At 39.8% G+C, this 144,179-nt stretch overlaps 7 protein-coding genes across 11 annotated transcripts in view; 4 read left to right on the top strand and 3 right to left on the bottom strand.

Annotated features, from left to right (window-relative positions):
* Window positions 1-2,668: 2,668 nt before the first annotated feature.
* On the top strand, window positions 2,669-15,878 carry LOC139473780 (uncharacterized). The gene is made up of 12 exons (XM_071256535.1): window positions 2,669-2,976; window positions 3,470-3,629; window positions 4,299-4,469; window positions 7,261-7,352; window positions 7,575-7,801; window positions 10,394-10,644; window positions 10,989-11,211; window positions 11,862-11,951; window positions 12,319-12,530; window positions 12,973-13,173; window positions 13,930-14,104; window positions 15,444-15,878. Exons 1-12 carry the CDS (start codon window positions 2,669-2,671, stop codon window positions 15,557-15,559), a joined length of 2,226 nt encoding a protein of 741 aa, XP_071112636.1. The 3' UTR covers window positions 15,560-15,878.
* Window positions 15,879-23,980: 8,102 nt separating this feature from the next.
* Window positions 23,981-32,915, bottom strand: LOC139473772 (uncharacterized). The gene is made up of 6 exons (XM_071256524.1): window positions 32,583-32,915; window positions 28,001-28,088; window positions 27,246-27,451; window positions 26,442-26,515; window positions 25,213-25,414; window positions 23,981-24,097 (listed from the first exon to the last, which is right to left on the bottom strand). The coding sequence occupies exons 1-6, from the start codon at window positions 32,913-32,915 to the stop codon at window positions 23,981-23,983; spliced, it is 1,020 nt and encodes a 339-aa protein (XP_071112625.1).
* Window positions 32,916-36,191: 3,276 nt separating this feature from the next.
* Window positions 36,192-50,053, top strand: LOC139473918 (uncharacterized). Its single transcript, XM_071256726.1, has 12 exons — window positions 36,192-36,516; window positions 37,175-37,334; window positions 37,910-38,080; window positions 38,968-39,059; window positions 39,482-39,708; window positions 41,043-41,293; window positions 41,648-41,870; window positions 42,955-43,044; window positions 43,488-43,699; window positions 44,046-44,246; window positions 45,117-45,291; window positions 49,938-50,053. The coding sequence occupies exons 1-12, from the start codon at window positions 36,209-36,211 to the stop codon at window positions 50,051-50,053; spliced, it is 2,226 nt and encodes a 741-aa protein (XP_071112827.1). The 5' UTR covers window positions 36,192-36,208.
* A 4,333-nt stretch (window positions 50,054-54,386) lies between these two features.
* Window positions 54,387-85,830, bottom strand: LOC139473820 (protein PAT1 homolog 1-like). Of its 2 annotated transcripts, XM_071256580.1 has the most exons (20): window positions 85,766-85,830; window positions 82,589-82,700; window positions 77,742-77,881; window positions 76,830-76,946; window positions 75,444-75,512; window positions 74,774-74,911; window positions 73,562-73,885; window positions 72,521-72,641; window positions 68,704-68,841; window positions 66,462-66,555; window positions 65,275-65,361; window positions 64,361-64,595; window positions 63,712-63,838; window positions 63,436-63,599; window positions 63,210-63,277; window positions 62,299-62,446; window positions 61,726-61,800; window positions 60,482-60,616; window positions 59,716-59,813; window positions 54,387-57,370 (listed from the first exon to the last, which is right to left on the bottom strand). In XM_071256580.1, the coding sequence occupies exons 1-20, from the start codon at window positions 85,802-85,804 to the stop codon at window positions 57,190-57,192; spliced, it is 2,610 nt and encodes an 869-aa protein (XP_071112681.1). In that variant the 5' UTR covers window positions 85,805-85,830; the 3' UTR covers window positions 54,387-57,189. The 2 variants fall into 2 exon arrangements, with proteins under 2 accessions (XP_071112681.1, XP_071112682.1); XM_071256581.1 differs by lacking the exon at window positions 68,704-68,841.
* A 184-nt stretch (window positions 85,831-86,014) lies between these two features.
* Window positions 86,015-107,518, top strand: LOC139473929 (deformed epidermal autoregulatory factor 1 homolog). Of its 3 annotated transcripts, none has more exons than XM_071256743.1 (7): window positions 86,015-86,621; window positions 90,290-90,498; window positions 91,368-91,512; window positions 92,096-92,221; window positions 98,975-99,084; window positions 103,032-103,163; window positions 103,627-107,518. In XM_071256743.1, exons 1-7 carry the CDS (start codon window positions 86,186-86,188, stop codon window positions 103,891-103,893), a joined length of 1,425 nt encoding a protein of 474 aa, XP_071112844.1. In that variant the 5' UTR covers window positions 86,015-86,185; the 3' UTR covers window positions 103,894-107,518. The 3 variants fall into 3 exon arrangements, with proteins under 3 accessions (XP_071112844.1, XP_071112843.1, XP_071112845.1); XM_071256742.1 differs by having other exon boundaries at window positions 91,356-91,512; XM_071256744.1 differs by having other exon boundaries at window positions 91,356-91,512; window positions 103,032-103,264; window positions 103,627-103,715.
* An 11,810-nt stretch (window positions 107,519-119,328) lies between these two features.
* On the top strand, window positions 119,329-131,349 carry LOC139473704 (uncharacterized). The gene is made up of 6 exons (XM_071256420.1): window positions 119,329-119,661; window positions 124,707-124,794; window positions 125,058-125,263; window positions 126,012-126,085; window positions 129,423-129,618; window positions 131,233-131,349. The coding sequence occupies exons 1-6, from the start codon at window positions 119,329-119,331 to the stop codon at window positions 131,347-131,349; spliced, it is 1,014 nt and encodes a 337-aa protein (XP_071112521.1).
* A 12,806-nt stretch (window positions 131,350-144,155) lies between these two features.
* Window positions 144,156-144,179, bottom strand: part of LOC139474717 (glutathione S-transferase 3-like) — a 6,242-nt gene continuing 6,218 nt past the window's right edge. For both annotated transcript variants that reach the window (XM_071257819.1, XM_071257820.1), the window contains one exon: window positions 144,156-144,179. This exon is cut by the window's right edge and continues 158 nt beyond it. The gene's annotated coding sequence lies outside the window, so the exon portion shown is untranslated.

Genomic DNA, 144,179 nt, shown 5'->3' with positions numbered 1-144,179 from the left:
TTGAAAAGTATTGATGAAGTAAAACCATTAGTTTAATGATAAAAGTATTGGATATTTTAGGATAACGACAATAAAATGGGATCATACGTTGGAATCTAAGATACTAATAATTCTAAGTGATTCCATAGAGGTGATAAACCTGAGAACATTGATACAATGTATATTATCCCCTAAAATCATATCTCTTGTTTATAACAAATGTCATAAGCGAAAGCTACTGTCAATTACGCACAAGCCGCTGTAAGTTCCAGAATGAGTGCATGAGCTGGATTTAACGCCGCTTTTAACAGTATTCCAGTTATATCGCGGCGTGTCAGCTTAATGTGGGAGGAAAGCCCGAAGTGATGCAGGTCTCAGACGTTTACCACCGGTGAAACCAACGAGCAAGGGTATGGTACTGACGAACCTAGAAACATAATCAGGGCGAACCGGGATTCGAACACACATTCATAGGTTTCTGGCGTGCCCAAGGGACGCAACTTTGCACAGCGAATCGTGGCGCCTTCGACGACTGGGCCACCCGTGCCCCAGTTCCAGAATGACCATTTTGTAACAGCACGTACTTACAATGCACCGAGCAACTTCTAACCATGCTGATTTGCATTCATATATTCAGCTATCTACGTTTAAATCAAGAAATATATTTCATTCATAAAAAAACAACTTTTGATCTTGAGTCACGTAATACAAACAAAACAACACCCTCTCTGGGACAAATGCTCGCGCATGGTGTGATTTAAACACGTTATTTGATATTATCCATGTTTCTCGACATCAATCGGTATCAGACAAGTTAATGTACAATGACCCCTGCTTGCCGTAAAAGGTGAATATGCTTGTCGTAGGAGGCGACTAACGGGATCGGGTGGTCAGGCTCGCTGACTTGGTTGATTCATGTCATCGATCCCAATTGTGTGGATCGATGCTCATGATGTTAATCACTGGATTGTCTGGTCCAGACTCGATTATTTACAGACCGCCGTCATATAGCTGGAATATTGCTGAGTGCGGCGTTAAACAACAAACCAACCAACTAACCAGCCAGCGGGTTTGGTTATCGAAAATTGAACTAGCTTGGATATACTGCAGAATTTTTGATCTAAACACAGCCATTGAACAATTGCGATTCCACGAAATGGTATTCACGTTTCGATTGCATCACTGCAGTGTAAGTACGTGCGCAAGACGGAGTCTGTTGTACAAAAAACGCATTTTAGTTATGGTAGAATAGAGATAAACCTATTTTGTTTTATATTTTGAGGTAATACATTTAGTGGTGTTTAATCAACGATGAACCACCTCAAAATTTAAAACAGAATAGGTTTGTCTCCTAATTAGGAATACGTTTGTGGGTTGTAACAGAAAACTATTTCAAACGAATGTTGTTTAGAAAGCAATAATACATCATTAAATATCCTTTAACAAGTGTCATTATATGGTTTGAATATACATATTTATAATGTTAGTGTTTGTATATGTAAAGTTTTGCATTCTAGATGACCGTCATACATAAATTTCAATATTCCATAAATCTAACCTCACAAGTATATTTTCATATTATTTTTACAACATATCCCCCAAAATGTTTCCATTTTAAACTTCATGCCTAATAAGTATATAACAGGTATAATACTGCGTCTAAAACCGTTAGGCGAAATAAGGAGCGAGATCAGTGATCCCGAGACACGTTTTTGCCACGTACATGTGTAAGAAGAATTATTATTTACAAATAATAAACGTTGTACAAAACAAACCTAAGCGTTACGACTGTCGTAAGTCTAAGTTAAGGTATGGGAGTTACGCTCATTTTAGCGCTAAGATAGTCTTGTACAACGGAACCCTGGTCACCATTCTGTTCAAAAGACTAGAGCAGAGGAAAATCTTCTAAACTTGAACTTTTACGCTGCAATTCCTTCACTCGATATTTGAAGTCAATAATCAGCAAGTCACTGGACTGTTACACGTCAAATTGTCAAAGATGACTGAAAAAACACATGTTAGTTGAATGATAAGCCTGCAGTGTTTGGAAACTTGAGGTGGTGTCATTATAGATTAGATACCGCTTATTTTAATTTGGAATCGAGTTCCTTAGCACGGGGTGTCAAATGTATAAATATGATGTATCTAATCTAAAATAGGGTAAATAGGCCAGCTTTAAGGTCTTTCTGAAAAGGGGTCACAGGTAGACAAATACGTAACAGACATCAAGAAGTGACTCATAACCACCCCTAGATACATCGGGAGTTTCATCGCAGCCTGTAACGTGAAATCAACATGGGATCTGGTTGGGGTGACAGGCTGTAGATATCGTGACAAAAGACTGCTAGACTAATTTATTTCTCTGCAAACAGTGTCATAGTAATTTTACATCGGTGCTATTACAGATAGTTTGTCTACTGATCTTTGATTGGTGGTGTACTGTCACCTACATCTGTATATACAATCATGAAACTTTGTTCCTTTAAATACTGCCAATGAACCGCCATTGAAACTTTAACGTTGATATTCTTGGCCTCTTTTGACATGATTTATTTCTTACCATGCCCTGTCATCCTTTAGGAACATGGTGCTAGAGGTCAGTGTCAAGGTAATATATGCTGCTTATCTGATAGTTGCTTTGTCGTCTCGGTTCAAACTGGACAGCTGTAAAAAGTAGACAAGTGTTAGCATGTGCGGTGTCCTATATGCATATGTGTTCATCCTCCAATGTCTCTTTGCACTGGGGGATTATCCCTTCAGAAATATATCCCTACCGTGGGATGTGAGGGTAGAGGACCTAGTCGGGCGCCTCACACTGGAGGAGATGCAAGAACAGATGGCCCGAGGGGGACATGGTAATTTTGGAGGACCTGCTCCCGCTATCCCTCGTCTAGGTATCGGCCCCTACTCCTGGAACACGGAATGTCTGAGGGGAGACGTGGGGGCGGGGAATGCCACATCCTTTCCCCAAGCTCTAGGGTTAGCAGCTGCCTTCAGGTAGGGGTCTGATTGGGTGGATTACATTTTTCATTGATGACCAGTTAACAGAATTATTGTTTCCATGAAGGAAAGGAAAGAAAAGAAAAACGACACAGACCAGCTTTTATACAATGACCTGCTTTTGACTATGTAACAATGAACCTTGTTTGAATTATTTAAAACGTTTTTGTCAGACACCTCATCATAGAAAAAACTTTTGTTAAAAGATATTTTAATCAGGAGTCCAATGTCTTAGCCCTTCCGTAATCGCCAGCACACGGTGGCAGAGTGGGTCAGATCGCTGACTTTGTGTGCTGGAGATTAGGTGCCTCACTCTGAGAGTGTGGGTTCGAATCCCAGATGGGATGTACAGTGATGTTTCAATTATTGTTTGATGTTTGGCGTTTGCCATCTCTGAATGTGATGCGTGAGCGCGTGTGTCCGTGAGTGCGTGTATAGTCACAAGACACTTTCACAAGACATGACCATTGCAGGAGTGTATTTTTCACAGCAAGGACCTTATATACCGGGTTGCGGAGGCCACTAGTGTTGAAGTGCGTGCTAAATATAACGATTTCATCAGCAAAAAGCAGTACGGCGACCACAAAGGCATAAGCTGCTTCAGCCCCTTCATGAACATCATGAGGGACCCCAGATGGGGACGAAACCAGGTCACACTCTTTCATCTTTGCATCGTTATAACTATAAGTGTGTAAATATGTTTTATTCAGATGAAATTATGGATGGCCAAGGACATGATTGACTCTGAGATAGCTTTTCAGGATGTTATTTGGTTATTCCGCCGAGATTTTAAAGATGAAACTACAAGAATATTTCCTAAAGAAAGTAAAAGCATGGAGAATGTTTTTACAGGTACCGGGAACAAATTAACGAAGTGAACACTTCACAAATAGATAAAGCGCAAGCGAATAAAATAAAGTTCCGAGTTAATATATGCTAGTCGTAAAAGGCGACTAACGGTATCGGGTGGTCAGGCTCGCTGAGTTGGAAGATGTATGTCATCATATCCCAATTGTGTGGATCGATGCTCATGAAATCAATCATGGGATTGTCTCGCCAGGCTCGATTATTTACAGATTGCCGTCATATTGCTGGAATATTGCTGAGTGCGACAAGAAACGAACATAAATGTGTTGCGATCCTTGTATCACTTTAGAATGATGAAAATGCCAAACAGTAAAACCTTGTTTACTGAAATTCGATATGGATAGTTATATATGATAGTCCCCAGAGCTTCCGGTTTATGAGACGTCAATGTTTAGCACTCTTTTGCATCGTACTGTTAATGTCATATAAACAAAACTGCTTTCTGAAATCAGGAGGTTTTTGGAGAAGATCCGTTCATGTCTGGTGTTTTTGCCGCCATGTCTGTTAAAGGCCTGCAAGGTAAAGACTCACGCTTCATCAGAACTAATTCCGGTTGTAAAGTCCTCGACGCCTACGGTGGACCAGACAGTATCCCCGTACCTAGACATAATTTTTCAGCCGTGGTATGTATCATTGTTTTTTACGAACGTCTACTGAAGGGACCACAAAGCTTTATCATATGAAGCGTGTGTTCTATCATGAACACAACGTGAAGTAAAAATGCCATTAAAAAGTCATGCTCCAATTTCGATGCTATTCGAAATGCATTATTCTCATTGCCTCACGAGACGAGACACATTTGTGATATTTTGTAATAATGTACAGCGCATTCTTTAACCCTACTAAAATATAACATCTGTTCCAAGCTAATGAAAACTGAGCGTGTCGTTTGTTTGAACTTTGTTAGGTGTACGTTGTTTCAAATGTTTCAAGCTCAATATAGTACAGTGACCCTGACATGTATACTATTTATACACTGGATATCTTATCTGTTAAACGAAGACAGTCCAGACAATACTTCACCCACTTTTGGCGCTGTATTACAGGCATTATACACTCCGTCTGACACAAGGATTAATGTCCCGACTCTCTCATTAATGTAACAACATATAGTGTACACTTTGCAGTAATGACGTTCATCATTGTGGGTAAATATCTTAGGCGATTTTGTTTCATAAATCGGTTCACATATCCATCGACCATACGTTTCGCAAAACATAGATATCTAGCAACATTTTTTATTGCTGCCGTGTTAAACATCAAGGTAACTGCCCCAAATGAAAAAAGCAAGCATAATGAGTTTATAGATCATCTAAATCTAGATTCAGATCCATATCGGTTCCCGAAACCATCACCAGAACCATAAACTCCAAACATTGCTATTGACTTTAGTAATAGTTGCATGCGTGAGTCTTTGAAGGATGCACCCCTACTTGACATCAAACAAGAAAGAGTCACACATTGCGAAAATTAATATTTTGTATTTTGTAATTTTTATTTTATTTTTATTTCGACAACCTACTCTGAAAGTTTGTAGAAAATATCCATAAACATGTTATTAAAAGAAGTGGCCTTACTATCCGACAACTCTATTTTTGAATAAAGCTGACAGTCTTGGTGACTTCCTTGATGTATGTGACTGTTTCAAAGATTTATATTAGTGAATGAAGTGTGTAAACGTAATTATATATAATGAGTGAGTGAAGGCAAAGGCGACGATGATTTCATTTGATACGAGCACGAGGTAAGGTGTCACGAAACCAAGGTCGAATCGGTTTCAAACACAAACCAGCAACTATGTACAACTAAGAGAACATCCTCAGTTTGAGAACTTTGTATGCTGCAAGAAATGGGCCAGTGGGCGGTTTTATTTTACCTGTTCCGATGTGTTCTTAGATGATACCAGGTGTATTCTAGGGGTATAACAGCAAAGTAATTAAGGTGACTGATGTGTGGAACGTAAACTACAGCGCCTACACATGTTGTCGTTGTACAAAGGCATTGAAAAGTGTTCATTGTCATGTCACATGACCACAAGGCCACAATGTTGCGATGAACTCAGTATCTCGAGTGATCGCCCCGGGCAGCAATCACGGTTCTGCATCTCCTCGGTACTGACTGGATAAGTGAACGAATTCTGTCCTGCGGAATTCTGCGTCATTCTTGTAACGCGTTGGCCAGTTGTGGGAGTATCTGCGGCGTGTTCTGACGTTGACGTACACAGCGATCGAGTTCATCCCAGAGGTGTTCGATTGGGTTGAGATGTGGAGATCTCGACGGCCAGGGCAAGACGTTGATGTTGGCATTAAGAGGGTAGTCTACCGTGACACGAACTGTGTGTGGTGGAGCATTGTCCTGTTTAAACAGCTCCCTCTGGTGGTCAACGATTGGAAGAAGGTGAGGTTGATGAATTTGATTAATGTAGCGATTTGCTGTCAAATTTCCTTGAACCACAACCAAATCAGGTCTCGTGGTGTAGGATATGGTCCCTCACACCATGCCACCGAAATTGTCGAATTCACGTACACAATGTGGGGCAAAACGCTCATTTTGATGAAGATAAACACGTTGTCTTCCATCTCGCCGGTGAAGAAGAAATCGTGACTCATCGCTAAACCACCATCGTCTCTAGTTTGTCAAATTCCAAGGCATTAAGGTATGGCACCAACGCAAGCGTCGCTGTCGATGGATCTGTTGCCAAACAGGGACGATAACTGGTCTTCTGGATCGCATTCCAACCTCGCGAGTATGGTTCCTGACAGTCTGGTCCGATATCCTCCTCAAACCAGGCATGCGCCCTGCAGTCTCCGTAGCTGTGGTATTGCGATGACGTAGGTGGAGCAGTCGAATGTAGCGATCCTGTGCAGAGGTGGTAACTCTTGGTCGGCAGGTTGTCGAACGGTCTGCAGAGGAATTGAACTGTGTGTATCGGAACCGAAGGCGGCAAATGGTGCTGTGGTGGACGTTGAAGTGGCGTGGAACAGAAGACTGCGATTCCCCTCTTTGGATACGTCCTGTGGCGATGTTCCGATCGGCAGCGCTGAGTCTCTTTTCGTACTTGAAAAATGTTGACAATTGAATGACAAATTATTAGCTTGCCTTTTTATAGCCACTACCACGAGATACGAATGCCATAACTTGCAAGTGCATTTTGCTCTACTGTTTTCCTCCATGACATTTTTGAATAAGTGTGAAAACAATGCCGTTTAAGACATTGCAAATCGACAATGCCTGCGTGTTGACGCACCGTTTGTCGAATATCAGGCCACCAACATTTTCCAATAACATATCCAATTTATATACCGGATTTCTTTTGTAGTCAGGTTCAATGAACTACATACTACCTGTACGTTTCTTTTTTTTGAAGAGTGTATATCAAGTTGACAGAATTGTATCTGCCTTCTCTTTGTATAGGTATCAGTACGAGATTGGCGTACAACATTCCTGCCAGCGTTTCGTGCCTGTGTCAAGGCTGGGACTTACAACATCATGTGCAGCTACAACAGGTGCAACACTGCTCCTGATACTGCTGTACCTTAAGTGACAAGAAAATGAAATAATTAAAACTACAAATGTCACAACTAAACTTTGTATCAGATCATTAATGATATTTGTGCTACAGTTTCTATAATCTTCATTAATTATATCATATTCCTTGGTGTACAAATGGTCAAATGGTGAATGGAAGCATCAGTGAATGTGTTGAAGAAGGGGGTCCTATGTTTTAGCTTCAACGGCACGCCAGCATGTGCCAACGCCCTGCTCCTGACAGATGTTCTCAGGAACGAATGGAACTTCACTGGCTACGTCGTCAGCGACCAAGGAGCCATAGAGAGAATAAAGACAACACACCACTACCTCGACAACGGAGTAGACATAGCTGCAGCATCGGTGAACGCTGGTGTTAATCTGGAATTATCTGAGAATCTTCCTCATCCCTACTTCTCCCTGATCAGTAGGTAGTAGTTCCGCCTGGTATCATCGTAACTGTTTCGGGATTTTATTTCCAGTTGCACGTATTTCAAAGTAAACTAGTGTCCAAAAGAAACGATACCAACTTATTTTCAAAATTGTTTTTTACTAAGTGAATTGTCTAGTATGAAAACATGCCAATTCGTATTGCACATCCCAAACACAGCATAGTCGATAAAAAATACCGGGAACACGTGATCACTTCCGGGGAAAAACGTAAATTTCGTGAAAGTGACATTTCCCTCTCTAGCATGTTCTGCACGTGCATAAAAACTGTATAAAACGGCTGATCAGACACGTTGATATCACAGCAACAAAAAGAACACAAGATATGCCACGTTTGACAGCCATCGAGAGAGAGAGAGCCGTTGGAATGGTCCAACAAGGAGCGTCACACGTCGACGTCGCCAGAAGGTTGGGCTGCGCACGCATCACTATCACCAGGTTGATGCAGCGGTTACGTCAGACAGGTCAGACGTCAGACAGGCCCAGGAGTGGAAGACCACGAGTAACCACGCCCCGTGAAGATCGTTACATCCGGGTATTACACCAGAGGAACCGCACCGTAACAGCGACGTCCACGGCGGCTACAGCACTGGGACACAGGATCAGTCGACAGACCGTCTACAGGAGACTACGGCAGTATGGTATCCGGCCACGTCATCCCTACCGCGGACCGCTCCTGACACCTCGACACCGGAACAACAGACTGATCTGGGCCAGGCGAGTTCGACGTTGGCAACGGCGGGACTGGGCACGTGTTATGTTCTCTGATGAGAGCAGAATCCTCATCTTCAGAAACGATGGACGGCAGCTTGTATACCGACGGTTTGGTGAACGTTTGGCGCCTAACTGTATCCAACAGGTCCGGCAGTTTGGAGGTGGAGGGTTAATGGTTTGGGGTGGCATATGTGGTGACGTCAAAACGATGCTTGTCGTAATTCGTGGAAACCTGAATGCACAGCGTTATCTTGATGACATCCTACGGCCTGTTGTGGTGCCCTTTATTCAGCAACAGCGTCGTGGACTCCTTTTCCAACATGACAATGCAAGGCCACACACAGCAAGATTGACACAGAACTTCCTTGCCAACGCCAACGTACAGGTTTTGCCATGGCCCGAATGTTCACCGGACATGAATCCCATCGAGCACTTATGGGATCACCTCGATCGGCAAATCCGACGTCGCCGTGTGCCTCCAGTCAACGTCCAGGACTTGGAATGATGTCTCCTCGAGGAATGGCAACGCATCACTCCCAACGTCATCAGACGTTTGACGTCATCAGTCCGTAGGCGTGTTCTGGCATGTATTGATGCTCACGGTGGACATACCCGCTACTGACTTGACTTTGAGACGTGTGGTGTGACTTTTCCCGTTGTTTCTGTGATCAGTGCTCTACCGAAATGTTCATTTTTCGACCCCACCCATCTATAAAGGATTGTCATATTGGATGTACAGATTTTATTGAAATGAAATTTTTGTACAGATGTTGTGAAAGGATTTCTCAAAAGCATAACACCAATCCTAAACTTCTGCATTGTTTAGTTTTTCTTTTATGTCGTTGCAAACAGGTGGTATCGTTTCTTTTGGACACTAGTTTACATATACTGTTTGATAATGTATCAAATATACCACATTTCAAAATATTGAGACTACCTTTAACAATAATACGCACTGTTCAGTTGCGTTCGTCTCTTGATTTGATTGATGAAGACCACTGAGGAATGTGACCTGTCGAATGCGACCCGAATCCCCAACCAGGATTGAAATTGAGAAATATACTGTTTTTCTTTTATGTCGTTGCAAACAGGTGGTATCGTTTCTTTTGGACACTAGTTTACATATACTGTTTGATAATGTATCAAATATACCACATTTCAAAATATTGAGACTACCTTTAACAATAATACGCACTGTTCAGTTGCGTTCGTCTCTTGATTTGATTGATGAAGACCATTGAGGAATGTGACCTGTCGAATGCGACCCGAATCCCCAACCAGGATTGAAATTGAGAAATATCTTCTATCCGGTGTGGGTCTTAGACGCATGTATAAGGAAAAGAATTGTCGTTACAAATAGATTTGGTAAAATAGTTTATGATTTATACAGAAATATACAGAAATGTTGTTGAGGACACTCGCATTTCGGTTTATGCATCGACTTTGGATCAGTTAATTTATTTCCTTTTCCTATCTACTTTGGAGGAATTGTGACATTGTGGTTACAAAATACAACAGGAAATAACTTAGAAATACAATGTCATTGACTTATGTCTGGTTGCTGAAAACGTCTAGTAAAGAGAATAGTGCCTCACAGTTTTGAATAATTTATTGAGCGTAAACACAGACATAAAATTGGCTTTGCAAAAGTATTTTCTGACAAGATTTATAGACTAGTGTAGCCGTCCATGGCACAAACTGATTAAGAGGTCATCGATAGGACCGGGCTCCTGCAATGTGGAATAGACTCATTTCAGCAATCACTTCATTACACAGTGTTCTGTCCATATCTGTACATGTATCAACCTACATGACAACGACACTTCTGCATAAGCTCCAACCCCTCTGTCAACAGCTGAAGCAGTCAAACAAGGCAAGCTGACGGAAGATTTGATTCGGGAGAGAGTGAAACCATTGTTTTATACCAGAATGAGGCTTGGAGAGTTTGATCCACCGGAAACGAACCCGTACACTAAGCTGGACATGTCTGTCATCGAGAGTGAGGCCCATAGAGCCCTGGCAGTTGAAGCAGCGATGAAATCCTATGTCTTGCTGAAGAACGCGAACAACTTCCTCCCCTTGACAAAGAAATATAATTCTATTGGGGTAAGGTCTTGTATGCGGTATACATGTATGTATATCCCTGACACAATCTTTCTTTGCATACAGTGGGCAGAACAAATACGTGTGATCAGCTTAAAGTTTCAGTGTGAAATATCAAAAGGATCGGTGCCTTTGGATTGAATATTCACCAGTACATCAATGAATGCGAAATTTTGCTGTACTTTTTACAATGAAAGGGCCATGGGTTTTACCTTATTTGCAAAAATATTTTGTTACAGTATTACATTCTGATGGTCAAATCATGATTTGTTACAATATATTCAGGACTGTTTTGTCATTTTCCCAAAGATATTATATCATTAACCGTATTTCCTATTCTCTTTGAGGTGGTTGGTCCAATTGCCAACGACAAAATCAACATATTTGGCGACTACGCCCCCGACTCTGATCCCCGGTTTACCATGACTGCCCTGGATGGCATCAAACAGTTGTCCTCAAATGTCCAATATGGCGCTGGCTGCTCAAACACTTCCTGCACGAACTACAACTCTTCCTCTGTTCAAGAAGCTGTGTCTGGGAAAGACTTAGTGTTCATCTGCCTGGGAACGGGTATGCCGCCAGTATCATGTCTTTCTTTAACCATTGTCTTTATTATAATAAATACTGCAATGCAATTAGTATATTTTAAACTACATTTGTAATATGCCGAGGATCTGAGAGTCAGTTGCTCCATATAGCTTTGCTGCATATCTGAAGACAGGATTCCATGGCAGTTTATACAGTTGTTTAAATACACTTGTTTGTCGCTGTAATCTATCTGTAATAATTGCTTTATTTTAGATGAATACCTATTTAGGAAATAGAAAACTCTAGTCCAGAAATTGTCGAAGTGCAACCTTCAATTTAACTTGCCTACTGTGACAGAACCACATGAATGTGAACATTAACTATTTTCTTGTATTTTGTTTACAGGATTTCACCACATGCCTTATTTCCGATCCTAATTTCTTTTGCAAACTACCTTTCAAATTTTTCTGGTCTACAACTTGTCAATATATCACTAAACGTCCACGAACAAGAAGGATATTTCCCAGATATTTTCAATAACTCTAGAAATCTCAGAAAATAAAGGTAAACAGCATGGCAATATTTGTAAAACATATTTGTTCTACCACTTACCTATCTATAATCAATGTTTGTCCTTCGTCATGTTACACATCCCAAGTTTAAATAATTACACTTTGAATCCATATTGCAAGGGCAAGAGATAGAAAGTGAAGCACGTGACAGACCAGATATTGAACTTCCTTCAGGACAAGCCGAACTATTACTAGATTCACTCAAATTCAGTAAGTGTCATCAGGTTTTCCATCAGTGGAAATATAATGTTGTAAAATAGAGATAACGTTGTTCTTGTCCTTCATTCACAGGAACCAATTGCATGTTTCGAAGCTGAGACCGAACCGTATCATTTCCTGAAATCGTTCTGAACAACCTTTGTGGGGCATTTTGAGCATATAATGTTCTGCATTCACAAAAAGGGAAAACCTTATCTGTACACGAACATTTTAGCAATATCCAATATTGTGTTGATATAGCTCAATATTATACTGTACAAAGCTTTATAGGATGTTTTTTATCTGTTTTACAGTGTGAAATAAAGTGAAAACTATCAACGTACAATTGCCATGAATATTTCACTCCTGATTCTTACAGGCACAAATACGCAAATCGTCCTTCTGCTGTTCAATGCCGGGCCTCTGAACATTACCATGGCGGATGCCAATCCACGGGTTGCCGCCATCTTGGAATGTTTCTTCCCTGCTCAGGCTACAGGAGAAGCTCTGCGCCGTGTGCTCACCATGGATGGGCCGGGCTCTGTTCCCGCTGCCAGACTGCCCTACACATGGCCTAAGAGCCTTGATGGAGTGAGTAGAATTTCAGTTTCTGGACTGTTGACCGTGTTACATTAACGCTGTCAATATGCTACCTCCGCCAAAAGGTTCCAGCACTGGTCATCAACGTGAATACCTGACAGTTTCAACCAGACACACATTATGATTAGTTTTACCAAAATAAAAAAGTAAGTTCATTATCTACCAAAATTTGGCAAAGGTGCCTTTGAGGCGTCCTCGTCAGATTTTTGTCCAAAGTATCTCAGGTAATCAGGCGCTGCGATATGGCTGATTTCTCCTCATTGTACGAGATAGCATGGTTCGTTTCTAATTCTGTCAGGCACTAATTTTCTCAGATCGTGACTAGTCTATTTGGAGACAATCGTTTTGGGGTTACATGATATTAAAGAACATTTAATCAGTTCACCAATGTTCCCCTCAATGGCAATCTTAAGCTCAAGTCGATTCATTACAGTTTCCAGCCATGACAAATTACTCGATGGCTGGGCGAACGTACAGATACTACGAGGACGAGCCATTGTACCCTTTCGGCTATGGCCTCTCCTACACCCAGTTCTCCTACTCCAAACTACAGTACCCCAACACCATACAGGCAGGGCAAGATGTCGAGGTCTCCGTTCTCCTCGAGAACATAGGGAAACATGAGGGTGACGAGGTCAGTCGGATCCACTTGAGTCTTTTCTTTAGTGTAATGTATTATAACAAGACCAAGATGCTATTACATCCATTTATGTTAACCCTCGATGATGTGATTTGTATTGAAATTCACATCTATTCTACAAGACCAAGGATGAATAGTTGAGGGGTTCTCTCAAAAACTGATGCACCTTCTCGTTACATTTATAAATTAAGAACATCTACATGATGCATGTAAGAAAAGTCATTTCCAGAGGGTTAGTCCCTCCAACACTATCGCATGTTATCTGCTTCAGAAATCAAATAAAGATGAGTCCATGGTTACGAATTCCTAAAAAAAACCCACTCCTCTTTTCATAAAAAGTTGCTGAGAAATACTGAGCGGTTGTTGCGTTATACTTCTGGGCAGACAGACAGAACAGCCGGAGAAACGCATGAGCCCTTCACTGCACACACCCAGAATCAGGATCAGTAGGAAAGAGTGACAGTCGGAAGGGGAAAGGTCCGCATCATACCAAAAGCCGTTAAAAGATGGCGCACGCACGCACGCACGCACGCCTGCACACACACACACGCACATTTGCTTCTTGAACGCGACATTATCTCCATTTCACCTCACCGCATGTAATATTCGGGTTTGTAGACCAACACTTACATACGTGCTGCTGTTTGACATTTATTTTAAAGACTTCGAGATGCGTGAGTCGGTGATATGGTCATGTGTCGAGACACAATTGTGAATGGTTACTATTTAGTAAATTGTTCTTCTTTGCAGGTTGTTCAGATGTATATATCCTGGGACAACGCCAATGTGACAGTTCCACAGCGACAGTTGGTAGCCTTCGAACGTGTGACCATTGCTGCCAAAGGCCTCCAAGCAGTTCACATGACGGTGTCAGCAGAGAGCATGGCTGTCTGGGTGGACGACTCAGGGTGGGTGATAGAACCAGGTGAGTGATACATGTACATTGTATGTTTAATCTCCACTTAAGATCGCTTTTTGGGATGAGTAGTTTCCATCGTTCCTTGATACCTACATTAAATACTGGATTGTGAATAGTCCGCTATAGACTTATGGAATTCATGTTACACCATGTTTTTTTCTGACGACCGCATAACAATAAAAGAAAATATTTATTCAGAAGCCCTTATTTCGCTTAACGCGTCCATTTTGGCAATTTCAAATACTAAACATATTATCTCTCCAGTTGATGAATAATGTGTTGCGGTTTCAGCAAGTGTGGCAATAAATTTCAGGAGTAAAACCTGACAAACAAATACTTATGATGACACTTCCTTTGGGACAAAACATTACAGAAGTCGCCCAATGTCTTCTAGATTTGTTTGGATAATGCTAACAGTCTCGTTGAAGCGGTTCAAGTGTTATGGTGAACATAATGGTTTGAACATATAAAGCAAACATATGTTCATATTAAAAGCGATCTCAACGGATCCCTCAATCGCCCTTTCAACCTACTGAAAATGTTAGGTTCAACCGATGCGTTTGCGTTTGTTTTGTTATTGTGTAGAATGGAGACAAACCAATTGTATTTTCAAACTTCGATTCGAAACCTCTTTTTTTCAAAATTCGAAACCGCAGAGCTATTGCGATTGGTTTCGAATGAAATTTACAGCACTCTAAACACGAACGTCAATTTCCGCTTAAAACCGACCTCAGACGTCAGTCGTAGCCATTGTAAGCTGGGACTGTATTTGACCTCGCTAGCACATGACCGTCCCGTGATGTAAACGTGCTAGGTTTAGTTGACAGTAACTGGAATGTTACACTTTTACAACATCCACGACAATTGTGTTCGTCCATCTTTAAGGCATCTTAGTACCTAAATCTGTTTTGGTTCGCGTTCCAATTTCACTCCAGCATATATTTTATCAAATTGACTGTTTGTAGTTCAATACAAGCCATGTTCACTCTACAGCAGGTACACTCGTGCTTTTGTTTACAGTCAACGTGTTGGAACTATCTTTTCAAAAAGTCGTTGTGTACAAGTATCTTTTGTACAAGACTATATTAAGGACAATACTTCTAAATACGTAACTACGTATACGCATACACATGTATAAGACTAACGAACATGTGTGGTGGAGGCCTGTTTACTGAACGGAGACAAGTTGTCCCATGTCCTACATTCACAGCCACTTCTTTTCTGCAGCTTCTGAAAAGGGAGAAGTTTGCCGAGATTTACAGGTATCGAATCTACTTTTGAAATGTTTACATTGAAAATATTTTGGGTTTATCTTCTCATTAACCATCCCGATAATCCTCTTCAGGGAACATCCGGATGTTTGTTGGTGGACAGCAGCCAAATCAACAAAAGTCAGCAGCATCAAGAGTGTTGGAGGGTGGATTCAAAGTCGAGGGGTCCAAGTACCTTGGCGTGTATTAAGACTGATTATCGTTTTATTAATTAATAAAATGTGCCTCTTTGCAAAAACAGTTGTGATTATACCTTTGTTATCTATTTCACACAAACATACATAATGTCCAGTAGGGCAATAGGCTAGTGTACAAGTGTCATTTCGTAAAATCTCAAATTTGCTTGCGTGGACAAGGCGTCCGACCACTGATCAAAAGGTCCGTTTTTCTAATCCCAGCACGGGACTCGGAAATCTTATGACTTTTAGGATAATTACAGGAAAACGAAAATAACATATTTTTATATCTAGCATCGGGAACAGGTCGTTATGAACATAATAGAAATAAAAAATACGGATGATGTTAAGAGATTCCATAGAGGAAATAGAACTGAAAAGATTGATGCAAGTTATTGTGTTATTACTTTCAAACGTACATACATGACACATTAACCCACGTCATCTGCAGTATGTTAAAGTGAATTATGAACACTTGTTCACTGAATTAAGTCCAGAATCACCGTGTTACTACAGCAAGTGTGACATTCCGCCTGGCACCTCCCAACCATGCAAATCTACATTTTGATATTTAACTTTCTACATTTAAAACAACGAATATACTTGTTTCATGAGACCACCCTTTGATCTTGCATCATACAATAAATAAAAACAATAGCGTATGTGGGATTGGTATATGTCGTCATGTACGCACGTTGTTTTATATTATCCATGTTTGTCGACAAATATATGGGTCAACTTAACATACCATGAACTCGGGTCGAAGACCGCGATCATAGGTTTGGTCCTGACAACGCAAGGTTAATAAATGGACAAATGTGGGATCGAACCTACGACCAGCGGATTTGGCAGCTAAAAAAACGTAATGACTAGTGTGGCGCCTCAGAAGGCTTGGACACATTTACCACCAAAATATACATATTTGATTCTAATATATCAGGAATACGTTTGTTGGTTGTAAGAGAAAGCTGTTTCAAACGAATGTATTGTAGAACGCAAAACTACTAAATTTAGCAAGTATCGGTATTATTGGTGTTAATATAAATGTAATGAACTTATTTGTATTTGTAAAGTTTTACATTCTAGATTACCTTTGTTCGTTGATTTCAATATTCGATAAGTCAAACTTCACAAGTATATTTTTTATATATATTTAATTTGATATCTTCAACAATTTTACAAATAATGCCTTAAGCATCTACAGAAGAATCTGTTTGTTTTCTGTGGTTTGTAGGTATCAGTACGAGACAGACGTATATCGATTGTGTCTTTAACCATTAAGCTAAATAAGAGGCGAGAAAAAGCATCCATCAGTGACCCCTAGACACGTTATAGTTACGGATATGTGTAAGAAGAATTATTATTTACATCTATATACTACAATAGTTCTGGCTACCATTCTGTTCAAAAGAGTTATGTTATGTCTATAATGTCTATGTCTATAATAATAATAATAACAATAATAATAATAATAATAACACTATATATATAATATTAATAATGATACTTGTATTACTCAAGTCTTTAATGAATTGCTGGTCAACTCAACTTGAGATGTATTCGCAGGGGCAGGTGGTGACTTTGGAACCCATTTCTTAGAAGAGGAATATTTCAGGGCGATTCTTTCAGTCCTTTGCTTTTCTGTTTGTCATTAAATCCTTTAAGCTTTGTGCTTAGCAAAGAGGAAGGTTATCACCCTGGACCCCCTCAGCACAGACCCAACTTATTGCCAATGGAGGATCCACAGTCAAAGAACAGATTCTCTTTGTCGAGTCCTTTTCTAACGATATCAGCATGTCCTTTGGACTCGGCAAATGCAACATTCTTCATCTGAAACGCGGCAACGCAGAAGAGGGAGGATCAGTCAGTTTACTTGGAAGAGGAGTTATTGACAATCTCGTGGAAGGTCAGGCCTGCACGCACTTAGGGATACAGATTAGGGACAAACTCAAGAATGCCCATATCAAAACTTCGGGCAGAGTACAAATGTAGACTAAAGAAAATATTGTTAAGCCACAAATACTTATGCTATACGTGCCATTTCATATTCTGTTGGTGTTGTTGACTGAACGAGACAAGAACGAGACAAGAATTTCGGGGTATTAACACCCTCACTCGAAGAATCATGTCAGACAATAGATTCCACCACACGCTCTTCCCTAAATCGTTTTTACTTACCAATTCTAATGGGAGGGCGTGGTTTGATTAACGTGAAGGTTTTTCATGATAGTTTTGTATTGTGTTCTTTTGCACACATTAATTTTTCTGATGATCCTCTTGTGAAGCAGGGGCGGTCGGGTAGCCCAGTGGTTAAAGCGTTCGCTCGTCACGCCGAAGACCCGGGTTCGATTCCCGACATGGGCACAATGTGTGAAGCCCATTTCTGGTGACCCCCGCCGTGATATTGCTGGAATATTGCTAAAAACGGCGTAAAACCATACTCACTCACTCACTCTTGTGAAGCATGTCAAGACTCATGATGAAAACAAGGCATTCCACAGTTTTCTTAAACGAGCCAATGATGTTGAACACGATTTTGTTGATGGACGGTTACAGAAATGAGTGTCAACAAAGTGAAGTGCCATATCAAATCGGCAAAGACTCAGTTTTTCAAGGAGAGGCTGTCTGAACGACCACTGCATCGAGTGTATATGCAGTATGTTCAGAAGTTCAGCAACCCTACAGAGTTTGGATGAAGTCGGCTGGCCTGAAAAGCGAAACAGAAGTCTTTCTGTTTGCTGTTCAGGCCCAGTCATTTCCCGATCGAAACCGTCAATGTGTCATTTTGCATCTAAATGTAAATATGAAATGTAGATTTGGCAATGAATTTAGTGAGACTGTCTAACACATTGTCAGTGGATGCCCAGCTTTGGCACAAACACGGTATCACGACATGATGGTGTAGCTCGATCATTTCTTCCCGTCTTTGCCATGGTTGTGGTTTTGACACAGAGGTCCATCCATGGTACGACCCAGAATAGGTAGAGGGCGTCATGGAAAATGATAAATACAAAACTGTTGACACTAATGTGATTGGCAAGATTCAGGAAAAACATTGCAAATATGCGGACCTCGCTTTCGAAATGTCACAATTGCATCCCAAGTACCACAGTTGTCCGACTCTCCATTGATCTCGGTGTCTTAGGTTTGGTACCTCCCAATCTGTTGACAGACATTGGCAGCGTACCCGGGTTTGTTGCCCTTCTGACAATGTGGGTAATGCAGATGGCTATCGTGTCGGGGAGTCTTCACATTCACCGAAAAATCGGTGTGTTCGACTTGGCAGCGCTTCCATTCGCTGTCTGGGCTGCGTGTAGAGGGGGAAAGGGCCCTGGGCTGATGCTGTGCCTAACCACCCTGACTTGCCAGGATCACCCTAAGCCTCTTTGCTGCATTTTTTTTTATTTTTGACCTGTACGGGGATGACATTGGTCGTGGAGAAGGAACGACCTTCTGATTGACGTCTCTCTGAAAATAGCTCGCCAGCGGTAGAGCAGAACGGTTTGTGATGCAATAACGGGAAATCCCGGTGTTGAATGAAACCGGTCGCTTGACAATGCTCTTGGTTAAATTTAGTATTATTGATGTTATTTCACGGCATGTCAGCTTGATTTCAGGAATGATGTTAAATCTGCGTCATATCAACGCCATATCCTACAGTCACTATTGTTATACATATTCAATGTGCGCGGAGTCGTGTGGACATAAGGAGAATATTAAAATATCAAATGTGTGATAAACCCTTCACAAAAACACATGTGTCTACTAAAGAAATCAAGACTTGGATATTAACCAGTGTTGAAGCTCAATGATGGCAAGAATGAGGCCATTATTATTGGAACAAAACATCAGCTATATGAATCAACAGACACAATCACCGTTGCTGACGCATGAGTTCAGTTATTCAGAAGCATGAAAGATCTAGAATCGCCTGGACGACAGTATTGATAATGCATTCGACATAACATGTAGTTTAGTCATTATTGGATATATTGACTTCATCTTAAAGATTTGTTAGACATTAAAAATGTATGCAGTTTGATAAATGAACCCACACGGATACTAAATTGAAATTGAACGTGAAGGAGTTTCTGTTGATGATTCCGGAGCGATTGATTTTCACAATGTGCTTAGTGATCACAGGGATATGTATATTAGTGAAAACACATATATCAACCAAATGATCATTTACAAGAGATTATTGGTGTTATGGAAGAGGTGAATATGATGAATAACAACCTTATTCCTTCAACTGATTGGATTGAACATTTTAATAAATGTAAAGATATTTTAGAATCCTTTGAATGTTTTTACTCAAGTTTAATAACTATATGAAACTTTGTGTACCGTCTATAAAAGTTAGAATTGACAAAATGATCACGATAAACCATGGTGGTTTATGATTTAAACATATTTATTCACAAGGAGTGAACGGGATTGGGGGACAAGTTCTTCCAACTTAGAATGCCTCTCCCTGGTATTTACAAAATAATCACAATTTCAAATTCAATATATATGCATAAAACATAAAACACTATAGATGAGAGAGAGAGAGAAAGAGAGAGAGAGAGAGAGAGAGAAAGAGAGAGAGAGAGAGAGAGAGAGACATTGTTGAATAAACAGTTCTTTACACAAATCTTTTAGTTGTACATATATAATGTTGTACTGCCTTAAATATAGCTTCATTTTCTGTAACAACGTGATCTGCATTGCCGTGTAACAGTAAGTGTACATCAATAGGTATGTTATGAACAATATGTTTAAGACTGTTTAACATAATTTCACGCTGATGACTAAACAATGGACATTCCATGAGATAATGATATGCATTTTCACATGTATTCGAACATGTACAGTTCGGGTGATCTTTTATACCAATTCTATATAAATCATAATTCAACTGACTGCACATGTATCTCAGTTTTTCCATAAGCGAAGTACGCAGGTGACATGGGATGGTGCTTTTGTAGCGAATTTGTAAAACAAGAAATCGTAGAATTTCGATCTGATAACGGAATAGAGTTCCACAATCGGATATACGATGAGTAAAAGGATTCACACGAATGTCTTAGTCTTGTGAGAGGAACACTGATGTTTACAGAGTTTCTGAGACTGTATGAGTTTTATGCTGCAACCGTTTTGGGTAGAATATCTGTTAGATAGGAAGGGGCCATGTTATGATTAATTTTGAAGAAAAGACAAAGTTTACGTTTCTTTCTACGCTCAACTAAGGGTTCCCAACCGGTTTCGTAATATAATGAATGCCATGGTATAATTACTGAATTACTGAAGGCAATAAGGAATAGAAGTAGGAATGCAAGCAAAACATATGAAGACAAAGGCAAATCCATTGGTCGGGCGAAAGCAGGTTCCAACACTATGTCACGGATGGACGAGACTGTACACCCTATAAACCCAGGAACAGATACATAACTATATATAATATATATTTAGGTGTCCAGAGAACATACGATGAATATGATATAAAAGGACTGACAAAGATATATACAGACTTTATTATCTATAGCAGGCTCATTCTAATATACTAACCAAAACAGTATCTGTGCTTAATATAAAGTTTCATAAAAAATAAAATTATTCTGAAATTAAATAATTTATCTTTCAATAAATATTCATGAAGACATATCGACTATGAGGTTGTGATTCACAATTTGCATGTGCATGTTAATGCGTGGCGCACAATTCGGATATTAGCCTGTTGCGTGTTGGTTTAACCGTAGATAACGCAATGACATGGCTTGCTGAATATCAACGTCTACGCGCCGTGGATATGCTGTAAACAGGAATGTCTCAAAACGACGTTGCCACACATTTCAAAGTTCATTGAAACACAATATCATCTCTTTGGAGGCGTTATCTACAGCAGGGCAACACTCATGACTTGCCACGGGCCGGTCGTCCACGTGTAACGTGACGTCCACAACACAACCACATTCGGTTGTTTCATCTAAGGAATCGATACCGAACTGCCACAGCTGTGACCAATTAGGGACAGGACCGTACGCAACCGGCTGAGGGAGCACAACATCCGGCGCCGACCTCAAGCGAAAAGCCCAATTTTGCTTTCACGTCACCGTCATGCACGCCTAGCGTGATTTAGACAGCCGCGGGGACTCAGAAGACAGGGACGACAAGACTGGGACAGTATACTGAGGAGCCAAGGTTTCAGCTCTGATGGCCGTGCAAGGGTCTACAGGCGTGCAGGAAAAGTTTCAACGAAGCTTGCGCTACTCAACGTCCACAGTTTTGGGGTGGAATGCAATGATTGAAATCACAACTCATGGGAGAACACAACCAAGCATTGTAGATAGCAATTTGAATGACGTACGCTACCGGGGCGATGTCGCTCGAGATCATGTTCTACCCGTTGTGCAATGCAGGAACATAACGTCACGTTGCAGCACGATAATACATGTTATCATACATAACCTAAATCCACATAAATCAGTTCCACCTGATAGACATTATCTATTTACAACAGCATTTTAATGAGAATATCTAAAATATACACAGGTATGATATGTTCAAATGACCACATGGACTAACAGATATTGCCAAAAGTAAAAGCGGATAGTTAAGATTTAACTTAAGGAGTAGCAAGTTAGCCTTGCTTTCAATGGTAAAAAAACATGACTTTACTTGTCAGCCACAGATGAACTGTCGTCTGTATTAATAACTATTCTAGCTATCACAGAAAATCGAAGTTTCTGATTAAATCGGCGATAATTAAATACCTTCTCAATGTTAATCATAAGTTAATCACGGGGTAACTACCGAATCCTTAAATCCTGTTCAATGTTTCTTGAATGGTGAATGGTATCTCAACAGAAGTGTCAATACATATATCCTGTTATTCTCAGGATAAAAGAATCATTCTCATGAATTATAAAACAGTTTCCAGTTCTCGAAGCGATTTTGTGTGTTGATGAGATTGTCATTAGTAACGCTAAGTGGATATTGTGTTGAAAGTTTGTTTGTCGAATGTTTGTCCTCTTCTTTGTAGCATGTAAATAGGCGATAATGTTGCTTAAGTTATAACTAGATGGATATCGAGCAGTTCATGCAACATTTACTGATGGAACATCATGTCTTACTTTACAGCATCAATCGAGGAAGAACTTGGATGAGTCGCCATCCAGAGAAGGAATCATACTTCTCACATGGTACTGTTTCTGGAGACGTACGTTCATTACTTAATGATGGAAAGAAAGGACAACTTCGGTAATGCTTCACAAGAACAACGAATGGTGGCGTTACCGGATCCGACATACATGGGGTGGACGAAGAACGAGCTCAACAACCAGGCCTTTTCCCCAAACGGAACATCTTCCTCACAGTCGTCCGTTCGAGTCGGAATACATGACTGCCGTCACTACATGAAAATGATATTTATGCCTAAAATATTAACACGAAGACATAGCGTAGCTCTTTCCACAGTTGAAAGCGGGTTCCGGTACCCCTTCCATTTAAAAACATGCAAATACCAATACTGAATCTGTAAATTTGCTACAATGCATTTGGGAACACCTTGTGCACATCGATAATTCAAGTAACCAAGTCATTTTTGATAAGGTTGCTTGATTAATACAAATATGAAGAGCACTCTTTGATGCCAACCAGACTGTGCTGTCATTGTTTTCATCTGTCGAAAGGATGGATATTGGGTGATGAAAAGCGTTCCCCACTGGCTGTATTGTATGTTTGGAAAAAAAAGTTTAACTTATTTATATTTTTTACCTGGGAGCCCATGTGGTTATGAAACTTTAAGCAAAAGTCTGGTTTTGGTTGGTTGTGTTGGTGTGCATGTGTGGAATGGACGCCATATTAAATTAGATCTAGTTCTTATGTCGTCATTTTCCAGTCAATTGAAACAAAATGGAATGGTTACACTTATGAAATGTCTCAAAATTTGAAGCTCGAATTTATTTTGCTGTTCGGTGTATATATTCAATGTGTGATATAATTCAAGCTGTGATTGTCCAACACACAACTATTAGTGTTCGCACGTGGGATGGAAAATAGTAACAAGATATCAACAAAAGCTACAAATAATGATTTTAATACAACAAAACCATACTTCTACCAAACCAGAAGACATGTAACAAATGGCGATGTGCGACAGTTGTTTGTACGTAGGTAGACTCATAGTGACATCAGGACAGCTGCCATTTTCATACATGGTCATGCGCTTGTAAACACACAGTGTGTGTAGACAATGGAACAAAATGTTTAAAATTGTCAATAAGTGTGTTAACTAAGGTGTAGTGCTGCCGTTACGGCGATCCTGGCCTTGAACCATCACTCGTAGCTTTGAACTTATCGTCATATATCACAAAGGGTCGCTATCAGTGTATCGTCACTCGGCAGAGAATAGAATATGGGAGTTTGTCCTTTGAAAGTTAATGACCCCAACGTCATATTTGAATGACGACAGTGTTGACGTTGACGTCCCCGCGTGCCATTATACTGTAGGGTTGTACGTTTGCTAGTCTCTCTGGGAAAGGCGGCAAAGCGGCGCCATCTATCGCCATCTAAAGGGGGAAAATATCAAACGCATCAACTTCAGAGTGAGTAAGTTTGGTTTATCGCCGCTTTGAACAGTATTTCAGTTATACCACAGTGAGATGCAGGTGTTCGTCACATTTGGGAAACCCATGAGCACGGATGGGGTGCTCATCAACTTAATCAGAGAGATTTTAGGATTCGAACCCACGATCATATATAGGTTTCCAGGGCGCCTAAGTAATACAATGACAACTAAGAATGAATGGGTTAATTTATCTAAGGCCGCTTCAACAAATTTACAATTTCTTTTAATTCAATTCTCATTCAATTATTTTTTCGGGGCAATTTTATTGATTATAATTGTATCATTTCACTCTCATCGCTTGTCTCTCGGGATAATCTTCGTTTGCATTGGTTTGCAGCCAATTGACATGGCATTTACACAAACACCTTTTTAAATTCTAAGACAATCGATTACTAACGAACAACTGTTATTTTTTTCAAAACAGAGATCGCTAGGAGAGTTTATGTAACTGTATCTGAATCAGGAGACGCGGATGGGATGCGAACCCAGTTAATGTAACAAAATAATATGCTGTATCTATTGATCAGCTATATGCACTTCATACACTTAATCACAATTGAACAGTTTATCAGTTTACTTCTTAGCTTAAACTGATTTTTGTTCATTAGTGCATCTAGATAGTGGTTATAAGTGTATCTTCCGGGGTCAAAGTTCGTCTGGAGGCACCATTTATTGGATCATTATTGGAACTACGAAAGAAACAAGCCGGGATTATGGCCATTATGTGCGGATGTTGAAAGGTTACTTGAGATAGGTACTTTACAGTTACGTATTATAAAGATCAGTCTTGACGTGCGTGAAACACTATCACTTTTGTTTTTTTGTGCGTATGTTGTTTTCACAATATTCCAACTACAATTACAAGACAGCCTTGGAAATAATTGAATCTGAACCCATGCAAACTAGTGAGTGATATTATGAGCAAAGCCCCATTCCGTCATGGCGCGAAGCCATGCAATCAATCAAGCCTGACGACCGATGCAATTTACGACAAGACGCAGAGTGCCGTGGTAGTCTAACCCGTGTTCTCACATGAAGCCAGCTTTAAAGCAATACCGTGTAAACGCCTTCCTTGAGTTGGACTTCTATGTTAAAGTCCTGGCGGGGTGGTAGAATCATCGCTGATACATTCCCGGTCGTGCCAAAGGTGCCGTTAGAGACTGTGGTGTATGTGATGCTGTTTCGGTCAACTCTAAAGATTACATGGAATGTAGAAGTTGTGGCTCCTTTTGTGGCTCCTCGAATCACTATTTCCATTCTGAAATTACACAAAGAATACATTTCAATCAAACCAAGAAAAGGGGATTCAAACATCTGGAATATTTACAGGCCAAATCAGTTCGACATCTCCACGGTAAATTGAAGGTGTGTGAACAGTGTCACAGTATCAATGTAGCAACAGTCCATGATGCTATCGTTTTATTTACTGCAAGGTAAACAGTTTCTTCAATTAATTTGCTTTGAATATCGTGGTATTGATTGGAAGTGGGGTGGAGAATCTTGCATCTCAAAGCATAGAAAACAATTCTGAAAAGTGGAGCCAAACATGTTTTTTGTTTGTTTGTTTTTTGTGTTTTTTTGTTGTTTTTTTGTTTATTCGTTTTGCTTTGTTTTGGTTTTTGGTTGTTGTTTTTATTGTATGTTTTTTGTTTTCTTTGCTTTTTGTTTTGTTTTTGTGTTGTTGTTTGGTTTTTTTGGGGGGCGCACATAATGTTTCACCAAGTGTGCTCAGTGGGTGATTTATTTCGTGTTTGTAAATAGAAAAGATGTATCCTGGATGGGTTTCTTGTATAATCCAGTGAAAGGTATTCCAACAGGGATAATGTGATGTAATGAGGAATCAATGTTCAGATATTCTGCTCGAAAACATCATCTTGCGCATAAATCATACCTTGCACCTGGTCTGACACTCACAACAATTCGAACATTGCTTGCTTGTAAACAAGTTACTTGTCAATATGAATATATCACACTCCAGGGAAATCATAGGAGGTCCTTGATTCAAACTGCCAGGGCGTCGTTTCACAAAGCGATCTTAATGCAACGAATGACGTAAGGCTATGTTAAAGTATGTGAGTTTCGATAATCTTAGTTGGAACGGGGCCCTGAATCCCAAAGTGGACATTACCAGCCAAAATACCGAAGAAGCAATTCTTTCTTTACCATTGATAACACTTCAAAAGATACGATTACTAAGTCACAAGATTATTTATACTAAGTCACATTAAGGTGTTAAGTGTAGAATGTCTGACGACATGCTGTTGATATCACCAATGTTTCCTTACTTGTTATCCGTCAGAACTCCTTGCAACGTCGCAGTGAAGTGACTAGCTGGGCCACAGGGGAAATCTGCCCGGCGCTGTATGATAGCATAAAATAATCCTGAATCAAATATTGAACTGAAAACCATAAATCAAGTACAACTGATGATCGTTTCGTATAAGTGAGTGGGTTGGTTTGACGCCGCTTAGAACAGTATTCCGGTTATATCATAGTGCGTCAGCATCACCTGGGAGGAAATTGATGCAGGTCCTATACGTTTACCACTCGTGAATTAGGTGTGGGAGTTTGTATGGAGACTAGATCTGCTTCAGCTACAGCTTCAAAACCAAATATATTCTTTATTAAACTCAGAGCCGAAATATTTTTGGGCAGACAATATTGTCAGAAAGTGCACTCTTTTTATTCAAGTATTTTAAGGGACAACGTATCTTTTTCGATAAAATTTCGAATACAAATGTCATGTTTCTCTCTATATTGACGTATTTATATATGTTATTTACACAGTTTAAGCAAACGATAATGCTAACACATTCATATATATGTTTCATGCTTAACCGGACTCATTTTCATTTAGTAGGTAGGCTCGCGTGATGAGAACTAATTTTACTCGCTATGTTTGCCTGAAATCGCATCACATTACGATCATAAATGTCATATAGAGAATTTCAGAAAGAAATGCATCTTTTTTAATGGAATCTTTTGCAATCGGAATTATTGGATCAGTATAGTTTGCATGTTATAGATCCGAAATAGGGCTAATTTACAATAAGGTTTATATCGTTGTTGCAAAAAAAGTCATTCCTTACGGTATTTAGGAATCTGAAGCGTCCACAGAGGTCAGTCACTTTCTGCCACATGCCGGTAGATGCCTGGCACACGCTTGTGGAATTCATGTGACAGGACCGGAAGTCGTCTGTGCACGTGTACTTAGCCTCGGCTCCCATGTAATGACCATCATACTTTACTTCGCTGTTTGGTACCACTGGAGGCGGTGAGCCACAACCTTGGAATTCTGCATGGAAAGGCGGACATTAACTGTCGGATAATGGCCCTGTGATGTAACGTTATGTATAAAAGGGTATTTGTGACAGCCATGGAAAATGCAATAGCTATCTATAAGGTTAGCGATTTTTCTTGGAGGGATTAACATACAATTAAATTAATATTGTTTTCGGTATATACTAGAACTCAGAATTCAAACTGCTCTATAATATCTAATATCATGTTCTTATTCGTATTACCTGTGAGGATACGGATCTGAATTGGTCTTCATCCACTTCTTGTCGTGATGCTACTAACGGGATCGGGTGGTCAATCTCGCCCGCTTGGTTAATGCATGTCAACGTGTCCCAATTGTATAGATCAATGCTCATGGTGTCAATCACTGGATTGTATGGTTCAGAGTCGATTATTTACAGACCGCCGTCATATAGCTGAAATATTGCTGGTGCGGGGTCAAACCACAGACATCTAAATCTTGTTCCTAAATTGTGTCCCATAAAATCTCATTTCAAACAGTCATGTGTTATTTATGCCACCTTCGTATTCAGTCGATGCTTACCTTGCTGACAAGCTGAATGGTCGAGTCTGTTGACTGTACATCGGTATCCAACAGGACACTGGGCCCCCCAGCATGGACCAGACAGATCCTTGACAAAGGAGCATCACGAAAACATCATAATATGGACACACCACTGGCATTTTTTTCGAAACCCGAAAATAAATTGTCTGTAGCTGAAAAATTGCTGGTCTCAATACAGCCCCCTTCTCCACCAACTCTCCCCCCTCCCCCCTCCCCCCTCCCTTCCCCCATCAAATGATCGGTCCCTCAGGATCTTATAAATAACTGATATTCAGTTTGTGTGAGTTTGTATGTATAGTTTCATACCCAATTCGCATTATTACTAAATATTACTGTCCTGAGTCGCGGGAATATTTTCAAAACATCGCGTGTACGTGTGTACTGATGGGCAAAGTATATAAGACCGAAATTCAGAATATCTCAATTTTGCATAATTTAAAACTATAGTTTGATATGTTTCAACCAAACGCAGCCAGCAACATCGCTTGTGAAAAGGTTAATTTGATGGCTCACATACGATATAAAAAATTGACGTGCAGAACGACCACCAATTGGTATAAGGGTATGAAGGATTTGTAACATCGACAATTAGCATCGGAATTTACAACAAAACATCACAACAATCATGCCACAAAAGGTTTCACCTCAGCAGAAAGAAAGGGCCATTGGAATGACATGTTGGGGCCAACAACCTAAGTCTGCGCACGCATCACAATCACCGGATCGACTCCGCTACACTGGCAGTACCAGCGATAGGCATAGGAGCGGCAGACCGCCCGTGACCAGGCCCAACGTAGACTTTCTCCGGGTTTTGTACCTCTGTAGAATAGACTCTTGTCGGTGATGTCATGGGCTGAAACCAACATTGCTAGTCCACGGACAGTGTCTGGGAGATTCAGACAGCATGGTATTCGGGCGTAGTGACCGTTCCACGGAGTAGCTATAAGAAGTCGACGTGAGGGATTGAGATGGGCGCGTCATGGTGTTGGGAGGAATACGTGGTGACGTCAAAACAGATCCTGCTCGTTGTCGATGCCAGTCTGTCTTTCCCACGCTATATAGACCAGGTACTTTGCCCTGTTGTCCTGCATTTTCTGCAACAGAACTCAGTAACCCTGTTCCGACCGGACAACGCTAGATATCACACGACAAGGACCTATTGAACGTGAACGCGTCAACGTCTTGCCGTCTATATCTCCTAAGATGTCCCCTAAAGTGTCTCAGTTAAAGTGCACGATTGCTGTCTCACATGTTTGTCTCACTGTTGTGAAATCACTTTACGTGGTATTGATAATATACTTTCAAATATGAGCGTTATGAATCTGTCAACTGTAAAGATTACAATATTGCGTTACACTTTTAATTATCTTTACACTGGGTCATTATACCTCAAAATTCACCTAAAGTTCCGCTGTCGCTAATGCCATGTTCCACAAATTAAATCTGTGCAGGAAAACATATCTGACAACCAGAGCTTATCCAAACCGGTTTCCATCATTTTCAAATATCTATCTAATATTTTAAACAATTATCTGTGTCAGTTGCACGACAATGTCATCAAGACCATTGTTCGAAAAGTGTCTACGATATACGTGAATTTTGCTTTACAGTGGTAATAATATTCTGCTGATACAATATTTACAGTCATTATAGAAGCTTTGTTGTATAAATCATCCCCAGGAACGTCCCTTATTATGATGTCAGTAAACATTTACCTCTATTGACAAGGTTGTGATAGTTCCAGGCTGTAGATTTTGAAAGGGGTTCATTAAGGACGTAATCATACGTGAGCCTCTTAATTATCCCCAGCTAGTATCATGCGACCCAACCCTACTACTGTATGTACATGCGGCGTGAGAGTACCTGGTACGAAGCAGTTTGGGGGCGCTCCGTACACTTTTATCATAAAAAAAAGAAAACATCCCATGTAATTTACGTTTTGTACTTTACGCATATGTCATGTTTGGAAAGTCCTTGAGGATCTGTAAGCGTACCACACAGATGCCCCTAGAAGTCAGCAGGGACATTTTGGTAAATGATTCATGATAGAACATTCGCTTTTTCGATTTTCAGTTGTCAGCTTGTGAATAATTCAATTCATGGTCATTATTTCTGTAGAAATGTATGTGTGGTTTTCGGAATACGTCGATATTTTAATCCCAAACATTGATGAATTGTTAGAAATATCTACGGAATGGACAAGACATTGTCAGTAAGCTGTTGTATAAAACTGTCACTGAACGTAAATTACCAAACATGTCAGGTAAAGTTCATTTATGTTACAGTCAGTTAAACGTGTACTGTTGCTGACGTCGTCTTTTCAAAAGTAATAAGAATTAAAGAATTAAATTCATAAGTATTTTGAAGAAACAAAATGTTAATACATATACTTCTATCCTATCGCATTGTACCCCACAACTTTCAACTTTATGTACACCATCAATAATTGAGGAATGATACATTTACATTCTTTGTAAACCATCACCCTTCCACCAAACATTATATTTACGTCTACACAACAGATTAGATAAGAGTTAGATTTGAAGAATTCATTTGTTCTTCAAGAGCTTTGTCTTCTTTTCAGAAAATGCGATGTTGTGTTTGGTATCGTTTCTTTCTTCCGTGAGTTTAATTCTCAAAACAAGAGATCATGTTGGGGAAGTATGAAAATGTGCTTTGGTAACATTGTTTGTAGTATGGTGTCAAAACACTTTTTTTCATAGTTGCATGCACTTTTTTCTGGTTTATGTCAATCACAGTGATAGCGCATGGTGATGACAACCAGAACACGACGACAAAATGGTCGGCGACGTCAACATGACAGGAGAGAGCTCCAACGTATTTGTCGCTGACACGCCTGACATCATGTTAGCATCACTGTTGAATTGATTAATAATAAGTTGGTGCTTCTAAACACATGTCGATTAGCAACGGAAGTAAATTCAGTGATAAAACTCCAAAATGCTGTGAACTGATTTTGTACTCAACTTTACGAAGTATTATGTTTTCATTGCCTTTGGTGATGAAACACTTTTTGTACCCACCTGAACTAGAAATAACAGGGACAGTGAAACCGACTCGTTTGTTTCACATTTGGATATATCAATACACATTCATAACGGCCAAAACTCTGACAAAAAGACTAATGACAAGAGGGAAGACTTGAACTTTCCAATAGTCAACTATCCCTTTATCAAGAGCAATACTCCAGAAGCTCGAGCCTATGGTGTCTACATTGCTATTTTAGGTACAAAAGAGCCTGATCTTTTTACGAGGATTTCGAAGAAAATATTGAGACTATCGAGTGAGTGAGTGAGTGAGTGAGTAACGTTTAACGTCACATCGGCAGTATTTCGGCCATATCGTGACCGAGACTATTGCCCAAAAATTGTTTGATCAAGGTTACAACACTCAAGGCCTCAGTAAAGCTTTCAAAATTGTTTTATGGTAGACATGGAGACAAGTTCCAAATCTGACGCATCAGTGACAAAAACTATGTCCGATGCAATTCCTTATTTTGACTTGTACCATATGTTCACATTTTTTTAAGTGAACAGTTGATTAAACTCTAGATCTGCATGTATTTGGTGCAGGTGCCACTGGTCAGACAGGATACGATCATCTTTTCGCGAACACCCGGTATCATCACTATTTGATTGGGATATATAAACACATACTTATGATATAGTAAGAATCACACAATGGACATTTATCATGATTATGGAAATGTTCTGATTTTGGTTTTTTCTATTTTTGTATAGACGCTGACAAGTATCTTATGTAAATTTACAATGGATATAAATCTGGTGCTTCCGTATGTCGTTAACACCAACGAAGTCTTTCTCATGAATCACATCACATCATTTAGTTTTGGATACCATATCACACCATCCTTGTATCTTTTATTGTCAACAGTTTCCCGATCAAAAAGATAAACCGATGGTTGTTTCCTGGAGTGTACGTGTTTTGTTTCCAGAACCCATATTGGTTTTGGTTTTCGGTCTGAAATCCTCATGCAATGTTACCCTTGTAGATGAAATAAGTGAACATGTTTGGGGGGAAATGATTGGGGAAAATAGTTTTTTACAGATCTTAAGTATAGTTAATAGTTTTCAAGATATAGGAGTGCGATGTTGTTTGTTTGTTTGCTTGTTTGGTGTTTAACGCAGCACTCAGCAATATTCCAGCTATAAGACGCCGGTCTGTAAATAATCGAGTCTGAACCAGACAATCCAGTGATTGATATCAAGAACATCGATCCACGCAGTTGGGATGCGATGACATGCATCAACCAAGGCAGCGATCCACCCGATCCCGTTAGTCACCTCTTACGACTCTAGTCGCCTTTTACGGCAATCATGTCTTGATGAAGACCTATTCTACCCGGATCTTCCCGGGTCAAGATTAAGAGTGCGATGTAAATCCTATAGCACACATGTAGCTTTACAGTCCCTAGCCCCTCGTGGTAACCACAACTAATCATCTACAACAGGACATGCTATTTCTATCACCTCGTCATATACCATATCATACATGAAAATGTAAGTCCTAATGAACTCACCGCAGGCCACAACTCAATGTCACTGAAGACGTAGCCTTGTCTGAAGATGACGTTGGTATGATTGCTGATGTTGCTGTTGAGGTGGCAGGAGCGTGTCACCAGATCAAAGTTAAATGACCTGCAGGTAGATGATCTGAGGCACTCCGAAGAACAGCCATATATTGTGGAAGGCCGTACGATGTCAAATATATAGCCCATCATGGCACTATCTTGCTTCAGTAAAGAATCCGTGTCAAAACAGTTGCTACATTTTACAGGGGACTTCATAACTAGGAAAAACAAAACTAAACACAGGGTCCCAAGAACCATCTTCCTCGCTATGATATGATGCATGTCGTCTGAATGTTGTACACTGGACTTTCAGCGTCTTGATAAATTCGACGTCTCCACGGAATTACAAAATAGAATTCCTTCTCAGATCCTTAATGTCACGGACTCTTCTTGGGTAATGGAGTATACACTATGTCGTCATTGGGGCCACGTCGTGTTTGGTAAACTTGTTAACTAGTATGAAGATCACGCACGTTATTTCTTGTAATGCGATTGTCACACGGAGATAGGTGTGTCACTCAGTTACACACTCGCCCACGTTTACAGTTGAATGGAGGTTGTGACATCCGTCGACATCGGTTTATATATTCAATCACTTGCATACATGCACCACGATTCAGACGCCTCTTTCTCGTGCATACGACGTAGCATAACATCCGCTACCAGTAGTTGGAGTATCTCCAGCAAATGATCACTGTACGCCCTGGTATTGATTTATTAATGCGTGCTGATTCTAGTCCCATTAGAATAGGTCCGCCCCATGAGCTGATGTCCTATCCCGTGTGAGCGGAAGGCCGGGGTTAGAGGATTCCATGAGGCTGATTCTAACCGCAATAGAATAGGTCCGCATTAGCAGATATCCTACCCCCTATACTCCATAACTGGTCCGTCCCATTTGACAAAGTTTTGTGTTACTTTTGATTTTACTCATGACAACTCGCATGGCTTCACGGAGAACTGAAGGGCAATCCCAGATACAAACGTTCGCTTGATCTACTTGTCTAACTGCATTAGGAATGCGATGTCCTGCCCATATCTAACATTTGAAGCGTAGAAACTCCCCCTCGTGCCATGCAGTGTGTTGAAGTGCATTATGAACACTTGTGTACTGATGTCAGTCCCAGAATATTAACAACTATTAACAATGTTTTTTTGTAACATTTTATTAATTATCACTAAAGTATCTACAGATTATACAATAACATTTTATAGAATATTATCTGTCTGGCTACGTCTTGTTTTCTTATGTTTGTATGGGTATCAGTGCGAGACTGGGTGTATATGAACTGTAGCTACAGCAGATACACGACTAAACTTGGCATTAGAGGCAATAGATTTAATTGTGCTTATCATCCTTCGATCTCTATGAAATGTTATGCACATGTGTTATCTGCTATCTCGAGATGTTTTCCACCAAACATGAACTGGTTTAGCAGGGCCACTGCCAAACAAATCTTTTGTTGTTTTCGAAATGTTGTCATCTAATTTCCATTTAGTGCAGTATATTCTCAATGAGTCAAGGTTTTTCTGTAAATCGGCGGGGCATCTACTAAATAAGACTGCATCATCTGCATACAGTATACTTATACAGTGTAATCACCAAGATTGTGATCAACATTTACACCATGACAGTTATGTTCCAACAGAGACTGCTCGAGGTCATTTATATACATTGAAAATAGTAATGGCGATAAATTCTCTCCTTGCCTAACTACGGAAACTGCTCGAGGTCATTTATATACATTGAAAATAGTAATGGCGATAAATTCTCTCCTTGCCTAACTACGGAAAGGCTTGGGAAAAAATATGATATTTCATTTGACACATGATGACACACGATTTGATACCGCTGTACAATTTTTTAATTAGAAGAAGAAATTTACCTCTGACGCCACCTTCAACAATGTGTTCCACAGACCTTTCTGAAGACGTTGTTACAAACCTTGGCGAAATATTTAAAACACAATGCAACTTTGGTTGCTATGCGTAAGACTCTGCATTGCCATATTGATGATACACATGTTGTCTTCTCTTGAGAAGTTATTTTCTTCCTAAATCCAGCTTGTGCTGGTGATACGATGTTTTTATCATCAGATTAAGATGACAATCGTGTATGAAGTATACTCGTAAATGTGTTCCCAATCAACTAAAAATTGTGATAAATCTGTTAGAGTTCGGGTCTAGTGGGTTACCTTTCTTTTTAAAAACTGTCTTAGTCACACCAGTATCTAGTATGTTTCCGGTAATGAACACGGCATTAACATTAACACGATATACGGGTGCTTACAATCCTTAATATATACGCATTATGGGTACAATGAGATCTATACCGAAAGCTTTCTTATTTTTCAAACTTTTTACATCTTTACGTATTTCTTCTATTGTGATATCACTTGATCATTGGATCATCGTGCATTGTAGTATTTTGATATTCGTCATCATTAATTGTGTCATTCATGTCTTTGTGTAGTGTTCATACAATGTTGCGATATCAGGCTCAGTGTTATTCACCTTACTCTTATCCTTGCGAAGAGCGTTCCGAAATTCACTTGGACTATGTTTTCGATTGGCTCTACTAAATTGCATAAATCGTTTCTTTGTTTCTTAACATGTTTGTCTCAGCATTTCTTATATGCTTTAGGTTGCTCTCGGAAAAGCTTTCTATTTTCAACAGTGTTAGTTTTCTTAAATATATATTTCAGCCTTACGTAAGTAGTTCCTTTGTTTTTAACATTAGTGACCGAACAAAGATTTTTGCTTTCTCTTGGTGGAATCGTCAGCATCATGCCGGTAACAAGTTCTCACCCTGAAAGTCGCACGTGCAACGTGGACAAGCACATGTGCGATTTCGTTGCTATCTCATTCAGCGTCAGGGTCAACGACTCCCAAATGTGATGACCTTGCTAGTGTGACAAGACAATCAACACGGTTTCTGTAGACATTATCAAAATATATCAGGCTTTTAGTATTCTCAAACTGTTGGGCTTAACTTCACGACCCGAGTTATTTTTCCCCGTTTCTGTAGTGTTTTTTTTTTTAATTTCTGGACATTTGATTGATTTAGAGAAAACCTTTGAAAGTCTTTGATTGATTGGTGGTTTGTCAGAAAGCCACTGAATTGATCTGTGATTGGAGGTTTGTCAGATAGCGTCTGTCCTAATATTTGATTGACAGTTTGACAGATGGTCTGTGCAGTGATCTTTGATTGATGATTTGTCACGTAGCCTATGTATTGACCTGTGATTGGTAGTTTGTCAGATTGTATGTCTATTGACCTTCTATTGGTGGTTTGTCATATTGATCTTCTATCTTTCTATTGGTCAACTTAGAGGCATTAAATCTGTATGTACAATCATGAAAATTCATTCCTTTAAGTGCTGCCAATGGACCATCTTTGAAACATTAACGTCGATAAGCTTGGCCTTTCCTACATTCTTACTATTTCTTGTCATCCTTCATGTTCATGGTGCTAGAGGTCAAGGTCAAGGTTATAACAGTTGCTTATCTGATAGAAACTTGAGTTCCAGCCTTTTCAGGTCACACTGGGCAGCTGTGGAAAGTCTACAAATGTCAGCATGAGTGGTGTCTTATATGTATATGTGTTGATCCTCCAATGTCTCTTTGCACTGGGGGATTATCCCTTCAGAAATACATCCCTACCGTGGGATGTGAGGGTAGAGGACCTAGTCGGGCGCCTCACCCTGGAAGAGATGCAAGAACAGATGGCCCGAGGGGGACGTGGTAATTTAGGAGGACCTGCTCCCGCAATCCCTCGTCTAGGTATCGGCCCCTACTCCTGGAACACAGAATGTCTGAGGGGAGACGTGGGGGCGGGGAATGCCACATCCTTTCCCCAAGCTCTAGGGCTAGCCGCTGCCTTCAGGTAGAGGTGTTATTGGGTAGATTAGATTTCTTTTGAAGATCATTTTTAGTGGACACACGTTAAACGTAATTATTTTTTTATATATGGAAAAGAGAGACGAGAAATACAACACAGATCCGCATTTATACTGTGCCTTGGTTCTAACTAGCTAACATTTAATCTTGTTTGAAGTGTTTGAAACCTTTTTCGAGATATTTTATCAGCAATACCAACATCACATAATGAGCTACCAATTACTACATATTCTTCTCATGCAATAACTCTGGATGCAAAAGCAAAAGTTGTATACTGGTATCTATCTTTTAAAACTAATCAGCTTTCTAGAACAAAATAAACATTTTCAACATAGCTTGTCATGTGAGTGTTCTGGCTATATTCTCATACAAATTAACAGATATATATATATAGATATCAGCTTACACTTGTTGTCCAAGTGGGAACCATGAACTCAAAAACAGACGGACCTACACATCTGGTGACCCTGTGGCACAATCAGCTTGAACGTATTACAAATTCTTCTTACTGTGTTCTTTTCCATTATTGTCTGGTGTCAAACGTTTGCAATCTATGTATGTACAGCGTGTGTGCGTGAGTGTGAATATAGTCAGTCAGCACACTTTCACAAGACGTGAACATTGCAGAAGTGTATATTTCACAGCAAGGACCTCATATACCGGGTTGCGGAGGCCACAAGTGTTGAAGTACGGGCTAAATATAACGACTACATCAGCAAAAAGGAATATGGCGATCACAAAGGCATAAGCTGCTTTAGCCCCGTCATCAACATCATGAGGGATCCAAGATGGGGACGGAACCAGGTCACAAACTTCCATCTTCACATCATCATATCTAAATGTTCATGTGCAAATCATATGTTTCATTTAGATGAAATTATGCCTTGCCAAGGATATGACTGATTCTGGGAAGTTTTTCAATATGGTATTTGGTCAACTGAATGATATTTTATAGATGAAATGAGAAGAATGTTTCAGAAAGAAAATAAAACACTTTTGGATATCTGTAGCATGGAGAATGTTGATACAGGTAGCAGGAACAAACACGAAAATAACATTTCACAAATATTTTGCATCTTATGAAAGAAAGTTAAACAGTGTAAAACCTTCAGAAGAATATTTGATTATAACAACAATGCTAAATGAAGCAATGGCAATAACTTCTAACCAATGGAATTGTAACAAAGGAATGCAATTTATTAAACCCATAACTGAATACATGTGAACAACAGCATCAACATAATCATTTCACATGATGGTTAGTGTTTATAGTAATGCACAAAAGTGGGAATTATGAATTATGACTATGACAAACAGTATTGTATCTTGTTTGAGTCGAACTGTTAATGTAACATAACAAACATGCTTTCTGAAATCAGGAAAGTTATGGAGAAGATCCGTACATGTCTGGTGTTTATGCTGCCAAGTTTGTGAAAGGCCTGCAAGGTAACGACACACGTTTCATCAGAGCTAACGCTGGCTGTAAACACTTCGACGCCTACGGTGGACCAGACAGCATCCCCGTACAACGACATAATTTTTCAGCCGTCGTATGTATCATTCTTTTTAACGAACGTCTACTGAAGGTACCTTTTAGCTTTGTCATATGAAGCACGTGTTCAAGTATGAAACATATCATAACTTAAAAAATCGAAGGATACATAAACTGCTTATTGATATAAGGCGGTGCAACCAGATTCGCATTAGAATACTTGATGGACTATTTGAGGATTCAGCATCAAACCGATTACAAAATCATCTTCCACTTGATGTATTACTCACATGGCGTCAAGAGATAAGAAACGTCTGTAATATCTTATAATCATATATAACGGATTCTTTTTCAATTCAACTTACATATATTTTGCTAAAATATAACGGATGTTTTATGTCTTGGATCAACAATGTCCCGAGTCACTCATTAATGTAAAACGCGGTTCACTTCGTACACAGCCGCTGCAACACTGCAATTACACCTTGTCGTCATGATTTCAAACATACAACCAGCAACTGTGCACAGAATCGTCTGGTTGGGTATTTTGTATGCTGCAGGCCCAATTGGCATTTTTATGTTACATGTTCTTGTGTCATCTTACATTATACCAGGAATTTGCTTTAGGGGTATAACAGTAAAGTAATTATATAAGGTGAATGATGTGTTGGAATGTAAACAACAGCTCCATAAAATCTCAATACCAAACGACAAAAGATGGCAGGAAATTAAATACGAGTATGGATATTGTATTTAATATACCCTCGAATTTCAATATTCAATTAGATTAATCTCAGAAACTAACATGCCTCCTTTTGTTAACACTGCCAATAATTTCTCTGATTTTTTGATTGTCTAGATTCATCTCATCAGAATACTTCTTTGTCACATTTTTCCGTACAGGATTTTAGTTGACAGAATTGTATCTGCCTTCTCTTTGTTTAGGTATCAGTACGAGACTGGCGTACAACATTCCTGCCAGCGTTTCGTGCCTGCGTCAAGGCTGGGACTTACAACATCATGTGCAGCTACAATAGGTGCAACACTGCTCCGGATACTGCTGTACCTTAAGTGACAAGAAAATGAAATAATCATAAAACAAAAAATGTCATAACTAAAACTTGCATAAGAATTTTAATGACATATTACATTGTGATTCAGAAGTTTCATTATTAGATTATTATGCAGATGTCCATTGCATTACATTAGTTTGATGCTTTCGCTTGGTTTTCAATTCCCACTTTGGTAAAGAGTGGGAAGCCCAACCTTGCCGTCAAGCCTATGGCTCGAATATTGCAAACCGTGTAAAACCTCTCTCAACACACGCCATTGTGCATGTGAATCATTTTCTCCAAATAGTTGGTTTAATTTTCATTTAGTATATGATTTTCCTGTGTGTACACTGTTCCCATGGTGAACCATCAGTGAATGTAAAGAAGAAGGGAGCCCTATGTTTTAGCTTCAACGGCACGCCAGCATGTGCCAACGCTCAGCTCCTGACGGATGTTCTCAGGAACGAATGGAACTTCTCTGGATACGTCATCAGTGACCAAGGAGCCATAGAGAGAATCATGTCAACACATCACTACCTCGACAATGGAGTCGACATAGCTGCAGCATCGGTGAACGCTGGTGTTAATCTGGAATTATCTGAGAATCTTCCCCAGCCGTACTTCTCCCTGATCAGTAGGTAGCATTAAACTGACTGTCTTTACGGTCATTACATCTATAGGCCGTGGTTGATAAATAATGTTCACCAGGAACACTCTTAGCTCTACAAGCACGTATCGGCCATCAGTACCAAGGAGTTAGGAACAAAGTTCCACCTTGTATTATCGCACCTGGGTATGTTTTATTTCTGGTTACGTGTATTTCAAAGTAAGTATCATTTAAGATAATGTGTGACATATACCACACTTCACAAACGGGTTAAGATCACCTTTTAACAATAATACGCACTGTTTATTTGCGTTGGTATTTTGATTTGATTCAAAGACCATTGGGCGCCCCTTGGCAGTGTGTACTACGGCTGTAGTACGGCTTGTCCATGGGGTGTCACATCTTCCCGAGGCAAGTGAGTTAATTGACTATAAAAGTCCAGTTTCCACCCTTGCCGAACTAGGCTGGTGTTAGAGAGTTACATTTTTGCTGGACCAACGACTCTATGCACAGTGCAATCACAATCACACAACGAAATCGAAATCCGGTTCGTTAACGTCATGCAGATTTCGGTCGATTGCAGTATTTGCAAAAGCATGTGCACCACCAACTCGTTTTCAACAGATATTTTCCAAATCGTTTCATGTTTTTCGCGATGTAAGACCCGTTTTATCACTATATAGATTTTAATTATCAATCAGATCGTCTTGACTGGGCGCCGCCGTTTTGTTTGAAGCAAATGCAAGTGATACGAGAGGTGGAATTTGATTGGTCCATAGGAGAGGCATGGAAGGGACATGACTCGTGATAGCCACTGGTGGCGCTACGATCGAGCCCTGGAATTCCAGCAAAGTTCGGCAAGGGTGAAAACTGGATTTTTAAAGTCAGTTAACTCTCTTGCCTCGGGAAGAATGGCGTGTCATAGTCCAGAGCACCTTAGTCATGAGTCTGGTGGATATGCATGATTGCATTATGCGTGGTATGTCATCCTTTATCACAAATTTTGATCAATTACAGCAATGTCTGTTGTTGTTGTTTTCCACAGAAAGAGTCCACCACAGACCAACTATGAATTCATTCATCTTACTTATTATTAATGTTACCCAGAGAATTGTCATTTAAAAAATTGGAAGAGACTTGATTGGTGTAGTTGAGAATGTGAACTGTCGAATGGGACACAAGTGCCCAACAAGGATTGAAATTTAGAATATCTTCTATCTGGTATGGGATTTAGGCTCATGTGAAATTTGTAACAAAGCAAATTGGTTGTTTTTTCAGTTATAACCTGGGTGAAATAGCTCATAATTTAAAATATACAGAAACGTTGTTTTGGAAACTCTCATCGACCCCTCTGTCAACAGCTGAAGCAGTCAAACAAGGCAAGCTGACGGAAGATTTGATTCGGGAGAGAGTGAAACCATTGTTTTATACCAGACTGAGGCTTGGAGAGTTTGATCCACCGGAAACGAACCCGTACACTAAGCTGGACATGTCTGTCATCGAGAGTGAGGCCCATAGAGCCCTGGCAGTTGAAGCAGCGATGAAATCCTATGTCTTGCTGAAGAACGCGAACAACTTCCTCCCCTTGACAAAGAAATATAATTCTATTGGGGTAAGGTCTTGTACATGTATACGGTATACATGTATGTATATGTATGACACAATCTTTCTTGTCATACAGTGGGCAGAAACCAACACGTACAGTCGTCTCAAGGGATGTATACAGGTTCAATGTCATATGCCAAAGGATCCTTAAGGAATATACGTCTCCGGTATATTAATACATATGAAACCGAGGCTGTGTACACTTTGCCGTACATATCACAAGCAAAAGGTCACCTTTTTTTCGAAAATGACGTTTTTCGTTCTGCTGGTCAATTTATGATTTGTTGCATGACCTGAGGACATTTTTGTCACTTTTCCAAAGCTATTATAACATTACCTGAAGTTTCATATTCCCCTTTAGGTGGTAGGTCCAATCGCTAATGACAGAATCAACATATTTGGCGACTACTCCGCCGATAGTGACCCCCGGTTTACCGTGACTGCCCTGGATGGCATCAAACAGTTGTCCTCAAACGTCCAATATGGCGCTGGCTGCTCAAACACTTCCTGCACGAACTACAACTCTTCCTCTGTTCAAGAAGTTGTGTCTGGGAAAGACTTAGTGTTCATCTGCCTGGGCACGGGTATGCAGCAGAACTAGTATCATTTCCTTCACTGAAGGTTGTCTTTATTATATTGCAATTAGTATGTATTAAACTACATTTGTTCCTGGTTATCTGTAGACGGAATTCAATAGAGGTATATAGAGTTACTTAAATACTCCTGGTTTTATTTGTCTATGTATCTGTGATATTTCCTTCAGTTTAGATATATACCTGTGAATAAATAGCTCTCGTCAGTATATCGATGAAATGAATACATGACCGAACAACGACATTTCAAACCTACGCCTAGCCCCATCATTCACCCGATGAAGACGGCAGGAAGTAGCTTTGAAATGTCGTTACAAAGAATATAAGCAGTTGTTATGTTCTACTGACTTCTGACTTTATATTGTTAAGTGTTGCCAGTGCAACCCTAATTTTGAACTCACTCATTGTGACTAGAGTGAGTGAGTTAGTTGGGTTTAACGCCGCTTTTAACAGTATTCCAGTTATATCGCGGCGTGTCAGCTTCATGTGGGAGGAAAGCCTGAAGTGATGCAGATCTCAGACGTTTACCACTTCGGTGAAACCCACGAGAACGGGTATGGTGCTGACAAACATTGAAACATAATCGGGGCGAACCGGGATTCGAACCCACAATCATAGGTTTCTGGCGTGTCCAAGGGACGCAACTCTGCACAGCGAATCGCGGTGCCTTAGACGACTGGGCCACCCGTGCCCCCATTGTGACTAGAACTACATGAAGTTGGTCGTTATCTATTTTCTAGTATTTTGGGTACATTATGTCACTGCATTCCTTATTCCTAATACTAATTTCCTTTGCAAAATACCTTTCAAATTCGGGGTTTCCTGGTCTACAATTTGTCAACAAATCAGTACGCTTTCTTCTTAAGAAAGTGTCACTGTACGGCCATGAGCAACTGGGATATTTCCCATATATGACATGGTTTGGTAAAATACAACCAGTTAATCTCAGAAAAAAAGGTAATTGGCAAACAAAATATTTTAATATTTTCCTCTTATCTTTTTAAAATCATTTTTTGTCCTACATCATGTTACACACCCCATGTTGCAATAATTATACTCGACTCCATATTGCAAGGGCAAGAGATCGAAGGTGAAGCACGGGACCGGCCAAATATGGAACTTCCTTCGGGACAAGCCGAACTATTACTAGATTCACTAAAATTCAGTAAGTGTCATCAGTTTTTACCAGCAATAAATGGACATGCTGGAAGTGGAAATATAATGCAGTGAAGAGAAATAAACTTTTCTTCACAGAATCAAATTGCGTAGTTTGAAACAGCGACCGAACCATATTATCTCCTGATAGCCTACTGACAACCCACATTAGACATTTTGCACATATATCAATATATCTCCTTTTGATCATTTTCATGTTTGTGTTACTTTAAAGTTCTATTTTCTTCCAAACTTCCTGTAACAATTTTGAGTAAAAGGGAAAACCTTATCCGTACACGAACATTTTAGCAATATCCAATATTGTCTTGATATAGCTCAATATTATACTGTACAAAGCTTTACAGGATGTTTTTATATGTTTTAAAGTGTGAAATAAAGTGAAAACTATGAACGTACAAATTGCCATGAATATATCACTCCTGATTCTTACAGGCGCAAATACGCCAATCGTCCTTCTGCTGTTCAATGCCGGGCCTCTGAACATTACCATGGCGGATGCCAATCCACAGGTTGCCGCCATCTTGGAATGTTTCTTCCCTGCTCAGGCTACAGGAGAAGCTCTGCGCCGTGTGCTCACCATGGATGGGCCGGGCTCTGTTCCCGCTGCCAGACTGCCCTACACATGGCCTAAGAGCCTTGATGGAGTGAGTAAAATTTCAGTTTCTGGACTGTTCACAGTGTTACATGAACTGCTCATATGCTACCTCCGCCAAAAGGTTCCAGCACTGGTCATCAACGTTAATAACTGGGGCTTGGGGCTTCCTCATCAGGATTTGTCCAAAATATATCACACTTTTTGCAAGAAGTAACACAATTTGGTATAAGGTGATCAGGTGCTGCAGTTTGGCTGGTTTCATATCATTGTCCCCGATGGCATGGGTTGTTGCTAATTCTTTCAGACACTAATTTTCACAGTGAGGCTATTGAGGTAGGGTCACATCACGTCCCTCTCAGTAGCAATCTTAGGAAGCTCAAGTCGATTCATTTCAGTTTCCAGCCATGACAAATTACTCGATGGCTGGGCGAACGTACAGATACTACGAGGACGAGCCATTGTACCCTTTCGGCTATGGCCTCTCCTACACCCAGTTCTTCTACATCACCCTGCAGTATGCCTACACCATACAGGCAGGGCAAGATGTCGAGGTCTCCATTCTGTTACAGAACGTAGGGAAATATGACGGTGATGAGGTCAGTATGATCTACTTGAGTCTTTACTTTACTGTAATGCCCTTTGTGTAATTGGTATTTATTACAATAAGACCAAGATCCACATCCACAGATTCCCATTGTGATATACAATCTGCTTATAAATATACAATGGGTCTGCTTTTTTTAATTGTCGATGATTACCTTCCTCACTGTTTATGAACAGATAAGTGTTTTTGTCAAAACAATTATGGACATTCTCGTTACATCTGTAACTTAAGAATAGCTACGTTATGCATACATAAAAAGTCATTACCAGAGGGCACGTCCCTCCAACACCCTCCACCATGTTGTCTGCTTCAGAATCAAATGTAGATCAGTCAACAGTTACGGATTCCTCAAAAGCAAAAGGCAGTACTCCTCTTTTAATAAGGAGAGTTGTTGAGTTATACATCCGGACTAACAGACAGAGCAGACAGAAAAATTCTTGACCTCTTCACGCAGAATCAAGATCACTATAAAGGAATTCCACTCTAAATTCATATTTCACCTAACAGAGTTCGCATTTTATCTTGACCACCTATTGGATTGAGCACCAGTCTGTAGAGCAAGAGGTCAGTGGTTCCGCCTTTGGCCGCGTCATACCAAAAGACAGTAAAAGATGATTCCTGGTTGGTGCTCATTATAAAGGGGATGAAGAAAGGAATGGTCGACTCGGAGTCAGCGACGTTTAACCCCGTGTCACCTCACCGCATGAACTAATCGGATTTCTAGACCAACACTTCAATTAGCGCCGCTTTCAGTTTTGGCTATTATTTTAAAGACTTTGAGATGCGTGAGTTCGTGATATGGCCATGTGTCAAGACACATGAGTGGTTTATTGGTAAAAAATTAAATTGTTCTTCTTCACAGATTGTTCAGATTTATATATCCTGGAACAACGCAAATGTGACAGTTCCACAACGACAGTTGGTAGCCTTCGAACGTGTGACCATTGCTGCCAATGCCTTCCAAGTAGTTAACATGACGGTGTCAGCAGAGAGCATGGCCGTCTGGGTGGACGACTCGGGGTGGGTGATAGAGCCAGGTGGGTGTTATCCTACATGTTTGTTTATTTGTTAGGTTATTGTTTAACGCCGGCAATATTCCAGGTATAAGACGGCGATCTGTAAACAATCGAGTCTGACCAGACGATCCAGTGATTGATATTATGAGCATCGATCTACGCATTTGGGATATGATGACATGCATCAACCAAGTCAGGGAGCCATGTGCCCTGGAGCTATGATACAACAGTATGAAGGTTTGTAAGTCTTAGCGCTAAGATCGCTTTGTGGGACGGGTACAAAGTTTCTATCATTTCTTAATACCTGCGCTGATACCATAACAATTTAGAAGTCTGATTGTTCTGCGAGAGGCTGTATCGAATGTACGCTAGATCACTATTTTGCTGATGTCCCGATCATCACGAAATAAAGTATTTATTCAGCAGCATTTCTTTTTATAACCTCCCCCTAGCACAACGGCAACAGCCTTTAAGTTAACACTTAAATGGAACATGTTATTACAATCATCAACAGCTGGATTAAGTTATATCTATGTAAATGGGTTTTGACAAACACTGGCCATGTTGCCCTGTAGGTTGGGGAAATTACCAGTGCTGGGCCACTTTACCTCGCTTTCACAAATAACAGCATAACGGTAATCTACATGTATGCTGATCGACAAAAGTTCCTGTGACATTGAAAAAGATTTAATGCAAAGTTATGTTTTTTACCAATTTACAATTTCGGTTTGCAACAGATAAAAGACTCATGTAAGTGTTCAAATGGTTTAATTTGCCATACTGACTTCAGAAAATGCATGATTTCATTACAAAAACCATGAACATGCCAAATTTAAAAATTTTCAAATCAATAACGTGTCTGTCCACCTCTGGTTGCGATGCAAGCAACACATCGTCGTCTCATGGAATGGACCAGGCGTCGCACAAAGTCCTCTGGGATATCTGTCCATATCTGCTGGAGCATGTATCGAAGTTCCTGGAGTGTCTGTGGAACACCTGGTTGACCTCGAAGGCGCCGATCCATCTCATCCCACATGTGCTCGATTGGTGAGAGATCAGGGGAGCGAGCCGGCCAAGGGGTGACATTCACGTTGTTTTGTTGAAGAGAATCCTGAACAAGTCGAGCAATATGAGGCCGGGCGTTGTCATGTTGAAAGGTAATGCCCGGGCCATAACGACGCAAAAACGGTAGAACAGGGCCGATGATCTCGTCGCGGTAGCAGTGTCCATTGAGATTTCCCTCTACCACTATCAAACGGCTCCTCTGTCTTGCTGTAATCCCACCCCATACCATAACGCTGCCGCCCCCGAACCGATCTTCTTCCATGATACAATGATTGACGTAACGTTCACCTCGACGTCGGTACACTCGAATCCGTCCATCGCTGTGGCTGAGGTGGAAACGAGAATCGTCAGTGAATAGAATTTGTCCCCACTGCATGGCCGTCCAGCGTAGACGCTGTCTGCACCACTGTAGACGTGCTTGGCGGTGGTTTCCTGTCAAAATGGGACGTCTTGCGGGTCTTCTGGCGACAATCCCTGCACATCTGAGGCGACGACGTACGGTTTGTGAAGATATTCGTCGAAGGCCAGGGATGTTTCTTGCAGTCACTGTTGCTGGCTGGAATCGATTTCGTAGGTGTGTTGTTCGAATCTAGTTGTCTTGTCAATTATTGGTTACGCGTGGCCTGCCACTCCGAGGATGGTCTCTCACTGCATCGTCTGTTCCCAACGTTGCCATAAACACCAAATGGTGTTTCCGTGGACGTTAAATTGTCTTGCAACATCACGTTAACTCGATCCTGCTTCAAGCATACCAATGGCCCGCAGACGCTCCTTTACGGACAGGCGTGGCATTTCGTAATGTTGATTAATTGCGTAATTTTTCTGAGTGGTTGTTGTCATCACGATGCTGAACAATGCATATGGAATCCCGTTAACGCACATGTTTTTATACCCATTCGTATGGGGCTTGCATAAAAGTTAACTTTTGCATGGAATGCATGCTTTTCTGTAGCAGTGGCGTTTTTGTGACGTTTTTGTGACAATATTTAAAACCAAACTTTACTTGTTTCAAAAATACACTAGAATATTGGTATCACAGGGACTTTTGTTGTTGAGTATACTTTTTAGTTTCTTTTCAAATGCATATAAAGTTAGTCAGTTAACAAGAATGAAAAAAGGGTATCTCCAAAACTAAATAATAACTGTAACATGAACGTTGCAAAGCAACACTTTCCTATCAAAGTATCTACACGTCATTCCTTCAACTGCTTATAAGCATATCCAAATATAACATGATCTTAGTTTAAACCATACAATACAAATAAAAACATAAACTGAGAAATGAAATCCTGATCCCTAGAGCAACTGCAACATTCAAATTTAATAAAGCATCTGTCTTGTCCAAACTTGTTCTTAAGAATTACGGTTAGTTTAGTATATATACTTCAACGACAGAGATCGCAAATATCCTTCTCATCTCAACACTCTGCATGGAGCCATTGCCTACACTATGCACTGACGCGAGCTACTCACAAATGACTGACTGATTTGGTTTGCCTTGCTAGTGTTTTTTATCTCTTCTGTCCTTTCTCCTCAATCACTTTCTTGTAAGATGATGCTGTAACTACGATTGAAGAGTCAGATTTTTCTGTTTCGTCTCCGTGTCTTGCGTTTCAGTGGTAGTGGTGAGAGAGCTTCAATCTGTCTTCTAACATCTGGGTGGGGTTCGTCTGCAGGGCCTGCAGTACAGTATCCGATGTTCCAGGCTCTCATTGTGGCTTATGGTGGCAATACTGCATCGGATGTTGACCTAGATCCTGACTCCGGGTTGCCATAAGGCAAGGCTGTTGGGGAAAGTTATGTTTCAGCCTCGGGTTCACCGATAACAACTAAACCTGCAAAATCGTCATCAGTGAAAACACCCGGGTTAAAGGGTCATATCCCAATGAAAGGAAGCCACTGGTTGCTTTCGGCATTGCTGCCGTCACCGTGTAGGCAAAGCTAAACATTTTGCCATGGCAAACAATGAAATTCTCCTGCCTGGGTTCATAAACATCCACTTGTCAGCTTCTTTGTTGGAGTTAACCTAAAGAGGCCTGTCTATGGATTTAAGCTTGTGAGTGGTATGTGGAGGTAACAAAATGATGGCAATTCCGTACAGAGTTGGTTGCCTTCAGAGTTTTATGGCTACTGTGCCCATCCAGAATGACAGGGCTTTGCATACTGAACAAAATGCTTGAGCCAGCAGAGGTTAATCCATCACTTGCCTTTTCAATAGACCCTGATGGTGCCCTCTTTATTAAAGCTGGCGACATTCACATTTTGGGGATTAGCATAGAAATTTGTAGGTGCCAGATGAATTCAGGCAACAGATTGCAGTCACAGTAATTCCCCTTTCACCACTCATGACTCTTCGCCCCGTTTTGCGAAAATGAATGTGAGAAAATAGTTCAGATTCGAATGTTTCCTTGAATACCTCCCTAAGTCTGCCATATAACCCGGGGTTTTAAAACCTATCCTTTTAGCATCCCGCTTCCTTGGAATATTCATAGTCCATTTCATTTCCTGATTTGGTCTCTTCTTGTGAACCCCTCGCCGTGAAATTTGCTGATGCGGCGTAAAACATTCATTCATTCATTCATTCATTCATTCATTCATGTGAACGCTTGGAGCCTTCCCAATGACAACTGCCTTGACTAGTATTTCTGATATGTTGCTCACCATTTTGTTCTGCAAACACTACATTCACATGCCATCGACATAGGCCTCGATAACTTAGAAGCAAATATAGATGCATAGGGGCAAATATAGATGTGATGGCAGTCTGTGAGTAGAAAAAAAACTTTTCTAAGGTACTTCTATGCACATTCAATAATAGGATCCTGTTTAGGCCAGATGTTGTAAGATGTAAAGATTTCTGTCAGTGCCTCTGTCGACTTCTCATCAAAGTAAGTATGGCTTCTAGTCAGATTCAGAAAGAAATAATCAACTGATATATGAATTAGATAATCATCTGGCATTGGCATAAACGTTCACATGACAACATATACACACAGTACAAATTTGCACTTGTGTAAATTTACATTTGAACCTGCTCCAGACATGGCGCAAATTTGCACCTAATGTAAATATATACACACATGAGTAAACGCGTTCACATGACAAGTATGTTCACGTATGAATATTTACACACGTATGTAGATATACAAACATATGTATATATGTGCAATTGAATGGGGTATGAGTACCTCTATCTCTTTCGGTTTAAGTTCAAAATTCACTCCCAACATATTCTTTAGCAAATTCAATAGCCATGATCACTCAAGGGCAGGTACCCTCGTGCATTTTTTTTTAGCAGGCACCATGTTGGAACAACATTTTCAAAAGTTGTTGTATAGAAGTTTCTTTTGTATGTATTGGGGATAAAAACACAAATAAAACGGGTTAAAGCGCAAAAATTGTGCATCAGGTGGAGACCTGTTTTCTGTATGGGGACAGGTTGCCCTATTTCCTACATTCACAGCCGAGTTTTCTTTGTGGTTACGGAAAACGGACAGGTTGGCGGATTGAAATTTACAGGTATCGAGTCGACGTTTGAAACCTTTACATTGAAAACACTGTGGGTTTATCTCCTCATTTACCATCACGATAATCCTCTTCAGGGAACATCCGAATGTTTGTTGGTGGACAGCAACCAAGTCAACAAAAGTCAGCAGCATCAAGAGTGTTGGAGGGTGGATTCAAAGTCGAGGGGTCCAAGTACCTTGGCGTGTATTAATCATCTTTCATTAATAAAACAATCCTTGATGCAAAAGACTTAACTATTCCACCGTTATCTATTTCACACAAAACGATATGTCCTGTACATAAAAATGGCCATCAAGTCTCATTTAAAGGACACAAAAAGTTCAGAAAGGTCAGAATTATTGTGAATAGTTCATCCATGAAATAGATATCTAGGTTTTATCGTCAGTCACCCAAATAATTTGGTCAAATCAATGGTCCTTCCCCAGTTTTTGGTGAATGCAATAGGGTGAATGGCTAATTAGTATCTGACAATTTACGTTGCAGTCACTATTCCCAGAAGAAATTGACTTTATTATCATCCTCCACGAACTGGTGTGGGGAATATAGGAGCTGAGTTCGTCCGTCCGTCCGCTTTTCAAAGGGTACCAATTTCTCAAAAACTATTTAAGTTGGGGAAATGAAATTTTACACACTTATGTTACTGGTCATGATATTAAACGAAATCGACAATTGGGGTCCAAAATTAATTTGTACAGAGTTATGGCCCTTGCTATTCAACTTAGTGTATAGTGTCTGCAAAGGGGGAAAGTTTTCTCAAACTACTGAAGTTACATGAATGAAAGTTTGCGTGCTTATCTAAGAGATATCTGTTTGTTATTTAACGCCGTACCCAACAATATGCCAGCTTAATGACGGCGGCATGTACGTGGACCGGACAAATCAGTTCTCAAGAGATACTTGTCAAGACAGAGTTCGAAAATTGGTTCCGTAATTGTGTTTTATATAGTTATGACCCTTGCTCCAGGTTTTCCAACTTGATGCTGTGTCTGCAAAGGTGATAAATTTTCTCAGAACATACTGAAGTTGCATGACTGAAAGTTAGCATGCTTATCTGAGAGATACTTGTCAAGACGAGTTCGAAAATAGTAGCCGTAAAATATTTTTTTACACATGATCCTTGATCCATGAGACTTTTCTTAGTGCACAAGGTTTCTCAGAAACTACTGAAGTTACATGAATGAAACTTTGCAAGCTTACCTAAGAAAAACTTATCAAGACAAACTTCGAATTGGTGCCGTAAATAATACTGAACCGCTAAAGAAACGTCACCCAAAGTAACAGTGCATTGTAACATTGTAACATTGTAAGTTTTGACACAGTCTCTAAAATTTAACATTACCTTGTCCGGAAAAATGAAATTTGATCATGAAAAACAAAGTAGATGACAATAAAACCGATCGCCCAATCGCATCACGGCAACGGCCATGGTAATCCGATGCACGTGAGTTCCGTGCAAATTGAAATGCACATGCGTTCCCCCATTTCTTTTCCTATAAAAATCTACCCAGATCGGATAACATTCATTCGTTACTGAATTGCTACCACATGCCAAGATTGTCAAGAAATCAGCGACACCAAGCCCTTGGACGATTGAAAGCTGGACAAATCGCCCGGCAAGTTGCAAATGCATTTAAAGTCCACGTAAGGACCATATACAGGCTCCAGCAACTGTACGAGACCACCAACACTACAGATGACCGACCACGTAGTGGAAGACCAAGGGTCATCATTCGACGTCAGGATCGTCAGATTGTGCGACAGCATCTTTGTGATCGCTTTATAACTGCTGCGGAAACTGCTCGACAGACCATGGGGACACACCAGTGACACATTTGTGCGGACGCCGTGCGTCGACGATTGACGAACAGACACCTCCACTGTCACAGGCCACAGCGAGGGCCCAATCTGACATCACGTCATCGCCGGGACTGTCTTCAGTGGGCAACACAGCACCAGCATTGGCGCCACCAGCAGTGGAGAAGAGTCACTGTATCTCAACAGCGGATGGCAGAGAGTCTGGCGACGCCGTGGGGAACGTTATTCGGATGCTTGTGTTGTTGAGAGAGACTCGTGGAGTGGTCTGAGCATCATGGTGTGGGATGGAATTGGTCTTGCACAGAGGGTCGGCCCTGTGGTCTTCCAGAACATCGGCCAAGGGAGGGGCAATGGTGTCACAGCAGCTCGGTACATCGATTAAGTCTTGAGACTACACGCCATACCTCATTTGGCACTTCGCCGCAACCACGAGTTTAAGCATGACAACGCCCGTGCCCACACTGCGAGAGCAACAAGAGACTTCCTCCAACAGAATGGCATCAGAACCATGAAGTGGCCTGCCCTCAGTCCCGATTTAAATCCCATTGAGCACCTGTGGGACGAGATTCAAAGACGGCTGAATGACGTCCGACCAAGGCCGACAACTGCAGCTGAACTGCGTCAGGCGTTCCTCAGATTGTGGGCTCAAGTGGCCTTCATCAACCGTCTCATCCATTCCATGTATCGACGTTGCACGGCAGTTGTCAATGCACATGGCGAACACACAAGATACTGACTTGTGATGCCATTTTCTCAGAGACTAGTGTTGTGTTTCACTTTAAGAACATTTGACACTTTAATTTCAACCTTGATGATCAGTTTTGCCAAGTTTCATCTTTTTGATATGTCTCAAAGTATGTTTACAATGTTTGGACATAAGGTTTCTTATATCTATCCATGGTGGCATTTCTTTTGTGGTCTAGTGTATTATTCTCCAGAGTGTCTTCCATTGCTGCATGTATTCAGATTTTGACCACACACATTTTTTACCCCTGATCCGTTATTTTACTTCGTGCACAGTGTCGTCTGCAATTGGGACAAGTTTTTCTCAGAAACTACTGAAGTTACTTTCCAAGAGAGAATTGGTGCCATTAAATTATTTTTGTCCAGAAAATGGGCCTTTTATGCGTATTAATTTTATGTTTAATCCGTGTTTTTGATGACACAAAACCACCCTAGAGCCTATTTCTTAAGGCTTTATATAACTTTATTTCACTACTGTGCGAACAAATAACATTCTTATATGCCCCATGGCATTGGGAGCGTGATAACGCCATTCAAATTAGCAACGTCCCACTAGTCATAGGAATAGTGGTAAACAGAAGGGGGTCGGATAACAATGTGATTTGTACATACAGAAGCCATTAGGCCTGGTGCGTTCAAAATGAGCAATCAGCGTTCTGATGGAGTGTTAAGCAGAAACAATTTAGCAGTAAAAGTTGGTTCATTAATGTGTTACACGTGACAACTGAACAGTAATCTAGTAATGTTTGTTTGTCGTTTAACGCTGCATTCAGCAATATTCCTGATATATTGGGAGGGAAGCCTGGGTTTTGTGTTAGAACAGGATATTTTGTCGATCAATGTTTCACACACGGAGACAAACATTGTTAAGAAACATCAACACTTTTTTATCAAGACATCCAGCATGTGCAACGAACGACATATATTTTGAGGTAAAACCTTAGGACGAAAACTATTTTCCTGTATGTTTCTGGAATATTTGTTTTTAAAAGAATCTTTGAACGTTTGAGCTTCCTCTTGTTTCAACTACTTTGTAAGTCGTAATAGACACTCCTTGTACCATGTACTTTTCAGAAGTCTACTAAATGACAGAAGTCTACTAAATAACATGAAGATTGCCACTGTTGAACTGTTCGATTGATAATATCGCAAAGGGGGTGGACAATGGCTAAATGTTTTCAAAGAGCTAAAACATACATGTTAGTAACAAATCCATGTTCCTCTCACAAAGAATCAACTAAAACTAAACGACAAAACAGCGTTTTTATCATTATTCCCTGCTATGGGATACATTAGAATGTTGTTTGTCCATACAGATGTGAAACGCAAAACAGATATTTTTGCCCATAAAAGCAAAATTAGGGGACAAAGAGGTGCAAAATGAAGAGGTTCAATGTGTCATTGTCAGAGACAAATTTCCCGGATAAAAATGATCACAACATAGACATGCAAACAATTAGGAAAAACGCACCCATTGTATTAACAGCAGCACGGCATCTGCGTCAATCAAACAGTGACAGTTCAAAACTGGCTAAGTTTAACAGAAGCAGTGCCATGGCCAGCCTGGGGGGACAGGGAGTGGTTGCATACTCGTCTCTTCAATGGGCAGGAGATGTCAGGCCGCTATCAATTCCAAGCGTTCTTGAAGGTAGATGACCTTCACCTTGGGCTTTTCCTATGTACTGATAACTGAGATGACTACAATCACCAGGTGTTCTTTCCACATTCAGGCTCAATACCTTGTACGGTTCCTCCTATAAACATATCTTCCTCCCTCACACAAATCTGGTTTTGCATTTCTTTTTTTTGAAGAGTATACATTGAGAAAGGGAGGGTGATTCATTCACCGTTCATGAAAGCAACCTGTATTTGGGTTAAGTGCAACTTGTTGCCAAGGAATCATGTGTTTGATACATATGCAAGTTTCATAACAAAATATTAAAAGGTTTCCAAGTTATGTTCCAGAAATGAAACGTGGCAGAAGGGCAGACGAACATGATAGGGCATAATAACTGTGGTGAAATGTTTCAACTCTAGAAATAAACAACAGGAGAGCAACAGCACACAATACAATTTAATTAAATGATTACAAGCCATGTACATTTGTATTCCATTGTAATCTGTGTTTTAACCCATTATTCAGCATCATTCCATGTGGTTGTAATGTCCTGACACACATGAATAATGAGTTAAGGCAAAACATAAGCCAACAAACAATGAAACCAGTTCCAAGTTTTAGTGTGCAGAAGCATAGGTTACACATGACAAACTGTTTCATACTTACACCACTTTGCTGTAACTTAAATACAAAACAAAATACACATTCTTCTTAAGGATGAATACAAAGTGGTTAGGTTAATAATTTCAAGGTCAAAGAACATATGTAAGTGATTATTAGACACAACAAAAGAATTTCATTTAATTATCCAAAAACACTATTAATGCAGAAACTGGGTAACTGTGTTCATTGATGTTTGACAGACGCCTGGGCATAACCAATGTCGCCCCACAGAAAACGTCATCATTTTGAGCACCAAAGCAAATCTATAGAACTAATTTGTTCTTTTGGTATGTACATTATAAATGTACAAAATAAATGTGGGATTAAAGGTTTCCATTTAGAAAATGAATGTATGGCTTGCTGGTTAAGTGTTTAAGAAATAATGTTAAAATAGTTTTCAATGTCAAATTTACAATGGGTTTACATTTAAATGCAGTACATTCAGGACATGTTAATATCTGAATACATTTACATCACAGGATTTCATTTCACACTTAGCGATATAAAGGAAAAGCTTGAATGAAAGTGTGCATGTCACATAACTAATGTTTCTAGGATAGATTTTCAAAAGACTAGCAAAATTTTACAGAACATTGTTTTTACTACAAACATAATTTTTCAGGCACAGAAATGCCCACAAATGGAAACTAGAGTGTGCATATAAAGTTAAATAATTCACAACAGAAAATGTGGTCAACTGTCTCATTTAGTAGTACATAACACTGTTGCACATTGTCTATAATAACTAATGCATTTATAACAAAAGGTATTTTGATCTTGTCTGGCTCCGACTCTGAATACCAGCTGAATTTTATGTATCATTCTGAAATATTCAAATCTTTTAGGAAGTACAATCAGCCTTGAATAATTTAACCTGTAAACCAGACACAGTTACTGTTGATGTTTTTCAAGGCTTCATCAAACTATATTGTAGTTTTTCAAAAGAGTACAAATGACAAAGAGCCTTATGTCTTCAAAGCACAGCCAAAGGAAATGTGGTGGGAACAATAGGACTCGCATCACCATTTGTAATTCAACTGTAAAACATAGCCTGATTAAGTAGTGTCACTCATGCGCCATTACAGAGAAGCACAGTATCATACACCAGAGTAATCAAATACACGCAGAAGGGTGGAGACAGAACATGTGGTAAAAGTGGAAACATTAATAACAGTTTCGACACATTTTTAGGCAAGTTTCAATTGAATGTAACAGTTATGCTGAATCAGAAGAAAATTGGGTGCTAGTATTAAAATACTGTCAAAACATATGAAGACAGTGAACAACTAAGGAAATGCCTTCCTCTAACTGTACATATCTAACTAACAAAGTCTAGTATATGCACAAATACAAATCAGGTCTGATGTTAATTTTAAATATCTTTCCATGTCAGAACACATTAATTTGTCTGAAAGCCAAAGCATTGTCTTAAGAAAGCATGAGATCAAATGGCATTGAAACTGTTTTTCAAAACAATGCTGGATATCAACAAACCCAACTTAATGTGAAGTAACTATTCAAGACAAGGTAAGATCTCATCACAATATTCCCAATACTTCAGCACTAAATATTGATCACGTTGTTCAGGCAACTGTCAAAAACATGGGTCAATGAGATTTCAATATATTTTATAGTCATTCATGATGCTTCATACCCAACACTGATGCAAAGTTAGACAATACAAACTGACACTGCTGAATGTTACCAACTGGTCAGCTTAATACCTCCAGTACAGAAGGCAGATGGGGTTTTACATGACTTCCGCAAACAGACTGTTGTGTGACACACATGGGCTTCATAATAGTACCCTTGAAGCAAACAGAAGTCTCATCTTTGGTGAAAGCAAGTGCACATCCCAAAAAACTTTTACCTTCCCCCTTCTGACATGTAGCAAACCAATATTACACATTACTTTCTAAATAAATTAGATACAAATAGAAATTCTAATCAAAACTTAACAAATCAGTTTCAGTTTGAGCACTTTTAAGCTTAAATAGCCTCAACAAAAATATTTTCTTTCATTTGCATTTTTGTGACCATGGTCAGTATAAAATGCATCATTTCATTACATTTTCAAATATACAGATCACAATTCAAGACACCAAAAGTAATGAAACAGCAGATCGATATCATCTTTCACTATCCAAAAGCCAAGTTGATACAATAACATTTGACATAAAGGCTGTACATGTACCAATCTGTGCATGAGTAAATAGAGCTACAAATCAACCCAAATGATCTTGCTTAAAGATTCAAGAAGGCTCTAACAAGAAATGCATATTTACTCCAGTGCAAAAGGTTCAGCTGGTTCAACGAGTAACTAGTCAAATATTGGATGTGCCCAAAACATTCTCTCCAATTCAATGATACAAAGACAAAGTCATTACAAAGTCCCTAAAGCACTTTTATCCATCAAAATCCTTTTCTGTATGCATCCAGATGATACTTGAGTGACAGGCATGGCCTGCTGAGAGATTAGGATCAGGTCAGGATTGAGACTTTGTGCCAAGTATCACAAGTAGTTTGTCCTCCACGCTGGCCACTAGCTTCTTGTTGAGGAGTCTCTCCAGGTGATCCAGTAGCTTCTCACTCGGGTTCAGGGGTGCAACAATGCTCTCATCAGAGATCTCAGACAGACACTCAACTAACAGTTCCACAAAATGACACCTGAAGAAAACAAAATTCATACGATCATAAGAAAGGAAATAGGTTACTGTCAGACAGGTGTATTGCAGACGAGGTTATTGCAGAGTAGTGTGAAATTTACAGTATGCTTATATGGGTCAGTCTCTGATAGATCAAATGTGTAGGATGCTTGTCAGAAAAATTTCTTTTCCTGTCATCTTGCCGAGGCAACAGACTATAAATGTCCAGTTTCCACCCTTGCCGTACTACGCTGGAATTTTGTGGCTCGATCATAGCACCACCAGTGGCTATTACAAGTTCTGTCTCTTTTTTATGTCCCTTTAAGTGACCAATCAGATTCAACTTCTCATATCACTTGTATTTGCTTCAAACAAAATGTCGGAGTCCAATCAATAAGATCTGATCGATAATCAAGATCTATATTGTAATAAAACGGTTCTTACCTCGCGAAGTGCATCAAATCATTTGAGCACCTTGACTAAACATGAAAACATTTGGAAAATATTTGTTGACGCCCAGTTGACAGTACATATGCTTTGCAAATCCTGCAGTCAATGGGAATCTGCATGTTGAAATTCATGTTGTTTATGAATTGGATGTCTAGTTCACAGTGTTAGAAATTGGCACAAAAGTACTCCCGGAAATGAAAAAAAACTGTTTTTCTCAATTTAAAAATCGACACAAAGTGTTACGTAGCTGTAAATACGAAATAACAAAACAACTCGAAAAGTACTAGTCTGGATTTGCTAGTTTGATCTCAGTGAACAATACAAAATGTACTTTACAGGAGGCAATTTGTCGGCACTTTCAACATTCAAAAATAAAACAAAGTCCAAATTGACATAGCAGAAACAGACTATAGGCATTATGCGCCTGTTCTCACCTGTCGTCAAGGTGTCATAGGTCACCTTGATCTACTGACACCTGGTTATGCCCTGTTTCACAATAGTCTGTTTTATTCACATTTTTACACACTTTTACGTGTGAAAAGGCATAAAAACATTTGATACGCTGTATTTGTGCCACGGCCCAATTGGTATTAATTTAGTTGTTTGAATATTTATATATTTTGTATATTAACTGCATTTATTTAAGATCTGAGGTAAAAAAAAACCAGTTTTTTTTCATTTCGTGAGTACTTTAGTCCTTACCAAACTGCCCAATAGTAAAGGTATCCTAAGGACTAGTAGAAATTGGCCCGTTTTTGAGGTTTTGCTATATGTTATCATTATAAGGACAAGTGGACAAAAACTGTAAGTTTCTAACCCTGCTTAGTTCATTTTGATTGAAGTATGCATAGACTCGTTAGTCCAGCCAAAATGTAACTCCAGAGTTCAAGCCAAGTTTCGGTAAGGGAGGAAACGGGACTTTTGTAGAAGATGTTTGAAAACCACCAAGACACCACTTCTATTGATGTATCCATCAAGTCCTTACAAAGATCTGACCAAGCAGATGTGATGATTATGGCCTGTATGTCCACAGGCAATCGCCTACATCCCAAAATTCATATATGTCGCACAGCTAATGTAAACTTTCTAACCTGTGAGCATATGTAAGGAAGCAATATATGCAAGTCCTATCAGTCTTTGCCAGAACAGGGTAATATGCTGGGGTTTAACAGTTTTTAGCTGTTCCAGTTTATTATCCCGTGACAGCTCAAATAGACATGTTCCACAGACCTGTGACCACAGTTACGGTTCGGACTGGATCATAGTCATCCACATTCTCACCCACACGGCCGTCGATCACCGGTCATAGACCGGATAAAAATTTCAATTTGACCGATGGTTTGTTTAAGTTGTCAGACTTTTGACCGATAGAAATGCTAAGCAAGGGGTCTATGACAGATTTTTAAAAGTACTGATTTAACTTCAAAATTTTACTGCATCCGCAATCTTTGTTTATTTGACTTACTGACTTTTGCCATTGACTTATTACATTTCTAAGGTCCAAGTCATTGACCCGTATACAGGCTTTTGTGTCAAAATCGCTGGATTGTCCATTTCGATTATTTGGAAGCCACCTCTTATTCTTTTGATGGAGATTTCAAGCTTCAGGCACCATTGATAGGAACAAACCGTGAAAAGTCTCAACTGCAGTGGCCATGTGGTTTCAGAGAAAAGGTCCACTTCAATAATTACAAAATGCCCATATTTAATGTCAGACAAGCACACATATTGAAACCCATACATGGCTGTAATGATTTGAAAATGTAACTCCGCAGACAAGCTGGAATGGTGGTCTCACGCAAAAAACATTTTAATCGGTAATCAAACAAATGTTTAGCTCCAAAACAGCAAATGCAGATTCATGAATTGAAATAAACACAAACAGATAAACCATAATCAAATACAACTTAGACTCACCAGTTTGTTTGCAGCTGATTATCAATATCAACAGGAGAGGTATTCTGGTAAATTTCTTCCATTCTGACCAGCATTGCACACAATATGGTGGAGCCAAACTGTCAACAGAAAAGTCATTGATTCCATACGTTACAAGTGGACATTAACATATGAACTGAGGACTTTATCAGGTTCCCAAGAACATTCTCTGCAGGAAATGATAATGACTCAGCTGCATTTTGGAGAAAATAATGTGGTTTTAGAAATTTCTATTTCAAGAAAAGAAAACCAACACAGAACACAAACATTTAAAAAACTACATCATTCTTTGCCATGATATACAGTAGGGCAGATATGAATATGTTTCAAATACCCTACCTGTGAAAAAAGAAACCTAAGAAATTTGGTCCCATATTAGTGATTAAACGTATGAAAAGAAATAGTAAAAAATGTCTGTTGTCACTCTGAGTTGACGTAACTCAAGGTAGGTAATGTTTAAGCAAATATATTTGAGACAAATTGGTCTAAATACATACTGTACGATTGTGGTAATCTTTAACCGGTTATGGTTAAAGCATGTTTATTGTTATTTAAACAAATTGTATCTGGTCTTTAGTTTCCAATATTGCTTGTTTAATTTATAATTCAATTTCTTTTAAAATGTGTATTTACAAGTAAACAAAAAGCCAGTTTAGCATTGTGAATTAACCTGACACAAATGGCATGCCCTAGTGATAAATAAAGTGAAGCCATTTTTCACCCAACCCTCTGGTGGACCCAGACAGACCTTATTTTGCAACATGGCTGTTATTGCTTTTCCCTGGCTTTGCATCTGATGGATCTGTTCTCCCACTGTGGCCAGCATTTCAAATGAACTCTTGTTGAGAGCTTGATGAACAGAATCTGTCAGCATTATCTGGCCCTGAAACAAGTTTTGGAACGTTCATTATTCCTTGTCAGTGTCGGGGAAATGATGTCTAATCCCAACAAGCCAGGCCGGTTACTCATAAATGTATATATTCAAAGTTCCAAGCCTGCAATTTAACTACATGCTAGAGTAGATAATCACTCTTGTTTTTCTGCATGCTAGAGTGGATAATCACTATCATTTTTCTCTGTACTTTTACAGCAAGGTAGAGCCTGCTAATAAAAAATTGAGTCACTTCTGAATGTCCAAATCAAAATTGTCATTGTACCAATGAATTTTCTACAAGACAGTCAGGCAAGTAGGAATACATTTCACCTATCCCGCCAGAAATGTTACAGGCCACACAGTATAGTGGGGAGGCAGCTATTTCGGACTCTGTTCCTTGTACATATATTGGGCAAGTTAATGACTGTTTTACAAAATAATTATAGTGTGACTCTTCCAGCTATACCACTATTGCCTGTAAATAATCCAGCCTCGGCAAGGCCACCAGCACCAATCAGCCATTGCAACCACTATGTCCATACAAACTAGCTCTTATGACAATGTTCATGTCAATCACTGGATTGTCTGGACCAGACTCAATAATTTACAAACCATCATGTAGGTTAAATATTGCAGGGGGCGCCGGTAAACAACAAACAAATCTCAACAAACAGTAATGGAATGTGTCGAAGTAATCTTTGTCTCTAGCACTGATGAATCTAGATATCAGCATATCCTTAAGATGACTTCAACAGACTGATCTGCATTAGATCATAATTACATGATCTTAAAGAAACAGTACAGAGCAGCTACAATGGGGCAGAATTGAGAGTTTGTTTTTTGTTGATTTGAACAGTATTTCAGTCCTTATCACCATGGCAACTCAATGTGGGAAGAAAGACCAAAGTGCCAAGCATATACCGCATATAATACTGCACATGTTTATCACTTGGTTCAACCCTACAGCACAATATGGTCCTGACAGACCTAGCACTGGTGTCATCTGGATTAAGAAAACTCATCCTGGCATGGTTAACGGATGCAACTCTGTAGGTCATTGGGCCCAATGGGAAATCTGCAGGAATTATAACCTGAACAATGAACAATTGGGAGCTCACCTCTTCTGCTTGATCTTTCCTCATGAGTTGTGTGAGGTTGCACAGCATCAGGGAGACAATAATGCACTGCTGAGCCTGGAACAGACAAAAGCAGTTGCTACAAATAACTCATCAAGGCAGCAAGAAACAGGTTGTGTTTCAAGATACTCAATCTTTTGTTTGAACAGAAACACTTGCAACAATAATATGTATAGCTAATGAATGAAAGCGTCACTAATTTAAGTGAAACTGGCAGCATCCTGGCATATTGTGTTTGAACTATGTTAAATTTATGGGACTGGGGTGCAACCAGATTCTGTTTGGTGCAACTTGGTTTTCATGGCAACATGCACCTGGAGCAAGTTAAATCAAGTTCCTTAAATCAAGGACAGCGTATGGAGGCAATGACCCTTTTTACATAGTGTTCACTGCTATCTGGCTTTAAACAAGTACAGTCAAACACCACTGAGTCATTCTATGATGTGTTGGAACTGACGGTTGGTCCCAACTCATTCCTTCTTTATTCATCATTTTTCGGTTGTGTTGAACTTTTTTAGGTATGACATATTCCATTTTCATTCAGTAAATACTTACAGGATCCAGCAAAGGCAAGACTCTTGATAGGAGTTTTCTCCCTTTCCTTACAGACATGATTTGAATAAATGTTTCAATGTTATCATCAGCTGACAGGAAGGCAAACAACTGATCTACTTTCTCCCTCCTTTCAAAGACCAGAGGCATCCTGGAAAAAAAGCACTAATTAATTTTAAGGGAACATCATATTGCAAAGTGAGTTACTTGGATGTCAGAAGTCATTTTCCCCCGAGACAAGGGAGTTAAATCACTAAAGAAGTCCAGTTTCCATCCTTGCCGAACTAGGCTGAAATGATGGAGTTATATTTCTGCTAAACTAATGAGTCTATCTATAGTCCAATCGAAATCGTGTAACAAAATCTACATCTGGTTTGTAAACTGCCATGCAGGTGTTGGCGGAATGCAGGTGTTGGCGGAATGCAGGCTTTGCAAAGCATGTGTACTGTCAGCTTAGTGTCAACAGATATTTTCCAAATCTTTTCATGTTTTTAATCAAGATTACAATACAGATCTTGATGATTGATCAGGTCATTTTCATTGCGATATGGCTGAAATATTGCCGATGTGACTATAAACATTAACTCACTCACTCATTTTCATTGAGTGCCACCATTTTGTTTAAAGCAAATGCAACTGACATGTGATGTGAAATCCAGACTTCTAAAATGTACAGTCAAATTATTCATATTTATCTCAACTTAGGATCTATTCAGTCCTATAGACCGAGGTCATTACACATGTAAATCTGAAGAGCTTATTAAAAGTCACAGAAATGTCCGTAAGTCAGCTTCTCACACCAACAGTCTGTGCCTACATCACACCAACAGTCTATGCCTACATCACACCAACAGTCTATGCCTACATCACACCAAGTCTACTCCTACATCACACCAGTCTTTCCCCCTTCGTACCTGCTTTCTTCAGGCAGCGCCAGCAGTTTTTTCTCCAGGTCGTCAATATCAAGCAGGAGGAGAAATCCCTAGCCAAAGGAAACAAATATTTCTTATTTCAAGAAAAACATATGAACAATGTTTAAAAAGTCTCCTAATAATGTTCAACTGACTTTTGACACACAAATAAACTTATTGATTTTTGTAAAAATCAACAAACCAAAACATAATCTTTCACACTGATTACCTTCTCAATGTCCATGAGCAATTGGCGCACTCGTCGCAGTTCCTTGCTGACGTTTTGAGGGTTATCCTCCTTCGACTGAGCTACATTCTTGGACAGATCAATGATTGTTCGAGGGTTGTGAACACTGGCAGTTGTTAAACGGCCTAATGAACCTTCGAACTGAGCTGGAAAACATAACACATAACAGTTACATAACCATGTGTGGCATATCAACAGTTTGGGAGTTAGAGCACATCATCTTACATTTAAGTTCATATTTATTCTTATCTTTCTCACCTGGTGTGTAAGCTTTTGTTTCCACTTTCGCAAGGTTTGGTATGACAAGCTTTGGATCATCATCACTGAACTCTCCATTCTCACGTAGCTTCTGTCTCTCCTTAGCTTTCTTCTTTAGTGTATGATACTAAAGAGAGAAATGTGATTAATGTTTCGCTTATAGCAGGTCTCCAGATTCTGTTGGCTCTGGAAGTCATCAAGGGTAGGTTTGGGGAAAACGAGCTCCATAACAGCGCTTACAGCTTTCATCAATACAACAATACAAATTTGTGTTTAACTATCTGTCAGCTTCTTCTAACATGTAACTTCGGTGTAATCAGAACAAGAACTATTTGGCTAGTGGTATTCTGGAAGGTTACAAAAGCTAGAGCCATCTAGCCAGATTTATTCTGCAAGGTTACAGCTGCTATAACTATCTAGCCGGTGGTATTATGCACTGTGAGAGCTGCTAGATGTATCTAGCAAATAGTAAACTGACATTGCTTAGCTGACAGATGACACTTGGTCTACCAATCCGACAATGAACTGCTCAGAAACAACAAACATTTTTTATCGACTGGCAAGACGAGTCAAAACAGTCCCAAACGAATTTAATCATCCCACGATTTGCCCCCAAGTCACACCCATGACTCCATACGGTTCATCTTACAGTGTAGTAGTAGTCGTCGAGGTAGGGGTTATCAGTCTGCAGCTGCATCAGCTGTATCTTGATGATCCAGTCCTTTTCCTTCTGTGTCATCAGGCCGTCGTAGCTGTCTTCGTGGGACTCATCCATGTCCTGCTCCATGAAGTCCTCGTGATGTTGCCTGCTGCGATTGTCACTGAAGTAGCGATTGGGATTGTTGTTGTTCTGGCCATGGGGGTGCCCCGGATTCTTGTGGTAACTACAAATACAACAACATTTGCCATTGTTGAAGTAAAAGCTGCTCTAGTAATTTGATGTTTCTCCGGAATGCAACATCATGACCTAATGATGACCTTGACTTTTGATAGACATGTCAGAAATATTTTTGTAAAGATACATACATCCGTAAAGTTTCTGTCAAGGTAACCATGCCTCAGAAACTGACTATCATATGACCTTGACCTTTACCTTGTCTTGGCCAAAAGCAGAGACTCATGAGATTTTGTTTGTTTAACGCCGCACTCAGCAATATTCCAGCTATATGACGGGGGTCTGTGAATAATCAAGTCTGGACCAGACAATCCAGCAATTGACATCATGAGCATCGATCCCTGCAATTGAGATGACATGCATCAACCAAGTCAGCGAGCCTGACAATGCTAGAGAAGGTACATACCAAGTTTAATGATAAATGCATGAATATGATTTTAGAAAGCGTAACCACAAACTTTGTGGCGAGTTTTTTCTACCACGTGATCTAATTCTATGACCTCTTCATGACATGTACCGAAGTAATCCCCAAGAATCATTTGGAAGAAGTTAATGGCAGAATAATCTCTGAATGTCACATTTCAACAAAACCTTATAGCACTGGGTTGTTAGTAATCCCGGAAGCATTGTTTATTCCTGAAAGATGAGGGACACAATGTAGAACTCACTAATTGTTTGGATGATATGGTCCTCCCCTGCCTGGACGGGGGCCTCTCATACCATGAGGGTCTGACATTGGTGAATGATGGGGGAACCTGGAATATTCAACACAAATAATTCTTCAAAGTTCCTTCTTGAAACAATAGCAGGGTATGTTTTCATTCTGTTTAACAACCTGCACCGGATGCAACCAAGAGAATCAGGTAGCACCGCCAAAATATGGGCTGCACCATTCTATCATAAATTGAAACACTTTATTTTCAGTCATTTGAATAATAAATAAATTCAAAGACAATAAACTTGAGAATGTACTGGAGTATTTTATTTTGGTGAAATCTGTATATGGCTTTTCATATCTTGATACCCAGTAACCACCCTAACAGAAGATGCTTACCACTCTGGTGAAACCTAAGAGAACTGGCAAAGATCAGGGAAATCAGGTCGATTCTCAGACTTTGAACCCATGTCCATAGGTTTCTGACAAACCTATGGTATACCGCAGATGACTTAGGCACCTGTACCCCTCTTCACCTAGTGTGATATCAATTTGTCACAGCTATTCAAATGTAACCCTCAATATGCTACATGCAAGTTAATTGCTATTTGTTTCTTGTTTAACGTCACACTCAATATTTCAGCTAAATGATGACTTATGCAGCGATGTACATGCATGTGTGTGTGTGTGTGTGTGTGTTGTGTGTGTGTTGTGTGTGTGTTGTGTGTGTGTTGTGTGTGTGGCTGCTAGAACTACTCCGGACTGAGCCGGTTTTATGGTGCTAGCATACTGAGATACTATGCTGCAGTTTAACATGAATACCCCACTCAGACACAGCACATACTGACTCTGAACCGAGCAGACCTTGTTTAAGCCCCTTAATGCCAAGCAGCAGGCAGGGTAACAACAAGTACCAGCTTTTAATGTCTATTGGTATGAGGCGACTGGGGATCAAACCCCGGACCTTCCACTCTCCGGGCGGATGCTCTACTACTAGACCACCGAGGCAGTCCATGCACCTAGGACTCAGTCACACAAATATGTTATAGAACTTCAGCTAACTGAGCATGCAATGAACAAAATTGAGCATAAATGTCAAGGGGTTCTTGCAATGACCTAAACATTTGGAGGGTCCCTGAGCTAAAATACTGGGTTTTTTTACTTTCGACCAGTACTGGGAGGACTGCTGCAGGAACTTACCTCTGGCCTGGACTGCCCATTGGACAAAAGGGCATGGGAACACGGTGACCTCTTTGTATTATGATAGGGCTCGTGAACGATCGGTTGGCATTTCCTGAAAGACATATTATTCCACCTTGAAAATATTCCAATCAGTAACTATGGCAATTGGACATGTTAACATCATCACCCTGACAGTGAGGTAAAACTTAACTCTCTTCTGTTAAACAATGGCACCTTGGAGCAAACAATTTTGTTCACTAACATATGCCTTAACATATGATTGAGAAACAAGCTGGAAGCATAACTATCATTTCCATTTAGGAGCTATATTTTACAGCAATAGTCAATAATAGTTTAAGGCCAACAAAAATATTTTAAAAACTTGCGGCAGGGGAAACAGCCTTTTTCGTCATCTGTAATTACTTGGGGAAAAAAAAATAATTTGAGGTGGAGTGTATGGTAGTGCGCGAGTTAGGTATTGACAATAACACTGCTCCAGTTAGATCACGCCGTCAGTTTAATGTGGGAGGAAAGGCCAAAGTGATGCAGGTCATGTTTACCACTTTGGTGAAACCCACCAGCATGAGTATGGTGGAAACATAATCGAGGTGAACCGGGATTCGAACCCACTACTATGGGTTTCTGGCTTACTAAAGGGCGCAACTCTACAAAGCAAATTGTAGAGCCTTAGATGACTGGGCCAGCCGTGCCCTTGTGTTTGGTAATGAGATAGGAAGGGACGAAAATCTAACAATAATTTAGCATGAATATGGTCTAATGTATGGATGACCGCTGGATTACACTTAGAGTATTACATAATCTGGGCTTAATCTAAGTGTCCAGGTGCCATTCATTCTGTGCACACATGTTAACTACTGTGCTAAACTTTCAACTTGCTTAAAGAAAAATATTAAGTCTTTCAAAACATAATTAATTCCATTTGTTGATGTGCTAATGAACAGTTATAATTCAGATAAGTTGTAACTTGAACATCCAGGGTTTTGCACACTGTTGTAGGTATGTAAGTATATACATACGATGGAGACCATGAAGATGAAATATTAATATAGAGGATTGGATCTTTATGCCACAAGTCATCTCATGCATAAAAACTGGAATGTATCATCTTAAAACAGAGACACAGTTGGTATTTATTCTACAGAAAGGATGAATCATACTTCTCTTGGTCATAATAATACTGTTTCTGATTCAATGTTTACAGCGAGTAACAGCAATCCATTTCAGCAAGGATGTCAGCGTTAGAAATTGGCACTAAAGTACTCAAGGAAATGGAAAAAAACAGTTTTTTCTATCTCAGATTTTAAATAAATGCAGTTAATATACAAAATATATAAATATTCAAACAACTAAATTAGTACTAATTGGGCCTTGGCACAAATACAGCGTATCAAAGGTTTTTATGTCTTTTTACACGTAAAAGTGTGTAAAAATATTAACAAAACAGACTATTGTGAAACTGAGCATAATCAGGTGTTAGTAGATCAAAGTGAATGGCCATGACCTATGACACCTTGATGACAGGTGAAAACAGGTGCTTGAAACCCACGTGCATGTGATTTGTGAGTGGTTAGTGATTTGTGAGTGGCATTGTGGGATAGTGAATCATCGTCAAAATATCAGAACGTAAAAAGTAACATATTCCCTTCTCAAACAACAACTTACATGTCATTATTATTATGTACATAAATATAGCTGTTATTTTTATTGTTGTTTTGATAACTTTTTTTCCAAGGCTAATTTGCATAATGCCTATAGCCTGTTTCTGCCATGTCAGTTTGGACTTAGTTTTATTTTTGAATGTTAAGGTGCCTACAAATTACCTCCTGTAAAGTACATTTTGTATTGAGCACCGAGATGAAACTAGCAAATCCAGACAAGTACTTTTCCAGTTTTGTTATTTCGTATTCACATCTACGTAATGCTTTGTGTCGATTATTAAATCCGGCCAAACCGTTTTTTTTTCATTTCCATGAGTACTTTAGTCCTATAGTCCTTGCCAAACTGCCCAATATCATAAGGACTGGAAGAAAGTAGCCATATTTAAGATTATTGCTATACGTTATCATTATAAGGACTAGTGGACTAAAACTGTTAGTTTCTATCCCTGGAGCTAATATAGTTTTCTGTGACACTGAACACATGGTTTTCTACATTCTCCTAGCCCTTTAAAACTTTTACAAATGATATGCCTTACTGGGCAAGCATTAATTTGCGTGTATCAAGTACTGATGAAACCTACCCATGTAGATGGCAGCAGGGCTGTTGTAGGGTGACATGAACCTGGCTTGCACAGGGGACGGAGTTCTATGTATTGGGGTACCACAAAGTTGGGGAGGGGTAGGGGAGATGGACCGGGCAAGTGGGGACGATGACATGCCTGTAACAAGACACACACACTGACAACAACACATTCAACACGACCAAATTTCACATGACAAAATGTGACATACTACATGTCATTAAAATCAGATTTTACTTCTCTACCTCTAAACAATGAACTGAGGACAACACATTACAGGTCACGTCAGAACGACCTTTCGCAAACTTTGACCGACCAATGAAAATATGATTCAACATTTGAAAACTGAACAAAAGAAAATTTGGGAATGTCTGATAGACTGCAAAGATTCTATGGCAGTACATTCGACAGGCTTTGAAAAGTCTCTTCTGTTATGTTTATCTCACCAAACTGACCAATAAATGTACAGCCCGTAACTGCGTTTTGGAATACCCGTGTTTACCTTCGAGAGGCTGCGTGAACAGAAAACACATTCCAACTGTCACTTTCCTGATCTGGTAAGCGATACTTTGGTTGGACAAATGAAAGGTCGTTTTGACATGACCCATAATGGGATGGCTTCAGTTCTTTGTTTAGCAGTTGCGAGAACTAAGACCTGATTTCAATGAGACTGGACATGCCAATAATTAGGAGATAAACCTATTCTGTTTTAAGGTGGTTCATCACTGACAAAGCACAGCTTAATGTCATTTAAAACAGAAAATGTTGGCATGAGGTTCTAAAACTAGTAAAATCTAGATATTTTGTATATTTGTATATATATCATGCATTGCTCCTTAATGCATTTACTGAGTGTTCTCGGCAGAAAGAAGGGTGTGAGGTCTTGCTGAAGAAGAAGTTATTCCAACTGGTTGCGTGGCTAATCCCATCACACAGCTCCCACGTGGCCACGAAGTGATGACATCCCGCATCATAACATTACTGCAAGATCGTGACATCTGCAGACATTGAGGGGAGGCAGCTCTGCGACAGGTGGGCCACTTTAGACAAAGTAATCCAGGATAAGTATACAAACATAAAAACTATCTAGATTTTACTTGTTTTTTTTACCTTATCCTGCATTACTCCTTAATGCATCTTTATCGGTATGACATAGGGCATACCTTCAGATGCGGGATCTCAGTGAAATGAAACTCCAGTACTTCACAGCAGACGTTGAGTGCAGATCTGTAACTACTTCGAACAATCCTGTCTGCAGACAGTACGAGAGTATGAGGACGTCCTTCTTAAAAGCAGCAAGAGAAATAAGTGTGTGCCTAAGTCTTGGAACTGATTCACCAAGCCAAACTACTGGTTAGCAGAATCCCCATCCTGTTGGGCACGTGAAAACTGCATGAGTCAAGTAAGGCTGGCTGTGGACAGGAGCCTTTGACATCTTCCAAGGCTACAATTCTCAGGTAGTGGCTTGCGAAGACAGTGTCAGACCTCCCAAAGCATCCTTCTATGATGGTTGTCACAGAGCAATTACTTTTCAGAGCCATCTGATCACATGAGGATTGTTAGCTCTATTTGGATCAAGGTTGGCGATATCATAGGCCTGAAGGATGATGGCATGCAACAATAATGGTGCTGCGGCTTTAGTCATGGAGGTCTAAAAGGCGGGAATAAACATGCATTTCCGAGGACCATGCAGACAGAATCTTGGAGAAGACGGATGTGCAAAGGGCACAACAGAAGTTCCTTGTCGTCTTTGGTTCCCACAATCGATGATGTCAAAGGTGTGATGGAGAAGGACTGGTTGAGTTGATTCTTGGCAATGAAATGCCAGCACAGCCCAAGGTGAACAGCTCTGTGTGTAGCATGCTCAAAGTGTTTGCGGGTAATGTCGAGAGTGTTAAGCTCTCTAACCCTTGCCGCCTTGGCCAGTGCCAATAAGATGATCATCTCGTTGTTGAAGTTATAAAATTATGTTGTGTGAAGAGGCTCAAACAGGGAAGCATGCAAACACAGAAGTACGACATTCTAATCCCATGCTGGAGGGCAAGACTTGGCCTTCTGATCTTCAAGACGCAATGAGTGTCATAGCGCTTGTAGTTCCGGGATGTTGGTCATTATCTTATATTTCGGAACTGCCAACACCAAATTGAGAGTCACCAAAATAGGCAGTAATGGTGCTGCCTTTCAGGTGTTGCTTGGTCCGCAGATAAAAGAGGTATTCAGCCAAGAATTTAGGTGACGCAGTAGTGGGGTCCTGATCCTTTCTTTCACAAAAGGTTCCATAGGAGTTAGTGAGTGAGTATGGTGTCATCACAACGTGTTCCCACGATTGTGTGTGTATGTAATATCCTAAATCCCAGAACACAGGTTATTTCTAAATGGCTTATTGGAACAACTATATGCCTGATACACACTGACAAAAAGCCACAATCAAGTGATAAATCTTAAGAGCATATGTAATATATGAAGACACAAACCATACAGGTAGTATATAATTTATATAAAATTATAGTGTTATAAAACGCAAAGTATTGTAATAGATACAGATGAGAGCTCAAAACAGGTGACTGTTCTCTCTGAGGGGCAGTAGTCATGTGTTGATAAATGATGCCATCACTACCGTGGTCACGTGGGAGCTGTGTGATGAGATTAGCCACACAACCAGTTGGAAAACCTTCAGCAAGGCCTCACACAGCTCTTCCTTCTGCCCAAAACAGCGAATGATTAAGGAGTAATGCAGGGTAAGTTAAAAAATGTAACATTTAGCAGTGTTTCATCAACGATGAACTATCCTAAAATTTAGTTTACCTTCATTGTACCATGTCTTCAAATTAAGTAAAAATTACCAATCAAAACCAATTAGATCACCCTTCAATGTTATGGTCGACTACTCCTTAGTACTACAAATCTGATATTAACCAAGTCTTGAAGACCCTCAGATCTTTTATTTCGATTCCACAACTCTCAGTCACAATTGACAAAAACTACATGAAAAGAAATTTCTCATCAGATTGGTTGGTTGGTTTGTTGTTTTACGCCGCACTCAGCAATATTCCAGCTATATGATGGCGGTCTGTAAATAATGGAGCCTGGACCAGACAACCCAGAGATTAATATCATGAGCATCGATCCACTCAATTGGGATCGATGACATGAATCAACCAAATCAGCGAGCCTAACCACCCAATCCCATTAGTAGCCTAAAAGGCTTCTAAATTCTCAGTTTGAACAAATCAAAGATTTCAAGACAGCATATTACTGTCTAACATGTCCAAGGCAGAAGTTTGACAATGAAGCCCAAATTTATTAGAATTAGAAATTGGCTAAAGAAACCTACACATCCTTCACATGTCCACACAGGGCCAACAAATCTGAGCGAAAGCCTGAGAGTTTTGAGACCTTCAAAATACTATATGTTATATTTGTCATGAACATGAACGAAATATTCCACCAACATGTCCACTTTGTCAGACTGTTTCCACAACCAATGCATATATTAATCTACAACTGCACACTATACAAGATATACTACACACATGCAACTCCCACTACTTGATCATTCACTGGCTACCCAGGTAAAGATTAACATTGGGATAAGTTTTAAATTGCAACATGTATACTTCTAACTATGTATTTAATATGAATCACAACATTAAAATCAAAAACAATGACAGAAATGCACTTTCCTAAAATCACCTGATAAGAAATTATCAAGTAAATATTCATTCATACCAGCAAAAACCTTACCAAAAATAACCCCCAATGGCTTTCACAACAGTCACTTCACAAACAGTGAAGAAACGTAAACAGCTCAACCTACCCATAAAGCCCTGGCCTGGTGAGTGCCCTCCAAGGGGCGGGGTCATTGATCGTTGGTGGAGGGGTGACACACGTCCGTCATGAGAACGGGAGACCGGCACCGGGCTGAAACCCGGCGGTGGCTGAAACAAGTTACCTCCCATGTTCAGGTGAAATAGATAGGAGTTGCCAATGGTGCTGCAGAGATCTGAGCCTTTATTAATAACAATAATTGCAAGTCAAATCAGGGCATATAAATATATGCTTACAAAACAAGACACAAAGAACCCTGGGCCTAATTAAAAATCATAAGGACTTGTCAAATGCTGTTGAACACCTTAATCAAACATAATTTTAAACCAGTAAACTAATTTGTCTAGGGCTATGGAATTATAAGATCAAGTTATTTCTAAGTGGTGTGCATGACTTGTTCCAAACATACCCACCAGTCCTACACTATGGGTACAAGAATACATCGTTATTGACACTAATATCATGATACTTTAGTGGAGATACAATGCAATGATAATAGGATATGTTGAAAAGTGCCTTCAGTGACAACACACCACATACACTAGTATCGGCAATACACCAAACTGAGGTCCAGATAAGCTGTGTATTTGCGTAAAATATGCAAAATATATCACCATTGCGTAATGAATTTGAGTTGATTGTCTACAAATATGTATGCAATACCTTATTTCCAGAAAATCAGCATAACAACCCAGTGATCCTTTTCAGCTTGCGAACATGATCTTTATTTACTAATCAAAAATGAAGGCATCATACATGAACTGTACCACAGTGAATAATGTCTTGCTTTTTGTTAATTAGCCGTATATATCGCTGTTATGAGTTGATATGAAATGTTACACACTTGGGGCAGCACCTGAACTGATAACATTTTTAACAGGATAATTTCTAAACGAGTCACAAACACATCAGTATTTATAATTGGCATATACAGATTATACATCTCAAGCTTTCATATCAGGAAGTCATTTTATCTGTATGTGACATTGCTATGACGTGAATTACATCACACCTCCTCTACCGACCTTACCTGTGATAAGTTTGGCATCATGGGACCAAGTGGTCTACAGATGGGTTGGATGGGTACTGGCATGGAGAAAGGGGACTTGTGATCTGGAAAGGTGGAGACACTGCCAGGGGTGGCAATTGTTCTCTTCACAGGATGTCGGTTCGGTGGGGACTCTCCTCTCATCTGGCGCTCCAACTCCTCTGCCGTCATCACCGTGGGAGTCTTCTTCTTCAGCAACTGGTTCTCGATCTCTGCCAGTGTTTGGGCACTTGAAGGAACTATGGGAGACTGGGGAGCAGGCAGGATGCCTGACACCCGAGGCTTGGCTTGGATAACTGATGGTTTCTGTAAGTCACATTCAACACACTTAGGATTGATTTGGTTGGTTGGTTGGTTGGTTAATGCCGCACTCAGCAATATACCAGCTATATGACGGTGGTCTGTAAATAATCGAGTCTGGACCAGAAAATCCAGAGATTAATATCATGAGCATTGATCCACGCAATTGGGATCGATGACATGCATCAACCAAGTCAGCAAGCCTGACCACCCGATCATGTTAGTCGCCTTTTTCGACAAGCATGTCATCTTTTACGGCAAGCATGGGTTGCTGTAGACCTATTCTACCCCAGAAACTTCACGGGTCTCTTAGGATTGAATATACTAGTATATCTGTTCTATATTTCATATGTTGTGAAGTGTGATGAGGAATATATCTCCATACATATCCATGTTTAACATGACTTAATGACTCAGTGTGCTATTCACAACACTATTACCAAGATGACAGGAAAATCATGGCAACTTGTTAATCAAATCAACATTGTCAAGCTACAAAACAAAACAAACAAGTCCTTCCACAAAGCAATGTTGACCTAAAATCCACCTATATCATCAACCCCTACAACAGTTGTATCAAGATGGTTTGGGACATTGTGCCCAAGTAACTGATGACAAATGGTCTTTCCTGGAATGTCATACATCTGTGGCATCCACTGAGGGCAAATATGCACCATCTAAGACCAGAAGAGTAGCCAACTGTTGGCTCCCTGTAGAACCTATCAGGACCAACCAAATTTAACCAGTGGTTAATAGAATAAGCAGCAGGGCACAAAGACACACAATCAACCAGAACATGCTTTGTAAACCTCTGCCAAATCTGACAATAAAGAGCTGATGGGGACCTGTTCTACCTGCCATTGGGTGACCAGAACGAGCTACAGAACAACTTACACTGGAAGTCTGGGTAGGACTTCCTGTCCCTGCCCCCTTGGCAAAGTCAAACAGAGCCTGCAGGTTGTTGTTCACAGGTTTTGAGAACGGTGAGTCACGGGCCGGTGAACCCCATATGTTCTTGCTGGTGGGGGATACCTGGAAGTGGTCACATGTACACATGAACAGAAACATGTAACTACAAACAGACAGAACAGGGTCTACTAGGTGCTACGATGAACGTAACTCCCATACTTTTATAAAGACTTTTGATGGCTTCGTGCAAGTGGGCCCAAAACAGTGTTCAACCGTGTTTTAACATGATGATGCTACCTAAAGATGAACAATCAAACTTCATTTCTCAGTTAGTATTTTAGTGTTATTAGTGTTTCAGAAACGAACATATTAAACCTTCAGTGTGCATCAATGAAAATGTAAACAATCCTACCATAACAGCAGGCACTACATTCCTACTAGAACATGTGGAGCACAGTTTTGAGAATACAAATTTTAACAGGAGTGGAGCTATGCTCAGGAAACAAATCATCATAATGATCAGATCAACTGATGGCTGAAAGATATCACCAATCTTCTATGCTGCAGAGAGTAACTATCTAAATATCCTGATAATTTAACCAAACTGATCCCTTTGACAACACTGAAGACTGCAGATATTGTGTTCAGTCCTTACCAAGTGTTCTGTGTCTAGGAAAGCTGGTGGGGAAGATGGTCCAAACAGCTTGTCAAGATTAGTTTCTTTCTGCAATCAAGAAACACCATAAAATTCCTATAAAAAAAATAGCCATAGCTTTCGAGCTTTCTTTTCATTCTAAGTTTGCTTGCTACAGTAATGTTATTTACTGGATCTGTGATAGACCCACACTTGCTCAACCATGTGCCTACTCATACGTCATGAAACAGCCACGCTATCTTCCCAAGGCAAGTGTGTCCACTAGCCTGTAACAAAACCTAGTTTCACCCTTGCCTACTTTTCTGTGCTAAAAAATTAAGTCTGGACCAGACAATCTAGTGACTGACATCATGAGCACTGATCAACACAATTGGGATATGATGACATGCATCAATGAAGTCAGCAAGCCTGACCACCTGATCCTGTAAGTCGCCTCTTACGATAAGCATAGAGGCCTTTTACGGCAAGCCTGGGTTGCTGAAGACCTATTATAACCCGTATCTTCATGGGTTAGTTTTCAATCTACTCACCCCAAGTACTTTTATATATTTGAGAGCAGACTGCATTGTTTCTTAACTTACACGACTGAACACTAATTACAGCAACCAATTCTGTGCTGTTTTAGAATGACCCCTGCTGAGCGTGCCATGTTACTGCGATATGCAGTGTTACTTGACACTGTGATACCATGAGCCTCTGTTATCGTAAGAGTGAAATGAAGCAGTAATAAGTATCTTTACTGTGGTAATCTGTCATTCTGTTTGTCTGCCAAGGATGCAATCACAAATCTTTTTGTTATCTGATTGAACAGGTTGTCTGCTATGGCCTTCAACTTTGTGAAGCCATTACGAAATAAGAACAGCTATCTGATACAATATCATCACAATGGACACAACTTGTTTTCTACACAGGGCGGTGCCACAATCTATCCAAGAAAGGAAGACTGGAAAAAGCAAGGGTGGAAACTAGGCATTGACATACATAGTGGACACTCTTGACGTGGGAAGATGCAGTCACACATTATACAATTAGCTATGTTTTCAGATACAGATCAATGTCAATGTTTTCATAAGTACTAAAAAAATTCATTTCTGTATTAACTAGTTAGTTGAAACAGAACAGAACATATGAACAAGAAAGTTATAACACAACATTATTGACACTTGACAAAGTGTGTGGCATCAGAGTGGGGTCAGATACTATCTAGCAAGAACTTGTTTACATGTGAGATTCAAGTCTTGTAATTGTACATCACTCCCCAGTACTCAAAGTATGGAAACGACACACTGCAGCACTGTGACAATTGTAGTTGATAGTGATATTTCAACAGGTGCTTGTGTGTGAGTCACAGTGACAAGTGAATGACAAATGATTGTGATAACCTACATGAGATGAGAATGGTATGGCAGCACTTCCAGACACATTGACAATGGCTGGGTCAACGAGGTGGCGCTCCTCCTCTTCATCCAACACCAGGTGGTTGATGCTCTGTTCCATGATCTCCTGGGGACAAGAAAGTGAAGAATATTACACAGGAACATTATCATAATGAGGTGCTTGAACCAGCCCTTCACCACCATTTCCAGAAGGCCCCAAAAATCATTACATATCACCATGTCTATTACAAACTAAACACAGATTAAAGTACCTTGAGGAACATACATGCAATTGTAGGGAACATACTTCTTATAAATGCAGAGCAACTGAAAAAGTCCCATGACACTAGCTACCTAATGACCTTGACTCTCAATTTCAGCCAATTACATGTTTGCTCATTGCTAGTTGGAAAAATGGTTCCTAGCTCGTACCAACATGTCATACCAGTACAGGGACTTTGGTGATACACACAAAGAAACAAGCACCACCTTTCCAGTGACCTTGACCTTCATGAATGTCACAACTAACTCCTTCAATGCTTCACCATAAGGATGACATTATGACAAGGAGTATAATGGATAACAACTTCACTTATCATACATACATGCACAATGCTACTTCTTGCCCCTTCATCAGGTCAAGCGTAGATATACTGTGCTATAGAAGTTGTTTTCTTTAGTACACCTCGTCATGATTACATCCAACTTCAAAATGCCAATAAAGACTCTAAAGGATCACATGAACCAATTTTTTTTTCCAACTGCCGGAAACAAGTTCACTTTGTAGAAGAGAGTGCTGAATCTGAGTGGGGTCAGATACTATCTAGCAAGAACTTGTTTACATGTGAGATTCAAGTCTTGTAATTGTACATCACTCCCCAGTACTCAAGGATGATAAGGTGCAACTCGAAACATTTTGTACCTCTTGAAGTCTGTAGCTCTTTTCAGCTGTGTCAAAGCCTGAATCCCTGGTCCGATTGCCATTTTGCTTTGAGTCATTAAATGAGTGTGCCTCCAATTCTTCTGCAAATCTTTCATGCTGCTTTTCCCAATCAAACTCAGCTGAAAGAGAATTGTAACTGTACAACTACTTGGATACTTCATGGAACCCTCAGGAACAGGCCAAACTTGAAACAATTCAGATTAAATAGCTACATGCATGCATTCACATATTTCAGCAGGGAAACATATCAAATAGTGCATGGTGTACCCAATGTTTTGGGTATCTCTCAGCATATTCAGACAAGTAGACATGGCTTACTTCAAATAGCTGGCATGTTACTATGTGATCATCAATCAGCTTCATACCTTTTCAAGGCAGATCCTAATGTTACACCTTTCCAAGGCAGATTCTAATGTTACACCTGCTCAAGGCAGATTCTAAACTTACACCTGCTCAAGGCAGATTCTAATGTTACACCTGTTCAAGGCAGATTCTAATGTTACACCTGTTCAAGGCAGAATCAAATGTAATCCCATTTCAAGGCCAGACAGTCAAATCCAAGTCATTTTCAAGCCTGGACAAACCTTGTTCAATACAACAAAACAATTCAACAACATTTACAGTGGTCTGGCTGACATAAAGGTGTACAGTAAACTCCGGTTTTAACGAACATGCTTATAACAAAATGAGGGATATAGCAAACTGTGTTTTGGGTCCCGGCTATTTGCTGGATAGTTTATCATATACAATTGATGGATATGACATACACGCTCATAACAAAATGAGGGATATAGCAAACTGTGTTTTGGATCCCGGCTATTTGCTGGATAGCTTAACATATACAATTGATGGATATGACATACACGCTCATAACAAAATAAGGGATATAACAAACTGTGTTTTGGGTCCCGGCTATTTGCTGGATAGTTTATCATATACAATTGATGGATATGACATACACGCTCATAACAAAGTGAGGGATATAACAAACTGTGTTTTGGGTCCCGGCTATTTGCTGGATAGCTTATCATATACAATTGATGGATATGACACACACGCTCACAACAAAATGAGGGATATAACAAACTGTGTTTTGGGTCCCAGCTATTTGCTGTATAGTTTATCATATACAATTGAAGGATATAAGGGACATGCTTATAACAAAATAACAGATTTAGCGAACTCACTTTGTGGTCCTGTTTGTACTGTCAATGACAATGTGTATGTTTATGCTCAAGTGTCACCAATCAGCCCATCAAAACATCCACAGCCAAACGTGGCTGTTTAAAGCAGCAATACACAACTGAAGGCAAGCGATTAACCTGAGTAAGCACTGACGCCTTGTCCTCAATGATAATAAAACAGTGTTTAGGCTAAAGCCTTTGAATTGGATATATGGGTCATTATCTAAAAGAGTAACATTTTGGACTATGAAAAATCAACACATCAGAATTCATTCTTGAAATGTTTTTGTTGAGCAGAAACAACATAACAATTACTGAATATAAGTGTTAAGTATGCAGGCTTAATATGTCTTATTTTCCTTTTTGCAGAAAACTATTTTTGGCATCTCTGTACCAAATGTCTGTGCTGTTACCGTGCATAAAATTCAGTTTTTGTCACCGAACATAAATCTAAAATGAATTAAATGTATGATATGGATGTTGCATTTTGGCATAGTTCAAATACCAACAGCTATAAAATTTCATTTATTGGCTTTACTAAATTATTAGACTAAATATATGCATACAATGGAAATAGTTGCAAAAAGATGTACGATAAACTTGTCTACTGCTTACACTGAAATGGAACTACCATTATTCTATAAGGTAATAATAGTTATTACACTCATTTTATGAATTATATATATATTTTTTAGTGGTGTAACGATACATCGAACTATCGATTGATTGCGATTGCTTGTTTCACGATAGTACACTATCGATTGCAACTTGAAACAATCGATACTATTGGCGATAGTTTGTCTAACTATCGATAGTTTCGATTGTTAATTTGTTTGGTACATTTACTTTCTTATAAAACAAATTAAAGAGTTTGACAGTTTGTATAGTCAAATACTAGTCATTCAATCACATTCATTCACATTGGTGCTAAAACACTGAAGTAACCTAAGACTTAACCAGTTACATGAAGTGAAAAAAAAAAATTCATGTTTTTGAAATGTCAATTTGAACTTGTTTTCTTTTCATTTCTGTTTTCTTCACAAATAGTATCCGAAAGTTATAGTTATTTTGATGGTGTCAGTCAAAATGCTGAAATATATGCTGCTAAAGCCTGCTATAATTGCAAGTGAAAACTACTGCAATAGTATCGCAATAGTAGGGCCACTATCGCAATAGTTCTTTTAACTATCGCAATAGTATCGCAATAGTCAAAAATGCCTCAATAGTCACCCTTAATATTTTTGTCAGCAGAGTTGAACCAATTATAACTTTTGAGATGGCAGAAACCTGGTGACAGGAAATACATTCATGGTAACAGGACAGACAACATGGTAACAGGAAAGACAAAATATTTTGTAATTGCCAAAACTATAATAACCATTTCTGTGTTCTGTGTTTCAGAAGCAAAGGTAGTCAAAAAAAAAAGGGAACTCAATGAATGTGCATATCACACTGTTCTATGTATTTTGTATGAGACATTAATTAGATAAAAATGTAAGGTTTGGTAACACCACAGACAAGCAAAAATTCATAAACAAATCTTATGTGGAATTGCTCATCTCAAAAACAGAACTTGATCAGAAACTCTACCAACAACCTTTGGCACTTTTTGAGGTTATTGTTGCTTATTCCAAGCAAAAAGCTGTTAGGAAATGAGAATAGTCAACTTTCAAAACTTCAACAGTAACAGCACAGACAAAGTCTGATAACATATTTGCACTTTTACCAAATGATAGCATTATATAACATTCAGTAAATCTTTCTTGACCTCATTCATGTGCACATATAAACACAGGTTATTGTTTGCCATGAATTGTTTCCAACATATCTTCCCACAAAGAAGACTCAACACAATAGTTAGAAGACAGTGATATTTTGGAAGGCTCTGGTACAAAGCTAACTATGTCCTCAAATTGGTACCAGCATTTGTCTTTAAGTTTGCGTGGCCAGAAGAAACAATTTGCATTCCCGTGCTTTCCCACTTTATGCATACATTCCACAAAAACTTCACCTAGCTCTATATCTTCAACATAACCAGGATATGATATGTTATACATAACGACAACGCATTTCCCCAGGCATTCATTTGTATCAACTGGCTGGTGTATTTCCTTTTGTCTTTCCATCTTATCATCGTCTGTACTTTGTACCATTTCCTTACTTGTCTTTTGGTGAATCTCATCATTCATACTCTCCATTCTGTCAGCACACACCTCCACTTCTCTCATTCCCTGACTCATACACTCCATTCTGTCAGCACACACCTCCACTTCTCTCATTCCCTGACTCATACATTCCATTCTGTCAGCACACACCTCCACTTCTCTCTTTCCCCCACTCCGACTCTCCATTCTGTCAGCACACACCTCCACTTCTCTCTTTCCCCCACTCATACACTCTATTCTGTCAGCACACACCTCCACTTCTCTCTTTCTCCCACTCATACACTCCATTCTGTCAGCACACACCTCCACTTCTCTCTTTTCCCTACTCATACACTCCATTCTGTCAGCACACACCTGTCAGCACACACCTCCACTTCTCTCTTTTCCCTACTCATACACTCCATTCTGTCAGCACACACCTCCACTTCTCTCTTTCCCTCACGCATAGACACGGTGTTTGAAGTTATTATGTAAAATTACTTTCATTTAAAGTTGCTAAGTATGTTACATTTCTTTATTATGTACAACAGTAGGGCGAGCAGAATGAATAATTGTTATTATTTGTGTCAACTTGATAAAAAAATCCTAAAATGTCTTTGCTGTCACTGAAAAGTGTCTGTGCTGTCACTATTAAAAGCCTGTGCTGTTACCAAAGACCTACTGTGCAGTGTAATCAGTGTTTATTGACCAAAATGTTAATCACCAGGACTTTGGGAAGTATTCGTTCCCAGAGACTTTAGATAATTTCTGCATATTTCTGCACATTTAAGGTATTTTATTGGCTAACATGAGGTTATAGCAGTAATTTGATCAGAATATTGCATACATCTAATAAATATCTTCATCGTCAAGTAATCTGAAAACAGAATTATGAGTTGTTTTCACGAAAATTCATTTGGACAGGAAATGTTACATTTTTAGAGAATGACCCATATACTGTTTGTAAAATGTAACGATTTACGGATTAGAGTGAGGAAATTCAGTTAGTTAGCAGACACTCTTCGCAAGGGGCAAGCTTTGGACAGTTATAATTCCTAGCTTACAGCAAATGAATCATATTATGTCATTTATGAGATGAATAAACATAGTACCTATACAGTGCAGACTTTTGTTATTGATCGAGTAACGTGGTCACATGACTTCATCCAAGATGTCCGACAGTCAAAATGCTTATAACGAACTACAGTTGTAACAGAATAACATTAGTTGTCCCTCTGAGTTTGTTATAACCGTAGTTCACTGTACCTAACATTCAGTAGCATCACAATGGAGAGGTCCGCGCAAAAGTCCATCTGCCACAGTGTAAGAACTGCAGAATCATGTCAAAACACACCTAAAGGTCAACGCAGCTTGCATGAGATAATACTACATCCATCAGTTGGATTGTAATATTTGTGTCACAATTAGAAACAATGTAATTTGGACTAAGGCCAATCTTATAATAAAATAAAGTGAAAGTTTCAACTAATAAACATACTATCTCCAATATCCCCAAACGTCTCTTCATTTAGTACATCAAAGTCATCTTCATCTTCTGGGGCCTCCATCAGCTCGTTGTCTATCTGGTTAAGCTTCCCTGCCCCAAGGGCCTGCAAACAAACAGTGAGTAAGTCAAGGTTATAGAAATCAGTACTTTCTGTACTTATGCATCCTACAACAGTCACAATTAGGGGTGTCATCGGGAGAAAATTGTAAATTCATTGTTGATATATTGACTAAAAAAGAGCAATCCATCGATTAGTAAGATATATAGATAATAGATAATAAATACATTTGTACCTGCAAGTAAATACCAAATATATATGAACTGAGTTGATTCATTTAATTCTCTCTCTCTTCCATGGTATTATCAATAAACATACATATTTCTGTGGCAGCAAATTCAAGGTTTATACAGATATGGAACACTAAAATACAAGGACTTTTCATGGCTTCCAATTGTCAATTTGGAGGCTTTTTCAGTTGGGTTACTGGCCTTATTTTGTCTATATCCAGGCTACTATTTTAGTAGGAAGAGCAAAAAAGCAGTATGATTATCCCTAATTATCAAGGTTTATTTTCACAATCAACAAATAACAAATATCAGTTTATATTTAGACAAGAAAACACTATTTACAAGGCATGATGCAATGACTCCAAATTAGAGCTCCAGATAAGCTTTTGTTGTTTTGGGTATTTTACCCATGCATTTTAAAATCATTGTGTATCAGTAATTCTATCTGGGTATTCAAATTTCTGTTACCCACTTGTTTTTACACATGTGGGTATTTAAGTTAAATATTTAAAAACACTATTCATCTAGTCCCTGCAAACTGGTGTCACGTGGGTTCAAGAGCTTTATAGGACTCAAAAATACCACCATACTTCCACAAGAAAGTGTGATGGCAAATGATCATGATGTAACTGTCATCGTGGAGTTTGGCAAGGTTGACGGAATGGCCGTTTATAATTTCAAAATAAGTTGCTGATTTGCTCATCGAATACGCAGGGTTACTTCACAATATTTTGATGATACCCACAAGTTTTATTTTTGTAGCGTATCTGTAATGTTCGTTGCGTATTTGATACGCTCGAATTTTATTTTACTGAGTATTTCTGCATTTCTGATGCGTATTTCACGCAGATACGCACTTATCTGGAGCTCTGCAAATACACCAAAGGCATGGCAAAACGGGTACAGTGATAGGGTTATAATGTGGAAGTCTATATATGACAAAAAGGCAAGTGCTGACTTAATTTTTTTTCATTATGGGTTTCACATGTCCTGTTCATTTTACATTGTTACTTCAAGATAGTGAGTGACAAATACTTCATTTAGCAATATCCCAATCATACCAAAGCGAACTCTCAATAATCGATCTGGACTGGGAAAGAAATCATTGAAAGCATGAGCCACGATGAAACCCAAGTGAAGTCAATCTCATTAAAATTAAATCTTAATTCTCGCAATCGCTAAACAAAGATCTGAGGACATCCCATTACGGGTCACATCAGAACAACCTTTCATCTGACTAATCAAAGCATCGCTTTCCAGATCATGAAAGTGACAGTCGGAATGTGTTTTCTAATCATGCAACCACAAAAACGTTAACACAGGGTATTCCAAACGACAGTTACGGCCCGTACGGCCAATTCCGTCAAAATCATCGTCTATCTCTCGCTCCCATGTGAGAAATATTTGAACAGAAGAGGCGTTGCACAGTATGTGGGAACCACAGCCATACAATTTCAATCATGTATTAGTCATTCCGGAATGTTCGTTTGTTCAACTTTCAAATTTTTAATCGAGAACTCTGTCAAGATATTTTTCAAGCATAGTCTAAAATGGAAGTCGCCAGGGTGCCGTAAAGCTCGAGAAAGCTGCTTTCTAATTGGCTGATGTCGACTTCTGGTTAGTCATTTCAGTGGTCGGTCAAAGTTTGCGAAAGGTCGTTCTGACATGACCGGTAATAGGATGTCCTCAGATCTTTGTTTAGCGGCAGCGAGAACTTAGATCTGATTATAATCAGATTACCAATGAAGTAAGTGAGTACGGTTTTACACCGCTTTTAGCAATATTCCAGCAATATCACGGCGGGGGACACCAGAAATGGGCTTCACACATTGTACCCATGTCGGGAATCGAACCTGGGTCATAGGCATGACAAGCGAAGGCTTTAACCACTAGTGGCTACCCGACCGCCCTGCCAATGAAGTAAGAGTGCCTGACCACTCTGTACCAATTTTAGTCATCCTAATCATTTCCTTCGAAAAAGGAATAAATATTCTGGACTGGAATCCAAAAAAAGTTATTCTAAGACGACACAAATACCATGAAAACATAACAGGGTTTCAAATCAGTTCGTATGCCAGTAAAATTACCGACAAAAAATTATGAAATTTCAGGAATATGTCCTGTTCTCATTTGTCTTTAGCAAAATCACTGCATTCATTTTCATTGAGTTACAATGGAGTGCAAAAGGAAAAACAAACTGCTGTACAGTAATTAACAATTTTGAAGACCATCTCATGTGTAGATAGTTAAATAAGTGGACCAAAAATATTATACAGAACCTGACTTAAGCAAATTGTGTAAGATTGTATTGCATCACTGAGTTCCAATCAACTTTAATCATTCAGTAATGTTGGCTGTAGGCCCATGACACAATGGTAATACAGGTAGACGGAGACTCAGAGTTAAAAACATGCTCCTTAGAGGGGCTTTGGTTAATTTTTCCAGTCCTTTTTGTATACATGTCTCAAGTGTCTTGTCATTTTCATGTAGGTGTCATTGTGATCAGTCATTTGTTTACTTCACATAAGATTCAGTAGCAGTCTATATATGAGCACATTTTGCTTTTTGCGTTGAGAATTCCTTTTCAAAGGCGCATTAGTTGAATTTTCTCAATCATGCTGCACCAAGGATTATGTTGCAACTTTTTATTTATTAACATTTATTGTTGTGAGAACTCCCAAGCTGAGCTAAACTTTTGCAAACAATCTCTATTCGTTTTATTTGGAAAACGTGGGCAAGATGTCAGTAGTTACGAAACCAATTTGAAATTTCGAAAAAATAAGCGATATAGCGCAATATCAGTACTACTAACTACACCAATGTAGCTTTCACTAATAGTTTATCCAATCAACGCTAAAGGAACTGGCATGCAACACTTACAGAGAAGCCTGAACCGAAAGCAACATGCGGATCAGCCATTTCAAGTCATTTTCACATTGTACCTACATACACTCGAACCCATGCTCACAGTAACCATTTTTCGACAGTATTTCTGTTTAAATGGCCCATATCCATATACATCAACAATGTTGATGAAAAGCTGCATTTATTATCAAATATATATGTACGAGAATTTTTGAAATATATGAGTTAGAGACTATGGGCACTTCGTTCGATTTTCCGCCATATTTCGTCAAAGAACGGAAATGACCGAGGTCACTGCAAAATTTATGTTGTTTCAGCTATTCATCCACTTTTATCGGTATTGAATGTAAGAAAAATGTTCTTTTAATGTTGTTCTTTTCATAAACATCACCAAGATGTGTGCAAAACCGTTTTGATTGACCATTTTCGGCCACAATGTCCGAAGTCGATATTTCCGAGGAACTACCGAATACTGACGATTCGGCCTTCGCCGAAGATCAACAACAAAATGGCGAAGGCGGCAACGATAACCACGCTGGTACCACAACAATATCAGCACCTCATGGCGCAATAGCAGCTGATCACGTATTCGTCGCTACATCCCAAGGTCTTCTAACAGCAGAACAGCTGCAAGAGGCGGCTGGCATCAAAACGACACATATTGTCATTCACGATCAAACATTGAATGTGGATTCCTCACCAACCGAGTTGAAGACTCCCACTACCCCTCTCCCCCCTCCAACCCCAGCCACGCCTCAAAGCAAGGAAAGGGGCTTCAGATATCAGTGGGACAGTTCAGTGCATTCGGAAGTTCTGCCAGTGAGATGCAAGAACACAAACGGAGAACTGCATAAAGCAAAGTTTGGATCAGGTATATCAACTCTGATACCTTGTCTCACCACCATAGGACACAGATTTAAGTTTGTGTCAGATAACCAGTTACATGACAACTTGATGTACATGCTTTATACTGAACGCTGTCCATCAAGCACTTTTGATGTTAAATTATGTTGTACTTGCCATTGCAGCAATTTACCATGTTTTCATAAGTTACAGGCAGTACATGCCAAAGGTGTTATGTTTTGCCATACAGTTCCATGGATTTTGATCCTCATCCTCACCCTCATTGTCAATACTTCATGGGTTTGGCTATACTACTTTCCTCAATCATGTGTGAATACAGATGTCCGAAATGTGGTGTCGTAGTGACATGTAAATCATGTTTAGAAACGAGGCTGTGCGTGTATAACTCCTTAAAGTCAAATGAGCTCTTGTCAGTGCATGGATTAAATGTGAGCCCGAACTGTTGCCTGATATTGAAGCAGTGTGTAGAGTAGATGGCTACAACATGTACAAGGCTGTGACACATGTTGCATGGGGAATACTGTTGAGCACTTTCTGGAACCTGCCCATGGCTTGAAGTTTTGGTTAAAAATAGCGACTACACTGCAAGGTGTCAGAATGTATTCAAGGGTAACTGAGAAACGTAGTGTACACAAACCTGTGAACATGGTGAAGTATTGACGGTGACTTACCCTTAGAAAGTTAATTAACCCCTCGCAAACTACTGTTTTGAGAGGGCACAAGAATATGGACGAGAAGTTATATATTTTTTTTGTTAAGGAGCAAGTAGAGTCAACAAAGCAACTTTGCAGATTTTAATACTTTAGGGCATACTTAATCACAAATACTTGACCAAAATTAAATTTTAAAAACCCCAAAATAGAGGAAAACAGACAATAAAAAAACAACAGATGACTTTGACATTTGACAGCCAAATTTCTGCCATTTATGGGGTTCTCCTTATTGGGGTTAAAACATGTTCCCAGTGTATGAAGTGCTGCACAATTTCAGACGCCTAGTCTGCCTGCTTCTGCCTCTGACTATGTTATACATTTACGTCTTAATCGTTAATTGTCTACTCATCCGTTTGATTTTCATATCCACAACTATACCCGTGCTCGTGGGTTTCACCGAAGTGGTAAACGTCTGAGACCTGCATCACTTCGGGCTTTCCTCCCACATTAAGCTGACACGCCGTGATATAACTGGAATACTGTTAAAAGCGGCGTTAAACCCAACTCATTCACTCACTCACTCATATCCACAACTTATGTATCCTTAGTAATAACAATGAAGATGCCTTCAGTTGTTTACTTGGGGAATTGATCCCTGACAGGCTTTTATTGTGTGGAATAGGGCCGAGGCAGCTGGTGTCTTATTACCCAAACAGGATGTTTGTAATGAAACTCCAGTGAGAGATTGTTAGTTGTTGTTTTATTTATTCATAATGTCAAGATCAAGGGTTTGTGTCACATTCAACTATGTATGCAGTGTTGTTATTTTTTAAGGATTAACAGAAATATTTGATAGCAGAAACAGTATATGTATAATGGCTAAGGATCTCCAGATAGACAATAGGGTAAACGTACATCCAATGAAAGCAGTTGTCACCTTTGAGCCGGAAGCTTTTGGCCATGCCTCCAAATAGGTTTGGTATGAAATAAATAGAAAAAATTGATATTTGCAACAAATTTGCAATAATTTGTTTTTTCACTTTTCTTGCCCTTTAAGTAGCTTGTAGTGTGTATGGTACCCTGGCCAACCCTAAGCTGATTACATAGAATAATTTGCACATATGCCCCACACGGTGCAGAAAATTGTTCAGAATTTAGCATTTATCTGCTGCAGAAGTCGTCACATACACTGCAGAATTTTAACATGCATGTCAAAAGCTGTTTTTTAAACGTGTAAATGGATGTTTATTTCTTTTTGAAGTGCAGTTGACTTTTGTATTATTGTTTACCAAAAGTGTATGTCTGTATGTTTACACTAGTGATTTCCAAATTCACTTCAATTAGCTACATGTTTTGTGGATAAGTTTATCGTGATAATTCCTGTAACAAGTTAAACAGGTGCAAGTCTACAATATTTATGAAAACTAAGATTGAGAGGTTTGCAGAATTGTCAAAATGAGGTTGCAGAATTTACAAACATTGACAGCAGAATTTTGATCGTGGAAAACAGCCGAAGGATACTAAAATGTTTCCAGTGTTGATAATGGGGTCTACAGCCTTCATAATTCACACAGGGCTGCAAACGCAAAACTTCTAACTTGACTAGAAGCATTTGATGGCTATAATTCTGAAGTTACCTGTTCTCAGTGCTTCAATTTTGCTACAAATTGAGGCAATGGGGTAACCTAGTGGTTAGAGCCTTCACTCACCAGGCCAAAGACCCGGGTCTGATTCCCCACATGGATACAATGTGTGAAGCCCAGTTCTGGTGTCCCAGCCATGATATTGCTGGAATATTTCTAAAAGCAACACAAAACCATACTCACTCACTGCTAAATATTGGAACTGAATAAAAGTGACAGTAGTAAAAATATTTGTTCAAGCAGGACTAGCTGCAAACACTGACAACTACACAAACAAGGTTTCCACTTATCCTCTGGACTAATCTTAGAAATAACAAAATTTTAAGTCTAGGTCCAAGGGCCAAGAATCATAGTAATATAAGTAACGTAAAGTAATTGTAAATGTTTTATTTGTTTATTTCTTGTTTAACAAACACTCTGCAAGATTCCAGCTATATGACAGCAGTCTGTAAATAAATGAATCTGGACCAGACAATCCAGTTATCGATTTAAGGGTTCATGCCTCAAGGGGCAAGATGTACCATGTATACTGAGGAGTACTATATAAGGACAAGCTGTTCAAGGGGAAAGATTTTCAAGAGCAGTCTGCAACTTCACCCACTAGTATAAAAGCCAAAGTCAAGTAAAATTTCTTTTGGTCAAGTAAGATCACCTTAAACTCATCCATAATGTAAGACTAAAATATAATGAAAATTATGCCAAAATACTTTTTCAGGCTAGTAGTAGACTCCAAAAAGGTTTTGGGCACAGACTGCCAATTTGATTTGTAAGTGTCTGTCCCTGAAGAGCAATCAGATAGAGAGATAAGGCTTAAACCTGACTTTATGTACAATGTGATTATTTGTCTTGTTAGCGAGGTTTTTCAAGCTCAAACTCATTTTATGTATTGTCAAGGCATTTCATTAGACATAAGACTTACACTTCGACTGTGGTCAGTCAAGTGGAAAGTCTGAATTTCCATGAAGGTGTGTGACAAGTCTCATTACTTATACTTTCTTGGGGAATTTAATCCAACACGAAGTGCCTTTTAACTATCAAACCATATTTTAGCTCAATCCTTTGAAACAACAATCCAGGGATATTATTCTCATCTGCTGCCCAAATCATGAAAAGGTTAAAAATAGCAGAAAATACTTTCTTGTCAATAATTAACAATAGTTATTGTGTGGTATATTCTTATATATTATTTACGAGCATGGCAAATGTAACTGCTCAAAAGTTTCCACCAGTGATTGCCGCACAAGAGTGCTTCAGTATTTTGTGCAAGTAAATTGATAAGTAGTTCATTGTTATTGGATACTAGAGCATATGATTGATGTTTAACTGGCATGGTGATGAATATGCCTGCATACCTGTGTCAACTTATTTTTTTATTCTAGGTGGGAGAGGGAAGTGTATCAGGACCCCGGAGAATCAGTGGTTTACCCCCAATGAGTTTGAGTCTATGAGTGGTAGAGCCAGTAGCAAAGACTGGAAGCGCAGTATACGATACGGTGGTAGAACATTACAGTGCTTGATTGAAGACGGCATCCTTCAGCCCCATGCTACCTCCTGTACATGTGCTGCATGCTGTGATGACGAGTCAGTGGTGAGTTTACGCACAATCCCTGTAGTCATGTCACCTTAGATACTTAGGAAGACAATAGCTAGTGAAGTCAACATTGCTTCCCACCAGTTAACTCCTGGTGTACAAAGCAGGTACTCTCAGCCTCCAGCATGTCCAAAGACAGCCCTCAAGTGCATTCTTTGAAGAAGGCATCTGACTTCCAGTGTTATGCCAAAGGAAAAAGGAGCAATGATCCTTGTCACTTTGTTTCTGTCAACACCCTACCCACACCCACCAAGTAGCCATTTTCTGTTTGTTTATCATGATGGCAGCCATATTAATATGTAACTTGAGGCTCATCATTGTTAAACTATTTCTTCATCATGTTCATATGTCAACGTGTAATTATATAGTGAGCATGGCTGTGGTGTTGAAATTTATGCTATTGTCGTGATTATTTCTTGGAGTACATCCCAGACAATCCTTGAAGGACAATGCCTTAAGTTATAAAGCAGGCAAATTTGGAACATTTCAGTCAATGAAGGTTTTGGAGAAGCATGCATCCTTCTAACTGTCTCGTGTCAGTGTATAAATGCTACATGTATATCAACTTTAAATGAGCATTTATTATGTTAATAGTTTCAGATGCTGAAGAATTGATTGTTTTTGTTAATCATGTTGCAATATTTGTTACAAATGACCTTGCATATACATACTGCAGCCCATGTAAGATCCCCATCACATGTGTCGAATACTGCCTACATCTAAATCTTGAGCATGATGAGCATCAAGCAGTATTAGCATGATTAGCAGTTCCACGACAAGTTACTAGGGCAGCTAGATCTATATGGTGATGCTGGAAGCCGGAAAGATCTATCAGTGTATTAGCATTTCTACAGGTTCCTTTTCAGACTGGTCCAGTGAGATTGTTTGTGCCTTATAAAAGGCGAAAGAAGGATAGTGAGAGTGGTCCCCCTTCGCCGCCCCCCAAAAAAGCACGGCCTTCATCAGCCAAATCCCCGCCTGCTGTTACAGCCAGCCACATGACCAAAGAAGGTACTGACATTTACTGTCTTAGGAGCTGGTCCCCACTGCTTACCAGCTATTGTTGATTGTTTACTGCCTTTATATATTTTGATGTCCTGGAAGGTTTTAGCCCCGCTAATCAGTAGTCTGACATTCATTTCTGCTTAAAATCAATTTTCAAACTCAAGATCCAATATGAGCTTGCCTCAAGTCTTTGAGGACCTCCTGACTAGACATTGTTTCAATCAATCAGGAGGAGCACCCAAAATTAAAATGTCTCCATTTTTCTGTTTTTACAAACTTTCATTAAGACTTTATGAAATTACTTCACAAATATAATACTTCTGACAACCATTGCTTGACTATAGAAGTTTGTATAAAATAGATTGATGACATTTTATATATTAGAACTGTGTCTACCATGTCTACTATCTTCATATGCATGATATGCATTGTGGAATTTATTAACACCATTAACATTCTTCTCCTGAGAGAATCTCTGTTGGGATTCTGCTTGTCTTAATTAACTATATGTTCCATATCCTTGAGAACCTCTTACTTTTCAACACGATTATCATTTGGTCATCACTTACACATTCTATGCTTTATTAAGGTGTGGTAGTATCTATTGGTAACGGACAAGCCCTGAGTAGATCCATCACCGTGGCGAACGCAGAGAATGGAGAAACGGTGCACATCGTCACCACTGATAGTGCAGGCAACATCGTGACAGCAGGAGGTAGGAGATGCTTCACATTTTACTTGTGCAAGGTGCATAGATGCATGCAGACGTAGGCATAAATTTACCCTTATCCCCAAACAGAGCAAAGCTGATTTATAAGCAAGTCTTTCTTGGAACCTTTATGTTCCAGTGAATGTTCAGTTCAAACAGGGGCCCACCCTGGTAGCCTGGTGTTTACTCATCACGCCAAAGCCCCGGTTCGATTCCCCACATGGGTATAATGTGTGAAGCCCATTACTGGTGTATTCTGGAATATTGCAAAAAGCGGAGTAAAACCATACACATTCACTCATTCATTAGTTCAAATGTTAAGTAATTAGAAGGACAGTGCAACTGCGAAGGTCCTGGCCAAAGAAGTAAAGTTGTGGTTCTGAAGTCCCTTTACTGACCTTCAATCGCTGTCCTGTGACCTTGATAACACCTAAGGTCATCTTCTTCACATCACTGCTTGTCGCGCTACAGCAAGGACGTGTTCCAGCGGAGCTCTCCTTTTGGATTAATTTAGACCATCAGTTTTCGTGTACAATTCTAAAATTGATCTGCGATGGGTGATGTATTCTTTTCATATTACTTTCACCACGCTGTGTAGTTTTATGTGAATTAATTAGGCGTAAAAAGACGCCGCCGCCATTTTGAATTGTGTTACATTTGTTTGCCTGCCATGGTAGTCAAATTGTTTACAATTCTCAGCTAAGTATGTATAACATATTCTTGTGTTCTTGCATATTATTGTATATACTTTCAACTCGGCCATTCCCACTTCATCAACAATTCTTTAATTGCGTAACTTATGTTTGCACGTTGTGCAAATTGTCGTGGAAAAAATCTTACAAGATTATCTTCCACGTTGCTTGGCTTGCACGCATATGTTCTTGCCAAACTCTAAATGTAGATAGCCTTGGTTCACATTGATTTGCGTATATCACTATTGTATACACCTTCAACTCGTACTTTTGCCGATAGATTATTGTTCAATTCTACGGCATTCTTCCAGTACTGTCTCATCAACAGGGGTTTAATTGCGTAACTTATGCTTGAGCGTTGTACTAATTGTTGTAGAAAAAGTCTTACAAGATTATATCATCCATGTTGTTTGGTTTGCAGGCAGAAGTGCTCGCCAAACTCTAAATGTAAATAGCCTTGGTTTACATTAAGTTGCATATATAAAACTATTGTATACACTTTCGGTTCATATTTTTGCTGATAGATTATTGTTCAATTCTACAGCATTCTTCCAGTACCATTTCATCAACATTGGTTTAATTGCGTAACTTATGCTTGCGCGTTGTACATATTGACATGGAAAAAATCGACCAAAGATCTTTTTCTACATTCCTCGGCATGCACGTAGATGTGGTTGCCAAATTCTAAATGTATTTTTTTGTGTAAATCTCTCACCAAAGAGTTTCACAATATAAACGCAGGTTACTCACAATCATATTTTGCAGCAATCCCGTCATGAGACGAGAGGAATGTCACAATCACTGAATAGCGAAGGTCATGGTTCGGTCATTTCCACCCAGCCGTTATCATCAGCGGATAGTATGACGCCCGTAACTGTGACTGCAGAAGTGCACCCTCCATAGAAATCAACAATTCCGGAGGATTTTGTGACTATCGTAACTGCTCCTAATTTTCAGCCACCTGACACATCCAGATCTGTTAAATCTACGACGCTGTCTCAAGACGCTTTGATGGGGGTAGCGCAGGTGCAAACCCTGGTCCCGTAAATACCAATGAGCTTTGTGTCTCAGTTACCTGCGCTGATCGCTGCACCCGACTACTACCCAAGCGCCTCTATTACGTAGGCGATGCACGATTAGCATAGCGTTGTTCCAACATATCCAGCGCAGCAGATGTACGCTCAGGCGTCAACATCATTCCTGTACGCAAATTGGACAATGGCCTTATCGCTTCTGCAATGATCCCGTCATCACCGATGAGCCTTGTCTCATAGACCTGCGCTGTACTCGGTTACACAACGACACATGATACATCGCTGGGCAGCGCTAGTACGCCAGCACGTACGGCAACATTGGCACATGACTCCTTATTCAGGTGGGTCATCAAAACCTGCAGATAGAGTAGGCACTAAGCACCGGAGCAGATCACCGGCTTAGCGCAAATACCCGATTGGGTAGCAGACCATCTCGTGTCAGTGAAGCCCTCTCCTGGTAACGGGGTAAATAAGAGAGACACCATGAGGTCATTGGAGAAAGACTTCTCCAAACTTACATTTGCTCCGTCATTTAAGCCACCAACATCGTCAATGCTCAGGATTGATCAGGAGATATCAGAGGATAACCCTATCTGATTAGATCACTTCCAAGCTATATTGATTTTCCTACAGCGTCAGATTGAACACACCCTGGTGGAGATTACCGTCACACCAAGACTTTACAGTGTTTCCAACTGGGACTCTGATTTCAAGGGCAGGCTGCTACATCAACCTGGGTCATGAACAGATCGCAGACACACACACCAAGTTCCCAAAACGCTTGTAATGACACTGTGCTCAAGACTCTTTTAGTCTATCCCAGCGGGCTGTCAGGTCAGGTAATTTTGAGCCTAGACCAGTATTCCCTTAGTGAGAAAGGGCGTAGCAGAGGCTAGTCTCAAGGACAATTACGTACTCATTGCACTATATCAGGGTTTCCGATATACGCGTAGAGGTAACCCCACGATTGACCACAGTTCAATTTGGAAAATCCAACATAGACATACTGTTGGTAAGAAAAGCTGTAGAGTTGGTTCACAACCCAGTCTTTACACCAGGGTTCTGTCCTCACATCTGCCTGGTACCCATGAAGGACCCAGACAAGATGAGAATGATCCACAATCTCTCCGTGTTCAACAAACATTATCTGAAGCGTCCACATTATTTCCGCCTCACTACATTGAGATCGCTCATAATCAACATAAATACGTTTGATCCTTGATCAGTCTCGACTATTTATCCCAACCGCAGACTCCTCAGGTCCAGTTCAGTGGGGTTCACTACCAATGGGTAGTGTTCCGATTTTGCATTTCAGTGACCCTATTTACAGGAGTAACGAAGCCAATAACTGCATACCTACACTTGACGAACACTTGGTTCGAGTCGTAGTTAGAGGACAGTCTACTGTGTCATCAACACATGCCAATGTTAGTACGTCACTGGGTATTCACCAGACAGACGGCTACTATATCTTTTTAACTGAGATAGATAATCTACGAGACGAAGTCGGAGTTATCTCTTTCCTATCAGCTTCAGGAGACCTGTTCCAGACAGATCAGAATCTCCTATCAGTACCAAGGAACAGATGGCACAAGATTCTAGACCTGTCATCTGTTCTACACCAACCACGCACGCTTCACCAAGGGCAAGTGTTGCCAGGGTTACTCACCTCGGTACAGGACTTAACTAGCTTTGGCCATTTACAATTCATCATTTCCTGAACCCTTGCATCAGGATCCACTCAAGGCCATCACTCTACCGGCTCAACTAAGGCCTTACCTCAATTGGTGAAGTTGAATGTCTTAGGATGAGTCTCATTATTCGGGTTATCCCCAAATATACACCTGTTCATGGACGCCTCCCTTCAGGGGCGGGGTGCTCACTTGCAAAACCAGACAACCTCAGGGCTATGGTCCGATGCCCAGCAAAAGTGGCACTTAAACAACTTGGAGTTTGAGGCTTTAATTCTGGCCATATCAACTACAGTCAGCCCAACTTGCAATATCCACAGACAACAGCACTGTGATGTGGTGCCGGTGCAATCAGGGAGCAACACACACCAACTCTCTACTTCAACAGACATTCAGATTTTTCCATCTAATGGATCAGCTGCAACTACAGTTCATAGTTCAGCACATCCTGGGATGTCGAAACATTCTGGCCGTTGCTTGATCGTGTCCAGACAGGGTCACCCCCACCGAGTGGAAACTTCACACAGAAGCATTCTAGTTACTGCTTCAGAAGTTCAGGCAACCAAACATCAATTTGTTTGCTACTTGCCAAGATCACCAACTCATGACAGATGTCTCCCCCTTACCGGATCCGCAGACTTGGGCGGTGGACGCGTTCAGTATCCCTTGGGAAGGGCTAAACGCATACACTTTACCGCCTAAGGTGATACAGGAGATCGAGGAGACAAGGTATTTTGCTCTCACATTGGTCGTGCCCTGGTGGCCAGCGAGGGGGTGGGTCGTCGAGCTCAGAAAAATCTAGCAGAAGACGATCCACTACCCATCCCACAGTGGTCCAACCTACTCGTCCACCCTAAGAGCAAAGTTGCCTCACCCAAAATCTGCACGCATGGTGCGTGTTTAAAAGGCTTTTAAGTGCGAAGAGTTAATTCGGCATGGGCAGCAAAGCTATAGCTTTAGTTCATCATTCCTCTCCAGGAGGACTATACGATGACAAGTGGGGATCATTTGAGACTTTTTGCGAGGCAAAAGAATCAAGACCCTACGATTGCGTCACAACAATCCCTAGCTGAATACCTCCTACATTTGCGTACCCAAAGACACTTGGAAGGTAGCACCATTACTACATAATTGGTTGCACTTAACTCAGTGTTGGCTGTTGCGGAAAATCACAAGGTGATTAAGGTCCGGAACTACAGGACCTATTACGCTCATTCAGGCTTGAGGATCAGAAGGCCAAGTTCTGCCCAACTGCTTAGGACTTGAACGTGGTACTTCGAGGTTTGTGAGGGCCCCCTTCGAGCCCCTCTATGCATCCTCATTTTATGACCTCACCAAGGAAACAACAGTTTCTCTTGACATTAGCCACGACAGCACAGGTGAGAGAACTACATGTGATCCGCTTTGAGGATGGGACGCCCGGAGCGGTACATTTTGGTACATGCTGTGATTTTATTGCTAAAATCAACTACCAGGCCAACCCGATCGTTCCTTCAAAATCCCACCAATATTGATTATTGTGGGAGTCGTACATGAAGGTTAATTTCGAGTTTTTCATCAGCCGCTCCAAGACTAGGCATGGTTCGAGGAAGCGGTTATTTATACCCGTGTTTACTGCGTCCACGACCGAAGTTAGTCGCAAACACCATATGTCTATGGTTACATGCAGTCATCCTTCAGGCCAACGAGATCGCTAAAACAGAATCTGCAGAGAGTGAATTACCCTCATGATCTGAGGGTGTTAGCCTTTACTAGGGCTCTACTCTGCAATTGTTTTATGAAGAACAATCATGGAAGGATTTTTCTGGAGGTTCGATACATTTTATGTTAGTCATTATCGAGGACGTCAAAGGCGTGTGAAGTTTTGGCCCTATGGTTGTAACTCAGCAGGTTACCAACCCCTGACGCAATAATGAACTCGCCCTATACAGAGCCAGCTAACTTCCATGTGCAGTCACTCAGTAAAGAATTAGCTATTTAGCTATTACTTTCTTTATTACTAAGTGTGTATAGGGAATTTCTCTTTAATTCCTATGTCCAATCGTAATGATATTTGAACAACCCTACTGTAATGGTTTTTTTCTGAACTTTCCGCTTAACGGTTTATCAACCAACTGGCTGTGAATTATTGAGGTTTCTGTATTCTGAAGGTTTACCCACCTCCAAGCCGTCCGATACAGATACATTAATGAGAAATGCAGGATAAGTAAAAAATTTAGTAAAGTCTAAATATTTCTTACATTTGTATACTTATCCTGCATTACTGCGTTTAAGGCCCACCGGTCGCAAGACTTTCCTCCCTACTTTGGCTTCAGAAACCTCAAAAGTATGTTTTTCTAAAAGCTCGGGCGACAGGCAGTGATGTGAAGAAGATGACCTTAGGTGTCATCAAGGTCAAAGGACAGCGACGGAATGTCAGTAAAGGGACTTCAGAACAACAACTCTTCACCCAGGACCTTCGCAGTTGCGCTGTCCTTCTAGTTGTTGTAAATTAAGGAATAATGCAGGATAAGTATACAAATGTAAAAAATATTTAGATTTTACTAATTCTTTGATATGATAGCTGTGACATATTGCTGATGAGTGGTGTAGGTTGTAATATTTACACTGTTAAAAAATTGTAAGTTGTAACTCTCAGCGTTTGAGCTGGCCCAGACTTCTAAAGAGGTGGAATTCAGTGTACAGAGTTTTGTTTTTTAGGCTTGTCAGAATCGGAATGGGTTTAAAATCCCAGATTCTCTTTGAAGATGATTCTTCATTCCGTCTTATAGCTGGAATAATGCTGAGTGCGGTGTCAAACAACAAACAAAGAACCAGTTGTAAATATCTTGTATGGTATGCATACAGCCATCATATTAACATGGGAACATGGCTGTCTCAGTACTTAAGAAATACAAGGAAGTGATGACCCCCATCAAATGTTATTTGCAGGTGACACTATAAGCACTAACACTAAACCTCCGACAGCCTCTAAAAATATCAAATGTTTTTAGTTTTTTTATAGCAGGTATGGAAATTAGCATGGCCCAGGGTGCTGTTGTACTAAACATCCTTAGCACTACAACTGTCGTAAGTCTGTGTGAGGGTATTGGAGTTACGATCACCTCAGCACTAAGATCGCTTTCTACAACGGAACACAGGGCCATTTTTATTTATGTTAAATGCGTCCTAAGGGACAGTATAATTTCAAATAGTTTGGATATTATTGCTCTATGTTATCACTATTCGGGCTTTAATATGTTCCTGGTTAATTTCCATACCTTTATACTATAGAGAGGCTTTTGGTTAGTGTATAGGTTGATGTATGTGTAGATCTGAGATTGTGATAACATTCTGCTACAGACGCAGTGGTGATGACTCCAATCGCCATAGCTCCCAACCCCAAGAGCCAGACAGCCACAGTGGTGTCGATGGATGTTTCAGAGCAGAAGCAGTGGTGGCAGCTGGAAGAGGTGACAGCTCTTAATCCTACTTAGTTTCTGTCTAGTCAAAAACAACCCAATTGTCCTAATGTACTCTTTAAGTAATTGAATTCTGCTGCTCTTATTATAATCAACATCTGAATCTTGAATGTGTTTTCTTTTTGGGTTGTACTGCTGATGCCTTGAGTATAGAATTCAAGTATCATTAGATTTCACTTAACTGCAGTTATCCTAGAGAACAGGGAGTGGACCCGTGAAGGTCTGGGGGAGAATAGGTCTTCAGCAGCCCATGCTTGTCGTAAGAGGCAACTATGCCTGTTGTAAGAGGCGACTATACCTGTTGTAAGAGGCGACTATGCCTGTTGTAAGAGGCGATGAATGGGATTGGGTGCTCAGGCTCACTGACTTGGTTTGATGCATGTCATCGAATCCCAATTGGGTGGATCGATGCTCATGATGTCAATCACTGGATTGTTTGGTCCAGACTCGATGATGTACAGACCGCTGTCATATAGCTGGAATATTGCTGAGTGCTGCATTAAACAGTAAACAAACAAACAATACTAGGGTAGGGCTGTTACGTTTCACTCGTGTATTCGGTGAATCAAACCGTATCCCTTCATAAATTGAATTTGTTATTTGTGGACACATGATTCGAATATTAACAAAAAATATGAAGGGAGTTTTTTTTAACTAAGACGCCATTCGAACTAATTATGTGCATGCATGCATACATAGATTTTTTCAAGGACAACACTCTTATTATATATCTTCAATTTTACAGTAATGTGGTCACTGGTCATTGTCGCATTTTAGCAGATACTAGTACCTGGATAGGGGCAGTATATATAGAGAATCTCACCCGAGTGTCTTTTGATATCAAATAAATCAAGTTGATAAAAGCAGAAAAAACTCCAAAGCTTGCCGAGGCGTTTTCCCACTTTAATCAACAAGTGTTGATATATTTGATATCAAAAGAGACTCGGATTAGATTTTATTTATCATCCAACATCATTCTTCCAACTTTTTCAGTTTGTAGACAGTAATAAGCAGTGTCTTAAGTGTAAAAGGTACTGCCAACAGCTTCAGTTGCCGAGCCATTAGCGATGTCATTTAATTGTGACATTATGGTAACCAATGACGTCACAATGGTCTGCAAAGCATTGCGATGCAATTTCATTGCAGCAATATCTACAGTGTAGAATCGCTTTATCTTCCCCAAGTGATATCTCCTGTGGGAGCCAGTTTGGGATGATATAAATGTATAATGTCATAATAATCATTAACACTGTCAACATGGACAAGCCATGGCAAAAAAATTATTTTGTTTTTGTTTTGCTGAATAAAATAAATAATACATCAACTGATAACATGTTGCTGTATTCATGAATAAATATTCATTTTTGTTACCATATAGTCATGATACGTATCGCATTTGCATCAAAGTGTATTCGTTGCAGCTCTACTGGGGAGTGATGTACAATTACAAGACTTGAATCTCATATGTAAACGAGTTCTTGCTAGATAGTATCTGACCCCACTCACATTCAGCACTCTTCTTCAGCAACGTGAAGGTGTATTCAGATTAACTATGTCAGTACCTGTCATCCTTATGATCAAGTATTGAAGTTCTTAGTTCTGAGTGAAAGGTTGTCCTGGTTTCTTTGTATATATTTACAAATATAACTCCCTGTGTTGGAATGACAGACATGTTTGTAGGAGCGAGGAACATTTTTCCAACTGGCAATAAGTAAACATATAATTGGGTGAAATTAAGGGTCAAGGTCACTAGGTAGCTAGAGTCATTAGACTTTGTTTCACAGTTGCACTGTATGTATAACAAAACAATCCAATTGTCCTAATGTACTTTTTATCAATTGACTGTTGATCTAATCACAATTAACTCCTGAATCTTGAATTTGATTTCATTTTTGGTTGTACTGTGGTTTGAATCAATTGAGTTCCGAACTGAGGTGAAACTGCACTTACCCTTGAGTTCTGGGGAGTGATGTACAATTACAAGACTTGAATCTCACGTGTAAACAAGTTCTTGCTAGATAGTATCTGACCCCACTCTGATTCAGCACTCTTTTTTTCAAAGCACTCAAACGGAAGGTATGTTTCTGTATTCAGATAAAATGTCGGCACATGTCATCCCAATAAACAAGCAATGAAGTTGTTAGTTTTGAGTGACCTTCATGAAGGTCAAGGTCACTGTAAAGGTCATCTTGGTTTCTTTGTGTGTAATAACAAAGCCATCTGTGTTGGTATGAGTTAAGAACCATTTTTTCAACTAGCAATAAGCAAACATGTAATTGGTTGAAATTGAGAGTTGAGGTCATGAAGTGGCTGGCGTAATTGGAATTTGTTTTACACTTGCTTTGGGGTAGTCTAGTGGTTAAAGTATTCGCTCGTCATACTGAGAATAAAACAGTTCTATTATCCAAATGTTCTTTTAATTAATTAAATCCTGCTGATCCTATCATTATCAACTCCTGAATCCTCAGTTTGGTCTCATGTTTGGTTGTACTAACAGCATTAGAAATTGGCACTAGTCCTATAGTCCTAGCCAAACTGCCCAATAGTTAAATTATCGTAAGGATTTGCACTGTAGCAGAATTTTTTAAGGGTTGCCCTTCATGTCATTATAAGGACTAGTGGACTAAACCTGTTTGTTTCTATCGCTGTACTGTGGTTTGAATCAACTGAGATCAGAATTCAAGTGGTATTAGATTCACTATGTGTACTGGGGAGTGATGTACAATTACAAGACTTGAATCTCACATGTAAACAAGTTCTTGCTAGATAGTATCTGACCCCATCTAATGCCACACACATTTGCAAGTTTTAGCGACACCATTATTTGCTGGTAGCTCACTATATCACGATGCAAAATATTTACTTGCTACAGGTTTTAATGTTAGTATCTGTCATACATCTCTTTAACTTTCTTTTCTTTATCTTTGCCCTGTTGGGGATTCCGGGTTAGAAAAGGTCCCCAGCAACCAATGCTGGTTGTAAGAGGCAACTAAATGGGTCAGGTTCAATGACATGGTTGCTTGTGTGTCAATGACCCAGACAGTGTGAATTGTTGCTGATAATATCAATCACTATATTGTTTAGTCCCGAAATGTTTACAGGCCACTGGAATTAATTTTGATCCTGATACATCCTCTCGCAAATTCCCTCTCTCTTTGATCCGAGGATACAGAACCTAAAACATGTCTCTCCGCCAGGGGGCACTCACCACCAGGGGGCACTCACCGTCAGGTCACAGGTCAAACCTTACACATGTTTGTAAAGCCAATTTCATTATCCAGACAAATCTGCTCATCAACTGTCTGAAATTGCTGGCAGTAGCTGGTTATTTCAGTGCCACTTCACTTTGTGCGTAAACATCATTGGGTCGTATACTTAGTAAGACAGTAAGTGCATGTCCCATGCCTGAAGCATGCTTGTCATGAAGCAGGAGATATGGGACCCTATACAGATGATATAACATCAGCAACGAGGACACAACGCATGGGACTGAACCGTCTCACAAGCATGTCACTGACACAAGTGCAACCTCTGTCGTTTGGAAACACTTTCTTGCATGTGAACAGTGTTCAGTTTCTCACATTTAAAAAGTGATCAGTTTCTCACATGGGAACAGTGTTCACAGTTTCTCACATGGGAACAGTGTTCACAGTGTCTTGTGAAAACATGGCTGATCAGGCATGAAAACTCATTCTCTCTCAACACCTGGTTCTTGATGCGTCTCAACATGCTCAAATCAAGCACCGCCCTACCTCAGAGGTGTGACATCTTTTTACTCTTTTGGATGGTGGTATTCGTTTAGGGTTCTTTCCTTGGTTCCGATCATAGATTTGCCCAGAGAATGGTTTACATTAAGATTTACTGTGCTTCTTACATTTTACAAGAACATTTTTTTACTTCTTAAAGTCTGACAATAACATGATATGCTTGACTTGCAGATGACAGCAAGTCTGATTCAGCAAGCCCAGGGTCTGAAGGCCATGTTGGAGCAAGTGAAGCAGCAGAGCCTAATCAGCAAAGACCACGCTCTGCAGCAACTTCGGGCTCACATGGAGAAAGAGAAACAAGAGGTCTGGAATGAGCAGGATTCTGGAAACAAACTTTATTATGCCCCCACTGCTTCTAATACTGCCGAGGGCACTTACACTTTTGCTGTCCGCCCTGATATCTAGTAAGCACTGCACGGACACACATTCAAGTATTGGCTCCTGTCTGGCTAGTACTCGCTCTACTTCTTTCATTGACTTTGTAAAATGAATCACTAAGATCTTATGTGATTTTCCTTTTCTTCTAAACACTTTCAATGCATGATTTCGTGTTAAAGTTTTTCTCTGAACAAATGTTCCATTTCATGTATGCTAGTTTTGTTTGTTTGGTATTACCATTTCACTGATACAAAATATGCCTTGTTAGATGTACTGTTAAAATGCTCATACTGCCGGCATCTTAATGAACCAATTTTCATTTTCATTTCTGATGCATGATTTAATCTATGGTATCAGTTACATTAATGTGTGAACCAATGGTTTCCAGGCCTTGCATGCTGCTAGACTTGAAGCTCAGATGAACCTGTCTCGTGTGTTGATGGAGGAACGAGCACAGAGAGACCTGGCTGTTCAGCAAGCCTTGGTACAAGGGAGAGCGGAAATGAGTGACAAACTGGACTCGGTGACAGTAGTGACTGAAGACAAAGTGAGCTACAATGTGACGTGGCCACACCAGGCCACACAAAACAATATCGAGAATATCATCTGTAACGCGGTTGACGAGGAGGAAGAAGATTCAGATAAAGAGAAATAGTTTTTGTCTGCTCAGCATTTGTTAAACAAGTGTACTTGATGTTCTTACCCTGCTATATATATTTATACGTCATGTTTTGGAATTGCAATTTTCATCATTCATTCATGTCCTTGATCCAGATCTTGTTGGTTCACTTTTTTAAATCCTTCCTCATCAGGTTGTCTCCTCAGTTTGCCCTGTGTTTGTTTGGGTATTTCTATTCCTAATTTTTTCTTTCATACATCAACTGACAAGCCCTTACTCTTATTATTATGAAACTTTGTTAAATGAAGGATCTTGTACGTAGTATTTTCAATCATTCTTTCAAGTGAAATGTTAAAGTAACTTAGTGTCAGATATTTTGCTGGCATTAATTAACATTTCAATCTTACAAGCAGCCCTCTTTTTTGTTGTTGCTCAAAGCAATGGTATGAGGTATCAATACAACGACAGTAATGCCAAGATTGGATCATGTGTTTCTACTGTAGGTGTACAATGGTTTGGAAAAAATTGTGCCTGAAAGAGGTGTATGCAACGCTCTCCTTCTCCCTGACTTCCTGTAGTATTAAAGAAAGTGTCTTCAACTCTCCTTTGCCACAGGGGGCTCCAACATAGCCGAGTGATAAGGACTTTTAATCATAGCTTACGCAGTATGTTTTGAGCTAGTCCTGACATGAAATTGATCCACTTGTGCTAAATGCGGCACAACATTAAATCATTCACTCATTTATGTATTATAGCGTAAGTGTAGATTAATCATTTGACCAGGGACATAACCAGTATTTACAAAGGGTTCTACTGTATCATGGGATTTTGGTGAAAATTTTGTCAGCCTTCTAAGAGTTACTTCCCTTGTGTTTGCCCATCGTGCTGTACATATTGCCTAGCAGTATCATATTTGACTTTTACTCTTTAATTAAGTGCTCTGAAGCATTGGTTGCTTGTTTGATGTTCTATGTTACCTTCATGCCCACTCCCATCACCTGTTTGTCTGAAAGTTAATGACTACATGTATAGAACACAAATCATGATAATAGTTCACTATAGGGGTGTAACCGTACATTGGTATACATGTGTACACTTCACGGAGCTGAGAATGATATTTGGGTGCACCCGGATCCATTGGCAAGGGTAGCATTGTTGCGGCATTACAAGCTTACCGACAGGCATGAAAGTAGGAGCTCTGAAAAATGTACCCAGTATTATTATTGTAGTATGCCTTTATGTTAATGCCGTATCTGTAAATCTTGTAATCCACATCCACTGTCGATTGTTTAGATACACATATCTAAGCACAATATTTTATCGTTTGATAGAATACAGGACTCGCTGCAATATGCCATGGCTAATTGTAAGTTTACACGTTTACTTATTTATGATAGTTTTTTAAATGTGGAATAACACCTACCTAAATTCAAAATTGATTAGAAAAGAACCTATTTGTTTGGACGATGTCCCTTGACCCAACCTATGTCATATATATACCGGTACTGATTATGCTTAATCCAAAACAGGAAGTGTTGCAAAGCACATATTCCACACGTATCATACCACAAAATAGCCATACTATGATAATATAGAGTTTCCTGTCCTTTGTTTACTAAACTTGTTAAAGAACATCAGCATCGATCAATCCTAATTGATGTGTCATAAAAGTAGAACAAAGAACAAGAACCATTTTCCGTATGACATATTTAAGAGGATAGTAAGTGTGCACCATTAAGATCCTTTAGAAATTTATTACCGGGATAAAATAGCGTACCATGCTACATTTGGAACCCAAAAGTACATGTGACTGATGGTGTCACAGTGACATATATACACAGTGTAGAGTGAAGACATCTTTCTTCCGGCATGTTAAGGGTAGATTCTGATTTAACTATACAGTTGTCATGCTTGTTCAGATTTTATTATGCTATCCACACAAATGGGAAACAAGATGTGTCCAAATTACTTAGCGTGACAAACTAGAAAAGGAAACTCATTTGAAAATGAAATTAGTCTGTTTTGAGGGCTACTCAAAGCAAACCTATTACAGTGGCAAATGTCTCCCCAGTCAGCAATGTTGCAGCTCTATCAAGTTAAATCTTTGTGTTCATTTGATTTTCTGATCCAATCATACAGAGACAGTAAGTTGAATTGAGAGAAGTTACACATAGCCTATCTTTATTATTTCTTTATTGTTTAATCTTGTTATGCACACCGGTTTAGAATTGTTCCCCAATGTAGCTCTCCTACTTTCCAGTTGTTGATTGGATTTAGGATTTAGGAATCTTTGAAAGGATGATATGACATCTGTTTAGCTAGAGGGAGTATATCAACTTTTAATGTTTTCCTGACAATGTGGATTGTAAATTTACTTCAGTTATTTCAATGTATCATGTGGCATTTTAAGTATTGCATGTATCATTCATCATATTTTGTGATATTTACACACAGAAAGATTCTTTTATATGTAGTCATTTCTTCAGAAAACATGCAAACTTTATTGATTTGGAACAGAATTAAAATATTTCCTCAGCTCAGATACAGCTTATGCGATTTTAAAGAAATTTTGTTGACTGATTAGGAATTAAGTCATTTGAAACATAATTTGTTTGGAATTTCCTTGCGCTTTTGTTCCTCATAATAATATAAATTGATAACTAACATATTTTCATGCTTCAAAAACCCAAGGTTTGTGTTCTGCTCATCTAAGATGTGTTGAGAAGCACAGAACATATGCTATACATGCCTCTGTTTAGAGGAAAGAAACTTAATTTGTATATGGAGGCTTCAGAAATATGTATACTATGAATGAAATATGATAAAGCTGCTATGTTTGATATATACTCATCTTGTAAACAGGTACTTTGTTCCGTCGACCTGCTGCACATCCTCATAAAGCTCAATTTCATCCCTATGTTGTTGTATATTGTCTTGGCTAAGTCAACAAGAACTGCATGTTGGTACGACTATGGTAAACAAATGTAGTAATTACCAAAGGACGTGGTATGATATGAGACCATTTTTTTACCACTAGATTTGACAAATTTGGAAAACTTCAAAGAATGTCCAGAATTTGTGGGGTATTGCCAGTAGGTTTTTTTCAGTTTAATGTTTGAAGGTTTTGAACAACATCCAACCTGGACATAAACCAGGTTTCTTTCTCAGTTTTGACATACAGTGAAAATATCACCCAAGGACAAGGTCAGGGTTAGGTTGATTTATTTTTTCCACGTACATGCATATGAGTATTCAGGGTTATTATATTTATCAAGAAGTTCATGTCTTGAAGGAATATCTTCTGGCTGTCGTTAGTTTCAAGGTTAGTGGACCCACATCACACCCATCTTTTGTCTTCCTGACAGGACACAGTTATGAATGCTTCTTCAGATCATGCTGGATTATATATATATAAACTTGAAAGTGTTAATATGCAATAGTAAGATAAAACTTCGGGACAATTGTAGGTCTGCAGCACTTTCTGTTTGCAGCATGTTTGAATTTTTTTTTCGGAGATTGTTGGGTTTTGGGCATGTGTTGAATTGTTCAACTAGTTCTTCTTTGTCATTATGTTGATCAGTCAATTTGAAGACCAGGCTTATCCTTTTCTATTTTATTATATCATTCATGTTCATACTGAATAAAGAGATTGATTGTTAATATTGTCAGTGTTGTTTGCATCATATGGTGAGGTGAAATTGGGTTTAACGTCAAGATTATTGCATGTACCTGTGGGTATGGCTGCTTCTACTAGTCCGACTGATGCTGATTTATTGTGCTAGCTCACTGAGATACCATGCCGCAGTTTAACATGAATACCCCACTCAGACACAGTATACTGACTCTGAGGCGACCAGTCCTTGTTTTAGCCCCTTTATGCCGAGCGCCAGACTAACAAGTACCATCTTTTAACATCTTTTGATATGACGAAGACAGGGATTGAACCCCAGACCTTCTGCTCTCCGGGCGGACGCTCTACCAATTGACCATGGAGGTGGTTTGCATCATATGGAGAAGTGGGGGCTGTGTGTTTAAAAGGACCGGGGTTAAAGTCCCCACATGTGTTCAATGTGTTCCACATCAGGTTATGGCACTTCACTCACTCTTTCATTCCATCACTGGTGAATGAATAGCATTACGTTTTCTGATACACACAAACTCAAATGAATATTATGTCTTGAGAACATTTTCTGAATGTCAAGACAAGTTTCTGTAGATTTTCAACATTATGCTTAGATATTAAGGGATAATCCCCATATTTGGCAAAGGCATATTTTGAAAGTGGTCGTTTCCTATTTTATTACCTACGCACTACAATCTATTCAAACTGATTATTACCATGTGTAACAATAGAGCATGCTTAAAGTGCCAGAGTACGGCAGAACTAGGCACCTCTAAAATCTGCCTTACTTGAGCTCCAAAATGCTCCAATTATTTGTTATTGATCAGTTTCTTATTCATTTGTTGTGATTTTTAAAGAACTCAGAACTCCCCTTTTGACCCTGGATCCTTTGATTTTCATGAGGCAATTGAATGGGTTGGGTTGTTGAACATGTAATAATGAATCACTTTTTGTTTGTTGTTTAGCAATATTCGACTGGTGAAGATACGCGGAAGAATAGGTCTTCAGCTACCCAAGCTGGCCGTAAACGGCGACTATGCTCGCTGACTTGGTTAGACCCGACAATACAATGACTGACTATACGAGCATCGATTCGCGCAACTGGTATACGATGACATGCATCCACCAAGTCAGCGTGCCTGACCACTCGGTCCCGTCAGTCACTTCTCACGACAAGCCTTGGGTGACATTTTTTTTTATTTCTTGGTTTACAGATTTCAAACTCATTTCAAAAGTGCTGGTCCCAAAACACCGTGAGCATGACCTTGCCTGCAGAGGGTTGGACACATGCCTCGTTGGGGGTGGTGACTCCACATGCTTCCATTGCATCGACTGAACTTTAGTCTCAGGATCATAGTGATGGACCCATGTTTCATCCTGTGTGATAAGTCTGTCAAAAGAGTTTGCCTGGTTTTTTGGCACATGTCCAAAAGATCCTTTGAGCAATTGACTCGTTCCTGCTTTTGGAAAGGTGTGACCAACCTGGGAATCCATCGTGCAGACACCTTATGCATGTTCAAATTGTCATGGAGGATTTTTTCCACAGAACCTACACAGATCTTGACATCTTGTGCTAACTGGTGAACAGTTATACATCGGTCTGCCAAAATGGCAGTGTCCACTTGATGGATAGTGTCCTCATCAATGGCTGAATGGGGGCGACCAGGAATGGCAGCTGTTTCCACAGATGTCCGACCAACCACACTTGAACTGGCGATGCCAGTCATATGATGGGGCATCTTCCCCATAAGTTGCTTTCATTTCATCGAAGTTTCTTTTGGTGTGCGACCTTTCAAATATAAAAACCTAATCACTGCTCGGTATTCTACTGGCTCCATTGTCACACCCTACTCGATCATAACACCTGTAAAAGTGGTAAGATTAACAGTTCGGTGCTGCAAATTCAGACATAACCTATAGATACATGTATCATAACACATGTGAAATTTCAACCAAATATGATAACCCTAAGTGGTTTAGGGGAAATCTTTAATGAACACCCCTCGTAACTAAGACAAAATTGTTATGGATGAGCAACTTCTTTATTACAATTGGGCGACCTTTCAGTGTAGATTCTAACACCGTAATCAAGCAAATGGTGTTCAAACTAGGTATGAGCATGATATATATACATAACAATAGACGTTTATATACTCTTCAAAAAAGAAACTTGACACTGACTTTCAAATTGTAATATAATGCGATTGTTTCAAAATAGGACACAGAAACCATAATTGAAACACTGTTTAAAGATCAATGTACACAATGTTCAAAACATTAATCGTGTCACCTAGACAGACACACGTACACGATACAGTTAATGTCACAGGGGTACAGAAAATGTCAGTATCGGTTGTGCCCACCACGTGCATCAATCACCGCTTGACACCGACGACCCATAGATGCAATCAAGTTGTCAATAACACGCTGTTGGATGTGCTGCCATTCATGTTGAAGTGCATCAAGAAGCGCCGGAAGTGTTTGTGGCGGTGGATTCCTTCTGCGAAAGCGTCGATCCAACTCGTCCCACAGATGCTCAATCGGGGACAAATCTGGTGACCGGGCTGGCCAAGGTAATGTCTGGATGTTGTTGTGCTGTAAGAAGTCCTGACAAACATGTGCAATATGCGGTCGAGCGTTGTCCTGCTGGAACTGTCCGCCATGAACGTTGACGTGACGAAGAACGTAAGGCTGTAGGATCAAGTCTCTGTAATGCACACCTGTCAATGCACCTGCCACATGCACGAGAGGCGTCCTACCACCGTGATGAATTCCGGCCCATACCATGACACTCCCGCCGCCAAATGGGACAACCTGCTGCATACAGTTGGGGGCGTAACGTTCACTCCGACGTCTGTAGACACGTGCGCGCCCATCAGCACGTGTGAGTAGGAAACGGGACTCGTCAGTAAACAGTACATTTCTCCACCTTGCACGTGCCCATCTAATCCTCTGTTGGCACCAAAGCAGACGGTCCGCAAGATGACATGGGGTCAATACATGACGTCGAACAGGTCTTCGTGCAAAAAGTCCAGCCTCCCTCAGTCTGTTGCGTACCGTTTGATCTGATATTCTGCGTACCCTAGGGATCTGTGTGGTTGTAGACGTGGCTGTGGTAGTGCGGTCTCGGAGGTGTATCGATCTTGTGCTTGGGTTGTCACCCTTGGTCTTCCTGACCTTGGTCTGTCATCAACTCTGTTGGTGTTGTTGTATCGGGTCCACAGTGCGGAGATTGTCTGTCTGGATACGCCAAAGTGCCTAGCCACTTCTTGCTAAGTTGCTCCAGCTTGTAATCTCCCTATGGCGTTGTTCCGTTGAGCTGCATTCAGTCTTGGCATTCTGTCACCGCCTCTACTGCCGTTATAAGGACTGTATGAACAGCCACTGATGTGGATTTTTATACCCATTCAGCAGGGGGGCCTGCATGCCTAAATGCAGGATCTTGTGCTGCACGTGTTTTACAGGCGGTTGCGTTTGGATGAAGCTGTAAAATTGATCCCCCAATGCTACGTTTATATGCTTTGCATGTGTTTTCGCGAATTATAGACACATCATCTTTCTGTTTGACCTATTTGGTTCTCATTTAATGTAATTATTTTAGATATTTGGCAAAAAGTGGATTTACATCTATGTCTAGTTTCTTTTTTTGAAGAGTATATAACAGATAAGGTTGATGTACACTGATTGATTAGGTAGTTATGATAAGACAAGTTTATACAAGAGATGGGGTTGATGTACAGTTAATTGATGGGTATAGGATTAACACAAGGATTACTAAGAAGGAATGTATGGGAAGCCAGTGGGGAGATAATAGTTCAGTGTTGCTTTGGCAAAATGATGGGATCATGGTAAGCTGGAGGGATGTAGTATCCTTGATCTCTGTTTATGACTGGCTGAATTCTTTTGATGCAAATGGCTTCTCTAAATTTTCTGAGCTTGAAGTCTTTCTGGTTGTTGTTAAGATGTTGATGTTGTCCCACTTAATATTGTGGCTGGGGTGGATTTGGGTGTGGTCAAAGATAGCAGATTTATAGTATTTTTTTAGGACAGTGGCATGATGTTCTTTTAAGCGTTGGTTGAGAGGTCTTGAAGTTTCACCTCGTTGTGGTACACAACACCAGCTGGATCTTGTTTGCGTGTGCTTGGTGGTTTACCTATGGCATTGAGGAGGTTCTGAATTGTCTGGCCTCTCTGGAACACAACATCTATATTGGCTTCATGTTTAAGTAGTCTGCGGATCTGATGTCTGGTAGTTCCTATGTAGGGCAGGCTGATGACGAAAGGGGCTGTTTGTTGGCGGGGAGGTTTATCACTGGTGCTATTGATGGTTTGGTTGACTAACTTGACAGGGTAATTGTTGTAACTGGTGAAGACAGTGCGGAGATGGTTGAGTTCGGCTTCTAGGGGTTGGGACGTGGAGGAGATGTTTTTGGCTCGTCTGGCTAGGGTGGACTACCTAATCAATCAGTGTACATCAACCTTATCTGTTATATAAACATCTATCTATTGTTATGTATATATATCATGCTCATACCTAGTTTAATACATCTAAACACAGCTCACCAAACCTCCTCTCACCTGCCAAAGCACCCTCCTCCAAACACCCACACTCAACACCTCTAAACTCACCAAATCTCACTCACTTCCACCCAACCTCATCTACAACAACATGTCCGACGCACGTGTTATCATCCAGGCAGACATCCACCAACCCGACACCCCTACACCGGCCGAAGCACACAACACTTCCAACCGGACACCCAACACCCTCATACCTCACGATTACGGCACAGAAACTCCAGCAGCTTCACCTCCCAAACCTGCCGAATCGCCTGCACCCATTACGAACCCTAAGAAACGGAAGCTGGACACTTCCAACACTACACCCGCATCACCCACCTTCCCAGCATCCATAGTCACCTTCGCTCTGTACTTTTGCGCCGCCGGCCCCATAAACACCCTAAATAAAGTTCTCACAGCTAATAAAGTAGGCATTTGGTTCAAAAAACAAAAAATCAATTTCGATAAAATCAAAGAAGTAAATAAAGGATTCCAGATAATCTTCCCCGACCTACAATCCCTAAACGCAGCCAAAAAGATAACGCAAATCTTCCAATTTACAGTCACACATCAAACTCCAAACTGGCAGCTCTACACCAGAGGTGTAATTAGGGTTAACCCTAGAGAAACAGAAGGCGACTTAATAATGTACGCTAGCGAAGCAAACGATAACACAGACACCTTCCCTCAACCCAAAATCACTAGCACTAGGATGATAACTTCAAATAGGAATGGAAAGACCTCAAACACCCCTATCGTTATCGTCAACTTTCAAAAAACTGCTAAATATCCTGAAGCCCCAAAATTCATCTCTTTCGGCGCATCAACAAAACTAGAAGTAAAACCTTATATTAAACAGGTAAAACAATGCTCTAACTGCCTTCAATACAACCATACAGCAAACGGATGTAATTTTAAAAAAACCAAATGCAGGAAATGCGCCCAAACAGAATGCCCAGGGATTTGCGCACCATGGTGCATACACTGTAAAACAACAAACCACTCCTCACTCTCTAACAAATGCCTACACAGGCACACTCTCACACAACAGGCCAACAGACACATTAATATAGATACGGCCAAACACCAAACAAGAAAACTAACACAGCACACGAAACAACCACTCATACCCACACCGCAACCAAACATTCCCCGACATCTAAACTCCGCATGGGATGGTATCCTCCAGGAAGTACACCCAGCAATCACCACCCACACCCACTACCCACACCACCCCCAAACCTTCACCACCCCCAACCCTCTCACAACATCCACACCTGCACGCAAAACAAACCGCATTATACCTGCCATCACCCAACCTTCCACCACTCAGCCTACAGCCACCAGGGCAACAATAACCACACCCGAGCAGGCAAAACCCGAAAATCCAATCAGCAGCCAAGACACAGACACGCCCAGCACGCACACGCAAACACAACCAGAGACGCTACCAACCCCCATGGAGAGTGAGGGACTAAACAACGATAACTCAGACTATTACGAAGTAGAAACCGATGATGACGTAAACGAAATAACACCCTCAGCACCTAAAAGAACCAAAAAACTACAACGTAAACCCCAAACTCTCCCCAAAAACACGCTAAATAGTGTTACTCTCCTTCTAGCTTACATGCTAAAACAAATAAATCCAGATGCTAGCACTAAAGCCCTGCATAAAGTAGCATTCAAACTCAAACTCACCACCCAAAACTATAAAGACTTCAATACAGGTTACCAACTAATTATCTCAGATATATAAAATAATCCCATAAAACAACCAATCTCCAAACACTAAAAACCCAAATAATGGCAGGACTAAATATTTTTCAGTGGAATGCTGGCGGGCTTAACTCGCACAGCCAAGAACTAAAAGCAAAATTTAAACTAAACAAAGGACCGCATGTAGCATGCATCCAAGAAACCAAATTCTCAAATAAATCAAAATCGTCCTAAAACCAAAACAACTAGAACATCAGGAGGCTTAGCCATACTAATTAGAGAAGACTTAAACTATGAAGAGATCAAAATAAACACCCCAAACCTAGAAACCATCGGTATTCAAATCACCCTAAACAACAACAAAAATAAACATCATAAATATCTACCACTGGCATCAACAAAAAATCCAAGCAGAGGATCTAAACATACTTCAACAAATAGGCAAAAAGTCAACAATTTTCCTAGGAGACTTTAATGCCCACCACCCCTCCTGGGGCACGGGGGAAAAAATAGATAATCACGGTAAAATAATCTCTGAATGGATAGAGGCCAACGATTTCGTATTACTTAACAATAACCAACCAACCAGATATGATAAAAGCAATAGAGACATGTCGGCTATCGACCTAAGTATATGCACCTCAGACTTAGCCCAAAGCACTCAATGGGAAGTTCACGACGCCCCACTAGGAAGTGACCACTTCCCAATAAACATAACCATAGGAAATACCAACGTCCCCGACAAACCCGAAAACTCAGAACCCAAATTTAACTATAACCAGGCTAACTGGGATAAATTCCAAAATATCTGCAAACAAGCCAATCTAAACGAGATAGAACATAATGACCCAGAAACCTTCTGCAAAAACCTAACAGAATACATAATCACCTCAGCTAAAAATTCAATACCCTTTAGAAAAGCAAACAAATCAGGCAAACCCTCAGTACCCTGGTGGAACGAGGAAATAGAACAAACCAGACAAAAACGTTAAAAAGCCTTCAATAAAGCCAAACGCGACCATAACTACATACCTATAGCCCACAAACTAAACCATGAGGTCCAAAACCTAGTCAAAATAGCCAAAACTAGGGACTGGAAAAAATTTTGCGAGGGATTAAATAACCGCACAGATGCCAGGACGGTCTGGCGCAAAATTCATGCCATTAGAGGCCTAAAAAGACACACAAAAAACTCCTAATATAAATAACTCAACCAACCCCAGCGAAAAAGCAAATAACCTAGCTAAACACTTTTCGACCATCAGCAGTAACAAAAACTTCAGTGATAAATTCCAAACAAAACTCAAAACAGAATCCAAACCTACCAAAGAATTAAACGATAACCTAGAAATAAACCAACCCTTTACAATAGAAGAACTAAACTATGTACTCCAAAACAGGAAAAAGGGAACAGCCCCAGGACTAGACCTAACATCCTACCAAATAATCAAAAAACTCCCTCACAAGCTACTCCAGTCACTACTCAAACTCTATAATCTAATCTACCTAAACGGCCAGGTACCAACCTCTTGGAAACAGGCTCTAGTTATCCCTATCCCTAAACCCGACAAACCTGCAAACCAAGCTAACTCTTACAGGCCAATATCTCTGACCTCAAACTTATGTAAAGTAATGGAATCTATGACCAAAAATAGATTACAACACTACCTAACTCTAAACAACACCATAAATACAGACCAAAGCGGGTTCACTCCTGGCCGCTCAACTCTAGACAATCTCGCCCGGTTAGAACAGGAGATCAAAACAGGACAACTCAACAAACAATATACTACAGGCATCTTCTTGGACTTCTCAAAAGCATTCGACATGGTTTGGCACAACGGGCTAATCCAAAAACTTAAAAAAATAGGACTAAAAGGACAAATCGTTAACTACATCCAGGACTTCCTAAATAACCGAAAAATCACAGTGGGTATAGACCAGGTTCTATCGGACCAGTGTCCCCTAGAAAACGGCACTCCCCAGGGCAGCATTCTTAGCCCAACACTCTTTAACATAAAGATCAATGACCTCTTCGAGGGCCTATCCCCTAAAATTAAAACATCCAAATTCGCAGATGACGGAGCCCTCTGGATCCGCACAAAAAGTATGTCAACTTCCCAAAATCTACTCCAAAAATCCCTAAATAAAATACAGCAATGGGCAGACAAGTGGGGCTTCTCCCTAAACTCCGAAAAAACTACAGGAATAGTCTTCAAACACCGAAAAATGAAACACACCACCCCAAATCTTAAATTAAACAATAAACCAATTAAGTTCCAAAAACAAACCAAATTCCTAGGGCTAATCTTCGATCAACACCTAACATGGGAGGCCCACGTTAAAAACTTAACAACTAAATGCAGCAAAGATCTAAACGCACTAAGATGCCTCACCGGCTCCAACTGGGGGGCCTCCAAAGATACTCTACTCTCTCTCTACGCATCACTAATTAGGTCTAAATTAGATTACGGATGTGCGATCTATGATACGCTTAGCAATAACCTAACCAAAAAACTAGACTCAATCCAATACCAAGCTCTTAAAATAGTCACACGTTCCCAACATGGCACCTCTCTCACTTCACTTCAGGCCTTAACAGGAGAAATGCCACTAAACCTACGTAGGCAACACTTAACCCTTAATTTCTGGGCCTCGTCCCAAACAAACCCTCTCATCCAAAACCTCATAAACGAAAATATCCGCCCTCGTGACCAGGCTCTAACTAGGAAGCACCCTTTACTTACTCCAATATCTCAACGAATTTTCAACTACCTAAACGAAAACCAAATAGATAACCTCCAACAAAACTGCAAACCATCAAATATATTTACCCCAAAACTAAAAATCCCCAAAATAGACACATCTCTGGCAAACTCAATAAACAAACAAACCGATCCAAACATAGCTAAATCCACCACACTAGCTTACATACACGAAAACTGGCCAAATTGGTGCCACATCTACACAGACGGATCTTCCGATCCGATCACAAATCGCACTGGTTTCGGAGTCCACATAGCACAACCAAATAGGAGCACTCAATCTTATCGACTCCCAAACAACCAATCCATCTTCACTGCAGAGTTAATGAGCATAGCATCCGCCCTCCATAACCAACATGCTAAAAAACATAAAAAAAATCCTAATACTCACAGACTCACTAAGTGGACTACAGGCCCTCCAAAATAAAAACACCAAAAACCACCCTAAACTCATTAACCAAATACTCAAAAGCGCAAATAACTTAACAGAGGCAGGCAAACAAATAGCATTTATCTGGATCCCAGCCCACGTAGGAATATATGGAAACGAAAACGCCGATCAAGCCGCCAAAAAATCCCTCAAAATTCCTGAAATAAGCCTTAATCTACCAATATCTAAAGCAGAGATCAAAAGCATTAACAAACGTAAAATCACCCAAAAATGGCATAAGACATACCTAAAAACAAACACACAGATAATCAAAATCCTCAAAAAACCTCTAACCAAACCTAAAATCCTCCATCCATCCAAGAAAATTGATAGAATAATCACCAAACTCCAAACAGGTCACACTAAACTAAACAGTCAACTCCTAAAAATAAAAAAACACGCAACCGGAAAATGCCCACACTGCCCACACCTGGAAACAATAGAACATGCACTCTTACACTGCACGCACTACCAAACCCACCGAGCAACACTCCAAACAAATCTAAAACTAGATAAAGCCATAACCCTAGAATCAATCCTAAATCCACATAACAATATAGAAAAATTTAAAGCACTAGGCGTATACTTAACTAAAACCAATCTAATGATCCGCATCTAAAAACACTCAACCACACCACATAAACAAACAAACACACACCAACACACTCCCTTAGTACACTACCACACCCCTAGGCATGCATTCCAAATTTCAAAATCTCCAAAACTTATATAAGCAACCACTAAAACCCCCCTCTGGTTGCAACACCTTTATTTTCCCTTCAAAACCACGCTAAATGGCCCGACCGGGCCCGTGTGCGAAATACGCTCCAGTCGGAAAGCGCACGTTAAATCTCTAAACGTAAGTAAGTAAGTAAGTAGTTTGTACATCATTTGCTTGATAACGGTGTTAGAATCTACACCGAAACGTCGCCCAATTGTAATAAAGAAGTTGCTCATCCATAACAATTTTGTCTTAGATATATTGTTTCACCGACATAATCTGCTACAAGGTTCGTGATTGGTCAAATGTAAGCACATGACCTAAGGCAGCCAATCAAATTACAGCAAATGTAATTTTCAGATTTTGGCGAAAGGTTTTTTTAAATCATGCTATTCTGAACATTTTGAAGCATGAAATCGCGATCTATATTAAAAATATGGAACTTTATGTTACGAGCTGTGATAAAGATTTCCTATGCATATATTTTCACATCGTGTCTGAGCCGAGAAATCGAGGCGACGAAAGCCGATATGTCATTACGATTACACGCGATCGCACGAAAATATGGAAACAATAAATTAGATGTCAGTTTGGCAACTTTTAGATATATTTTCGTTGATTCTATTACCTTGTATAATATATTCAAAGATTTGCTTGAAACGTCTTTATTTTGCTGTTTCACATGTTCGATGAGGATCCGTTGTCGAAATGTGTCCGAGAATTTTCAATAACATTGCGGGAAATAGTGTCTACTGAATAAATTTTTAATCTTCAGATACAAAATGATAAAATCAGATGGAATACGTATTTCAGACATTGTGAAACGTGATAGATTTAATAAATGAATGATATGACAAGTAGGTTAATAAAAATATAAACTAGTTTGATGTGACTTGGTCGGTCTACCCTGCGGTGTGACTCGTGGCTTCTTGACCAGCCAACAGTGTTGAAAGAGTTAAACTGGTCACCACTGCGCTTTGCGTTAACAAGCTTTGATGGTATTAGAGAACGATCCCAGCGAGAAATATCAGAGTGACTTTTTTTGCTTTACGTTCGACGAGGAAATGAATTTTTTTTTTAACTTTTTGACGAAAAGATCGGCGGTAATAAAAAAAGGTAATTTTCATTTTTATTTTTTTTAGCATTTGGACTTTGAAAGAGCGGCGCCTCCGTAAACCAAGAAATAAAAAAAGTGTTTCCTTTTTACGACAAGCATGTGTTGCTGAAGACCTATTGCACCTCTCATCATGGGTTTTGATCACAATGGATGTTTTGTTATTGCATTCTTTAAAGACATTATGTACAACAGGCGTTCATTAATAATCAATGCCAGAGCGTAATGTGATCATTTGCTAGAACCTCCAGTTCTGATAGCGAATCTTATACAACGTCTTATACATGAGAAGGCGTCTGAATTTTGTCATGTGGCAGTAACAAACCCGTCTCTGCGCGACAATTGCAATACTGGAAATTATGTATGCAATCTTCATCCTTCCAAACACGATGTGAAGTTAATGAGTTTACTGCTTTGTATACAAGCTTAGTCCGTGACGAAAGGTCTCCGGGTGAAGAAGGATGTTTTTGTACTGCCAAGGAGACGTCGAAGCTGTTCAGACACCCGCTGTTAAACGTTGGCTGTAACTTGGCAGATAACATGCATCATAACACAGCGAGAAAGATGGTTCTTGGGACTCTGTGTTTAGTTTTGTTTTTCCTAGTTATGAAGTCCCCTGTAACATGTAGCAACTGTTTTGACACGGATTCTTTACTGAAGCAAGATAGTGCCATGGTGGGCTATATATTTGACATCGTGCGGCCTTCCACAATATATGGCTGTTCTTCGGAGTGCCTCAGATCATCTACCTGCAGGTCATTTAACTTTGATCTGTCGAAACGCACCTGCCACCTCAACAGCAACATCAGCAATCATACCAACGTCATCTTCAAACAAGGCTACGTCTTCAGTGACATTGACTTGTGGCCTGCGGTGAGTTCATTAGGACTTATATTTTCATGTATGATATGGTATGTGACGAGGTGATAGAAATAGCATGTCCTGTTGTAGGGGACTGGCTGCGGTTATCGTATACCCTCACCCATTCATCATATATCTCCCACCGCCATTTTATTAGTAGTTTGTGTGTGTTTCACCAACACATTTACGACTTTCATTCAAGATACATCTATGATGACCAATGACATTTGAACATGAAATATTTATATATTACCTTATATTATATTCCTTTTATGAGATTTTACATATTCATTCGAAGTATGTGATGGGTATATTATAATTATATTTGAAGGTGAGCCGACCTATCATAATAATGAATACAATTGTGAGAGCGCCGTTTGCTTATGGCACAAACCATCTTACACTGGAATCCTTAAGCGCGTAAAGATTCCGCTTTTCAAGTTGAGTTTAATTTCAAGTTTCAAGTGTAGAGTTTGAATTAATGACTTACTGCATGGGTAGTAATTTAAGGTAAATCAATAATTGCTTTTCTGCTACAATGGTAGTTTCGCCCCTGACACAAAGTCTGCACCGACAGATACCATGGTTTGGTTTGTTTGTTGTTTAACGCCACACTCAGCAATATTCCAACTATATTACGGTTGTCTGTAAATAATCGAGTCTGGACCAGACAATCCAGTGATTGATATCACATTGATCGATGACATGCATCAACTAAGTCAGCGAGACTGACCAGCCGATCCCGTCATACCATGGACATCTCTCCCGTCGCGTTGGCGTGGAAGAGCTGGAATCACAGACCAGTCAGTAATGCGCATATCCTCCATTGGCACGTATACTTGCAACAATGACGCCAGAGAGAACGCCAGACATCTCACCACACCATGACGCTATCCCCTTACACGATCGGAGATTGTTTTGCACATGAATTACATTTTCTGAATCGTTTAAAGTCATTCTTTATGTATTTGAGCCATCAAACTGACTTTTAACAAACGTTTGCTGCAATCAGTTAAAACTTATTACACTAAAGTTTTATATTACGCAGCGATTTTCATATCGTTTCTATCTCCAGTCAGTATATTATTCAGCGAGACAATTGGCATGGTGTACATATGTAGCATTACGAACCGAATGACCATGACATTAAATATTAATCTGAATACAAACTCACACAAGGTGAAAATCAATTTTGTTCCAAAGCAACTGTGGCTACTCGTTTTGTGTTTCGCTTCTCACGGGACCAGACGTCAGGCCCTGTTGGACGTAGTTTGACCGGTGAAGATCCGGGGTAGAATAGCTTGCTAAAAGGGTGACTAACGGGATCGGGTGGATTGATACGCATGATATCAATCACTGGATTGTCTGGTCCTGACTCGATTATTTACAGATAGGCGTCATATGGTGGGGATATTGCCGAATGCAGCGTTAAACAACAACAAACAAAACAAAAATACGTATGTTAATGCCCACAAGAATACCCATATCTGCCTGGAGTCGGTCCGACAATGTAATGTCCTAGGTTGGGCTGGGATTTTTCGAGTTATAATATGTTTGCTGTCACAGCTTCAAGATATGGAATTTATATCTGTGAAACTACGAGCCAAACAATTATGTTATTATTCGTTTTGCTCAAAAGAACATGATATATTTACCATGTACAATATCTAAAACCTCAAGGGTCATGCCCACCGCAGCGGACAAGCGAGCAGGCTAATTTAAATTAAATTTATATTTTCCTTTACTCAGTTTTGGGTCCCAACTGTAACTTTACCAGCAACTTTCTACATCACACCACACGCACCAAATCACTCAGATAAAGTATGACTTCAACCTTGCTCATGGCTAAACACTTCAATGCGTTGTGACCTCATATCCTTGAGACAATGTTAAGCACAGTCATTGAACATACACCTTCTCCACGTGACTTTCACATGCACGGCTGCGGCAGGCATACTCTTACCGTATTTAACCCATAATAAATAATTGTACGTTCTAATTCGGTTCGATCAAATGAACATAAAATATTTACCACGTGCAACATACGCATATCAAGGGTAATACCTTCCACAGCACGAACTTAAAGGAAGGGATGAATGCAAACATAATGCAAACATATTTAATTCTAAACTTCTACATACCCAACAAAGACGACACCTACAATAAGTCTGTTAAATTGTCTTTGACATTACCCTCTTCTGCCTTGTCATAGGCCCAGCGGCCATGTCCCTTGAACAGCATGTTGGGGACCCCGGCGTTTGCAGCAGGAGTTACTCCCGAATGGAAACTGTAATCCAATTTGTGAAACATCTTCGGCAGAAATTATTAACTTTAAGAAATATATCTCTCGCTCGAGATATGGCAGATGTTTTTCTCGCTTCAGTTTGAACTGCCTTAAAGTTTTGCAACAGTTTATTTGACAAAATATATTCTCCTCAGAATTCTGCAAATATTTTCAGCTGTCCAATATCGACCCAAACTTGTCGCTGGACAACGTTTGGTGACAGAGTCCGAAATCAAAACATTTCTACCTCTGTACACATCTACCTTGCCCTCTTTCAATGAAAATACGAACATATCCATTATGAAATGATACGTCTGAACATGTTACATGTACAACTTCAGAAAATATGAAACAACTGCATACGAGAGGATGGACATAGACAGAAATCTTAAACCTTACAGGGAACAACTTTTCTTACCTAAATCGTAAACAAGTCTTTTTCAGCATATCCATATCAGTTGGCTCTTTCTTCTGGACGGGATTACTATAATTTCTCAGTGCTGCTTCTCTGATATTTTGTGTGAGAACTGACATGGATCTGTTAAACTTGCCACTTGATGTGCCCAACTTGTGCCGTAGATTGCCGAAACAATAGATTGCAATTTCTTACCTTCTTGGAGACGTAAGATCTAAAGCGACGTGAGATCTAAACCAACATCAAAATGTTTTGCTGTTAATCAAGGCACCTCTGGAAAATGTGAACTCCATTTTTTCCATGGAATATAAGCACTCTTCTACTGTATGACCGGTGCTTTTGAGTTTGACACTATTTCTGGCATATTTCCTGATAAACTGATCAATTCCCTATGAACCAGAAATCATTCTGTTACCAGATGCCCACTCCAAACAAATGTTCAATATCAAAATCAAATAAGGAAAAATCTAATAGCCTGAGGTGTTAAATGAATCAAGAATCACAAAACAAGACAAGGCCAATATGATGCAGAGGACCACGTAGGTACAACCATAGTTGTAGGAGCCTTGTAACTTGTAAAAAATGATTGTTTTAAAAACTAGATGTACAAGTGGTATAGTCCGGTAGTTGTCCCCTTGTCACTGCTGTGTAAATGCATCGACTGCCTCCGAGAACCCACGGTCTGGAACTGAATCTTACCAACTTTGTATCAATGTGATTTGTGAATCTGTCCACTGAATGTGGTCCCCATCTTGGATCCAGGGTCATGAAAACTTTCCAAATATATGAATCTTCACATCAGCTCTCCAAATGTCTGACCTTGAGATCCAACTCAACCTCGGTATGATGTTGTGCAAACCAGCTGTAACAAAAATTGACAAAGCCAGTCACTTAGCTTGAACCAAATCCCTGCTGTATTGGAAAACGTAATCAGTATTTTTTTATTTAACCAGCATAGCACAAATCATTGGCGTCTGAAAATATTGAAGTCAATAGAGCATAATGCTTATGCAGAGTCCGGCAGTTCAAAATAAAAATATTGTTGCTCCAAAACATAAGCTCATATGCACACTCAGGATAATCTAACCTAACCATTCTGTCCAACAATACTACCCTCTGAATTTCTTTATGCACGAGTCTTGTCAAAAGCCTGCACATATCTCCCCTTTCAAACTAACCAAGCTTCATGCTGTCAAACATGGAAGGCATGTTAGGAACCCTGCGAATGTATTCTTAACATCTTCAAATTTAATAGAAGGAACAGATAGGATACCCGAATCTAGATACAAGAGAAAGCCAATCCAGTCTAGTCTAATCTAAGGATTCCATACAGACTGTTCTACCTTGTGAACGGAACTAGCTCTCGTAAGTTTCTTTGACTACTCCTTGTTTCGAGCTACTGCCGTCTACACATCTTATGTATCCCCTGCAGAAGGAGCATTGTGAAAACCTTTGTCACGAGGCCTGTAAGTTGCTGCACGACGCTTACGGAGCGAACTTTGCCTTCTCGAGGCGACGTTCTTCATCTGACCCAGAAGCAATGTCATCTCCCTCCAGTTCCGCAACTACAACCCTACTAGACAGGGATCTGTCAGATATTTTGACATGCCTGTTTTGCTTGTTGATGTCGGAGGCAAGACTCTCAAGGGAATCTGAACATTCGGAATACTTATGATGTTTGATATATCTGAGGGCTGAATCTACATTTTCCGAAAGACCATAATTGAATTTATACTGCAACTGATTTCCTTAAAATCTGACGAACGGTATCGCAGATTCGTTGCAAGCTTTTTTCAAAGGCAGAACGCGATTTTCTTTTGATTCTTCAATAATAGTAAGTTTAAATATTTTTTAGTTAGAAATCCACATATTCCTTAAACAATTGAAAAGTTTTGTAACCTTCAACAGAATTCTCTTGGTCTGTCAGGCTGAATGTGCTTTAAAAGCTTCTATCTGAGATGACGGAGAAGTTGTCTTTTGCTCCATAAGTATAAGATAGAAAAACTGCTCACCTGTGTAATGCGAAGGCCTCAAATGGCCAAACACAGTCATTGAACATTGCACGTCAACGTCATCACGCGAGTGACTATACCCAGCTGCTGCAGGCAAACTCTTACCATATTTTACCCTTAAACTAGAATCGATAACATCTATTTTCCTACTGCATCGGCAAATGCGTGAACCCTTACTTTCGCTCTTCACGCTGAAGGTTCGTGTTCGATTCTTGAACAATTGCTTGGAACAACCTGAATATCATATGGTCTGACACTTAGCCGTCTCGTTCTACATCTTACGTTATGACCAGTGATCGCCACAGGTGTGTCGATATTGCAGTGATATGGTGATATCTTTATTCAGGCCCTGTCTGGCCCATGCTCGGTGGTCCAATGTCCACCTGGATACCGATGCAGAGTAAACAGATTCGACAGTACAGTTTGTCACAAAGGTAAGGATAATGAGAATTGATAGAAGACAGTGCCTAATATACGAATATGAACCCGATTATTGATATTAAAGGGAAGTATTAAAAAAACACAATTCGGAGTACTGCTATATTAAAGTGAATTAAAGTTAATTTTGTCTTGTCATTCGTGGCTACGCCACTTGCTAACCATATCTCATCTTCTTGACTTGAACAAATGCCTTGTTATACATATTGTTACATCACAGAGACATTATCCGACAGTTAATGTCCGCCTTTCCATGCAGAATTCCAAGGTTGTGGCTCACCGCCTCCAGTGGTACCAAACAGCGAAGTAAAGTATGATGGCCATTACATGGGAGCCGAGGCTAAGTACACGTGCACAGACGACTTCCGGTCCTGTCACATGAATTCCACAAGCGTGTGCCAGGCATCTACCGGCATGTGGCAGAAAGTGACTGACCTCTGTGGACGCTTCAGATTCCGAAATACCGTGAGGAATGACTTTTTTGCAACAACGATATCAACCTTATTATAAATTAGCCCTATTTCGGATCTATAACATGCAAACTATACTGATCCAATAATTCCCATTGCAAAAGATTCAAGTAAAAAAAAAGATGTATTTCTTTCCGAATTCCTAAACATATGGCAAATATGTATCGTAATATGATGCGATTTCAGGCAAGAATAGCGAGTAAAATTAGTTCTTCTCACGCGAGACTACCTACTAATTGAAAATGAGTCCGGTTTGGCGTGAAACATATATATGAATGTGTTAGCAATACCATTGGCTTAAAATGTGTAAATACATCAATATATAGAGAAACATGACATTTGTGTGTTCGAAATTTTATCGAAAAAGATACGTTGTCCCTTAAAATACTTGAATAAAAAAAGTGCACTTTCTGCTATTGACAATATTGTCTGCCCAAAAATATTTCGGCTCAGAGTTTAATAAAGAATATATTTGGTTTTGAAGCTGTAGCTGAAGCATATCTAGTCTCCATACAAACTCCCACACCCAATTCACGTGTTCATGAGTGGTAAACGTCTAGGACCTGCATCAATTTCCTCCCAGGTGAAGCTGACGCACTATGATATAACCGGAATACTGTTCTAAGCGGCGTCAAACCCACCCACTCACTCATACGAAACGATCATCAGTTATACTTGATTTATGGTTCAAGTTCGTTCAACCTTCAATATTTGATTCAGGATTATTTTATGCTATCATACAGGGCCGGGCAAAATTCCCCTGTGGCCCAGCAAGTCGCTTCACTGTGACGTTTCAAGGAGTTCTGACGGATAACAAGTAAGGAAACATTGCTGATATCAACAACATGTCGTCAGAAATTCTGCACTTAACATCTTAATGTTACTTAGTAATCATAATCTTGTTATTCCATTACTTTGTAATCATTTCCTTTGAAAATATGCAATGAGAGACTTCGAGTAGAAATGCTGTTCTTAGCGAGACACTGATTACCCCGCAGTGTACAAGGAGTTACGTCCCTTAGCCGTACTAAGATCCGCTGGTCATGGATTTGAATCCAGATTCTCCCTCTATGTTAAACCTATGAGATGTTTATTTTATTAAAATTTTGACTGGTACTTTCCATAAAGCGATCTTAGCGCTAAGACGGTCGTAACTCCATACTTAACATTGACTTACGACAGTAGGTAGCGCTAAGACCGCTTTGTGGAACGGCGCCCTGGGCAGTTAAATTCCAGATATCCTGTGACTTTCATGTGTGGCGTCTTCTATACAAGATGGCAGCGCCTAGCAAGTGATAAAGTTTTTACCGACAAGTTACCTGTAAAACAGTTTTCGAAATGTTAGCTAGGCAAGTTGGTAGGCTGCAAGGTGTGTGGGGTTTTAACGTCAGAAGACTGCAGTTGTGTTGGCAAGTGTATATTTTGGAGCAGAATAAATCGACATTAACTCATTTCATCACATTGTCCCTGTTGGAATATATTTCACTGGATCATTTACAAGAAACCCCTCCAGGATTTACCTAAGTTCTATTCTTTTTCCAGGCCCAGATATGATACAATCTCTGTGCGACTTATATTTCTCAACATTTATTGAAAACCTTTACTTGACATGTATGTTTTAAAAAGGAAATGTTCTAAAATGAAGGTTTTCAAACAAATAAACAATTGTTATCATTATTAAATAAATATAGTTAACTTTATAGATGAATAGATATGGATATATGTGTTTTTCCCACATTTCTTTTCCAAAAGATGATTATTTTACTTTTATGGAAAATAGATTCAAACCATACACAAGGACTGCTTGTAACACCAGCTTTCATTTTATATCCAACATGATCCGGTTACACAAAAAATGAAACATTGTATTTTATATTGATTTACCCCCTAAAGATCATACCCAAACTAAACAATTTTCCCCAACTTAGATTATCCTGGAATTCTACTATGTTGTAAGGGGGTGCCTTCTGTCCATGAAACAGGAGAAATAATTTCTGTATCATTTTATATACGGGGTGTGGAGGGATGGCATGGGTTTTTAAGCTATATATACTCAGCAACAAAAGTTATTGTGACACGACATAAAACAAAAACCTGATCAAAGTATACGCGCACATCTGAAAGAATTCATATTTTGAAACAGACAACGGTGTCACTAAAACAAGAAGATGGATCTGATGGCAAAAAGTGTCTCTCAAGCAGAAATCATGCAATTGATGATGTAAACCAGGGTATAAAAATTTAGCGTGTTGCCAACTGCAACACGGAAAAACAACAAACTGCAATCACTATTTGAAGTTTGGAGATGCCTTGGTCGGTTGTTTTCTTTGCTGCCACCGCCGCGGCTTTAACGCCCAAATGGTAGTTTCAGTGCACGTTCAATCGTCTGGCAACTTCACGCTGCTACGCTCCTTACTGGAGCATACAAATAGCTCTCAAGCGGTCATTTTCAGATAGGCTTGGCATCTCCAAACTTCCAAAATTCTTGGGATTGTGCGTCGATACATAGGCTATATTAATAGGGTTATTAATTTGTCACACACTTTCAACAGTGTCTTTCTGTCTGTGGCTGTTGCTTTCTTTATCCTATCTTTAACAAGTAGAATCGGGCATCCGTGGGATTGTAGGTATGATTTCAGTTCTGCAAGTCGCATGTTCTTTGTAGATGTATTTGACACAATCATGCAGATACGCCTTGCTAAATTTGGGGAATGCTCTTTTTTGTATGTCGGGTGACAAGATGAAAAATGTAGTTATTGCTACATATCTGTAGGTTTGTAGTACATTTCTGTTTCTAGATCACGTCCAAATAGTTTTACCAGTGTCCAAAAAATGGATTAACTGGTGTAACTGAAGCCCATGGTAAAATCCAGATGTTTGTTCAAATTCTTTAAGATGTCATAAAACAGGTTTAATTCGTTGTCTTCAAAGAGTCACAGCATAATAGAAACAAAATTTGTGAGGTAATCTGACTCCTTTTCAGTGATTTCTTTTGAAAATGAAGTGAGAAAAGTTGTAAGTTTTTTATGAACATTGGCATTATGTGTAACTTCGTAACTGTCCTGGTCATTGATTATATCCAAAGACATTTTCCTGTAATTTATAACGTCCATAGTGACAACAGACCCGGCAAAACCCATTGATATCTTTTTGAGGTGCTCACATTGTCCCTACTTGGAGTTGGTGTAAATTTAAGTCCTTTGATCAAAATCCTTCTCTCAGTTTCGTTTAGTTTCACATCTACTTCCGGGTGCGGTCATGTGGTTGGTATGTTGCTTCCGCCTGGTTAAAAAAACAGCCGTTTTAGATTTCTTTCCGTTTCTAGAATTTATTTTATATGAATGAGCATGAGCTCCTCTCAGTGATCTATCATCTCCACACGCAATGTCGCTGAATAAGCCAAGGGATGTTGAGAGCTTTCAATATTAGTTCGTGAACATTGTTCAGACAGTACATAAGCACGCGTTTTGGTATTACACAATGTGCAATACAGCTGTATGTTTATTAAACGGGTGATCTATTCACGGGCAAGTAATAAATAGAGGATATTATACTCGTGTTTATGACATACTATGTTTTTCGACTTAAGTGTCTAAATTCCGATGAGAGAACGTTATGTTCTATTTATTACCGAAGAAGCTGTCTACATTAAGAGACGCTAATCGTAAACATATCTAATGTTTAAAATTTAATGTTTAATACAAAATATTTTCGAGAGAATAACAAGCGGCAAGATGTGATATCAACTCCATAAATGACCACCTGTCCTTATCTTGCCTTGACAATGTGGAACTAACGTAAGAATACGCCAACAGTTTGTGTAGAGGCCAGACATAGCGTCAAATAGAGGAAATACGGTAGTTTGATATCGGAATGTTTTGGGCCTTGACTAGGCCGCAATCCCTTACTGCCTCGATGATGCGCCCGGTTCAAAATTGAAATAAAGGGGTATCTACTCTACAGTGGGACTACATCAAATTTCAAAACACAGAAGGTTCATCTCTTATTGCAACATTGAAACTATGATACTGTTCATTTACCTTTATTTTACTGAACAGACCGTAGTGCTAATGAAATGATTTGGTCTTCAGTTATTCCCGATATAACTTCGTTGATAGATTGAAATGTATCCTTTTTGTTATTTGTTATTTCAGAATGGAAATATCAACTCGATCAGAAGATTGGTCAATCTCTACATTCCATGTAGTGTTTAAGGTTGACAAAAACATCATCTCATACCATACACTCTTCGGAGGAACATGGAGCACGGGCGTGAATGTATCAGCGATGATTCTATCACCCCGCCAGGACTTTAACATAGAAGTCCAACTCAAGGAAGGCGTTTACACGGTATTGCTTTAAAGCTGGCTTAATGTTAGAACACGGGTTAGAATACCATGGCACTTTTCGGCTTGTCGTAAATTGCATCGGTCGTCAGGCTCGATGATTTGGTTAATTGCGTATCATCGTGCCCTGACGGCGGGGTGTGTAGGGTGGGGGGTGGGGGGGGGGGGGGGGGGGGGGGGGGGGGTGCTCATGATATCAACCACTTGTTTGGTCCATATTCAATTATTCAAAGCTGTATTTTGGTTGTTGTTGTAATGTTGTAAAAACAACAAACACACAAACACACACACATAAGTCACGGTGTTTCACGCACATTAAGATTGATCTATATAACATAACTGTACAATACCTATCTCTAGTATCATGTCAACATGCGCTCATCATGATCTGTTGTAGTGATCTAACATAACGTTAGACGAACTTTGACCCCGGAAGATATACCTGTCATTAAAATAACCACTATCTAGATGAACTCATGAACAGATTTCACGAAATCAAGTTATGCTTAGCAGTAAGCAGGTAAACTGTTACGTTATGACTTAGTGAATGTAGCGCACATGGCGGACGCGTAATCTATGAGTTACAGCATGTTAAGTTGCTAACATCAACTGTTTTAGCATCTCTCCCAGTGATCTCTCCTATCCGCGTCCCTTGGTTCGGATACATCCAACAATCGCTGGTTTGAATCAATATAACCGCGACCAATTCATTGATTTCGGATGAATAAAGTGTTTGTGTAGACGAAGGTAATTTTGAAGTCAAGCGATTGAGCGTGAAATGACCCATTCAGAATCAAGACAATCCATGGGCCATATTGCCCAAACAAAGCTGTCAAGTTCTTTAAGCGGCGTTGCGTAATATTACTTCATTTATTTTTAAATTGATTCCCTCGTCTGAGGCTGTTGTGTTTAATCGTGCCAGAAACCTTTGATCGTGGGTTGGAATCCTAAATTCGCCTCATTACGGTTATTTAAAAAATAAACAACCATGGGTCGTTTATTTCTGATATGAGATATCAACATTATGTACACCCTCTTTAAGGATGTTAATAAAATATACAAGCTTTAAACATAGCATCCCCTATTTAAATATTGATGACTCCCTGAATAGAATCCGACTTCTGCATCGTCGGACAAGTTATTTTACGCACAGGTGGGTATTTCCCCCATAGTTTCACAATCCTTACGTCGATCACCTGTACCTTTTCTCCCAATACCGATTGTCATATCTCCCTCACTTTTGATACGGTATTTTGGCCATCGCGTTTATCTGCGTTGCCCAGCTACATCTATTGGGAACAACTCACTAGGCACTCATCTCTCAAAAGTACCGTCGTCAAATATACGACGTAATCATGTTGCGTGCGCATGTTCTAAGCTCCAGAAATGACTTCATGATAGAAAATGTTTTATCGTGAAATAAACAACGCTTCGTTATATGGGGTTATCAGCTCCATACCCGTGCTCGTGGGTTTCGCTAAAGTGAGGAACGACTGCATATTAAAAACCCAAATCAATCTGACACGTCGTGGTATAACTGGAATACTGTTTAGAGCGGCTTTAAACTAAACTCACTTTGACTTTGAAGTTAATACTTTTGACCTTTTTTCCTCTTTAGTTGGAGATAGATGGTTTCGCTTTGCCGCCTTTCCCGGAGAGACAAGCAAACGTACAACCCGGCCTTATAATCGCACGTGGGGACGTCAACGTCAGCACTGTCGTCGTTCAAATATGACGTTAAGATGACTTCAATAGGACCGTGCTTCGTATATACCATAGGATCTCGTTCAGAATACCTTATCCAATATCTCTGCCAGGTGGCGATAAACTGACACCAAGAATGGCCCTCTGTGATATATGGCGATACGTTCAAGGCAAGGGATGGTTGAATGTCAGAATCGCCGGAACGGCAGCACTACCATATCACTGAGGGACACTCCTACACATTTTTTTGCCAATTTACAATGCTGGAAAGCCACACGAGATAGATATTCAAAAGGAGCCACGTATACCATAGTTAAAAATGAATCCCTGATTTCGAAAATGATTTAAATATGAAAGTATGTATTTGGCGAGACTTTTAAAAATTTAGAACCTCCAATCTCAATATCCAAATTGAAAAGGAAAGATGGAAAAAAATCACTTAAACGGAAAGAAAATATCTATGAAGTAAATCATCTTAGTTAGGTGATGAGTTCCAATATCTAGTTATCTGTCCACTATTTCAAAATGAGAGAAGAGGGCTAATTAGAAAAAAATTACATTTCACCAAATATTTACAAAATGAATTTGCTTTATGATAGTAAGATCCTGTTTAGAATAGGTCTTCAGCAACCAATACAGGCTGTAAAGGGCGACTATGCTTGTCGTAAGAGGCGACTAACGAGATCGGGTGGTCAGCCTTGCTGACTTGGTTGATGCATGTCATTGTATCCCAATTGCGTAGATCAACGCTCATGATGTCAATCACTGGATTGTCTGCCCAGATTCGAATATTTACAGACCGCCGTCATATAGATGGAATATTGCTGTGTGAGGCGTTAAACAACAAACAAACAAACAAACAAACTTTATAATAGTAAAAGTTTAGGAACCGAAAATTATCCATATTTTGTACAACTATAATACTGCTATTTAACCCTATGAGTATGTCTTGTTTCTGAACACTGTCCTGTATCTTTATTTCCTGTAGCCACTGCTCGGTAAATCTGTTGATATATATTGTATATGTTTAATTAGTGATGTGTCAGTGTTGTGGCGCTCTTGCCGCTGATAAAGGTCTGAGTGTGACATTGTTCAGTTAACACACTTGTGATGTGACTATTGGCATGGTCTGACTTGTTTGATCCGTTGCCTTCTCACAACACAGTGTGTTTACAGCACATGATCATGTTTGAGCATGGCAGCCGCCCTGATTGCACCACCCGTCGCACATCGCATTTTCTCAGGTTTCATCTTCAGTATGGTTGTTTTGTTGTATTAAAATGTTTTATGTAGCTTCTAACTCTGATTTTCACGCATTAGCGGGATTGTCTTGTACTTGTAGATATTTATCATGTATTTATGGCCATTTTTGCCACCTCCATAAATTGTACATATCTAGTGGTAAATATTCAGCGCTACCGTTGGATAGCTTATGTTCAGCGCTTTATTTTGGGGTACTTACATCTTCCGTATGGGTTTAGTAGTTAGTTTGCTATTGGGGTCTTCCCACTTTCCCAACTCTGGCAATTACATACCCAGGCTTAGACCAGGACAGGTTGTTCTCTCCAATGTCCGCGTATATAAGTAAAGATAAGTAGGCAAAATCATGTGTTCTTACCGCAAGGGGTCGCTAGACCGTTTACGGGTCGTCGTGCTACTCGATGGTCATTCGAATCTCAGGTTTCGTTCGTAAGTATGTACGGGGCAGTTTTAATCTAGTACTAACATACTCTGGTTGTATTTAGCTAGGTTTTTTCTAATAACCCGTAGACAACCACCTTTCCGCGATTTGTCGAGTTGAGGTCAATTAACCATTTATTATTTGGAGTCAAGTTACTCTTGGGAGATCAAGTACTATTTTGATGGTTGTGAGTCTAGATACACCTTAGATCAAGTACCTTGTATTTTTGGAAATGTAAAATTTCCTTGCCCAGTAAAAGTGACTGAGTCCTTAGTCTAAAAGACTAGTTTGCTTTTCAGGCGTTTTCGTCTCTTTTATTGTCCAAGAGACTTGCTTTACGCATTATTCCCAAGTGTTGTTTTTTTCTATCGAACCTCCTTGAGGTTATTTACTCATTAGAGTGTTGAGTTGATTAACTCTAAGTTAACGTCTTCCCTATCCTTAGGATTCAAAATAGAAGTCAAATGTGGACTAGTAAATAAACCAATTAGGTTGTCCTGGAATTTGATCTTGGCGATGAAATCCCATCTCTAGCCAAGGAAACCTTTCCCATGCAAATTAAAGTCCATCCAAAATAAACTATTGACGTCTTAGTCATGAATCTTGCTCACTGGTGCGATAGCCAGGAGGAAAATCGTTTTCAAGATAGTGCAGACAAACTCTTTCTCAGCAAGTGGTTCGTATGACGTTCAGATCCCAGGTCAGGGACGAAAGCTAGAAGACTACTCCGACAACTTGTATGACCATATCAATGGTTGTAATTCGGCCTACAAGGTGACATTTGTGCCTGTAATAATAGTTGGGACGACGGAGCGAATCACAGACAAATATGTAGCTAAGCCCTTATGCTTATGGGATGACCGGAGATGGTCAATATATTCAGCAAAGTGTTAGGGGCTGAAGAAATACAATACACGTGACAATAGGCCCCAAAAGCCTTCCACTTATGGTATTATAGGGATTTGGTTGACAAATGATGATCGATTTGGCTACCCTTCTAGTGTAACCCTTCGCTAAAAGTGATTTCTGTATATGTGCCAAAAGCACAGATGGAGGGTGTTGAGTGACGGATGAAGCAACTGGGCGTTTGGTTGAAGGAGTAGATCGATCCTGACGTAGATTGTAAAACCGTCTGTCTGCTAGATGGAAAAGCGTGGTCAACCAACTCTGAGTTGGCCAATAGGGCGCAACCAAAAGCAGTGCGAGATGACTGCCGATGTTGAGGAAAGGTGTACACGTGTAGGCCTTCCCACAATATTGCAAACGGGTCGTGATCAAGCCTGATGGTCGGGAATGGGAGATATGACCCGGGGTATTGAAACATGTTGAGAGATCAACATCTAGGCACGGGAATAACTGAAAGTTATTAGAAAATGTAGACGCCTTTCCATGGGAGGAATGTTTCCCAATGTGACACGACAAGAATCACTGCTCTGAACTCTCTGAGGTTGTTGATGTGAAGCGACAAAGAAATGTAGGTTTGGAATAAACCGGCACAAGGAGACTCCTTTACAAACATTCGACGGAAAAGCCATCATTGTAGATCTGACAATCATCGTCCTGGAGAAATGGCTTGAGAAATTGCTGCATTGGCCACAGGTGGATTTCACCTCTCCTGGTAAAAGCCTGTGATGATGTCAGTCGACCAGGAGTAGCTAGGTGGTAAAAGCGACTGAAGCTGAGTAGGATTGGTAGGATTCCTTCAAGTAGGAAGTGACGATGTGGAAGGCTGTAAAGTCAGCGTGGATTGTCGTACAGTTGCAACAGGGGTACGACAAACCGAAGAAGGAGACAGAGAACCTGGTAAGGGAGCAGAAGTGCCATGTGTATTCTCAGGAGAGAAGCAATGTTGTCTCTGTGGGAAAGGATCAGTCGAGAACGGTAGTCTGCTAAGGTGGGATCATGAGATTATAATTGCCAAGGGGAAAGGGTGTCCATGAACTGAGGATAGCGATCCCAGTCGTGAGTAGTATAAGAGTAATTAGGATACGAACCTGGGTTGCAAGATAAATCGTGACGCTGGTGATGATAGTTATAGGGGCATGATCATTCCCGTAAGTGAGAGTCTGGCCAACTGGAAGAGGAAGGAGCCAAAAGAGACGATCGAACTTGCGATGTCTTCATAATGTGAATCAAAACGTGAAGAGTCCTTGCATGAGAGATTATGAGAAGTAGATCGATCGAAGGACTCCCGATTGGTCCCAAACTGTCATCGGAAGACGAGGTCCATTAGTAACACGAGTGATCAAGAGAAGATCTCTCATGAGACGAATGACGAGGGCAGTGAGGTGTAGATGATGAGTGACGTCTATAGAGAGATCCACTGAAGCTACAGTCGTGGAAATACCCTCAGACGACAGAATCTTAGAGTTGTCAACAAACTGACGAGGAGGATAATTGAGAAACATTCCGAACCTCCTTCGCCAGAGTGGTCAGGGGAAAGTTCTTTGAACCTGGTTGAGTGGTCACGTTAGAACAGAAAGCTGCAGATAACATCCTCGTCGTTGATCGAGAACACGGGGATTCGAGGGTGGAAAACAGTGCTACTCTTCTATGTCATGGAGGATTTTTTGGAAGGTGTTTTCTTCGATTATTTAGCGTGTCTAGGGTGGCAGTTGTGCAGGCAGACAGATTTGTGCAGACAGGAAGATTTGACAGGGAAATCTATACAATGAGCACAAGCAGATGTCGTGAGGATCAGACGGCGAAAACATTCTTCTGAATGTCAAGCAAGCAGGACGTCACAATCTTGATCATACACGATATGATCACAAGAAAACGCCTTAAAGAACTTGAAAATTCCCCGGGTAAATACGCAAAAAAAGATCTGAGTCCCAATCTGAAAGCATGTCACACCACATTAGAAAGAGAATGAGCAGTTTAGCATGTTTAGGCCAACCGGTATGCAGGGCGTGCTTGACCCAGATTGCTGGGATGTGACCATGATGATGCTAGGTATGTATCGGTGAATTATAATTTTAGAAGTTTAAAACCTTTTTTAAGCACGTTTTCCACTTAGGATCGAAGAGAAATGCAGTGTGAGGTAGGATTAAGTTTTAAAAATACATGTTCCATACATTTGCTATATATTCCGTCTTTTATCTGAGAACTGACTCATGCTTGATACACTGAACTTTGCCAGGCCAGTTGATGTAGAAAGGTAGAGAGGTGAGTTTTCAGTCTAGACTTGTCAGATGTTTGCATGCAGGGTAAGCCCCATCAGTTACACATCTATTAGCAAGACAGCTTAAACCAACACAATTTATGGTTGAGAGACCTGCAACTCAAATGACTTTTCTCACGATAATAATAGGATAATCCATTTAATCATAAACAGAGACTGGGTTGAAGATTAAAGTTAGTTGCATTCTTATTTTGATGCTAAGGACCTTTACGAAATATATAAACTGTGCACAAAGCACTAAGTTTATGTTTCTACCCAAGGCGAAACAGGTGTCCAACATTATCTAATTACTCAAGTGGAATCTTCTCTGTTTGTAGAGCAAGACATTGTTTTATCTACCTCTGTACACTCTTTTGAGTTTTAGCGGTGTTTGTGTGGTCTTTTCACGGAGTTCAGTATTTTGGATTTCTCAATGAAGCCATAGACATTTGGATTGGTATGTGGCAAGGAACGGTTCAATCAGTTGTGAAAACCTTCCAGGTGAAATCCACAAGATGGTTGGCATCTGGTGAAGAGTCTATGGCATCTGCCAATGTGTCTAGGGGAAGCAGTTCCAGACCACATAATAATTCCAATAACAAGTGAGCAATGGATTCAGGTTGATTGCAAGATGGGCACACCTTGTCATAGTGCTTTTTGTGACCAAGTCTGAGGCGAGAGGCTGCTTCAAATTCCCTTTCAATTGAATATGAGTATGGCTTTTGGTGGCTTTTGTGTTGATTTTGTATAGCCATCTGCCGATCTTATTTCTCCGATTTGTCCAGAGCTAGCTTTGCCAGTGTGTCTGCATTTTCCATAGGATCCAACATAGCTCTACCTGTTTCCCCCGATCCGATATTTTTGATTATTCGTATAAAATATTATTGAATGTGTTTGGTCCAGAGTTTGAGTTTCTGCTGCTGCTTGTTTGTAGTGCACTTAGCGATGTAGTAGTTCCGGCATCAGTGTATGATCAATTGCCTCCAATTCAGCATTGACATGTTGTCGATAGCAGCCGTGGATCCAGCAGTGTATATACAATACCAGCTGTCCCAGGTAGTTTGTATGTTAGTGATAGCTACTGATCGTAAGGTGTTTTAGTGACTTCTGGTGTCAACTTTATGAGTTTGTAAGTCCATGGAAGATGTAACTTTTTGTAGTTACTTCCTGATAGCTGAATGTCATCACTTTGGATGAGTTCATATAAAAATATCCCAGATGATTTTCGTAGGTTTTGTTTCCCGAGTTAGGCCTTCATCTCCGGTATTTGTGTCTAGCTATTTGTTTTTGACCAAAATGTTTGGTGTTCGTCACTAGAACCAAAAAATGCCTGCTTTCTTCTTAGTTTCAAAGAAGGTCCTCCTACTACTCGTAGTGCTTCTAGTGAATACGGTGTTGCTGCTCCTGTGGCTGGCATTAGGGTTTTGTATTGTATTCTGTCGAGGCGACTGTGTTTGATTCTGAATGAAACACATTATATATATATATATAATGTTATTAGATTATATGCTCCGGGATGTCTTGTCAGCAATGAATCTTGTTGAACTGTTCAGTATGTTAGTTATTACCATCGATGTACACAAGGGACAGGAAATGGCATGGCATCGATCCTTGTGGTACACCAGCTTTTAACTCGTCAGTTTCTTTGTATATTTTATTATATTTATCTGTTTTTTTATTCGTTTACTACACAATTGAAAAATCTGGTAACCCCATGTCTGTGACATGCAGCAGTGGTATAGAGCCTGACACAACACTTACAACGTCATCTATATTTAATGTTACAAGTCCTTTCTGTTGATAGATTCGCTATGTCATGATGGAATAGCACCAAGACAGCAAGCAAGACTTGATTATTGTCTTGCCTCTCAGGATCTATCTTAAACTACGACCACCTAAGAAGAAAATATATTGATCTGGCTGTTAATGTACATCCCACTCAACAAAAATAGATACCGATCATGTCAACAACTGATAAAGATGTTCATTTATCATGCTATGTTAATTAGAATATGACCTGTTAAACGGATCTGTAACCACTCCCGAAAACAGAATTGTACTATGGGCCTGAGGCCTTTCAGTATCGAATAAAACCTGTCCTTATCCTTTTCTTAAACTGATATTCTTCAGTCATCACCCTAGCTTTTTCCACTAATAGTAAATCAAGCAGTCGGGGATATTGGAAATTTAACACACCCCTTTTGCATGATCCGGGCCATCTATATATGGTTAAGAAAATTATTAAACTAAGAAGAATATGTCGCCAAACACAACATAATATTGATATAAGAAATATTGACAAACCGAGACTCTGGCTAAGTATTGATGACTATCTATTTCTTTAACCCTTTCAATGATAGTAAATCAAGTGCTAATAGTTCTAACTTAAATCAAGAAAAGAATAACAAGACGAACGAAATTGAGAGATCAACATTTTATATAGCAAGAAAAGCAAAACAGCCGATCAGCCAATAGAGATCGTGCGAGGTATGTGTGATTGCCTCAGATCAGAGATCGCGAATATGAACTCTACTATCACCAAACGTATGTATAGTTTAGAGGATAGACTAGAACGTTCACTCTCTGATCGTATTGCCGCACTAATTAACAGCAAGTGTAAAGAAGAAGTTTACAATGTGAAAAAGGAATTTCAATCAAATATTAACCAGTTTGGAAGCAAATTAGCGAAGTTTGAAAAGTCCTATGCAGACTGCATCAAATCAAAAGCTGGTAACAATGACATTTCCGATCGCCATGTTGTGCTAAAAACTGAAAAAAGGAAAATGAGGCCACGGAAAAATCGATCACTAACAACAAAGTGGTGTCAGTGATTCGAGACGGTCTCAGTATGTCTGACATTAAAATTGTTTCTGCTGAGAGGAAGAAGGCGAGAGGTCAGTACCCCGGTGTTGTGATCGCCACACTGGACTCGGTGCAACAAAAGGATAAAGCTTTGAAAGCCAAATCTAAGCTGAAAGATGTACATAAGTTTAAGAATGTTTATGCCAAACCATCTAAATCCCAAACAAAAATGAAAGAAAATGGAAAAAGATGATGTACTCTTTTTCAATTCTGGTGGTTATAAAACTAAAAAGCCGGATTCGAACAACGACATAAGGGTTGGTTCCTGGAACGTAGGCGGTTGGTCCCTTACTGATGATGAAAATAGGCTTTTTCGTTCAAATACTGCTAGTTATTTTTATTTTGACATTTTATGTACTTGTGAAACATTTTAAAGAAATAATGATGTTTTATCTTTACCTGATTACAAATGGTTTTGTAGAAACAGAAATAATTTAGATAAATGAGCAAAAAGAGGTTGTAGTGGTGTTATTGTTTTAGATGAAACATACAACGATACGCTGTGGTTGAAATTAACACCACGTGCACGCATGGGTAGCACGCTGTGTCTCTGTATCTCATACCTCCCACCAGAGAAATCGACAAGGTCACATTGCCATGAAATGTATTTCAATAGATTGTCATCACAGGTGTACGATTTCCGAAACATTGGTAAGCTTGTCATTGTTGGTGATTTTAACGCACGATGTGGTTTAGAGTCTGAATATATTGAAGGCTTCAATAAAGTTACACGTAGAGAAATAATTGACGAGACTGTTAATCACCATAGCAATCTACTTATTGATTTTCCTGTTGACTGCAACTTATGTATGGTAAATAGAAGAGTTGTGTTAATTACTTTACATCTATATCAACCAAAGGCAGGGTCGTTGTTTATTATGATTTTGTACCCCACGAACAGCTGCATCATGTTGATGATTTCATAGTTCATAAAATGTCAGATGTTGTAAGTATGATCCAACAATATGGGAGTCAAAAGATCCCAGATCATTCTTTATTAGAAACAACTATACCTTTTCTTACTGATACTACTAATGATTTTATACAAAATAAGGAATATACAAATGCCCCAAAATATTGTTTTAAGACAATACCCGAATCATTCCTTAATTACGAACGGTCACTTCAACTTGTCTTAGAAGCTTTTGACAAGAAAGAAAATAATCTTTATGAGGGAAATGATGCCAATGCTGCATATAGTGCAATCCATAGTCTTATTATTGCCGAAATGGAAACCAAACTAAACAAGGTAAAAACAAAGCGTAATACAAAGAACAAAAAGAGGAGATATAAACCATATTGGAACAATGAACTTCAAGACAAGTGGGAATAAGTTTGTAAGCGTGAAAGGGAGTGGTTGAAAAGTAAAACTGCAATGACTAAATGACATTTACTAGCTGTTTATAGAAAGTGCAGGAAAGACTTTGACAAAATAAACCGATGGGCAAAACGTGCATATTCTCTTGAAGAGCAAGATAGACTTGATTCGTTATATAAAGGGAAAGATATTTGGAGATCTATTGGCAAGTTAGGTCTGGCCAATGACAGAAAGCAAAGAATTCCCTGTGAAGTTATAGATGATAACGGCAATGCTTTTTATGATAAAAATGTTGTTCTTGATAAGTGAAAAGATGCTTATCATCGCTTATATAACTTCCAAAAGATTCACAAAGTGAAGTTTTATTTTTATGAAAGATCGTTACCCTATGACCAACAGAAATATTAATATGTCTGCCTTAAATAAACTGGTCGACACTCGAACTAGCTGTTATTAATGCTAAACGTGGAAAGGCGTGTGGCCTTGATTGTTTACCCTCTGAGGTCCTTAGAAACTCCGCCTGTGTTCATTTACTGTATAGAATCTTTAAACATTGTTTTGATAAGGGAGTAATGCCCTCCTAGTGGAATGAAGGTATTGTTAACCAATACCTAAATCTGGTATGAGGGATCCCCGTAACCCACTTAATTGGGGCATAACCCTTATATCAATTCCAGGCAAGATTTATGCAGATATTTTTAACATTCGTTTGAGCAATTGGTCGGAGAAAAATGACATGTTAGTCGATGAACAGAATGGTTTCCGTTCTGACAGAGTTTGTATTAATCATCTTTACGTTTTATCGTCTTCAATTCAGACATGAAAAGCCATAAAAGTGTCCACTTCTGTTTGCTTTGTTGATTTAAAAAAAACACATTCGACGCTGTTAATTGAGAGTGTCTGTGGTTTAAATTGTTCCACCCTGTATAAGAGGCAAAATATGAGATGCCATCCAATCTCTCTTTGACAATGTTACCTGAGTTGTTAAATTCAATGAATATTTCACTGATACTTTCCCAGTGATGTCTGGTGTACAAGTACAGGGGTACAAGTTATCCCCAACGTTATTTGCTGTTTATAAAAACGACTGAGCCCATTGTATTGACAGCCTCAACCGTGGTGTTCAACTTGTGATTATATCAATTTTGATGTATGCAGACGATATAGCGCACGTAGCGCCTGACGAAACGTCTTTGCAGACAATGTTGAATGTTTTAGATGTGTGGTGCAAACATTGGAAATTAACTGTAAGTGCAAGTAAAACAAACACTGTACATTTTAGATGTCCTTCAGTGACGAAATCTAATTTTCTTTTCACATGTAATGGTAATACCATTGAGTATGTTGAGTGTTATAGATACCTCGGTATCTGGTTGAACGAACATCTTGATATGAAGAAATCTGTCAGATAACTGTATAAATCTGCCAGTAGAGCACTGTCCTCTTTATTTTCTAAGTTTGAGGCTGCTGGCGGCATGTCATATGATGTGTTGAAAAAGCTGTATGAAACTTTCGTTGAGTCAGTGATGTTGTACGGCTCCGGTTTATTGGGCATTAACACATACAGAGAAATCAATACATTGCAGAACAAAGCATGTCGCTTCTTTCTTAACCTGGCTGTTAATGGTGATATGGGTTTTACTTCGCCAACTGTTAAAACTGTCATGAATGTTTTAAGACTTTACATTAAGTTGTTAAGTGCAAATACTCGTAAAATAAGCAAAACTTCTAAACATATGTTTAACATGTCGAAACGATTTAAAACATCATGGAGAAGCAATTTGAAAAACATGCCTGTAAGTTCAATGTGACAAAATCCTGTTATCTTCCATCCCTAGAATGGAAAAAATACAAAAATGCATTGATATTCTCATACAAGATGATAAACAGAAATGGAAAAATGATAGACATATCGAGCGCATTGTTATGATTGTGTCTCTTGTCATCACTGAGGACGTTTGTGTCAATGACACACATGTTTGTGTCAATGATTTATCACACTTTTGGTATTCTTAATATTCTCCTCATGTCGGTACGAAGTCGCACACTTTTATCATACTCTAAATGAGTGCGTGCGGCTGGTCCATGTCAAGGATTCAGGTGGCTAACAACCTCCGGAACAAACGGTTCAGTGCCATGTCGTCACACGCTTCATCTGAAGATGCCCATATGTAATTTTTTACTGTAGCGTTTTTGGCTTAACCGAGATCTAACAGAGCAATTATGTCTAAAGATGTACATGTTCGATTTTTATTTTGTTTCTTTGTTGTTTACCACCCCATTCAGCAGTATTCCAGCTAAATGAATAATTGAGTCCGGGCCCGACAATGAAGACATTGACGTCATGAGCATCGATCCATGCAATTGGCATCCGATGACATGTATCAACCTAGTCAGCGAGCCTGAAAACCCCATCCCATCAGTTGCCTCTTACGAAAAGCATGGGTTGCTGAAGACCAAATAACGATGGATAAGGAGTTCAGCTGTCTCATTCGCTGGATTTCTCTGTGATGTGTAGTGTCCCTTATCCGAGCCAGGTTCCTCTGATCTCCCGAATTCGAATACTACTCGATATGATTAGATCCTTGTATTGCCAGCACCACGCCATGTTCGAGATAAACCTTCAAGGGTCTGCATCACTTTAGGATGCACCACCCCCAAAAGGCATCGTCATTGGAGATTGCGGCAGTGGCATGGTGTGCTGTTCTCTGATGAGTCCCGTTATCATTTACGGAATGCTGACGGTCGACTGCGAGTGTGGCGTCGACGTGGAGAACGTTACCACAATGACTGCGTTGTACAGACAGATCGATGGGGGGAGGGAGTGTCATGGTGTGGGGCGGCATCAGTTATTACCATCGAACAGAGCTCCATGTTTGTCGTGGAAGAGTTAATACCCTTTACTACAGGAATAACATATTGGCAAATCACGTCATCCCATTCTTTCATCAGCACCAGGATATGCACACCTTGCAGCAAGATAATGCAAGAGCGCACACAGCACGTGTTTCAACACAGTACCTAGCGAACAATAATGTGCCTCTGCTTCCATGGCCAGCCCTGTCACCCGATCTATCGCCAATTGAACATCTATTGACGTCGTCCGCAAGTACATAACGTGAGAGAACTTGAAGATACATTACGTCAAGAGTGGAATGCCCCAGAACACTTTTCGCAGGCTTATTCGATCAATGAGAGGACGTTGCATGACCTGTGTTCATTTTAACCCTATGTGTCTTCCTTACACTGATGACGTACTTGTAATTACTGTGTGGTATCCCTGTTTCCTTTGTCGTCTTTCTTAATAATCCGTCTATGTCTGTTCTAATCAAAATCGGACATTGCTCAAGTTGTTTTTGTAATATTTCAATATTTATTGCTGGTGCGTTTTCAATGCTGTTCAGTATATCTGAAATACTGTTCAAAACGACGTAGTAACTAACTCACTCACTCTAAGGCTGAAGAGAGTACGCTATGATTGAGCCGTGGTCTGTGTTGATTTATTCGACAACGTCATACCTCTGAATATAAATCGTCAACGCCAGAGAATAACTAGTTCGATTATCCGACGAACAGATTCAATTTGGGATAAAAGGCAAAATAGCGGTGAGAATTAAATGAATGGGTCACCTGAGATCAGTGAAAACACCTGGTGTTCGCGAAAAGGGGTCAGTATGTCCTACCCTACCGGTAGTGCCCACCCTTTACACAATGGTCGTGGGGCAATTCCGTGTCCTGAAGAAGATCATGTTGGCCTTTCTTTGACAAATAACATGCAGAATTTGTAAATGTAATAATTCAATTTATTTTCAGTTAGTCAGTGTCTAGTTCCAGGAA

This window comes from Haliotis cracherodii, unplaced genomic scaffold, assembly GCF_022045235.1.
Source record: "Haliotis cracherodii isolate W230 unplaced genomic scaffold, xgHalCrac1.p SCAF_3, whole genome shotgun sequence".
Lineage (NCBI taxonomy): Eukaryota > Metazoa > Mollusca > Gastropoda > Lepetellida > Haliotidae > Haliotis > Haliotis cracherodii.
The sequence above is the reverse complement of the archived record's forward strand: the minus strand, read 5'-3'. Positions and strand labels throughout refer to the sequence as shown.

What these genes read in the sequence shown, in the direction of transcription:
- LOC139473780 (XM_071256535.1), top strand. Translation starts at nt 2,669, where the DNA reads ATGTGCGGTGTCCTATATGCATATGTGTTCATCCTCCAATGTCTCTTT. An exon ending in CCAGATGGGGACGAAACCAG is followed by an intron (nt 3,630 to 4,298) that starts GTCACACTCTTT and finishes TTCTGAAATCAG; the next exon opens with GAGGTTTTTGGAGAAGATCC. An exon ending in GGCCTAAGAGCCTTGATGGA is followed by an intron (nt 12,531 to 12,972) that starts GTGAGTAGAATT and finishes GATTCATTACAG; the next exon opens with TTTCCAGCCATGACAAATTA.
- LOC139473772 (XM_071256524.1), bottom strand. Translation starts at nt 32,915, where the DNA reads ATGCATCATATCATAGCGAGGAAGATGGTTCTTGGGACCCTGTGTTTA. An exon ending in GGAGTTCTGACGGATAACAA is followed by an intron (nt 25,415 to 26,441) that starts GTAAGGAAACAT and finishes GTGTAATTTCAG; the next exon opens with AATGGAAATAGTGATTCGAG. An exon ending in TCAAGGAAGGCGTTTACACG is followed by an intron (nt 24,098 to 25,212) that starts GTATTGCTTTAA and finishes TTCCCCCTTTAG; the next exon opens with ATGGCGATAGATGGCGCCGC.
- LOC139473918 (XM_071256726.1), top strand. Translation starts at nt 36,209, where the DNA reads ATGAGTGGTGTCTTATATGTATATGTGTTGATCCTCCAATGTCTCTTT. An exon ending in GACATAATTTTTCAGCCGTC is followed by an intron (nt 38,081 to 38,967) that starts GTATGTATCATT and finishes CTCTTTGTTTAG; the next exon opens with GTATCAGTACGAGACTGGCG. An exon ending in GGCCTAAGAGCCTTGATGGA is followed by an intron (nt 43,700 to 44,045) that starts GTGAGTAAAATT and finishes GATTCATTTCAG; the next exon opens with TTTCCAGCCATGACAAATTA.
- LOC139473820 (XM_071256580.1), bottom strand. Translation starts at nt 85,804, where the DNA reads ATGGCTGATCCGCATGTTGCTTTCGGTTCAGGCTTCTCT. An exon ending in CTTTCGGTTCAGGCTTCTCT is followed by an intron (nt 82,701 to 85,765) that starts GTAAGTGTTGCA and finishes GTTTGTTTGCAG; the next exon opens with GCCCTTGGGGCAGGGAAGCT. An exon ending in CCATATCATCCAAACAATTA is followed by an intron (nt 64,596 to 65,274) that starts GTGAGTTCTACA and finishes TTGTATTTGTAG; the next exon opens with TTACCACAAGAATCCGGGGC.
- LOC139473929 (XM_071256742.1), top strand. Translation starts at nt 86,186, where the DNA reads ATGTCCGAAGTCGATATTTCCGAGGAACTACCGAATACTGACGATTCG. An exon ending in TAAAGCAAAGTTTGGATCAG is followed by an intron (nt 86,622 to 90,289) that starts GTATATCAACTC and finishes TTTTTATTCTAG; the next exon opens with GTGGGAGAGGGAAGTGTATC. An exon ending in AGTGGTGGCAGCTGGAAGAG is followed by an intron (nt 99,085 to 103,031) that starts GTGACAGCTCTT and finishes CTTGACTTGCAG; the next exon opens with ATGACAGCAAGTCTGATTCA.
- LOC139473704 (XM_071256420.1), top strand. Translation starts at nt 119,329, where the DNA reads ATGCATCATAACACAGCGAGAAAGATGGTTCTTGGGACTCTGTGTTTA. An exon ending in CAGTACAGTTTGTCACAAAG is followed by an intron (nt 124,795 to 125,057) that starts GTAAGGATAATG and finishes CTTTCCATGCAG; the next exon opens with AATTCCAAGGTTGTGGCTCA. An exon ending in TCAAGGAAGGCGTTTACACG is followed by an intron (nt 129,619 to 131,232) that starts GTATTGCTTTAA and finishes TTTCCTCTTTAG; the next exon opens with TTGGAGATAGATGGTTTCGC.